The following is a 123,267-nucleotide window of genomic DNA, read 5'->3' as shown; positions in this document are numbered from 1 at the left end:
GAAAATGTCATAGTGTCATGAAGCCTTCTATGGACATCCCACTTTGGCCCTGACTCGCCCTGCTCAATGGTCTTAAAATACAAAGCATTTTCAGTAGCTCTATGACAAGCCAGCCATTGACTTTGCAGGAGCTACTATCTATGCTGTGCATCATGATCAAGAAACAGATCTGGTTTAAAAATAACCATTTTGCAGGGTCTTTTAGAGGTGAGAGCAAGTACCTTAAGCCAGTACAGCACAGTGTGGCTTCAAACCAGTTGCTCCAGAAGGGAGGAGGTGGTGATGCACTGCTAGGTGTACAAAGGATCATGCTGCTGGATTGAGGGACAGAGATGCATTGCTGCTCCCCATGAAACTGCTGCCTCGTTTGGAGACTGTTCCCCATCGGTCACTGCTCATCTCCTTTCCCTGCCCTTTCGATCCCACCCACCATGCTACCACCTGAACTGTGCTGGCACAAGCAGTTTTGTGACTGTCTGCTGAGCCAGAGAACTGATCCAGCTGAAAAACGACTTTGCAAAACTGTGAGTTATTTTTTAGCCAAATAAGTGCTGTGGTCTTGTTTACCATATATCGCACAAATGACTGTGCTGGCACAATGGGAGGGCAGTGTGGAGCACAAGCAAATGCTGAGGATGGAGCTGGGAGGAAATATGGATTGAATATCTAGTTACTGGCAGTGTAGAAATATACACAATACAAATGCATTTGAAATTTATACAACCAAAGAACTAAACTCCATGCTCTCCATCTCCCCCACAGTCTTATGAGGATCCCTCACCCGGCACTGCCCTGCTGTCGCTCAGATAATGCCCTACCCACAGGCAGATATTCATGGTCAGCTGGCCAGTGGTAACACCCTCAGTGGTGGTGTTGGCTTTGCAGTGGTGGGATAAGTGATACCATTTCAAACTCCAACAAGAATACCAAGAAACATGTCTCAGTACCAAGTAGTGTCACCATGGCATTTGGAGAAGTGTTTCAGGTGGTTGCAGGTGGAGGCAGAGCGCTTTAATGCCTCCTAAATTTTCCCATCTACCAGCTGGGAGGAACAGACATGTCCTGGATTAGTGTCACAGAGACTGCCATAGCCCAGGAGCCTAGTTTTTTTGGTGTGGTAAACGGTGAGATTCTTGATACTGATATGGTATCAGCGTGTCCCCATCACTACCCATTGCTGCTGGGGCCCCAGGAAGAACTCACACTCTGGCAGAAGAGTCGGTGACTGCTGTCTCCCTGTGAGGATCTCCATGTATATGTAACTGTGTCCCTCATATAGACTTCACTGTTGTTTTTATTAAAATACACATTTCAAATGTCACAATGGAGTACTAATGCATTCGCATTAACACCTTTCTCTTTGGTCTTCAACTAAAGGCCATTTCTAAGATGCAAGACACAGGACAGAGCTTACTGATTCACCTGCACCCGGGGAGGCCAACCATCCCCTGCTATGCTGGCAGGGCAATATTAATATTGCCTAGCAGGTTTCCATATCAGCATTTCCATTTCCATGCCATATCTGTGTATGCATATAAGTACATACCTTGTCTCTCATCACTGTCAGCCAAAATAAGTCAAACTTCCAGCACTTCCCATGAGGGCACACACACAACTGATGTGTGATATGTTGACCCCCCCCCCCCCCCGACCGTCTCTGAGGCCTCTATCCCGGTAATGTGACCTTATTCTCCGAGCGTGTCACTGGGGCTCTGCCTGGATAGGACCAGCTGGCCCTTCCCTTGCTTCAGGATCAAGCAGGCCAGCGTCTCCATCGTCAGGGGCAGAGGCTGGTTGGCCTCCCCAGGTGCAGGTGAATCAGTAAGGTAGAGCTCTTACCCACAGGGGGGCAGGTTTGGGGACTGACATATGACATACCTGTTCCTGGGATGTTTGGAGAGCTCTTGCTCAAATTCCTTTCATTAACCCATTGACGTGAGATGAGATCATAGAAGTCCTGATGTCACCCAGCACTGCCCTGAGACTCCCTTTGACCAAATAACTTCTCAGTCTAAAGTGGTTTGTTAAGAGCTTACTGCCGTTTATCCAGGTAGGGAGTGTCCTCCCCCAGGTCTCTCTCTCGGGCCACCACTGCTCAGGTGGGCACAGTGCGACCCTTCAGAGAGCCTGCACAGTCCCAAACCCGGCCACAGCTCAGTCTCGGTCTCAGGTGGGCAAAGTGTTGGGACCCTGCCCCATGGTGGACACTCTGGGCTTGGCGAGGCCGCAGAGAGCACATACCTGCCGCAGGGTGGAAGGGCCTGGGGAGCAAGCTGGAGGGCAAGCTCTGCACCTGCCCTGGTTTGGGCCAGTCCACCCAGCTGTCTCCCAGGCAAGTCTGTTACCCAGACCATCTCCAAGGCAGTGTGGACACAAGCCTGCTGGTGCCACTTCATCTTGGGGATGAGCATCACCAGTTCCTGCCTTCATATATTTACCAGGTTTGGCACAGACTCAGGTTACGTCTACAGTGGTTTGGCCACATGCTGTATCTACAGACCTCTCCATGAAAGGAGAGAGAGGAGGGAGGACAGCCACTCTGATTCTCAGCCAGGTGCTTTTCTATAGCTTGAGAGATGCTCCCTGGATCTCTGCTGAGCCCTGCTGCTCTGCACTCCCTCCATGTGTCTCCTCCACACTGCAGCTCCCCTTGCCCTGAGCCAAATCAAACCAAATGCTGTCGTGTGAAGTGGTAGGTTACACAGTTGTGCCAGCACAGATGGAGATACTGTGGCTCACACAATGTTAAAATAAAAAGGCTAAGCCACTGTCATCCATGAGGCATGAAATAAGCTGTGTGGCAAAGCTTTTCCAAGCACACGCCCTCAGGGGCAACAAACGTGGATTTCAGCCTCTGGACCCACCTCTGCAGCCGAAAAGGATACTCCGGGCAAGACTGTCCAGAGCCCAGGAAGCTTCCCTGTGATTAAAACGCTCCATCAGTTCAGGGACTGTAATTACTGGCAGATAAGAGGCAGAGTAATCCATTCATCTGGTCACATCTCCAGTCCATGTGTGAATTGTGCTCAGCCCTTGTTATTTTTAGTTGCTACTGTGGAAGGGGAGGGAACGCAGTTTTTTCCATCTGCAGAAGGAAATTGTGGTGGGTTTATCTCGGGGGAAGGAGAGATGCTTAGAGGGAATTGAGGAGGGTACTGCTTCTCCATTCGTACAACCTGTCACACCATGTACTGTGGATCATTTTGCTGGGAAAGAGGCCGTGTCTCTGCATTCAGCCTGGAGGAAGATGTAATAAGCAGCTATTAGCATCAAGCCTGCAGGGCGCTGTGTGCTGCTGTGAGTTGGTTGCCTGTTCTTCACCAGGGTCCTGGATTCTGTACCATTTTGGTGGAAAAGTCCTTGAAATCCAGCTGCTTCTTAAAATGGAGAGATTTGATGGAATTCATCTTTCACTAATTATATAATACAATCAGTTCTGTGTTATTTATTTTGCTAGTATACTAATGTCTTTGACTCTCTGCTCACAAACTTCCACTGTCAGTAAGCTGCTGATTGATTGATCTCTTTAGATTTTGGTTTGCTGCTTCGTAAGACACCTGTGGTGACCCACACCTCAGAGCAGCTTGTTTCGGGCTGCTTGCAGACTTTGGGTGGTTGATCTTAACATGCTCACATCAGGATTTAAAGTTCTCTCTCTATGCAGGGGGAAGGCAAAAGATGCATGGAGGTGAAGCAAAGGGGATTTCTTCATCACTACCAGGGATGCTGAACACAGACATCGCTTCTAGGGTATCGAGGGGAAACTTAAACTGGAACTCTGAAAAGTCCAGAACATCCTAAAATTCTGATCACATAGTTTACTCGGGTTATTAAGGCTGGGATCTACTGCAAAACATCAAATTCATTGATGAGAAATTTGGTCATCATTAGAGCTGTGCTTCGTATCTTGTCAGAGGCACCTGCCAAGTGAATTGGGGCTTTTTGGTGGCTCCATGGGTGAAGGCAGGTGGCTGGAGGGAAGAGCCAGCCACAGCGATGTAACTGCCCTGGGTCTCCTGCCAAAGGATGAAGAAATGTGAAAAAGCTCTGTCCTGATTGGGTCTGGACCCTCACCAATGTGCCTGTGTTCTGCAGGCTTTTGCACCACCTGTCTGTCTGTCTCTTTCCTTAACACACATATATAAAAGCATTTTTGGAAAGAAGCAGGATGAAGGATCTAAAAAGCACATTCTTTGCACTACTTGGGTCTCTTCTTGCAAAAATTAGTTGTTACTAATTTTACATAAAATAAATACTAAAGATGAGCCACTGAAGAAAGAAGGAAAGAGAGTAGCAGAACGGATGAAGTGCTAGACACTGGTCTGGTGGCATGGTGAGCGACTGACACTTCATGGCTGGGTCTGTTGTTCTGAATCAAGGACAGTCTGCTTTTCTATGATTTCTGAAGCTGGAGCTAACCTGATGTTGTCTCTGTCAGAGAAAAAGATGAGGGTGGATATTTTGTGGATTTTCATCTGTTTTTTATGGAATGAGAAGAGCTGGTATTTAAAGGGTAACTGGTTCCTGTGATAAAACTCTCCCCTCCTGCCTCCTCCCACACTCTTGTACACACAGAGTTCTTCATTACACACAAAAAAAGGTTTCTCAGAAATTTCACAGGGTGCATTTTATTTACAGAGCAGACTGCACTGTAAAGTCTGGAAAAATCAGAAAATGAGATACGAAGTTTTGGTATCTAAACATTTTCCCTATCACTGTCCTTTTTGACATGTCTGCTAGGCATGCGGTCAGGTTAGCTCCCAGACGACTTAGTTCTTCAGCCTGCAGATCATTATAATAAATTCACAGTATTTAAGGCCAGAAGGGAGGCTCAAATCATCTGGGCAGACTGCCGGTCTATCACAGGCTATTACATTTCATTTGGTTACCCCTGTCTGGAGCCCAATTACTTGTGTGGAAATAAAAGCATCCTGTCTTGAACTGGAGATATCTATTTCCTTTGGCATTGAATGTTAACGGTTAAGTACCACAGCTGGTAAAGGTTTGTGCTTCATTTCCAAGCTGAATTTCTGTGGCCACAGCTTCATTCCTTAGTTCTTGCTAGGATTTTCTCCTCTAGATTATACAGTCCCTGTTTTCTCTCTGAATAATTTCTTATAAATTGCAACAGTGTCAGCTCTAAGTATTGTTTATAAGCTTTTGAAGTTTTTCATAGAAGCATTTTCTTCACGCCTTGAATATTTTTCTGCAACTTCTTAGATTTTTAACTTCTTCCAAGATTGCAGAACTGAATACAGCGTTAGCATCATCAATATGCATGGCTAAAATAGCCCTTTTCACCCGTGTTTGTGCACGCAGGGACCACAAGGACTGAAGGAGCGCCACAGCACAGGAACTCGAGAGAGATGTTTCCCCCTTCCCAGATTCCTCTGGGCAGCTCCTCATTGGACACAGCCCCTTCTGCCGCCAGAGCCCTGCATTTCTGCTCTCTCCATCTACCACTCCATGTTTGGCTCTGGGTTTCAAAAGCATTTTCTTCGAATAGCTTGGCAGACCAAGAAAACCAGATCACAGCGTGTGGCTGTCCTGTCCGTTCCACCAGTCTTGGGGTCACCCGGAAACATGTTGCTCTCCTGGCCATGGAGGACACCGTTGGACACCGCTGACTCCCAACCAATTGTTTCTGAGTCCTGCCAACCACCCCTCCCCGCAGGCACTTGATTATTTTACTGCTCCAGACAGGTACTTTCTGAGAGGTCAGTAGCCAGCTCTTCACCCATTTCAGGTGTGCTTCACTATAGAGGGCTATTTTTAAAATCATTTCCAAGAAGTGCCTCTTGGTATCTTTCAGAGATGGAGCAATGCCAGAATCTGGCTGTATAAAGGAAAATGCAGGGAAAAGCATGACAAGAGCCAAAGATGATCATGAGACAGAAACCAAAATTAAGCTCCCAAGGACTCAGACACACAACAAAGTTACTGAGCTGAAGAAGTTGCCACTGGATGTTGGCTGCTGTGCTGTAGCTGTTGTTGGGCAAACTGTTAGCCGATGGCAATGCAAGGCAACGCACCTCTGCCTACTCAGCTGGGAAAGAGCCCAGGCTCCCCACACTGTCCAGCCTTCGCTGTGTGGTGAGAGCGCAGAGACAGATAATTGCTGCAGCTCGGATGAGTTGGTGTAATTTGGCCAACCTCTGTCACCTGGCTGCGTGTCTGTTTTACATCTGTCTTAGGTGCCTGAATAACTGGCCTGATTTGCAGAAGGTCCCACAATAGCTGCTCAGCACTTCATAAATCAGGCCCTTTCTAGAAGTGCCTAAGCACACACTTAGGAGATTACTGTAGGAACACATTAAAAATGATCTTGGTGTAAGAGCCCACTGGAATTTTGTTCTTGTTTGTGAATGCCCACACTGAATGGACATTTTTTAGCGTTCAAGAGTAGCTGTTAGCGAGCTGAAAGATTCAGCATTCCCTCCATCAATGAACACATATAGTCCGTTGTAAAGACACAGAGCCAAATTCACACTGGTGCAAATAGATGCAGCTCCTATTGAATTCAGTGCAAAAATACGCTTACAAATGAAAGCTGAATTTCATCTGAAGTCTCTTTATTCTGTAATAAATTACTAAATGGATTGTCAGATTTGATATTTTCTCATAAATGTCTAATTAAGGAAAAAGCAAACCTCTGCTTCATAAAATATCTGCCTGATAGTACAATAAAATGTCATAAATTCAATGAATGTTGTGATAATGCTTTTAGAGACTAATTGCTTTTCATTATCATTAGCACAGAACTGATCTGCACTGAGACTAAGACACTGCTATGCTGCAATGACTTTGCTGGATACGGGGCAGGAACTGGCCATATGGAAGTGGAAGAAGGGAGGACATTTGTATCAGATGTCAGGTTCAGCACTTGCCCTACTTGCCTGTGGGCTGCAGACCACCTTGCACATCTGGGAAAGGGGAGCCCAGTTTAAATACTCCTTGGCCCAAAAGGATGTGCCTTGACCTCAGAGACTGTGGGTGATGCTCACTCCTTTACAGTCTGTTAGGATTGATGTTTCCAGGTCTAGTTACACAGAGAGCAGCAACCTGCTCCTGTGCCAATCTCCTGCTCTTCAGTCATGCCAGTGCTCCTTGCCATGGGGACAGGCTGCAAGCAGGATATTATCCAAAAACCCAGGCAGCTTCTCAAGCACCTGGGGCAGCAGCTGGTGCCCTGAGCAGGCCAGGAGCTCTGCAATAGGAAAACAGGAGACCAAGGGAAAGGAGAGGCTGGACGTTTTAAGCCAGTTTGCCACCAAAGAATAGTAAAGGCACATCAGGGCAATAAATAATGTGAATGACATCTGGAAGCAGTTATTTTCTCTTCCACCTTCTTCCAGGTGCACTGATTGCCCTGTTTCAGTTTGCAACGATGCTGCTGCAAGTCTTACCTTTGGGAAGGCAGGTTGAAGGGGAGGTACCTTCCCTGGAAGAGCAGCGAATCGTGCGGTCTGTACCTGTGCCCATGCCTTTAGGAGTTCACTTGTGTGGGCCATGCCCATGCAAGGGCTGTCTTCCTGCTGCAGAGCTGTGCTTTTGTCACAGGGAGCTGAGTTCAAGGATACTGACTGACCACCATGTTTCCACCGCAGCTCCTTTGTCACCCTTGGGAGCCCTAAACTCAGCTCCCTGGGTGCATTCAAGGCAAGGACAACGTTTCTGACAACTGAAACTCCTATGAAACTCCCTGACGGAGCTCAGCTCTGCAGAGCTGAATGTCTTGGCTTCAAATCCTGCTAGTGGTCCAACACAGGAGATATAACATTGTTACAGAAAAAACAAAGTAGAATAAGGATATCTGGGTAAACCCCGGCTCAATATTTCCCAGCTTATGTCTCTGCCGGTCTCTACGACTACAAGGCAGAAACTGTAGTCTCTTGCCACAACACCAGGACACAGCTGGGATCAGGGGAGGGGACGCTCCATGCACTGCTGCTGCCGGTTCCCACCACTCATGCGTCTTCCTGACCACAGGTTTTGAACACTTTGCACCCCATGGTGGTCCTGGGCTGAGGCCATTAGGCGGGCAGGGGGCTGCTGCCCCTGCCTGAGCCAGAGCATGCAGGCAGGACATGGGTGCGTGGAAAGCTCTGCATTGCTGATCTCTCAGCATGGTGTTAGTGAACTCTTTCCCCCAGGATTATCTGCTGTAGGTCTTTCACCCACACAAAAGCCAAACACTTTTTTTTTAAAGTTGGAGATGGTTGTATGCAAATTATGTGCAAATATGCAAATTATTTCATTATGTAGCTGGCATGAAATGCCACATACAGAGTGGATAAAAGCTTGGCAGCTATGGAAATATTTGATGCCACTAGGGAAAGCAAAAGGTAGTTGAAGAGGGCATATGAGTGTATGCTTCCTCTTCCTCTCCCTGCCCTCCACATGAGCTGGCCAGGGGAGGGAAAACCACCAGGCTGGGCTGAGAAAGTGCCACATCTCTGCCTAGCTTTTTGTAGCGACCCACATAATATTTGGTTGATGCAGCTGAACATCAATGTTTTTTGCAGGAATTTATCAACATACCAAGTTCCAGCCTGCCTTGACACAAGACATACCTGTAGTGTGCGTGTGTGTGTTCTGGGCCTCCTCTATTAAATTGTGAGCGGCCTGCAGAAGGCAGGACCACAGGCTTCTGTTTTCTCTATCCTGCAAGGCAAAAAGAAGGCACAAAATCAGAACTGACAAAAAGGAAAGACTTTTTGCATAATTTATTGCCTAACAAAGCTGTGGAACCCATTGCCAGAGGGTAAAAGAGAGGTCAGGAAGGACTCACAGTGGATGGGACATTTATGTATAAAACACCTGGAGTTACAGTAGACAGTGAGAAAGTTTTGAAGGAATATAAATAAATTTTTCTAGACCTCATATTTTTCTCCCTCTGTGTATTCTCATATTTGCTGTTCTTTAGATGGCAGTATCTAATGCTGAGCACTGTCCGAGAAAGCAGGCTGAATCTCACAGCATGGGTCTCGAGTAGGTCTCTGTGTATTAAAGGTACAGCTGTTGCGATCTTACTTGACCCAAGAGACTGCTGATTCCAAAGTCTTAACCCAAGCGCGCTTTTGTTGACCATGTCCAGTGCGACATTCATATGATCATCAATTAGCTCATTTAATAAACCATCTCATTTTTTGCTGTTTTATGTAAGGCATTTTAGTTCGCTTTATTTATTACATTGCGCTGTATTCCTTTAAACTCAGACAATACAAATCCCTGTAGTGCTGTTATTGTTGCCTCTAGAATGTTTACTCCTAGCTCTCTTCAGGACCTAAAAGGCTGAAAACTGCATCATAATTGCCCAATTAGTCCTAATGCTGCGTAGTGTTGACTGTTTAGTTACCATATATTGTGTACAGAACTAATTGTGGTGAAAGTAAATGAATGTGAAGGAAACAAACAAGCTACTAGAAAATAATTACTTGGAGTGTTTCTTTTTAGTACCTGTACAGCAGATTTCATTATAGTCAACAGCTTCTAAAGCTGCTTGAAATAGCGGTATTTGTCATTTTCATAGAAACTTGATAATGACATTAATTTATCTTAATGGTCTGTTCTATTGTTATAAATAGTAAAATTAGCTTAAATTGTCTTGCTTTTGCTGGTTTTGGATGGCTCCAAAGGGCCCCACAACAGCAGATGAGTAGATAATTTGGTGTGCTTGACAGATTTCCAATAATTTGTTATGTGGAACATGAGGTAATGCCAGTACCATTAATGTTCATTTTCCTCTAAATTCATTACTGCCCTTTTCCCTTTTATCTTTTTTAATGTCTAGGCCATTTTTCTATATTTCAAGTGGAGCTACAAAGCCTATTCATATTCAGCTATAGTAGCTATTAACATTCTGCACATAGAGAACATCATGTAGAAAAACAACTCTTTATGAAATGATGAAGCTGGTGGCTATTTATGCTGGAAAGTAGGCAAAATGGGTTGTTTGCTGGTATTAGGGATTGGCTGTAATTAAGTCAAATGTAATTTTAAAGAAATTTAAATGTTTTCATTTTTATAGCAAAGGTAAAACACAATTCAGGGAAATTCTAAGAAGGTGTAAATGCATTAATAAAAACTATTTTCCTCATTTTCTGCCACTCCTGTTTAAACTTCACAGAGGATTTTATTCAAGGCTATTTATTTGCACAATATTTTCTACCCAGTTTAAACCTAATTAGTCTTGGGAAAGTATTAAAATTAACAGTAATTTTATGTGGGTTTGCTGATATGATAATGATATGAACAAACGGGAGAGCTTTTTATGAGTGAAGAAATTATTTTGGCTTCTTTTCCTTTTCTTTCTTTTAACTTTTGCATCTGACCCACATTTGCATTCTCCTTCCCTCCAGATACAGCGCGATGGAAAGGGAGAAAGGAGATGAGGTTTTGCTTTGCGCTGTCCATATCTTGCTGACACATAAGCAGGACATAAGGAAATGTGAGCAGAAGTAACCAGGCGCAAGGCTGGCCGCGGCCAGAATGATTACGGCGGGCTGCACACCACCATGGCCACATCCCTGCTGTCCCCTGCCCTCGGCCACTGCCTCTTCCACTGCTGCAGAGGACCTTGCTTGCTTTCCCATACCCCTTCCACCTGCGAGCCGCTGCGTCCTTCCTTTCTGTGGAGGCTGTCACATTTTCACCCCTTCCTTGAAAGGGCAGTCGTTTTTCTCCACTTGCAAATGGGGATTTTAAACGGCAGTTTAGCCAGGACAGTGCCTCTCACTGGAAGAGGCAACAATTGCAGAGATGCAAAGTGCTGGCGGTGCCCACCGAGGTTTCCCCGAGGCTCCCAAGTGTCCCTGCCAGCCCAGAGCCTCCAGCTGGGCGCGAGGGAAGGAGCACGGCCAGGGGGATGTGGCAGCATGGAGAGGTGACACCCGCTTTCTGCTGCAACACACTTCATTAGCTGTGAATCTTGGCAGGCCAACACAAATGTTTCCAGCAAAGCGTATCATTTTGATGAAACTTTGAAGAGAAAACACACCTAAATGACAAAAGTATTTTTGAAAACTGTCATTTCATAAGAACTCTTGTCTTTCAAGGAAAAGCTTCGTTGAGAATGTTCCTCATTTTTGTGTTATTTCTACATTATTTTTGGCTTTCTTCAGGGTAGGTGTATAAGGCAACATGCACCTCTGAGAGCCCATGAAGTAATGTAATAGCCCAAACAATGTATTATTATACACTTACCTTTAAAACCAGCTGCTACTTATCACCGATGGAAATGTCCTGCCTTTCAGTCTACCTCCCAGTGTTGCTGCCTGATTGTGATGCCGTGAAAACGAGACCCCTCTGCTGGGCTCAGCCGTGCAGGGGTGCTCCCAGCCAGCCCCCTCGCCAGTGGAGGGCACAAACCCACCAGAGGTGGTCCAGTCCTTTCCAGAGAAATACCTAAGGTGAGCAGAGAGATCGCCTTCCTCATCTCCCTGCTGATTACAGAGACAAGATTAGATGCTTAACTTCCAGATGGGTGAAGTGAACCGAGATGAATCCTCCCCACAGCCTCCTTTTCCCAACAGTACCATCTACCCAGGAGAGCTTTGATTTCCTCCAGAGGGTCTACCCTGTAGCGCGGTGCGGCTGTCCCAGATGATGAGACCCACAAAGAGGGTCCCCTGCCAAGGCTGAGGGTTGCCTGTGCTGGCCCATCTGCCATGGGAAGGAGGACCCTCTGCTTGGCCCTCTGCTGAAATCTAGGACACAGCATGGAGCAGGCCCTTAATCAGGAGCCTGAACATTACGTGCTGCCTGTCGCAGCCCATCAGGCTCTCTGTACCCATATGCAGGAGCCCTGATGCTCCCAGCAGTCAGCGAGGAAGCAGACGTTTGCAAAGGGTGGTTCATTCCACAGTTAAATGATGCAAATATACCCCTAAAGAGATCACCTTTTTCCAACAGCTCCCAGACCACAGTGTTTGAGCTTGGTTTTCTCACAGATATGTCATTTCCAGCCCTGGAACACTTTAAAGGAGATGGCTTGACCTTCCTGAGTCCTTCAGTCCTTGGGACTCCCTCAGGGCACTTCATTTTGGACCCTTATGGACCCTTATGGAGTCACGTGGGGCTGCAACTGGAACTGATCTGCCAGAGGCCCTGAGCACAGGAAACCCTGTGGTTAATGTTCTCTGATATTGCCTCCCTCTTCTTACTTGATATCCTTTCCTGTTGGTGTCTGCACCAAAGCTTAATGCAATGGTAAGCCATCCTCATCTACAAAACACCTATTTCTTTTATCTATCAGAAACAGATTTTTAAATGTTTTTCTTCTGGTGAAAAGAGAAAGAAGCCTGGAAGAAAACCATCAGTGGCATTTGGAAAATTCAGGCACAAGGTGTGAGTAAACTGCTGAGATCCACTGTTTGATCCTTAGCATCGGTCTGGAGCAATTCCTTCCCTGTGGAAACAAGCTATTCCAGGAGCCATGTGGGAGGGTTTTAGCATGGAGAGGCTACAGCCGCCAGGTGCTGCTGGGGGATTGCCCTCACCTGGGAATGCATGTGGGATCTGGGCGCCAGCAGACAGCAGATGGTTGCTCTCATGCGTGTCTGTGGGAGCAGCAAGAAGCTGTGCTTGTTGTCACACAACACATGACTCTCAGCCCCAGGGTGCAGAGTCCTTTCTGGCTCTTTCTTTTTGTGCAGCATAGCCGGAACATGCATGACCTCCTCCTGGGAGGGTGTGGGAACAGTGCTGTTCTCCAGCCCAAAATGCCGCCCCGCGCCAGGGTGTGGGCGCTTTCCTCTGTGCTGTCTGTCTGTCCCCCAGACTCACAACCCACCTGCTTTGAACGGCTCTTCTGTCCCTCCTCTCCCCAGTGAGCCCTGGTCCTAGGCACCAGGGGAGAAGGGTTAGCAGGCCAGACCCAGATGCACAAGGACAACGTGGAGCAGCACTGGCGACTTGTGTCACGAGGACATGGCTGAGAGGACTCCAGGTCCCGCTTAGATCTCAACCCTCATCATTTTCCCTTCTTGTTTTTTGTGCAGTCTTTGGCCAAAGGAGATGTTTTACTCAAACACAAAGTGATTTGACCAGGCTAGTTTACCAAATCAGAAACGTAAATTTTCTTGATTGACAGCTGCTGGATCTCAAAACCAGCCTCTCTTAGAGACTTTACATGTGACTTATTTGGAATATCCTGCAAAGTGCTATGTTACGGTTCATCTCACCCTACTTCAGATGCTACTGTGCAAAAGTCTATACCTCAGCTAGTCATCCTGGGTTTCCTTTAAAGACATAGAAAAAAATACTACATCTACAGTGGGAGTCATCTGATTTATTCTTCTTACATTTGGATGAGATGAACAGCACCTAAAAGTGCCAATTTCTCTTCATTAACTAGAGCCCAAATTCCCTTGTATAACCGTTAGATATTAACATTACAGGTATCTGTGACAGGGCAGATCATTTCTGTCCTTAGTGCTCAGAATCAAACTGTCCGAGGGAGAGATGCCCGTGTCTGGCACAGGTGAATTAGGAAAGTTAAGATAGCCTTTTACATCTTAGTTTAACTGAGGGGATTTATGGAAATCTATTAAGTGACTGGTGGAAAACTAAGATTTCACAGATAATAAAGCAAATAAACCTATTATCTCCCTCTCTCTCCTCTCCCCTCTACTTTTGTCTTTTTATAGGTGAAATTCTCCTTCATCATGAAGCTTCTGGTTAGCTCAAAGATAGCACGGGTACAGTTATAGTTGTGTTGTTACTTCCAGGTATGAAAGTGTGATGTAATTAAGGCTCTAACCAGACTTCCAAAGCTCATATTTCTTTCAAAGTTTGGGCTTAAGCTTAGCTGCAGTTTTCCCAAAGGTCCATTTTGCTATTCCTGTTTTGTATATATGAGTTTCACATCTTTTTTAAAGATCTGCTTGTCCTATTTCAAAACTCTGGAAATGTAGATGTGCACTCTGAATTTTCAGAAAATGCCTTTTGTCTGTCACTGCTCCTGTGCTGAGAAATATATTGACTTGACTGAACATTTAGAATTAAAATATCTGATATTCAAAGCTTCCAAAGACTCGCTAAGTGACAGTTAAGCACACCTGGATGAAGCTGGAAATGGAACATTATATCTGTTGTTTGAAAGCATCTGTCACAACATGCCAGGTTTACTCTTTGCTTCCTGGTTATCTTTTATCTACTTGACATTGAAAAATCACACTAAATGAAGGAGAAATTTGCATTGCAAAGGCATATTTTTGTGCTCAGCCTTCCTTCCTCATGATAAAGTTTGTTTTTCATTAAAGCATCACAAGCAATATAGCAAGTAAAATCCACCTGCGAGTCCAAGTGAGCATTCCTTATTTTTCTTATTTTTCTTTGAGAATGGGAAGCAAAGGAGGAGTGATACAGTGTGTGAAGGATACAGATCATAAAATATTTACCCTAAAACAATGAGTATGTCCATCTGACTTTTCATTTATAGAATAATAACCAAAGAATGAGTCACAAGCTACGTATCTTATTCAATTTTGTTGACTTTACCTAGAGTCCATTAGTCTAAGCTGTGGTCTATGCTTGGGAAGACAGTGCATGTCTGCAGCAGATAATGGCTCATGAAAGACAAACGGCATTAGGCAATGGGATAATGACTGGGTCATCCATGAAAGTGGCTGCAAGCAAAGGACTGTCAGCATTTCCATTAAAACCCCCTGTTTCAGAGCTTTAGCACACATGTATAGAAGACTGGTTTGATTTGGGGGTTTGCACAGAGGAGTTTGTTTGAGGAACAAGTTCTTGTTTTAAATTCGTTTCAGAAACAACTTAAATTCTTCAGCTGTAATAAACAGCAATAGCTGAAGAGCTGTGGTTTCTTGTGCTAACAAGGCACATGTTGAGACAAGGTCAAGCCGTTACAGAAATCTCTCATCGATAATCCATGTATTGTGTAGTTGTGGATCCTGCAAGAAGAGAGTATGGACAAAGACTTTGACATAGTTGATTGGTCAATCAAGCGATTGGTTGATTGGTTGACAGAATTTACCAATTCTAAAAATAAATTAAGGAAATTCTAAAAGCAGACAAATGGAATAGACTTCAATAGATCTGGGGACGTTTTCCCCTGTCTCATGGAAGCCTGGAGTGCAGGGGCAGACATCTGCCTTCAGAAGTTTCTGTAGCAGCTCCAGTTTGCAACTAAATTGATTCCACTCTGATTTGAAGCAAGCAAGCAAACAAACATTTTCCTCCACCTTCCCTGCCTGCCAACAAAAATAATGAGACATGAAAATAAAATGAAACGAATGTAGACAGATACATAACTGACAGGTGCCTTCAAAGTCTGTCTGAGATGGATTTGAATCACCTGTCCTGGTTGTAACTAGTAGCAGCTTTTCCTTATCTTTGAGTGATATGCAATAAAGGGCCATTTCCTTCATCTCCTGCTCCCCCCATGGGCTCCTTGTGGTGACCAGTGCTGCTCTGGCTTCCTCCACTGCTGCTGCCACCCCTCACCTGGGAGGCTTTCCCCAGGGCATGCGGTTCTCAGGGGCACCAGGACTGCCCTTCAGACACCTGGCTTAGGAGGGCTCATAACTCTCAAAATGATGGCATTCGTCCTGCTCTGATGATGGCAGTGCTCTAGGAGCTGCTCTGAGTACACCAGAGATGCTCTGAGTGTCTCTGGCATGTCACTTGGGGGGCATGATTGTTACTACAACATTTGATAGAGGAAAAGTTAGCAGAAACATGCAATGAAATAAAACCTGGAGCTCATCTGTTGGTGTCGAGGCTCAAGCTGAGCTGGTAGGAATCGCTACTTTCTGAGTCAGAGCGTACGGCCCTGGCCCTGGGCGCGGGTAGCCGGGAGCCCCAAGTGCCTCCTCCCTTCGGCTGCAGGGCTTTCCAAGCCCACTGCTGCAGCCTGAGACTGAAAAATGTTTAGGAGGGCCCCCCAAATGTGCCCCCCTAAGCAGCTTTGGAGGAGCCCCTTTGCATGACTTGACATTTTGGGAAAAGGTGCAGCATGTCCTGAACGTGAGAGGAAGACAAATTAACAGAGAAGGAAGCAAATAAAAATGTGTGTGTTCTTCACCTAGATAAGAATGATTTACAGCTCTCTAGGGAAACAGATCCATGCCCTGAGGTGTTCAGAGTCTGAAAGGAGAGCAAATGAGTGAAATTCAATCTTGCCCGACTTTGGGCCACCCAAAAGGCTGCTACCTTTTTGGTAATTACCTACAATTTATTATCTATAATATATAAGCAATTATATAGGTAATAAAATATATTTATTATCTATGATAGGAAATTACCTTTAATTTCCCTATCTTGTGTTTTTGATTGTTTATTCACCTGTGTTCCTGACCACAGTAAATATCACCTATGTGATAGTCATTGTGCAGGCACTGGTGTTGCAAGTGTTTCTGGTTGCAGGCAAATGTTTTGGGAGCATTTTGTTAGAAATTAATGCCAACCAGCCTCACAGAGGATACCCGAGAGGGCTACTGAAGTACAGCTTCATGTATATGGCCAGTGATGGAGGCAACATTTTTCTTTAAGGGTATGGGGAGAAATCCCAGGAGCCATGGCTGATGAGAAGTATTTTTCTGTGCTTGATGAATCAGTAGATTTCTGGCAGATGCCTTCAGACAGAAAAAGGAGAGCAAGCTCTTTATTCAACAAGCTGCTTGGGAAATACAGGTTCTATAGACTGCAGTTCAGGTTGCTCTGGACATCTGACATATTTGCTCTTAAAAGAAAACTCTTTTTGATGTCAAGAAAGTTACTAAAATTTGCATAGATGATGCTGTCTTCCAGGGAAAAGACAGTAGAAAAGGAACAACTAGAGGTACTAAAAAAAAAAAAAAAAAAAAAAAAAACTCCACGAAAATCCCCATGGAAGGAGATAGCATACCTGAGTGGGAGCTTACTGTGTACATAGGTGTAACCTGAGGAGAGGGTTTCTTAGGGAAAGAGAGGCCCAGGGCTATACCTGCATTGCTAAATAAAGCAGGGTCAGGAAAGCAAGCCCAGGTACTAACTTTTTGATCACATGTATTGACACTCTCTGGTGTGCTTTAAGCTTTGGCCTGCTTTCTGGGCCAAACAGCATATCAGATTTGGGATATCATTTGGGAGAGAGTGGAGGGCAGGGGCTGCTCCTCAAAGGCAGCATGTCTGTTCCTGCGCCAGGTTCATCTCCCACCACCCCCCAGCACTTTTGCTCTGTCAGGCTTTGCACCCTCTGGGGCTCGCTCTCACATCACCTTCAGTTTTACACCATAAAACCCACCCCCAACAACAAAACACTGATGTGGGCTGCAACACAGTCCTTATGCTATTCCAGACACTTTGTGACCCTAAGACATAGTTGTTATTTACTGTAATGTGACTTTTCAGTTCATTTCAGCTCTTCCAGCTGAAAAGCATGCACAATAAATAGTAATTATGTCTTAGAGGCCCAGAGGAGCTCCAGGGCCAAGTGCCTTAGACTTTTGGAGCCACTTGTCCTCTAAGGGCCAGCGAATGTCCTGAGCTGTCAAGTGCACCCTGCATGTGGTCTCCCTCCTGGCAGGCAGCCTGCCCCACCACGGCTTCCCCAGCCTCACTGCCCACCGTGGTAGGCAGCACCCCGTGAGTGAAGGCTTCATCAGCCAGGCAGGGAGGGGATGCAAAGGCTGCTGGCAGCAATGTGTCTGCTAGGACACCTGGGTCTAATCTATCTGTCCAGACCAGCAACTCAAAAGTTTCACCATATAAAGGTGGACGTAAGATAGAAATGCTAACAGAGGCAAGAAACTGAAGAAGCGTTGTGAGATACTATACCATGACCACAGAAATGATTGTCCATGGATGATTAAAGGGATATTCACACAGGTTTCTGAAAACAGTGTGGCCAGTCCTGGAAACCTATGGCTATAATACTAACTAATGCTAATCAGCAATTTAGCATCCAAACCTATGGCTATAATACTAGCTAATGCTAATCAGCAATTTAGCATCCATCCATGCAAAAGCCAGTGATACAGAAAGTTTCATATAAGCATTTATAGGAAACTAATATTGCCTGAAAATGGTCAGTGGCTACTCAGTGGCTGTTGTGAGACTGGACTTGCATATACTGACTGGAGGCCAAAGATGTTTAAACTCTTTTAAAACGAGCTGTGATACTGAAGGAGCATGCAGGGCTTGTTGCATGTGTTAATAACAAGGCAGCACTGAAGGCACAGAAAGAGAGTTTAGCATTGATTTGCACACACTTCATGGGGGAAAAGCCTTGCATTTTGTTCCCAGTGGTTATTCTCACTTCTCTGAACCTGCTCTGGATCTCCGTTATCCCCCCGATACAGGTTGGTTTCACCATAGGAAGTGTTACTGGAAGAGATGGACTGCTGAGCTAGAGTCTGGTCGGTTTTAAGCACAGTTAATGTACAGCATGGCACCAGGGAGAGAAGGGCTGTTCCCGGCTTACATTTCCATTCAGTCAGAGTGGGAAGGCAAGGACACCTGCCCCGCTAGGACCAGCTCTGGTCAGTGGGTAAGGAGGTACGTGGGGAGGCAGATGCAGCAAAAAACACCTAGTGTGTGAGAGCATGGCACTGTCTACTGTCCTGAAAAATACTGCATGCATCTGTAATGGCAAAGAACAGCAAGGAACTCACAGGAGTAGCTTCATATTGCTGGGAAGTCATTACCCAAATGTGCAGCAAAGGGGGAGGCAAGGCAGACTCCAAATACCAAGACAAGAGATGTTCTTTGTTCTGAGGAGTTCTCAGATAAGCAGCTACCTTTGTACATGACATGGCATATAGCTATGGCAGAGTTAGAAGCAGTGCCATGGATTTACTATCCACTGCAAAAGTGAGGATATGCTGGAAGAGACCTTGTGCAGGACACCTGATAAATGACCTGATCATTACGAGCTGGAGTAGTTACTAGATTAGCCAAGGTACTGAAAATTTCTTATTAATGTTGCCCGTGAGTTGCTATTTTTGCACGTGGATAGAAGAGGCAGGGAGCAATGTTTTTGCAGACGTGTGAGCTATTTGCTGCCTGTTGCTGTGAGGTGTAGGGGCTTATGCTGTACAATGCAAGTTAACCAAAATTTAACAACGCAGATGTCTGCAGCCTCCTTGGCACTGTGTGATTGGTGACTGGTGCACTTCGGAGTCTGTCACAACACACCAACATCGCTAGCGAAATTGCTGCTTATCACGGTCTGTGCATAACTGAGTTGAGTTGGAGACAGGGAATTGGGATTCAACACGCCTTGGAATGCCTGCTATTTTGCGCTGCAAGACCTCCCACAAATATTTTTTTCAAGTTTTGTGGTAAAACCCATTTGTGCAGCACCGGGCAGGCTGTAGCTCTTTTCCATATCATTAATTCTCTCGCTTAGTTTTCTCTTTTCGAAGTTCTCTGCAGGTCACTCCCCCAAACGGCGGCTAGGAATGGACGAGCACATCAAAATCATTATTGATAAACAGTTACATCTTTGAGCTACACAGAGCCATTATTCCACAAAGATGTGAACAAAATGGTTCTGCATCGTGTGAATTATTTTCCTATTTGAAACACAGAATCTCTCTCAAATAGCTTTAAAACCCATATTGTAGTGAAGCATCCAGTTTGTTCCATTAACTACTCACAGAGTCAACTGGAGAACCACTGTTATTAATTTCAATGGAAAGCTAAAATGCAGTTCATTTTCTGTAATTGCGGGCCCATCACCTAAAGACCCAGCAAAAGCTTTTAATCCGAGGCATTTTTAGATGGGTATGATCAGAATTACATCGCCTGTGCTCACAAGGTGCATAATTATGAGGGCTTCAATCACAAAGACATGAAAAGAGCTGAACTTCCCGCACCATCACAAAATGGCTCCCTCTTGGGGCTGGGGGGTGCCGTGGAGGGTGCTGGGGGGCAGCAGGCCTGGGCTGGTCCCTCTGTGGGGCTGGCCCAGCGCTGCTGCTGTGGCCCTGTGCTCATGCAGCCCTCTCCCCCACCACAGCAGCCCTCTCCTCCGCAGCCCCTGCTGCCCCACAGCTGCCACACGGTGCTGACGGCAGATGCCAGTGTGGGGACAACCCTGCTGTCCTCTGAGCCTCCCCTTTGGATTTCTACCAGCTCCTCGTTTACCGCATTGGCCATTTTACTTCAATTCCTGGCCAAGCCTCAAGGTTTCTTGGAGATAAGGAGCAACCTGAACACCTTCCCCGTGTCTAATAGTGGTGCTTACCCCATGACAAGGAGCAGAAAATCATAGGCTGCCCTGGAGCCAGACCACCAGTGCTGGTGGCGAAGGAAAGTGGGTGAGAAGGGAGCCTGGAGATGCCCTTGCTGCCTCCCTGCCGCCGGGGCACTCAGTGGGGGTAAAATCCCCTCTCCTGGCTGCAGCTGCCAGGGAGGAGAGGAGAGAGACCTCCACAGAGGGGGGCAATGAACGCCAGCGCCCTGGCCCCACCGCACTGATGTCCCGGCCTCCAGCGGGACTGAAATATCTCTGAGGACTGGGTGTGACATGCTGGGCCAGTGCTCCGCCAGCCTCTGGCAGCCTGGGGACATCCTGAGCTACAGCTTTGCCACTGGGAAACGAGGACAAAACCCGTGTGTGCATGTGAACACGTGCAGCAGAATCAGACAACACCACTTCATTTTTGGTTTGAAAAGAAGCATTAATCTGAAAATCCATTTTCCATTGAGGTGAAGCATGGAGGGGAACTGTTTGGTCTATCTCACTATCTTTAGAAAGTCCGTAGCGACTCAGGGCTGGCACGGCTGGGATGCAGCTCATTCAGTGCCTGAACCTGGGAGACAGCGGCTCAGGTGTGCAGAGCACGCGTCACCTGTTCGAATACGACGCAGGGAGAGCCGGAGGCTGGGAAAGGCATTAGCAGGCTGGGCAGGTGCCTTGGAAAAAACAGCACTTCAAAGGGCCATAGGGGAGCAGCCAGGCAACCACTGCAGAGGGAACCGGGGCTAAGATAGGCAAAGACGTGCAAAAAGGTTGGAAAAAACCTACGGAAAGCTTGGCAAGAAAAGTCTGAAGATAAATGCCATTTAGTTTAAGGATGAGGAGGCCCCTGTGAGGTGCAGAAGATTCAGCGGAATAACGCTACACCCCATGGGAACAGGAAAGGAAACCACAGCACAGTGGCATCGCTAAGCACAGGGCTCATGCATCCTTGTTAAAGAAAGGACCCGCCATAATTAGCTAGGGTGGTGGGTTATTGATTCAAGGAACGCAGGCCTGGGAAGGATCTCCTGGTGGCTGTAGGCAAGGGGCTGGATGCACAACAGCAGGACTTGCAGCTGAGCGTTTGCTAGACCCATTTCAGTGCAAGGCCACAGTTTTGAAGTGGAGTCCTCTGTACTGAACTCTTAAATCTGAATTACAGAGGGCTCCTGGGGAAACTCAAATCAGTAGAAATATGTAGATGCCAGAAGACCAATTCACTTAAATCAGGTGTTTAGCATGGATTAACAACCTCTTCAGCACCTCTTCCCTTACAGTCATGACTACGGTCTCCTACTTTGACTAGAAAGTACCGACGGATGCTAAGCCTGTGGCTGCAGTGGCATAGCTACAACAGAGCTGAAGCATATTTCTTTCCAGCAGTGCTTCAACGATAAAGAATAGAAACATAGTGCAGCACTGCAAAACGAGTATACCGTCCTGGGTGCTGAAGGACTCAACCCTTCATCTTTAATTGATTTCAAAAAGAGCTAAGTGTGCTTAGTACCTGGTGGATGAGGATTCAGCAGACAAAGGTGGATAATTGGAGCCGTAGAAATAACTATCTGGGAAGCAATTTAATTAAAAAAAAAAAAGTAAGAAACAAAAAGGTCAAGCCTTTCCTCTGCTGTGCTGCATTTAATCTGCACATGTACAGAGGAATTCAGGCTCCAGGTTTTTTTTTAGCTGGCACATTTCCCCAAACATGATAACATTTTTAACATTAGTGGATGACATTTCATAATATGTTTAAGGATCTGTAATATTTTATGCTTGTAGCTTTTTGTGATTGTTGTTCCAATATGGCATTGATGCTAGTATTAAAGTTTAATATGATTATAAAGCTCAATTGTATAACCAAGGGTTATACTCTTTATCTATTCTAATCTGATTAAAATGCTTCTCTTCAGTAGCTTTCTGCAATCGCTTTATATCAAAACCTGGGAGCAAAGCCACCAGCAGTTTGGTTTCTCCCAGTTCAAAAGAAATACCTAGTAGGTTCCTTATTTGTGTATTTCACTACTTAACATACAAAGATTGGTCCAAACTGCAAACCCAAGTCTATCTGGCTTTAGTAGAGCTATTCTCCAAGAAAGTTTGCGGACTTGGTCTCTGATGGGAAACCAGTGGCCGGTGCTCACCGCAAGGCTGCTAAAGAGTTTCGATGCATGTCTCCTTTAGGGGAAGAGGAAAGGCATTTTGGATCTTGCTGCCTAGTGCTGAGGTTGCTAGGCAATGAAGTAACTACAAGTAGCTAATGTCACTGCTGCATCTAAAACCCATCATAGCATTAAATTCATCATTGTAATTAAATTCTCTCACTGCTTATGATATCATCTCCCTTATGTGAAGTATCTAGTCTAGTCTAGTGGTAAACTAGTTAATGCAGCAGAACACATCCAACTCTAATTTCTGTTGTCATTTGGTGCTCATATCCACATGATTTATTATGAAACTGAAGGCACCGTACATAAAATGTACTGCAGACAGAGAATGTGATTAGTCCACGTATAGGAAAAAGCATGAAGAGGTCTGCTTTACTAAAACTAATACCCTGTAGACTAACCACTCCTTTAATGATTTCCAACACTAGTGTGGCAGAAAAGCTGTGTATAACCAAATATACCTGCTGAAACAGTGACGCTTTTACACCATGCTTTTAGGGTAAACCAGAATTGCTAGATGAATCCCTTACACAGCAGAGGTTTTCCTGTGTGCTGCAGAAAAAACACAGGTTTTTCTGTGTGCTACATTTTGCGTATCTGTAGTGTTAGGCAAATCTAAGATCTGACTTAGAGTGTAAGCAAATACTTATGCTTCTAATTTGTTTACGTGAAACCTTGCGCCTGCGTCTTAAAAGGCAACAGTAGTTGCTTTGCAGACTGCCTCTCTAAAGATATCCAAGGCTGAATTATCTATAAGGCCATGACTCCTGACTCGAGCGTTCACAAAGTTGGTATTTGCCATTGCAGCAGACTGCCCAGCAAACCGAAGGGGCCTTGCTTCCACTGCCTGTTCTGCCCAAGCCGGAGTCTTGGAAAGCTGTGGACAGCTGCTGCCGCCAAGGCAGGGTAAGGCAGGGGCTGGGAGCTCAGCATAGCTGCTACTGCTGGGGAAGGAGGGCAAAGGGGCGCAGCCCTTCCCAGATGCACATCTACCCCCAGCTATCGAGAGCCGCAGAACAGGCTCTACCCTTACATCTCTTGCCCAATTCGTCGTACCTCTGTGATGGGAGTGGCTGCCTCTCATACTTACTTGGGCAAAATCAACTTCACTTCCCCTGCTGAGGAGCGTGATGGTTCTGCTTGGCTGTATTTGCAACTCAGTCTCCTCCAGACAGCTTTTACTAGCACGGTTTAAAAACAAAAGCAATCCCCAAAACCCAAACACATTCTTTCCCTTCCTAAAACATGCTTTTGGCACAATAAACTCCACGGCTGTTGCCCAGCATGCTGTGCCAGCTTTGATAAGACTCTCCGACCTCTTTGATTATCTTAAGTTTTCTGAGTCAGTCCACAGAACTGAGTTTATCAGTTGCATCAAACACACACAGTGCAACATTTGCATGTGTGTTGTATCTGTATTATGCTGCTAATATGTGGGGGGCCCATGCATGTGATACGACAGCAAAGAGAAGGACTGCATCAGCATTTAGCTAAAATTAAGTTTTCTTACCGACACATATTTTTTGGAATTGCCATAGAAGCATAAAGTCTAAAGCTTTCCCCATACTCTGGGAAGCAGAGTAACAAATGTCAGAGTAATCTAAGAATTGTTCCTTTACTAGCTGGACATAAATCACATCAGGTGTAATGAGGTCATTGCAGATCATTTCCTTTGTCACAAACGCTCTTTACCTTCATGTCAGTGGAGATCCATTTTTTAGGTAAGAAAGCTCGCCTAAAAGCTATGTCTGAAAGAACAGGGATGATGATATTCACTGACCTCGATTACGACATCTTGGGCTGTGCAATGTCTGTGTCATCAGACATTGCAAGGTGGTAGTCATCTGGCCTTAACTCCATGCTTGCTCTCACTGCTGCTCTACTTGGCATCTCTGTTCTTTTAACTCATTGGGATCTCGTACATTAGATCCCTAGCAAATCTTGATGATCATTTTAAATTGCCTCAGAAGTAAATGGTCAAGTTTCTTAACTAAATGGAACTTCCATCACTTCCAATATTATTTGTGTCACGATGCATCTGAGAACCAGTTTTAGATTTTCATTATAACTGCTCCCAAAAGATTAGCAGATTTGCAATGAGAATTTTAAATGCTTTTGTAATACTGAATTTTCCTCCCCTCAGCCAATGAAACATTAAGTCTCCAGATTTTGCTTCGCTGGCATGCTGTGAAGCAGAATAAACTGTTTTATATTCTTCACTGAAGATCCACGTGGTTGTCTGGGGAAGCTGTTCCTCCCATGAAGGTACAGTATACAGACGAGTAGGCCCACACCACCTCACAAGACAGATCTGCGCACATTCAGCTGCAGCAATAAAATCATTAACCTGTCTGTAAATCGAAACACTCACAGTTTGGCTCTTATGTTACCAGAAGCACAAGAGCTAATAACCTACTGGCAGATACTGCAGGTTTCCTGTGCAGTTTTGTATGCAAGCATGTATTGTTTTAAAGGGACTTGCCTATTCTTAACCCACTAACTACCGTAAAAATCAGAGTCTACATTCATGAGTAGTAAGACTTCACTGCAGATTATTAAGACACTACTCTAAGATTCACTCTAGCTAGCACACATCTAAAGATAAATTTGAGCATAACTTTGTAAGACTTAGTTGCCTGCAGGAGACGGAGATGGGAGCTGACTACCAGGAGGCTCAGATTTCAGTTCTGTGTTACTATAAAACTGACTTTTCCAGCAAGACTGTCTCCTTGCATCAAATCTCTGCTGTGAAAGCATCCTCAAGTGGATCCCTTCCAGTTGGCATTGAGGAGAAAAGAGGAAACATTCCTTGTGGTGAAGTACCATAAGGCATAACTTTTACCTCCTCTTTAGAAACATGCTATTTCTCACTGATGGAATTAAACTGTTGATGCGTTACCCTGGCCTTATGAACACGCTCTCAGATTCTTTTGGTAAATTCACTAACTGGAATTTGTGGTAAATCACAGAAGAAAAAAAATCTTTAAACTGAGTCTGCATTTACCTACACAGATCTTTTGTAAACAGTGAGACAATACTTTAAGTTATTACAATGACTAGAATGAACTTTTATTTTCATTCATCCTTCATTAATACCACACAATTAGATAGCAATATCTGAAAAACATCTTGAAATAATTTAAAACAGAAGGCACAGAAAACCAAACCAAACTATGTGGCTACAAGACAACGGGGGAAAATGGTTCAGGAAAGGAATTCATTCAGAACAAGCTTTTATCGCTGCACATTCTGACCAAAAGCTGCAGCACACTGAAAAAAACAGCACAGTCTGAGCTAACCCATGCTTTCGTTAACACACACACACACACACACACACACACACACACACTTATATATATAAAAGAACAATTCTAAAAATCTGATTTTTGTAGTGTTTCGAATGAAATGTTACTTTTAAAACAAAAAACATTGTCTAATACATATGTCAAAATCTTCCCTAAAGACTATGCTAAGATGTACTTTACAAAAAATTCATGTTAAAAGCAAAGAATACAGTTAAACAGTATTTCTAGATAGAAGGAAATGTGTTCTCAACTCAGTTAATGTATCGGATAATTGTGGTGTTTGCTTCAAAAACAAAGATTCTCAATACAGTAATATACTGTACAGGACATTCTCTTGTATTTTAATATTATGAAATTAAGCTGATATCATACATTACAGAGAGAAATAAAACCACTTCATTCATATGAGATTTTTACACTTTTTTGCAAAAGAGTAACTTTATTTCTTTTTAAAACAAAGCTACTGGAATTAATGACATGCGATAATATGCCCCAATATTATAACTGCTAAGTTTGAAAATAAAGTTCATGCTTCACAATTGAAATATGTTGTGATTCTTAAATACATTCTCTTGTAATTAATAATACAATATAGAGATCATTTATAACATCAGTTCAGGTTGTGAAACTGGGTTATAAATGAAGCTCTTTTTCAAATATGCCGAACACTGACAACATACAGGTTTTGCTCCAGGTCAGCAAATTAGTTTGTGTGTCCCCTTCCACCTCCCTCCCCCCTCCACTTTTTTTTTTAACAAATGGGTGATTAGCCTGAAAATAGCATGGAAAGGCAAAGTCTAAAAGTTACAGGTTTTATTTTAAAAATACTAAATACAATCAAAGATAAATAGTATTATTCTTACTGACAGCTTAATAGCAGGTACTCTCTAAAGGAAAAAAATCCTGAAATGCAAAACAGATAGTTTCAGAATTTTATATCAAGGCATTTGCACATTTGTCAGGAGGTGACAGAATAAGAATGAACTTTGCAGCTTACTTTGCAGTTGGACTTGAATGAAAAGAGCCTTCCTCCTAGCCTGCCCACCTGCAAACCGTAATGTATGCTTTCTTAATAGCTTGCTTTCTTCCTGTAAATAATTCTCTCACTTACAAAGTACAAGTCAAAGTATTGTTTCCACACATGAATAAAGAGAGCTGACAACTACAATATAAACTGTAAAAATGACTTTAAAAAACTTTCATCAAAATTGTCTGACATAGCAAAACATTCATTTGTAAAGTAAAGTCTAATACTGCAAGCTCAAAGGCGACCTTGGGCATGTGTATTCTTGCCAGCATTGCAATAGTAATTACTTCCAAATTTCTTTTCATTATAGGATACAAACTCTGTAATATATTAAAGTTTCCTAACAAAGAGTCCAATTATTGCACATTATAAAAATTCCAGTAATATCAGGCTTTTGTCCTACTTTTCTATGAACACTGATGCCCTGCAAGAAAAATCATGGGGACCAAATGATTTCTTATGAGTAACACGGGTTCACTGAACGAGTCTGAAATACTGAATCAAAAATGGACAGGCTTACAAAACGAAAAGGCCTACCTTTGGAAACTGATTTTGATTCATAGCAGCAGATAGATGTGTCACTGCATTACTGACACACATTCTCTTCTCAGTGAAGAATGGGCACATGGCTATTATATTTATATATTACACATAATTTTGGACTGCTCAGAGAAACCAAAAGCATCACTAAGTTCTTCTCCTGACTCTACAAGAATATTACCTGACTGAGAAAGCTCAAAGAAAGCCATAAAGGAATGGGAGTTTTTATGTGTGAGCATGTGTGTATTCGCATTTGTATCAGCAATGAACATAGCAAACTTGGCAGAAATGGCTATTTCAGGATGGAAAGATACATACAGTGAGTCTGAGAGGCCCATAGGAAAAAAAGGAAAACAAAGAAAAAAATGAATGCAGCAGTTTTGGCCCTGCTTATAACCAGCTGTATATCAACAGGAGAAAAAAAGATAAAGGAGATTTTTTTTTTGCCAGCTATCTAGAAAAACAAGCTGCTTGAACCAGACTGATTTCACAAATCTATATGAGGCTTCCAGGCCAGCAAATCACGGTTAAAGTTACTTTGTTCCTCTGCTCCTTCAGCATTGGAACGAGTGCAGAATGGCTCATTCCAACTGTTGATAGTCCATTTACAGCAACAATCATATCACCACACCTAAAAAACACAAGAAGAAAACCAAATGATGACTACTGGTCTGCAATTAACTATCACACACCAAACAACAATCTCTGGGGTAATAGGTTTCCATCAGGTTTGAAGTGGAGCTAAAAAAAACCAAAAGAGGTTCAATTTTTAGTCTGTTTTCCTACTGAAACTCATTTGGGCAATTCTTGAATCACTGGATTTCAATCCTAATATAAAAATAGTTCTGCATTAAGAGCTGGCTTGTAGGAAAATGTGAGGAGAGAGCTGGAAAGATCTAATGTAGTAAAAACAAGATAATGAGATAGCATGCGTATGGCAGAAGCATTTATGTTTGTTTGTGTGAATCATAACACATTTACACCAAACATGCCTTTACTGTAGGAGGTGCAAGTAATGAAGCTTACGGTTACCAGCCACATCCCAATAGAGAATCTTGTTTTCAATGGCTTAGGATTTTGTCAAATGTAACAATTTGGCTGGAAACCTCCCACAGTAGATGGTTCAACTGAGAAGCTGTGAAGTCTCCATGCTTTGAATCAGGGAACAGGAATTTGGGAGGCTGCTGTTTCCTGGCCTTGAGAGAATTTGCCTCATGGGGTTAAATTTCAGTTTTTATCAGATTGGGAGAGATTTAAAAAATAAAAGTACCTACATTCTTTCTGCGTTAAGCAATGTTTCATCTCAGGCATCTCCTCGCGGTGACCTGACTGTGTGTTTGGCATCCCACAGAGCACTGAAATGTGACTCGAGATTGAACAGGACTTTCCCTGAAAATGATCCTCTCAGCTACTGGGGACACTAAACTGGAGGGCAAAAAGATGTTCTCCTGAGCTCTCCATGCCCACCACTAGGACAGAGCAGAGGAAGAGGAAGCAGCATGACCAACACTCAGAGTGCTAAGCAACTGTAAGGAGGAGAAAATAGGTGTCTTAATTCAGAAAAAAATGACTTTTTGAAGTCTAATGATCTTCTGGTAGATATTTCCTGAAATAAACCTAAAGCTAGTAAGACTAGTAACCCATTTTCACCCACATACACTTGAGAGCTAGAATTCTGATACATGAATTTCTCTAAGACTTGGAGCATCAGCACACTGTCAAATTAAGTAGCTCCATTATTAGGAACAAGAGACACACAGCGGTAAATCAGGCTTGGCAAAAGTATGCAGCAAAGAGTGCATCTGTCTAAAACAACTTTGGTGTAGGTAGGGGCATGCACAACCATTGAAATTCTGTAATTACTGTAGCCAGCTAGGCTCCCTATGCTTTTTATACAGAGAGTGGAGAGAGGAGAGGCTCAGAGCAGCCTAACTTAAACTCCCTCAGAAAATAACTCAGAGCAATTCTCTTTCTATCAGTGACAGCAGAAGCCTGGGGTAAGTAGCTGGCTAGTTTGGTCTCTAAATTTAGACAGTGTGAATGCAACCTGTTCTTTCTTATGGTATTAGTAACACAAAGTTAGGAAGATCTATTTAGACCAGAAGTTCAGAAACCAATGTCACAACCCCAGAAATGCCAACAGAATGGAAGTAGGTTTGGTAGTGAGTATAGCAAAAATGTTTTGAATCTGCTTCAGAAAGAGATAGTCTCAGCACAGTAAAACAACACATCTTAATGCTGTGAAATCAATATTATGCCACACAGAGGGGAGTGATTTGGGCATTTCAACATTTTGATTTTTAGAATAAATATACAAAGGCAGCAAGCTGGCAAAAGTAGCTGTCCTTGAACTCCTGTCTACCTGTTAGTATAATAACCTGGGATGAACCAAACATGCATTCTTTGCCTGGTATCTTGTCACCCAAGAAAGCACCCAAACCACAATGCTTTACTGAGTGGGGTCTCACTCACTCAGCCTTTCTGCTGAAGTTATTTCACCTTCTATAAAACACTACCAGAAAGATACTGCAGGTAGAAACACCTCTCAACTATTGGACGGTGGGATTATTCTCTCCCTTTCTCTCTAGCCCAACAAAACGTTTAAGTAATTCAAACAGAATTGGAACAGCTTCAAAAAGATCTGCCCCACAAGAACTCATGGAGAAGGACCTAAGGAACTTTCCCTTGTAGTTGGGAAAACCCATTTTTAAGTCTGTATTCTCAATGGGACACAGCAGGTCTGAACAGAGGGCATTACATCACAGAAGAGTATTTTTGCTGGATGTTACCATGGGGTAAGTAGACCACAGCCACTCTTTCCTTCTTCTTAAGAATGATACTTAAATTTTCATTTGTGTTAAGACTTCCAGTTATTAATTCCCCAAGCTGAAATTATTTGCTTTAGGTTGAACTAAAGTCTTTCCTTTAATCCAAACTATTTCGTACTTGGCCAAAAATGTATTTTTTTGTCCAGCCAGACTATTTTTTTTAATTTATTTGTTTAGTCATTGAACTGAAAAATCAATTACTGGCAAGGCTTAAGGCATAAGCATAGCTTTTTCTTAAGTTACTTTTAAAGTAAATCTACATGTAAAAATCACACCATAAAACTTCAATTCATATAACGTTCCCAAACTCAGGGCATATTCTTTACTCTCACCTTCGCAATAACCAGTTTATGAAACACAGAATCTTTAACAGGAATTGTAAGTCCTAATTCTGAAGTGATCCTAAATAGGCCTAAAGATGAGTATATGCATACTAGACCTGGAGACTGCATCCAAATGTAATGGGCAAGTAGAGTTGTAGAATCATTCAGGTTGGAAGGGGCCTCAGGAGGTCTCTACTCCAACCTCCTGCTCACAGTAAGGTCAGCCAGGAGATCTGACCAGGTTGCTCAGGGCTTGATCCAGTTCAGTCTTGAAAACCTCCAAGGATGGAGACTGCACAACCTCCTTGGGCAACCTGTGCTAATGCCTGGGTGACCTCATGGGGAAAAAGTTTCTCCTCATATCCAGTCTGAACCTCTCATGTGACTTGCGCCTGTTGTCCCTTGTCCCCCTGCCAAATGCTGCTGCGAAGAGCCTGGCTCCATCACCTCAATACCCTCCCCATTCATGCATGGGGGTGCTGTCCGGTCCCTGAAGCCATCTCTGCTCCAGGCTGGAGTAGAGTTCCCCCAGCCAAGCCCAGTTCCCCCAGCCTCTCCTCACAGGGGAAGTGCCCTAGCCCTGACTATCTTGGTGGTCTCCACTGAACTCACTCATTTATCAATGTCTTTCCCACCTACTAATAACTCTCAGGAGTAGGGACACTGTTCCTTAGCGATCTTTTCAGAGGTACTGACTTTTCCATCTACTTGTGCACCTTTCCTTTAAAGCTGCAGCACCCATCTTTAATACTGGAGTTTTCAGCAGGCGTTTCAGAAGGCTTTATGAAAGCATGCTAGCAGTTATCCCCATTGTACAGAAAGAAGTTCTTTCTAAATTTTTAGCTATTCTCTAAGAGGACAAAAATATTACAGAACTAGCTAGTCCTGGATATACACATTTTGCAATGTCTTACAGCTTAAAAGAAGAGTTAAAGAACCAAAGGAGATGGAAACTGTAGGTGACACTGTAGGTGCAGTTTATCAACACTGCAGTTGGGGAAGAGGACAGGAGATGGCAGAGGTTCTAGCACTCTGACAGATACCTTTTCCCCAGCAGAAATCTTCCTTTCTTCCCTGCATCACACTCATTAGGGAGGCAAAGCACTAGTGAGTTGCACAAGCACGCTAGCACCTGGATGTAACCAGGTGCTACAGTGTATTTCATTAAGCAACTAGTTGCACCAGCACATAGCTGTTGAAAAGAGTATTATTACTGTTAGTTTAGCTTACTTTAATCTTCCGTCAAAGTACGCTGGTGTTCCAAGAACAATCGTTTTAATGAAGAAAGGCTGGTTTGTGTGGTTCTCCTCATAGCCACCGACAATGCTGAAACCCCAGCTTCCTAAATTGCTCCGCCGCAGCACTACATCATGGCAGCTATGTAGGCAGCTGTGGAATGAAAGCAGAGGATGGAAAGAGAAAAAGCTATGTATACCACATATAGATATTTTTATATTAGGCACAACACCTGCTGTCTCATCATTACCACTGCGATAAACAAGGAAGAGCAGGGGAGGGATGGTGATTAGTATTCCATTCCCAGCAGAGCAATTTTGCAATATTGAAACTCATTACGAAAAAAAACCCCACACTCCTGAGACAGAAACAAGGTTAAAAAGAAATAATGTAATACTAGATAATTATTTAAATATAGTTAATGCTGTAAACTGATAGTAATAAAGTGGTATTGTAGGGATTTCACAGGTGGCAAAACTGTGGGTGGGAAATGGATATCCATGTGTAGTTTGCAAGCTAAAAATGCAGTGTGTTTTTTTTCCACCCCCAGCCAGTTTAGGCTCTTTCAGCTTTAAGTGAAGATCTAAAAAACCATGCATTGTCTTCTCTGTCTCTGAACTGCATCACCAGTAATAAAAATATTAGAAATGAATAACCATTTTGTTTACGTAGAATGTAAGTAATCCAGACAACGTTCCACTAACAGTACTGGCATATGTGTTATCTTCCCCAGTGAAAATTATTTCTTGACAATGAAATAAAGACTGCAATTAAAAAAAAAAGAACTTGGAAATTAACTTATGGGTAAAAAAAACAAAACACCAAAAACAATGCCAAGTTCTTCACTGATCTTCAGTACTCTTTAAAGAGTAGCAGCACAGTGCATAAGATACAACTTAAGGGGCAACACATGGTCATACAAGTATATAAGCAATAAACTGCTGCTAAGGCATGGAAAGCAGACTCATTTACCAAAGCTGAGAGCTCTATATTGAGATTACATAACTAATTAATATTCAAATGGAAAACTATATCATACTAATGTATTGACAGAAAAGCTCAGAAAATAAATTAAAAAATGAAATCTTTGTTCTGTTATCTTCAGACCATATTCTCCTACCAACATACTTCGTTCTTGTTGTTTGATGCTTAAACTACAGGCTTGAACCTGGCAATGATGTCAAAGGCAAAGGAATTAACTTTAGTCAGACTGTGCAGGTTAACAACATCATTCACTGTAGTAGGAGCTCTTCTTGATAGCAGGCATTGCCAGAATGAGTTTATAGCTGTAGCCATAAGAGTGTGAAAAACAGAACAGTAAAAATGAAACATGGTGATGTCAAGTAGACTGCAAATTAGGGAAAGGGAGGGAGCTTGCTGCAAATCTGAAAGAGTTTCTGTGTTTGGCAGACACGGTAGTGTGTTCTTGAAAAAATACACAAGGATTTGTATGTCTGCAAAAGACTTGTGTAAAAACAGACTGGAGAGTCTGATTCAACATTATAAAGTTATTTATTTGGCCTTGTAAATTTAAGTAGTGGATTAGCACAGAGAAACTTGGGTAAATATTTAGTGTTTTTTTATTAACAACCTCTCTGGTTTTAAAATATTCTACTGGAAGTTATGATATGGTTAAGGGACAGAGAAGATGACTGGTATTCAATGAGAAGAATCACTTGAGTAGTTAATACAGTCTATGAAGGGATAAACCAAGTCTATCCATCTTCCAGTTTGCTAAGAAAATATTGCTCCTGTTCACAAACCTCTTTGTGAGCACACTGCAAACTGAATATAGCTGAGGTGGTTGGTCAGGCAGAAATAAGAGGAGATGCACTGCAAGCAATACTGCCCTTGCTTTTGTATCTCTCTCAGACTTAGCTTAAAACAGGTAATTAATTGCTTCATTAATAAATTCAGTACCTTGGAAGTCCCAGCCACATGACCCATGATGGTGACCAACTGGCATCATATTCATTTTCACTGATAGTACTCAGTTGTTCTTCGTTAGATTGGGGTTGTTCTTCTACAATCTGGACTTCTAGTGCTTTCAGGGCAACTACCGAAGAGGCAGCACTGGCTTTCAGCATGGCTACTGCCTCGCTGTGACTGAGGTTAGTCAAATCAATGCCATTGATATTCAGCAACACATCACCTATTTAAAGGCACAAGTAAGAACATGTCAGCCTGTCAGAACCACTCCGACATACAGCACCTCTCTCACCAGAGTTTCATTTAACACTATTTTTTGAAGCTAAGACCATCTGAACTACCAGCTTCAGCATGTGAATAGCAATGTGTTAACCCTGAAGCCTTATATGGCCAGCTTAAAACATTAGTGTATAAAACTGGATCTCTATTGTTTATTTCAGCAAAACATATCAAATGCTGTGGCTTCTATAGTAATATTGCCCTGAAAATTTGAGATAGAAATTACGTAAGCATATCATGCATCTCTACAGCAACTGCTACTGCAGATGTCATTACAGAATTGCTCTCAGTGATATATCTTAGGTCCACTCCATCTTTAAAATGGAAGGAAAAATGATGAAAAGAACAATAGAGGCACCACAAAGTAACTAAATCTTACAGATAAGTGAGGCTCCATAGAGTATTTCAGATCTCCTGCTTTTTTGAACTTGTTATTCAGATACTCAAAAAGAAAATCAAGGGCTACTGGAAAGGTTAGTACAAAAAACAATCTGTTAAAAGGAAGAAAGAACATCTGTACAAAGATATAATCTGGAAGGAGTCCAAGACACTAAAAAAATTACCACAAACTTTTATTTCAGAATATTTTTAAAAGGTGTCAGGGTAAAAAGAAAAATGTTGTTTACTGTCCAAGCAGTAACAGTCTTCTCCTTCATACAATATCTCACATATCAACAAAAGCCATCAAATGCAAAGCAAAAGTGAGAACATTTGGTTCATGTTTGGAAAGAGACTCTTTCAATCTTTTAAAAGCTTTTGCCTCCCAAGGAAAGCTGAAGTTGAGGTGACAGCTTAACTTGAAATCACTTTTGTTTTTGCTGTGGCTTTAATGTTACTTTAATGTTACATAATGAAACAGCAATTGCAATACTTCCATCAAGTGTATTTTTCAAAGAAGTTTGGAAAAAGAAAGGATACACACTGATGTGTGGGTGTAAAAGCCCGTATCTCAGAAGCATATAAGGAGGACCCCATGCTGTTCCTTTTAAATTTGCACTTTGTGACTTTTTTTTCCCCCTTCAATTCTTTCTTAAGACAGTCTGAAATTCTGTGAACTCTGAATCATGGAGATCCCACATGCAGTTGCATCACACATCTTTGTTTCACATACGGCACAACATGTTTTAATCTTCGAATGTTTTACCTTGCTCAGTCAGGGCTGTCTTTATCTACATCGAGTCTAATCTCTTCCATCTAGCCCCCCTACACCCTTCCTGAAAGCCTAGGAACACAGATGGGCGCTGCAGCACATCTGAAGATCTGTAAGCCCAAGCTGCGCCACGCAAAGGAGGAGAAAGCTTTCAGGAACCAGGTGATTTACTGAAGCAGCTCTGGGTGTGACAGTTGGCTCAGGTGAGCTGCGACTGCAGCAGGACTAGCTGGGCTGTGCAGCCCATATACTGGGGAGCGGAGGTTCCTCAAACAGCGTCAGGCACGAAAACAGGATGTGTGCGCCACAGTGCAAAGCATCACACCAGGCCCGCTGCTCAGGCTGGTTATAGTCAGCTTTAAAGAATTTAGGCAGACATTTCCTGGTCTCATCCACTTCCCTTGCTATCATTCTCTAAACATCCCTTTCCTAGGCAAGGAGGAAGAGGGATGCTACACACTGTGTTTCCATTACCGAAACACAAAGAGAAGCATCTATGACTGCTTTGCTACATCTATTAAAAGACTTTATGACACCACCTGCTTTCAGAGAATAAACTCATCAAAAAGCAATCAGAAGCCACTCTGCCACCAGGAAAGCCAAGTCCTACCTCGTTTAATCCTGCCATCTCTCGCCAAACACCCATGAGGTTGTACACTTGTAACGAAGATGGGCAGTTCACCACTTTTGCTGCCTCTGCCTCCTGCCACTGTCATTCCAAGAGATTCATGTGGCTCTTTTTTCACAGTAATGTGCTTTTCTTGGCATGTAACACACTGGGAGAGATCCTGTTGACAGGGATAAATCATGTTGTTAAAACTTAACAAAACAAAACAAAACCAAAACACAACTAAATACACCTCAAAGCTATATTTTGGCACTTTAACAGATTGGTTTAAAAGGATTAAGGCCATAGAGTGAATTGACTTGAAAAAAGAAAAAAAACACTCAAGTAGTTACCACTCACTCAGGAAGTTTATGAAGGTCCATCCTGAAAATCTGACTCTGATTTCTCTCAGCTTCTACATCGGAATACGCTAAATTTTAGGACTGTGCTATAAAACCATATGCTCAAAAGGCTAGACAAAAAACAGAAACAAATCTTTTGAAGTTTGTTGAACATCAGTATTTCCTCATTTGTAAGTCAAATGTGACCCAAAACTACAAAGAAGATCCAAAAGAAATGAAAACACATGTGCTTTCATGATCACAAAGAAGAAATGTTTAAAGTCCTTATATGCCATGTTTTCTTTTGCAGCTGATATGGAGAATCTCTCAGAGCACAAAGTGGCTAAGGCCACTCAGTGCTATAGGCTGTTAATGGATGTCCAGGCCCCTTAATGAGTTTAATGATGTCTCAAACCTGGAGCAAGAAGAGAACACTGTATTTCATTTTCTAACACCTGAACTGTAAAGTTCAGCCCCTATTTTGTTTTGTGCCATCAAAAGGATTTAAACCTGAATCAAGATGTATTTTATTAAGTTCAAGCCTTTCCTCTTCAGGATATTCAGTAATACATTCAAACCACTGAACATTCACCTGTAGTAACATCTTAAACCAACAGAATACTTGAAAGGAATTCAAAATAACGGAAAAAAGGAATAACCCAGAAGATTCTTCCAAATACAAATACTTCTATATTTCCCTGCCATTTCTTGGAAAATGGAACAGTGCTTTATTCCATCTTCAGCACCACATGCTACTTCTGATTTAGTCTGCTCCCTGCATATACATGTCAATCACATACATAGCTGCACATATATATCATAGCTTACAAACACAATTCTTTTTTAATTCTTCAGGCTTCAGGACTAATTGACTAGTGCCATGCAATTACATAAATATTTTTTAAGCTAACAGACTTCTAAACCAACCGTAGATTACTTTTATGTAATCCACGATAAATTATATGAAACCTAGGAACAGTCTAGCATGGATATCACCGGTGGTTATAAGAGATTTACTACTCTGGAAGAGCCCACAGATGATATTGATATGCTACGGAAAACACCTTGGCCAGTGAATCAACTTTGGAAGTGTAATCTGAGTACACATATATTGGTAGATGGAAAGTGGGTTCAGGCGTTCAGGAGCCTGATCTTTGGCTCTCAGGAGGAAAACAAGCTTCTTGACTTTCTCACTGGAGCATCTCTTGTTCTCTTCTGAAATTACCCAAACATTTAAAGGAAAACACTATCAACACATGTAAATGCTCCAACAGAAGTATGATATAAAACAGTGATACAAACAGAGCGGATAGGAGGAAAAGGTGGTTTGATCAACACAGATCAACATGACAATTATTTCACAAAGCCTCAATAGTGAGAAGCTGTATTTTTCTAACTACAAGAACAGCGGAAGCACGGGTTTTATTTCTGCAGGTCTTCTGGATAATTTGCCACTAGGTTTGTGGAAGTCGCTTCATTCTACCTTTCTTTCCCACCTGCACCCTACAAGAGTCAGCAGCCTCACAGCCAGCACTGCTGGCTCATGGAGGAGATAACACAATCCTCTTATGTGCTCTTTATATACCAGATGGCATATGCCAAATCTCCTGTCCCTGCTGGTTGCAGCCAGCACAGCGGCAGAAAAAAGAACGCTCTTGAATGAGAGGCCTCCCATGTGGCAGTAACACACTGCCCGCTATCTCGTACAAAGTCTTACAGCTACAGCTGCATGAGTTCAGAGAACTTGCTTTTGCCACTGCAGTCAGCAATTCCAAAAAATATTGAAATGCTGTTGTGTATCTTTCATTCCTGCTCCTGACATAAGGCAGGACTTGAGTACTCGAAGTCTTCTCTGATTTTTAAGTCAAAAAAAGACATAACTCTTTCGCCTTTTTACACATTCAGACCACCACAAGAGTAAAACTATCTCTGTCTTAGAGAGGGAAATACCAACCTTATGTGAGTTGGGTCTGCTGTGAAACAGCTGTTGGGTCTGGTGCTGCTGTGGGTTGCTGTTATGAGTCCCTGTGTCTCGGATAATACTGACCATCTGTGACTTCATGGGTCTAGAGATGATCAGATTCACTCTCTCCCCACTGGCCTGTGGAATATATAAAATAAAATAATGAAGTTGCTACGGTATTGATTACTAGCCAAGGGGAGGGAATCATATGATCAAATATGAGAAAAGGAGACAGCAAAAGTTGTTTTTCAGCTCCTTGGGGTGCCACAAACTTCTTGCTCTGCACAGTCTCTTACTGGCTTCTTGCTGCAATTCCCTGTCTATACAGTGGAGGGGATTTTAACCTTTTCCCCGATGTTGTAACTTTATCAGCTGGAAATGCTTTGTAAAAAAGACCATTTCTCACTTCGTGTTATGAAGCTCCAAACACATGGAATCCCCAAATTCCACTTGCAGTCTCTAGGAACTTCTGCAACACAATCATGCAACAATAAAAGAAAGAAACGCATGCATGACAGCTCCAAGTCTGCTGATTTCTGTCACAACTTCTACACACCTCTGGTATTTCCTGAAGAGACTTCAGAGAAAGATGGCATATATGGGCAGACCACCAAATTCTTGAGTTTTGGAAATACAGGAGATTCGAATACCAGTTATTAAATGAAATATCCTTCTCTTCCCACAAAAACACACCTCAATATATAAAAGTTATGCAGTGTAAAATTCTGACCGCTTCACTGTGTCCAGAAACTGGGAAACTGACACTAAAATCTCCCAGATCATTATTATTTTCCTTTACCTGCAATGGAAACTCTTAAAATGAAATCTGAAACAAGTATTTACTACCCATCAGAATCACAGTTCTCTATTTGGCACTGGAATTGGGGGTTAAGCAACCTGCTACTGGGCTATTCTGACTTTACTAAAACCAGAGTAATTTTTACCAATATCCAGTCAGCAGGAAGTAGCAATGTGCTGCAGCTGTTTCCTTATAGACTAGAAGGAAAGCAGTACAGGTTTTCCTGCAGGAACAGGGAGAGGTAATGTGTTAGACTGTATCAAGCTTTGGCCAATATTCACTAGTGTTCAGAGCAGAGCCAGTCATTTGGAAGAGCCTTTCCTAATACTCAAGAAACAAGTTTTATTGGATGGGACTAATGGAAGACCTATTTTTTGTTCCCAGCTGCTACTTGTTGCCTGCATGAACTCTGGCAAATCACTTTGCTGTTTTAAGTCCCATATCTATGCGCAGGCAAATCAGTACAAAACAATACCCACTTCTAATAGAGCTTACTGAGATGTAGAGATGAAAACTGCAGTGTGTACAGAAGTACTATAATACATATTTTTTTTCTACTAAGCAATTGGCTACACTGTACACTCCTAGCTCACATAGCAGTCTTCTAACCTTCAGGCAGTACGTTCAGAAAGACTATTGTGCTTTTCATCTCTAATGAGGTGGAATTCGTCTGTTAGGTGCCAAAGCAGATCACAATAAATCACAATGAATAGCACTGTTGCAGGCTTTTAGGTATTATACACAAGCTGTTCTGTCTGGGGCAGGCTCTACCAAGGGCTTCCCCCAAGAAATAAAGTTGAGCAAAGGACTCAGGGAACACAAATTACCTGTATAACCTGAGCAGCAAGTTCGGGTGTCCCATGCTTCAAGTCATGTCCATTGATGGCAAGTACTCGGTCATTGCTGCAGAGCCTGCCGTCTTGAGCAGCCAATCCCCCTTCCAAAAGGTCGAGAATAAAAACTCCTGGCTCATCTGTTCTGCGTACGAGTTTAATGCCAAGCTGCTCGCTGGAGTCGCGCTTGTGCAGCGTCACTTGAAAGCTGTCCTCCCGCAAGGAGCTGGTGTTCTCCGCGTGGTTGTGTGTGCGGCTCCCAAATCGCCTCTCTCTGAGCACGGTGAGATGCAGCACTGTGCAGGGCTGGGAAAGAACAGCTCGAGCATGGTTGTGCGACACATTGCTGATGTCAAAGCTATTGACCTGCAAAACAAAACCAAAAAGATCAGAATAATATCCATATGTGTTTAATTGTTCCTGGCTATGGAAATAAACTCCCCAAAACTAAACTCAGATCTCACTGCAAAACTCAAAAAACCCCTGCTTTGGAGTGATCTACCTATCTGTGCTGGGAGTCCTCTCGCTTCCTTCCAGCCTTTCCTGCAAACTCACTTTGCTGCTCAAGGTACAAGCCCATTTCTCACAAAAGCAACAGCATCCATCTAACAGTGAACACCTTCCATCAATACATTCCAAGCTTTCTGCTCTCCCAGCCTCCCACATTTGTATTAGACTGTCTTTAGGTCTTTACCCTGCTTGATCTTCAGGGCAAGAACTTTTTCTGTGTGCTTCCAGCATCAAGCACATTGTCACTTTAAACTATAAAATAATAGCTTTAAAAAGAACACATCCAAATCTCTAAGGAAAGCTAACATCTAACAAAATGCAGTACTTCCACGAAGGGAAGATTTTAAAAAAGTTGAAATCCAAAACAAATTGGTTCATTAAGACAGAAGAAATGGATTTACTAGCTCTGAAGTCTTAGTGTGAACTTAGGAGTTCCTCCTCTGACTTGGTTAAGGTCAAGGTTTCAGACTCACAACTTGTATCCCTCATAATTTAATTGTAAATGAAAAACAGATCAAGCTCTCCTGCAGTATAAACAAGAATTCTGCTTGTCACGTGGCCCACACTGATACAAAGATCAGTTATCTTCAGTCTTTTCTTGCATTACAAATTTACCATAAAAATTGATGGAGACATGAGATTTGGGAGAAAACACCAAAAAACCCCAAAACAAAACACACCACCTCACAAAAGCAATACTTGCTTGTTTTGCAAGAAGTAAAAGGCTCAAAACTAACCGTGAAACTTCATCCTTAACATATGCTACTATGACTTGTTGGAAAAGAGCCTCACCATGCCCCTAATTTCAGTAGATGAAAACTAATATAAAATAGACTATGCTGAGCTGCTTTAGCTAGGCCTTTTAATGCTCCCCATTGCAACCTAACTAAGTAAAAATATAAATTTGCAATTTCCCACAACATACTAGTAGTAGTATGATTTTTAAAAAAAAAAAATCATGGGAAGAGAAAGGACCCAGAAATCTATGTATAACCGCAGTCACATTTATGTCATGCATCGAGGTTGAGTTGCTCCGGGGGGCGAACTCCAAACAAGGTAGCTGCGGGGGCTTTAGCACCGCGAAGGTGTAGCTCTACCTGCCTGTGCCCTACCCCTGCGAGGGGCTGCCAGCCCAGCAGCAAAACGGGCGGCACGTCCCTGCTCAGCCTCCTCCGTTTGCAGCCTGATGCCTCGTGCAAACTCGCCGCTGCGGCAGCCCCAGGAGCTCAGACACCGACCCGGGGAGCGAAGGCGCAGACGTGCCCTTTCCTGCTACTGCTCCTCGCTGAGCAGCAATCCTGAGCTGAGAGAAAAGATGCACAGCTGGAAAAAACAAGGCTGAAACCCATTAGGTCTCATCTGCCAGAGCCATTAAATTAAATTTAGTTTTATTTTAGCTATCACTAGCTAAAGTAAATACATAAAATACGGAAGCAGTCCAAGGGCATAAAAGAAAATATGCAATAAATCTTAATTTTTTATTCTACAATAGGGTACATTTTTTCCCAAATAAAACAACCTGGACATCTCTTGTAAAACTACATTCTCACTGGAATATATTTTACATGAACTCCAGTTGTAGTCCAGTACAAAAAAAAAGGGACAATTTGTTAGACCGCTTTGAAAATGTTAGGCACCTGTCTATATGCTGTACTTGACACCCGGTTACAACAGGCACAGTAACAGTTATTAAATGCTGTTCCCTTAGATCTTGAAAGGAATAACACTACTTTGACTGGGCAAAAAAAGGCTAAGCTTCACCTCACAATTCTTTCTGGCTTTCTTTTAGCCCTTTACTGCTCATAAAAGTCTTTGAAGACACACTCAAAAACACGCGAGTGAAGTGTGAAACCCTGACAACATCCAACTCCGTGCTTAATCACAGCCCGCAGAGACTAAGCCTAGTAATTTTAATGCAAGAGCTCAGCACCTGCGCAGGGAAATTCAAAGCAATAAAGATGATGTAACTTCCAAGAAGTTTGGCTTTTACCCCCTGTACCTTCTCCTCACCGTGGCAAAAGGACCCTGATGAACGCTCTCCTGCAGTCCGACAGCCGCAGTGCCAGCTCCTCGCGAACTGCAGCTTATAAATCCTATTTATAGCCAATTTATAGCTGCTTATGGCTTTGGAAATTATAACTGACACCTGCCCAAATGGCAAGAATTTCCAAAGCTTGTGACAAGCTCCCTGTTCTGGCAAGCAAAGAGAGACCTGGAGTATTGAAATAAATTATGCAGCATTCAATCAGTGCCTGCAATTGCTTGTAAAAAGACAATATTTTGGAAAACTCTTGGGCTTCTTTCTTGACCAGTTACTCTTGTAACACTCAAAGAGAGGAAAATGTTTCTCAAAAGAGACTATTTTTCTGCAGTGCAGGCTAGTTTTATTTCAAGGGGAACTAAAATATTTAAGCTACTTCCATCTGCTGGATTTAAAAAACAGTGAAATAGAAAAAGACCGATACAACTTTTGGACTGATCTTAGGTTAACAGATCAAAAGCAAACGTTCGCATTGAAGTCATTTTGAAGTTATGATATTGTATTTGTTTCAGGTGGAATGATTCAAAAAAGATGGAGAGGACTGTCCTGTCATACGTAGAATTTACGTACCTTCTTAGGAATACCGTAAATAACCCCTCCTCTCAAGCTAAAATTAAAAACTTCTGAAATCAACAGAATTAGAATTTTTAACACTGTCTTTGGTTTGTTACTTAAAGTTGTAACAAAAATACAGACTCTATCATAACTAACTTCCATTTTAACTGTTTATTTAAATTTTGTGACAAAATATTTAGAGCATCCTGCTTCAAATCATGCCAGTGAAGAATATCAGACTCTCTCTCTTTTACAAATCTAAAAGATGCAGATCAACTGCATAGTCTATTGGAAGGTAACATTGAAGTCAGATTAAAATGATAAAGTCAGTCTTATGGCCTGCAAGTGCTTTTTACACAGGGAAAACTAAGCCAATTTGGTAAGCAAAGTAAACTTCGGTTTCCTTGGAAAGCAGGCATAAAGTCGAAATAGAGAGCATACCCTGCAACATTTAAAAACTGAAAAATAAACTCAGGTTTTAAAAATGGGTAAGAGATGCTAAGGAGGAAAAGTAATTCTAGGAGGCTGGTCCCATGAACAACATGAAGCATCACAGGCCAAAGAACTACAGCAACAGGCTCTGCTCTGAATATTATTTTGCCTTCCAACTGATAATTGCAAAGCTAACATTTACACAACACAGTCTGACAAGGAAATCTCCCATTTCATTTAACCGGCAGTTCTGCAACAACTGAGTGCAATGCAAGCAGACAGAATATGTAATTAGATTCCATACTTGAAGTATTTGGTCTCCAGCAAGAAGTCTTCCATCTCTGGCAATGATCCCATCTCGATAAACCTCTTGAATAACAATGTTGATCAAAGGCGTTTCATTGCCACCCACTATGCTAATTCCTAATTCAATATAAGGATTGGACCGATGAATTTCAATAGTAGTGATCTCTCCTTCAGGCAAGGTAGGTGGCTGTTGATTTGCTGCCAATTATTTTTTAAAAAAGAAGATTAATCATCCTTTATACCTCATTCATTTTCAACAAAGCAAATCCCCAGAGGACAACATAGGCATACCACATGAAAATGGTTTAACAACAAACTAAACAAATGCAGTTGGATTAGTTCCACTATTTGTTGAAACACCTAGTTGACTAGAAACAGCTCTATGACAAATTAGTAGTATCCATGCTTCCTGAAATGAGATTTTTTGCTTTCGAAATTGATACTCTGAACCCTTTGGATCTGGCCCGTAATAATAAATTTCATACACTTCATTTTCAAATCCAGCACTTGGGTATTCACATTAACAGCTGCCATTGAGTTAACAGGTCGAGCGAAGGAGCAAGCCCATTTCTGAAGCAAACATGGAGACAACTAAAGAGGAAAAAGGGGGGTGCTAATGGATGGCAAATACACAGGAAAAGGAAGGGGAAAAGACCACCTTCCTCTGTGGTAAGGCTCAGTGCTTCCTCTCTAAAATCCCAGATGCTAGAGATGTTACTGTTAGTTCGATGCAGGTGGATGCAGGAGTTACTCAGTGGCCTTTTCGTTCGAACAGGACAATACTCCATGTGTGGGAAGCCTGCTGATCCGGGCAGGAAAGTGGAGAGGGAAGAGGGGAAAAGAAATCTCATCTTAGAAAACAAATTTTGTAATTTTATAGAAAACACACTGCTTCAAACTAGCCTCTAGGCCAGCATTTCCAGATTAACATGAACTACTGTACATGTGTTATGATCCAGGACCATGGTATCTATGTGGTACACATATGCAGATAGTTTTTTCCTTCCTAACTGTGATTTTAGCCCAGTTCTGCATTTGCACATAACAGAGATCTACAAGTATTTCCCCAGGAAGTGGAATAGGAAGAGGAGAAAACAATGAAGATGGGCGTTCATTAATTGTTTGCAAGAGACAAGCTGCAACACCATAAACATATCTACGCTTGATAAAAGGCAACTGGAAAAAGGTTTTAGGAGATAAATGATGACATACTGTCTGTGACTGTGTTCTCCTCAAAAGCGGGATTGTCAATGCTGGGCTCATCTGCCCACGTAGGAAGTGCAGGCGACGTGAAGCTCTGTTCCGCAGGCACTGTTCCCTGATCCGCATCCGGAGATAAACGGCTGGGCTGCTCTGTCCCACCGGGACCAGCCTCGCTCTCAGCTTCTGGCTGCAGCTTGCTAGCTTTCCTTCTCTCCAGAGCCACCCTCCGATGAGAAGCCCCAGGACACCTGCGAAGAAAACATTTACACTGTGCTTCAAGTATGCGGGAATATATGCAGCACAAAAAGTCAAGCGTGTTCCATAAAACAAAATCACTTTTCTTCAAAGACACGACTTTAAAGTAGTCATAAAATATTGTAGAACCAAATGGATTTTAAGGCCAAAATATGTTTCAGTGGACAGAACCCAAAAACAATACTACCTTCCTCACAAAAGCTCTACTATGTTGCTTTCTGGCTGTGAACTGGATGTGCTCAAAGGCATTGTGAATGTGGGCTTATTTTCTTATATATATTCCAGTTTTTGGAATAAACGCACATATTAAACAGGGTTGGCATAAAGTTCCACAGAAGAGGAGCCCTGTTCAAAGACACATTTGGAGACTTCTGAAACAGACAGAAGGAAGCATGATATTTTCTGGGGGTCATTTGGGGAAGGAAAGAGAGAGAAAAATTTTACCTACATTGTGATCTAAGTGTTAGAATATTGAAAAAAATTACATGTGTCTAGGATTTTGTATGAAAAGCAGAACATGAGTAATAGCTCTGCCCATAATCTCCTTTTTAAGCAATACAGTTTTTTTCATTCTCTTATCTCCATAATTTGCTTCCTGACTTAACACAGCAGGTGCAATTTTTTGCTCTCCCTTAAGCAACAGTGCCCCATCACCATATTGCACTTTGCACTGTTAACTCCTTTTTATGAGATTCCATTATTCTTAACACAATGATTTTCTGCTTATGCTTAAAATCCTACAATAGCATATTGTGAAGAAGGGCAGCAATGTTGCAAATTCACAGAAAGTCTTCATTTATCCGATGGCTTTACATTTACTTGCAGATAATCAAATACAGACATCAATCTTGCATCTGCCTGTATGATGCAGTTTTGCCAGCTTCTGATATTGCAAGTCTTGCAGTATTTGCTGTCTTAATGCTCCTGCTTTTGGAGCTGTTGACCACATAAAAGACGTTAGTATTGTCGCAGTATCAGAAAAAAAAGCACTGTGTTCTTGAACGGGCTCCCTTTTTGGGAACTTGACAGATTGGTATCACCAAAGTAGGAATGATTTATTGTGGCAACAGGAAAGAATCTGTTAACAGAATAAAAGGCAGCAAAAGTCTAACAACATCCTAATTTGTTGAACTGGATTGTTTTAAGAAATATCACAATGCTGTTTGGTATTCTGTAACAGGATCTGAAAATTATGTGGTCAGACTGTTTTGATATGAAGGATTTTAATAAAAATTTTCTCAAAAGAATTTGGCTAAAAACATCTGTATAGCCGTTGTGACCCCAGCAATGTTAAACACACAAATATATCTCACACTCTATATAGCTCTCTTAATGTATGTTTAAAAGAACAGCATAAGAAACCCCAAATATGCTGTGAAATATTCACAAATACATAAATCGGAGATGGTTCACATTATAATGACATGTTTAAGCAATCATTTCTTCGAGCTTTCTCCAAGATGACATGTTTTAAAACTGCTGGTCATCTTGTTTTTCAAAGCCAAGAACAGGCAGGCATGAAAAAGATAAAAATCACTTGAAAGGTTTTCCTTTGTGAAAAGGTTTCTTTGATTTTAATGCAGAAACACAATTACATTTCTTGATTTTGCTCAGGTAATATTTATTACATAAAATCAGTGGCTTAGTGGGACTGATCAGAGTCAAACCCAAAAAGCAAAAAAAGAATTTAGAAATCAGGCTAGGCTCAATTTAATTTGGCTGCCAGAAAGACACATGGTTACAGGTGAAACTCAGCAGGAACTGTTTCTTATTGATACTTATCCAGTGCAAACCTGAAGACAAGAATCCCGAAAGGCCAGGAAAAGAGAAGAGGCAACCCCTTCCCCCAGATGCAATTTCTAAAATGCCGTAATTTTAACAGATTAGCCTCCCTCTCCCCCAAATTCCTAGCAATGAGGATTGAAAAAAGCGATGCTCTCCAGCAACGTCACTGCTCAAGCACCACAGCACGAGGTAAGTGCTCCCGCAGGAGGAAACATCACCTTCGCCAGGAGCTCTGACAAATGCGCTCTCCCACACTGAGCTGCGCCAGCTCAGCGAGCTGCACGTCTCTGCTGGCCCCCAACTGCCCTGCTACAGGAGCGGGGATTTTCCCCAAAGAGGTGAATGAATAGCTCAAAATTGACAGTGTCAGACTACCACAGTCAAACCCCGCAGTCTGGATGTCAGCATCCGGCCTTACAGGACTACTACTACTGGATGTGTCCCTGTAAGTCTTCCAACAAAACACTGCGCTGCCAGCTTTTCACCCAACCGCTTCACAGCGCCTGCGGATCACGAAGCAGCTGGTGTAGACGGCAAAGCACACCTGAGACGTTCAGGCCTTTTTAACTGTCTCAAAACAGGACTGAACAAAACCCGTACTTGAAAGCGTCCTATTTCTGCCAAAGCCTTCCAAACCACAGGCAGGTGGTTCTCCTCACCTCACCTTTTACAGAGCACTTTCCTCCACCGTTATCTGGCAGCTGATTAAAGTCCTCACACAAAATATAAATAAACTGGAGGCTTATTTTCACCACAGATATTTAATTATCATTTCAAAGGCTAATATCAAGAAATGTAAACAGCAGCCTGAGCACATCTACTGAGCTCAATGGAAGCCCTTTTATGCAACACTCAACAAGACAAATCTATGAAAAAAATTAATGTTGGTGACAGAAACCCCTTCTTCCCCAAATTAATCAGTCATTATCACAGGCCTACACTTTCAGCCTGATAGAACAGAACTGCCTTGCCATGAAAGTGGCTGTCTGGTGGAGATGCTACTTCATAGGATGCCAGTTCTTCAGTCTTTAAACATGATATATCATCTACCAAAGGACGGTAGGGGTCCAAAACCCAGGACTGGTATTCAAGCACATTTATAAGAAGACTTTTCATTCCCACTTGCAACATAAGGAGATTTCTTTTTACTGACAGTAGGAAAGTATTATTCCTACGCAAAAAACCCATACATCACTTGTAACAGTTAACAAATGCCAATAAATCTCTTTAATAATACTGTTTTTGCCAAATATTTAGGATAAAGACCGTTTTGGACAGAATCCTGCAACAAGTTGTGTACATCAATGGACATCTGAGGATCCAGCCTATGATCAAAGATTCTTCCGTAAGGGTACAGGAATCCCTCCTCATGCAAGCAATTGCACAAATAGGGGCCTGAGAATGAAATGTATTTTACAGGAATGGTATTTCATAGCTACCTCCAAAGCCAGAATTCCTTAGATATGAGTCAGAAAAAGGAAAAGCATGCTTTTTTAATTTCTAGCAATTATTTAATTGCTCTTATGAATCTAGATGTCAAAGAATAGAAATATTGAAATAACTAACTAAAGCAACTGAAAGATATTGTTTATCAGGAACTTGAAGGGCAGTTGCTCTTAGGAGGTAAAATGAGCTTCTAGCTGGATTTATTGACTCCCTCCTCCCCTCAGCATCAGGGCTGACTTTTCCACAATTCCAGATGTTGATGAAGTGTAGCTTTTACCTTCAGCTTCTCTTAATCCATATCAGATGGAGGAAAGTTTTTGAAAAGGTTTTTCTTCATTGGGGCGAGGGAGTTTGCACAACCAAGTCTGCTGGGTTTCTCATTTAAACCTGACTCCTTGGAAGGCTAGCAGTAATCTCTCTCTGCAGATAAAAAGAGCTTTCATACAAAATTAAGATGTATTTTACAGTGTACTCCAAGGGATAACAGTAGGGGTTTGAAAAACACATTTGCTCACTGACTACTGAAAAGAAGGATTTCATTGTAACTTATGCCACCAGTGCCTGTGCAGTCTAGAGGTTCGATAAAAGCAAACACACAAAATAGCCTCAAAATAGTTGCACTAAATCGTTTTCCAAGTACAAACAGAATTTGAACAAAGACTGCAGAGATGCAACTGAAATGCCTTTGCTATTGCTCATGAAACTTTGCCAGCAAAGTGACCTTAAACAGCAATTCTGGCAAGTTTTACAGCTACAAGTCAGAGCAAAACATGTTGCTTCTTTGGAAAGCTAAGAGCTTGTTTTTCCTTTTTTTTTTTTTTTTCCTCCTTTTGCTAGGGAAAAGAAGGGGGGGCACGAAGAGATATCTAATTTTGGGAAATGGAGAGGACTCAGGAAATAAAAAAAATATTGTCTCTCGCTTTCAAACACATCTAACAATTTCAAGGTGCCTACAAGAAGCCAAGGTGGCTTCAGAGCAGGAAAAAAACACAGAAAGATCCCTCAGTTTTCCAGCAATGGAAAGAGTTCACAGAAGTAGACAAAGACGACATCCCCAAAGAGGATTAAATCCTGTAGTAATTATTTGATCCTCTTCACTTCCCATGGTGTTAAAAGCAGAACCGTGGGACAGTGCTTGCCGCCAACGTGAGAACAGGTGGGAAAAACAACAACTTAGAAGCACGGAAAATGAACACCAAAATAACTGGGATTTCCCTACTTTTGAGTGATAAAATTTTGTATTTATGCACTTAGTTTTCTTGTTAATCTAAATCTGTATTTTGAGCATGCTCACTGCTAGACAGCGAATAGCTCAGTAATTTTTTCAATTTCAGAAAATAAAATCTTTTCGTAAAGCTGAAATTTAACCTTCCACAAAATTGGCCTGAATATTGTCAACATTAAAACGTTTAGAAAAATATCCCCATCGCAAATGGTACCTTTCTTAAATTACTATACTAGAATATGGCTGGGAAAAATTGAAGCCCAGCTCATTTGCAGTACATGAACATGTGACCTAACCCTCTTGTCAAGAAGCTGCACTGGATTTGGGATTTTTGTACCACAGAATTTGTATTTCAACAATTGAATTAAAATCAAACACAATAAAAGTTCAGTATTTTTTTTGGGGGGGGGGGTTCTATTTAAGAAGTCACCTTTAATATTTAGAAGTGGAATTGGCACATACTTCATTAAGCATTAACAATTTTTGTATACCAAATGGTCAAGAAAACCAGTAAAACTAAACATTATACATGCATTCCCCCCCCCTTAAGTCAGATTATGCGTATTATGTTCAACTTTGGAAACCACAGTTCCCAAGTGAATCTCATCGCACTGAAACACTGATAAACCAAGGGTATTTTCACTAAGCAATGAGGTACACATGGAGTGCAGTAAGCAACCATACAGTAATCAGATTTGTGTCTCATGCCTCAAATCTCCTTGGTAGAGCAGCTTGCAGTAACTATATTCTTGGAGTTGCCTGGTGGATATTAAGGCATTTCTTCCAGCTTTTATGCTCAAATGGAGCCGATTCTAACAACACTGGAAACTCTGTGTGAATGATTTTGAACAGTGAAGCCAACCAACCCTATTCCATTTCTTAGAAATGCAAGCTAGTTCATGTGTTTACTAAGACTAGTTTACACTAAGCTATTCTGAAAATTATAATATTTCTGAATTTTATATTTCTTTCCAACATTCAATAATCAGTAGTATAATTTTATTGGATTCACTAATCCATATGAAATCTAATTCAAACTACACAGTTACTGTCATCTTTTATGTCAGCAATGATAATTTACAGCTGTTCAGATGTTTGAAAATAAACTTAATTGAGAGCTGTAAATCACCATGTACTCAAAATGCATATCAGCATCCTAAGACAACAGAAGGAATTCAAGATGAGCAGGGCTCTGCAACTAAAAGCTTTTTTTTGTACTGACAGACAGGAATAGCTAGTGACTCAGCTCACTCAGGTTTCATAATATATGTTGTGCATTAAGCAAATGAATATTTCATATATACCTAAAGTAAGTACACATAGTGTTCCACGTACAAATAGATTACATGTCCCTGCTGTAAACAGTCCTAATATCACTCAGAGAGATACCAGTCAAGGAAAACGGATGGAAAAGGTGAGGGAAATAACACTCAGAAACCCGAAGATGAACCAAATGTGTAGCAGGAGTCTTGCTAGCATTGTGTCTTTTATTAAAATTAAATCAGTTTAATGTTAGGATTGTAAATGTTGCAAAAATTTAAGTTTTCTTTCCCATTGTCCCTAGTCATCACAGAGATTAGAAATGACTTGCCTTGAGGAAACCAGCAAGAGCCTAAATGAGTGTGGAAATGATGGGGTGGGAGAGAGAGACAAAAAGGCTACTCATTAGTAGCTGTAGCCCTCCAACCTGGAAACTTCACACCTGTACATTCAGGCTGTGAGCACATACATGCCCAAGTGCTGAAAAACAGCTCACAAAACCCACACAACTCGACACAACCCCATCCTCTGGGGAAGCTGCAGGTCCTGCACTTTTCAAGTTTCGCTCAACCTCAGACCTCCTAGAAATGTTCAGGACTTGCAGCAAGAAGGGGGTACACTGGGGACACACGTATGAACAAACTGTTTCAGAAGAATGCAGTTGTGCTCCTCCCTTTCTCTGAGAAGCACTTGTCCATATGCACGTTCACGACATGCACAACTCCAAGAAGTCTCCTCTGCAACATCGTTCACCTGAAGAAGGTCTCCAGGGGAACAAAGACCGAGACTCTGAATAAAGTTCTTGGGGTAGCTGCAAGCATCTCCTGATACAATCCGCCCTCATGGTCACCAGTATCACTTCAACTCTAGCACACAGAGCAACAGAGGTAATCCTTGTCGCGTGATGGACTGACACAGTCTGATACTGACTGCTGGGACAGCTCAAAGTGATTCCAGGCACATGACTTTGGTGGAAGTGCTCGTCACAGCAAACCCTTGGCTAAACACCAGAACCATGTCTTAACCCCCCGTGAAATGATGAAGCTACTTCTCTATGAGGAGGTATGGCTGAGGTGTGGGAATACATCTGGGGAAAAGCGACAGGCAGCAGTCCTTTGTGGAAGCAGTGGTATACCAGTGCCAGGCTTCACCATCCTGCATTTAACTCTGACTCTGCATTTCAGTTTTTGCTTGCCTAACTCAAAGAGACAACGACCTTTCCTCCAAGATAAACTGAAAGAGACTACGCAGCGTGCAAGGGCAATAAAACCTTCCCTTTCTCTATTAGGAGGCTCTGGTGGAAAGGGAAGGAGAAGGTTGGAAGGAAAGATGGGAGTGTAGAAATAGCGCAGACTGCACAGTGCTACCCTGTGTCTAGTACCTCCTCGTTGGATAATATGGACCATCAGGTAAAAACCAGAGTCTACCAATTAATGACAAATGGAGGGCTAAACAAAGGAGGCAGCTGGAGACAGACATGGGTATCTCCCTGATGTTTCCTTAGCACTGAAGACTGAGATGCAGAGGTAGTCTGTGACGGGGGTAGGTGCAGGTGTCACCACTATCTTTATTGTCCCTAACACCTCATTATGGCTCAGGAGGTGGAATAAGCTAGACTGGACTGAGGGCAGAAAAATGAGGCATGCAGTTAATACTATCCTTATCTGGGGTAAAGGGAGGAAGGAAAACCTCTTCAATGCCCTGAGACCTCTCTCTGCAAAATGAGCATAGGTTTTCAAAGCTAAACACAATACACTATCTGAATTAAAGGAAAAAAAAAAAAAAACGTAAAAAGAGTAAATCATGTTGAGTTGTACACAGAAAATATTTTCTGATATCAGATGCAACTCATTTCAGTTGGATCCTTTGAAGTAAGATGCATTTCCCTTAAATATATAATTTCCTTCTCTACATAATTCTTTATTATTCTCCTAACTTCTTACATCTCCAAAAAGTTAAAAAATGTGTTAGTTACTTGGCCTAGACATGCATAATGTTTTTCAGTTCTGACTCATGCATTCCATCACATTTTAGCTTTAACATAAAAGGATATGTCCATGTTTTTGTTCATGACTCACAATGAAAGTTTTTTTTTTAATTATTAGCTATTTACTGAAAATATCCTCTAAACTACTGAGAAAGCAAAAGCAGTCAAATACACCCCTCAAATCAAAGTTAACATTTTTCCGTGACAAAAATGACATTCCTCTAAACAGAAGAATGAAACACAGCACAGTACTGCACACACCATAGGAAATATTCCCGTGTTACAAGAACAAAACGCACTAGTCTACACAATATGAAATATCATTCTATCTGAATTTGATTGTCTGTTATTTCCTTCCTTATATCAATATTTAAATATTTGTGGTAGGAAGGCATAAAACAGAAGAACTATAAAATTATTAGCAGTTCAAAATAAGGTCCTGAACATACAGATGTAGATAATACTTTACAATACCTTGACAGACATCTTAAAGGCTGCCATTACACCAAGCTTTAGAACAAAAACCTGCCTGAATCAGGCAGGGGGAATTCCAAGGTCTTCACATATTTTCTATTCAAACATTCCTCCAAGTGATCCTTGTCATCTGCTCTCCTGCAGTTTCTTACAACCCTATAACTTCCACCTTACAAAAGCAGTTGCAGTACTCATAATAATACACGGTAAAATGCACAAAAATACAGCTGCTTTTCGGTCCCAACCGAGACTCTGGAACAAGGATGCAGAAGATACTGGAACGCGTCTCTGACACAAAGCCACTCACTAGCTAAATTTACACCTTTCACTCATCTGAAGTGACGAGTTTCTTAATTCTCCCAGTTTAAAAGAGTGTTGAAAGTATTGTACAAGCAACCAGAAAAAATATCCCAGAAACAAACAAAAGCATGCTCACATAACACACAGTCAACCTGTTCAGTGAACAGATTTTTTTTTAAACAGAAAAACATTTTTTGACAGAATCAATCATGCCTTAATGATTCCTGACGGAGGCTGGTGTAACCTATTCTTAAACACTTCTAAAAGTGAGGAATGCGCAGCCACCAGCCCCTCCAAGCAATCCTTGCCAATGCCTGACCATTAGGAAGTTTTTTCCTAAAACCTGCACTAAATCTCCTTTGCTCCTACTGCACTATTTCCTTCCTCTTTGCAGACATCGTTTGCATGTTCAAGGACTTATCTCTCATTTCTCTCCTCCCTCAGCCTTTTTTCCCCCTGCTCTAAATAACCCCATTTTCTTTAACCTTTTCTCCTAAATCGTATTTGCTACACCTTTAATCAATCATGTTGTTCCCATCACTCTCTCCAAGTGTTCCCCAATCTTCTCTGACCGTGATGTCCAAATCTGGAAGCAGTACTCCAACTGAGCTGTCACACATTTATCATTTCCTACAGTATTTGACCATGAATTTAAAACTCCCCACCAAACCAACTCTCCCCCTCAATTTAGACTGCTACAGAAACCAGTCTACCAAGCATGCAAGACATACACCGCAACCCTTTGCATGGCTCACCTGTTTTTGAGATGTGCTGCCAGATCACATCGCTGCATTACCTCCTGACATACTGAAGAAAAGGGGCATAAAACAAACAACTTGTCTAACAGTTTATGAACGAGAATGCTGGATTTTTTGCAGAGTTTAAAATGGAGTCTTTTTCGATCCAGCGGGCAGAAATCCTTCTCCTGTAGAAAGTTCCTTAGGCACTTGTAGCAGAAAGTGTGTCCACAGGGAGTGTCCAATGGCTGCAACAAGGGCTGAAGGCAAATATGGCAAACCAAGTCATCATCCACTTCATTCTGGTAGTTGTACAAGTGATTCTCCCTTGTCCAGTGCTGCTGGCCACACTCAAAGCACAAAGGGTTCAAGGAGGCATTCTGCTCCACCAAAGCCATGTCATCATTTGTAGTCCCCATTGCACAACAAAGACTGTTGAAGAAGCCACTTCATCATAGGACAGATTTGTTCCTATAAATCTCAGGGGAGAAGCAACTGTTCTTTAATCAAGTGTAATTTTCTGCAACAAACAACAGAATAAAAATTATTAATTTAGCATGAAGTATGAAACTTGTCAAGAAACAACAGTTAGATTAACAGGATATTTTTGTTTTCTGGAAATTTGTTACAGAAGAAAGCCATGAAAAAGTCCGTAAGTATGATTTTATTTTACAACACAAACGTTTTACTGCTTTATAACAGCTGCTCCACTGCATAGTTTTCACCTGCAGGATGACCAGCTTATTCAGAGCAAGGGCATTACATTATGCTGTCTCACACTAGAAAGAAGCAATTAGTGTCTAGCACAAAAACACTCCATTGTGGAATAATGATTATTTGACCAAGTAATTAATTGTGTCCTTTAATACATGATTATGATTTTATTCAGTAATCTGGTCCTACTCTTCTTTTTGGATTTTGACTATTAATATAGAATACTGTATATTAAAGGTCTAAACACCTTTTTTAAAAAATAACAGAAATGATTGCTTGCCCTGTTCTTTCCTACTAATTATTGTTATATGCCACAACCTACCTTTGAGTTTTCTCTGTGGATTGCTACACATTAAGAGGAATTGTTTCTATTCAATATGACACATTTGATTTAATACAGAGGCCAGATATAAAACTATGGAATAAAGTAATTACATGAAATACTGGTTCTAAACAACCACACTGTTTTGCTTTATATCTAACACAATTAACATTGCAGCATGCTCAATGTATTGATACTCATGTCAGTCAAAGGAATGCATGTCTGTCACTCTGGGATTCATTTTTAACTTTAAGAGTTAAAGTTTGCCTGTCTTAAAATAGCTACATGGTCAAGAAATTGTGCAGCCATCAACCTATCACTTCAAACACCAAGTCCTTATCCTTCCCGACTTTATTTGTCCATCTCTCTCTTACAAAATCATATTACTTGAATCTCACAACAGAATGATTTAGAAAACAAAACAAGTTCTCCCACATTAAGAAACCTATTAATCCATTAATTTTGGTAAATGTACTCATTAATAAATAAATAAATAAATCAAATTTAAGTCATGCTTATTTCATGCCCAAATTCTTTATTACAATTTAGCAAGCGACAATCCTGAGGCTTGCTTCTTATATTCTAACAAAGCAATAGCAAGTATACAGAAAGTGAAAGCTGTTTGTATTAACCCATCATCTTTGTTTTTACCTGCTGAAACATAGCCATACACACATTCTAAAATTCATGTGGAACACATGGATTTCACAACGTCTTTTTAGGAGAATCGCTGTTTCGGTTTTTACCCCTTAACCTCACACAGCCAAGCACAAGACTTACAGCACATTTTGCAAGGATTATTATATCCTTTGACGCAAAAAGGATTAAATAGTAATTTGTAATCCAGGATTTTATCCTGCTGTGGAAATTGATGCTCTTCATTGCCCTGTCTTGTAGTAGATAACATGTACCTTCTGGAAAGGATTTTATGAGGGAATAGTGTATCAGTTCTTTGTTAGTGGAGACTCAGAATGCAAAACGAGACCCCAAAAGAGATTACTTAAAAACAGTCTTAAACATATTATGTAAGGATTCAAAGATTGGAAAGCAGATAAGGAGACTAGCACACAGGCCCTCACGTGCACAAACAGCAATTCTCTAACTATACATTCATGCTCCTAAATTAACACAGAAGAAATGAGACTGGTCTAATGGCTGTTCTTTATGTAACACAAAATAAATCACAGGATAAATGTTCCAGAAAAACGCTGCATTGATCTGTAACTTTACCGAATCATTTTGCCACTTACGGCTCTAGGGAAACCAACACAATCATTGGCACATGTGGTGTGTATTGTATTTTACCTAAATGTACCTGGAAGAATAACAGACATTAGCAGTAGACCAAGGTGTGCAGAATGAGCTGAGAAAGCCATTTTAAGAGGGTGTCATCCAAATGCTAGACCAGATCCTACAATTAGGTAAGAGCAGGACTCTTCCTCCTTCTCAAGCAACCAAGATCACCAGAAGGGAGGAAGACCTACATCAGCACAGCTACAGAACCACGCCAGGACCGGGACGTCTACTTCAGACCCAGTTACGGAGCCTCAATGGCGAGCATCTTGAATCTCCCTTTAAAAAAGGACAGGCTTCTCTCATTTAGATCCTTTGAAGTCTATGTAACTTACACTGCAGTCTTCTACAGAGCACAATGCAACATTATGCAGTAAACGTATTTGTGAGATACTTTCTGGGGTCAAAGATAGCAGCATCGGTCTTTTGGAAAGATGTGATTAAAATAATTCTTTTATACATTAAAAACTTCTTCAACAGAAACCCATAAAATTTAAACAAAAAGTAAAAAAAGAAAAGTTCTTGAGAGAGCAGGCCATCACTGGGATGTTTAAAATTATAATGAGGAACTTACTTTCTTTGGAAGTTAAAGAATGGTGAATGCGGAAACTGAAGCCACAAAGGTGTATCCTCACTGACACAGGAACGGTTACTCTCTAGTGGAGGTGACTCACTAACGCGAGCAGACAGACCTATTCCTAAGACTGCCACCACGTGAGTATCTTAGTAGTGCTCTTGCAGTGACAAAGCTGCTGCGAGAGCCAGGCAACCTCGACACGAGAGCCGGTACCTCAGCCCTGCCAGCAGACAGAGTGCGCGTGCTTGGCTGTGAAGGGTGGGAGCTCAGGCCACGGGCACACAGGCACCACCAGATATATTTCTGCTGGTTGCAGACATTGCCTCCGGCTGCTCGGGAGTACAGGGGAGCAATAAACAGGCTGTAATATCTTTGACCAAGAGAAGTACTGGCAACATGAACATCTGCCCATGGCCGAAGCGTGCCGTGGTGGAAGGGGACTGCTTCTTCTCTGCTGGTGGAGCCTCTTCTACGAGGGCGAGAGACCTGCTCTGCTGATCCCCCGTGCTTGGGAACTGCTCGTTGTCTCTTGATCCCACAGCAAGTTCCCTTCTTTTCCCCACAGATAGTTCAAACATTGTATCAGTGCTCGCTGCAAGAAACAGTCAATTACAACATGAAAATTCAAAGAAAAAAAAAAGCCCACTTCACTTTAGCACTGCTTCCTTGACTCCTGTGTTGCATTTTGGGCAAGCTTATTCAAGAACAGAAGAATTCTTCGCTAGGATTTGTAAAGGTTATATAGCACAGTTGTCTAATTATTAATTCCAACACTTTTTCAGACTGTTCCCAATGCAAAATACCTACTGATTTACACAGCCCACAAACACAGTACTTATAGTCAGAGTGACAACTGGGATTGCAAGCGGGGTCTAAATTTCACTAATTTACAGGCACTATATCCCTGAAACAGTACCAGAGCACTGCAATTTATAATACGGTATTTTATCCTTCCTTATGTATGTCTTATATTATTTGCTGTATCTACTACGACTGCAGATCAGCATCTCCACAGCAGGCATCGGTGCAGGAAAGCCGCAAACAAGGGAAAACAGTCTGAAGAATAAAAAATAAAGAGACTAAAAGAGCCAGCCACGACTCTGTTTTTCAAATCATGTAATTCCCTACCCAGGACTTCATCATAAAAACACAACAGCGCAGGTGGTGCCCTGCTTTCAGTTTTAAATCACAATCCATTTGGGAACTAGGCATGACTGGACAGCCAACTGTGAATTTATTTATTTATTTAAAGCATGTATGAAAGCAATTTTAGTTTGAAAAAGACAGTCTTATTCACAGGCCTTCTGTAGTTGTGATTTATTGATTCAGCTAACAGGTTTCGTGATTTTTATTCCTTCCCTCTGGATAGGTACTATAAAAAACACAACCAAACCACAATTGTAGCAATAACTAAACACTCATATTAACTAACTTCAGATAGAAGTTAATGGAAATATGTATTTTGTGATCAACGTTGTGAGAGATTTCTGAATCTCTTCCTTAAAATATTGGAGATATAGATCCCTTTAACTGACTGTTAAAAATTCCACAACAAATCTGACAGTACCAGTAGCAAAAGTAAACAATTAAGGAAAATACTCATCTTATCAACAACCAAAAGTAAAGAGTAAAAGAACACCCTTTAACGACTGACACCACAGCTCCTCTGCTGTACGCCACTGTCCCTGCACCCAGTATGCCTCAAAAACAAATGGGATGCAGAGCTCATAATTCTACGGCTAACAATTATTTATGTCAGAATGGGCATTTTCTCAGTAGGTGAGATGTTATCTAACCAATGAATCAATCTCTAATCTAAACTGTGTGATTTAAACAAAGTGAAGGTGCAAAAATATCTACCTTTATTTCCTCTCAGTTCAAGGCCATTGTATGCTGGCTGGTTCTTCTCATCTCTGAGGGCTCTAAATTTTGTGGTCTGCCAACAGCATAGGGATGCGTCAGCATTTCCCTTACCCTTCAGCAGTGGGGAAAGGAAGGTAAAGAAGTCATAACAACCATATAAGAAGTTACAACAACTATAACAATACTATGAAGGCTTCACGTGGCCCTAAACACAGGCAATACTTTCCTGATCAGTCAGTCAGATTTGTACTTGCAAGGTGATACATAATTGCTCTTACAAATCTATCAATAACTCTGAACAATAGCACAGTCACCATCCTAGATGATGTTCACTTAAACGTCACAGGAGTTCTGAGGTCTGTTCTCAGTTTTGCTCTACAGCCTCATTCCCAGGGTACCCGAGCACCCAAGCCAGGTAGGACAAACCTCATGTTTTCTAAATTACCCTGCCCTGTTCAAATGCTAAAGTTGAGAAGATAATCTACTAGTATATATACACCAAGGTATATGAGAAGACAACTAAATGTGGTTACAGTCATTGCTTAAAACCCCATCATAACCAGGTTAAAAATTAGTCCTTAGTTTCCAATCCAGTACCCTCCACAGGAATTACAGTACCAGCTGATGGTTCATAACTATTTTACAAGCAGAAAATAGTTTGAGCAGACTATTAAAAGAGAGCAGAAACTTTCTGTAATAAAAAACACAATGAAAATAAATAGCTGACACAGAGTACTAGAGGGGAAGAGTGTTATTTCACATCTTCCAGTAAGTGTGACCTAGCTCATTAGATACAATCTCTGTTTTAATATTAAAACTGTACAGCAAACAAGTGAAGCAGAACTAGCAACTTGTATTGACTTTATAATATCCATGTTAATTATTCAGATATCTGAGGGCTTTACCACCTTCGAAAGCAATTCTGCCTCTAGTGCAAGTTAGTAAAAAAAAGTAATCCTGTTAGAGTCTTTTTCTTTTGAAAACACAAACAAAACTGAAGTGCTATGATGTCAAAAGACGACATCTGGTAGCTCAAAGACAGAAAAATATAACAGGGATGGAAAGAGTACATCAATTACAGTCTGACAGTTCTCTTAATGTAACAGCAATGCTTTCACTGAATCCTGATATCCAATACACCTATTTTTTTTGCTGACAGTCAACTCTGTTTTCTATATTTTTTAAGTCATTCCGCAGAATGACAGGGATTTTTACATTCAAGCTAAAAAATATTTGCAAAACACTGAATTTGTTCCTTGTTCAAAACTGAACCACAGTTCAGCAGTGCTGGGCTTCCCGTAAAACCATTTCTTCACAAATTTTCCCCCTCTGTGCTTGTCTTTTTGTTCCGCCAAGGCAGTGCCCATATAGCAAAAATGTTAGCGGCGCGCCAGATGTTGACAGGACACCAGCCTTGCAAAAGCAATGTGCTGCAGACAATGCTTGTGCTTTCACACCTCAGGAATTCAGCCTTAAGGTTTTTAAATATGTAATTTGCTTAAAAAAAAAAAAAGCCAGGCACACACGCTCCACTTTCTGGTATTTCTGATGGAAGGCATCTTTGAAGGGTAAGAAATGAAATTCTGCTTTAATCTGGTGAACGAGGACTGTTTGGGAAAATTAATACAAGTGTAACTTGTGCTCCATGTTTGTGGTGTGCTACGTTTCCATGGTAATGGGGCTACGGGCTTTAATTACAGGAGCCACTTTAAGCACGGGTGTCTCTCGAAAGGGCACCTGCTACACATTTCCTTATGAAAAACACGAGACTGGGAAAAATCAGAGCAAGGAATCCCTATGTCACACCCTCTGACCCACAGCTGCCTGCGAAGATTTAGGGCATCCAAGCAACGAGCTCATCAGTGAATGGAAAGATGTAAAGAAAGGAGAAACCATGCAGAGATCTGGCAAGGGCGAGACCATCCCTCTTCAGGACAGGCCACGGGCGACACTCGTCTCCCCAGACGACGCCACCAGCGAAACAGGGATGTGCGACGCAAAAGGATCATGGGAAGAAGCAGAAGGAAACGACCCCAAAAGATTAAACAAGTAGCTGGAAGGTTTTGCTCAAAGCATGCAAAGATCACCAAGCAGCCATTTTCTAGAGCACAAAATGGAATGGCTTCTATTTTGGGACCAGGAGATTAAAATAGCTTTAGTTTAGTCAAATCAGTCTTGAACGAGACAGCAAAGATAAGGATTGTAACCATGCAGAGGTCTATGCAATGAAATATCAATCCATTATAACAAATACAGAGCTACATCAGATAAATCACCTCAGAATAGAAGGAAGACAGACGAGAATATGAATGTTAATGAAGCTACATCTACACATCAAAAAAATTAAACAGATTAAACTTGGAATATTTATACTGAACAAGAGGAGCACTGAAAAAGAAGAAAGTAAGACATACAAATCAAGCCATACAGACGAATAACCTATGTTGTGAGAGTGAGGCCACTTTCCCGACCTGCAGGAAATGTAGGTTGAAATGTAGGTTTAAAACCCCACAGAAAGAGAAAGGAATCAGACTTTGATCCCTTCCTCCATGGGCAAGGGAGAGCTGTTGAGATTTCCAGTAATACAGGCAACAACCACAACAATTTTCTTTCTCTTCCACCTCTGCCTTCCTGGCTCAGCAAAGAGGTACTGTCTGCCCTTACGATTTGCAAGAAGCTCCCGTTCCCTGCGGGCATGTTCAATTTTCTGACACCTGGTATCGGATAGCTTTTCCGAGGCAAGAAGTGCCTTGCTTCTGGGTGCTAGTCGAGCCTGGTGTCAGCAGGATACCGAGCTGCCCAGCCATCCCTCGACAGAGGCTTAATGGCACAACAAAACCTTCAAACGCTTAAAAAGTTTGCGGTGCCTCTGGAGTTCAGATGCTCCCAGCGCCGTGCTGCAACCGGGTGGAAGTTCCAGGTTTGCAATTTTTAGGCCTAAGTGTTTAAACATGCTCTACTTCAAGCTCCTAAATCCTTCTGGGGATTTTGCAGTGGTGAAAAATAAATACAATGAAATAAATTAAAATGAAAGTAAAAATAACCCACACTTACCTGCAGTAACACCGGTAGAGCTAAAAAGCAATTTTCCTTCTTAGCACAAAGAGAATAACCAAAACAACATTTCATTGCCATTTTCATAAGAGGTAGGCTTTTCTGTCCAGCGGGGCTGAAAAAAGTACTCCAACAGTCAAAAATTTAACTGCAAGGAGACACTCAGCAAGTGTCACACTCTCAGTGACAGAGCACAGGAAAAAGGCAAGAAAGAATAAAATATTTGCTTATCCAACATGGTGATTTTCTGCAGTGCAATCTGTCCAACAGCTCTTGACATATGCACCGCCCTTGCTGATTGGGGAGATGAAGGCAGCAGAAAGCTGTCGATCAAGATGCTAAACCTTCGGTAAAGCCCATCCCCACTGCACTTTGCCATCAAATGAGGAATTTCATGGATGAACAGAAAACACTTAACTAGATTAAACATAGCTGGTCCCTGGCTATGCGCAGGCACAATCTGATTTGATTACTACAGGTTTTAAAGAGTCTGAAGCAACTAAGAAAACAAAGAAGTGAGCTATGCTCCCTTTTTAGCTTTTCTGCTCACCTGTACAGTAAGCGCCAATCACCGTGGGTGTGAAAGGAGAAAATCCAAGGAGACCAGACGCTTGGGTTATTCTCAAGATGGCTTCATGACAAAGAAAAGCTGGGTGGAGGCGGGGGAAGAAGGATAAAAGAGCTTTTTGTGTAGTTAAATTTCAGGAGTAAGTACTTTCAGGGAGAAACACCAACCCCATCTCTTCCTGCAGGCGTAGGCCATCTTGCGTAACATGTTAGATCTAGTTTCCCCCATCATCCACAACCTAAGTGATAATGGAAAGCTATTCTGAAAGGTAAACTGCACTGTTACCAAGCAGTTCTAGTTATAATAAAATGAAGTTACCTCCTACTGATCTAATGACAAAGAACAATTTACCTCAAAATGAGAATTTTTAAGCTCTATATAAGAGAGCCAAGAGTTCCTGCCCATCTGCAATGCTCCTGGCCTGCAAAAGGAACCTCTGAGACAGAGAGCAGAGGGCACTCTTTACAAATATCTCTGCTAAATGAGAAGTCATATATTTTCTTTGCTCTGCATAAAAGCACAACACTTTGAGTTAAGGAGTGCCATCCTGCCTCTAGGAACCCACAGAAACACTTAAGACAACCTATGCTTAGAGGAAGACATCTCAAAGAATACGAGAAAGAGTGCAGAGGATAGTCTAGACAGAAGGTTTGAGGCTTCAGTCTCCAGCCTCAACCGGCCAAAAAGTATCCTGGCAGTTCAGAAGCCTCACTTGAAAAAATTAAGTCGATCACCTAAACCAGTCTACCCAGACTAGACACTGCTTATTTACTCCCTAACAAAACAAAACAAGTATCACCACATCAGGAAGCTCTTCAAAAAAGAAAAAAAGAAAATTCCCTTCCTAATTCGGCAGTCAAAACAGTATTTAACTCATGCTATCTACACACAGGGAAAACTAGCCCTGAGATATTACTAGCTAATTAACACCCGCACCACACGCGGAGAGGCTGGACCAGCTGGTCACCTCTTCCACGCAGTCTGCAGCAGAGCACCAGGCAGCAGCACGCGGGCTGTGCTTACTCCAGCCACAGCAACCCCTTGGCAAGCAGAAAACTTGTGTGAAATGCGTTACCATGCTCAAGTGAAGGAGCCTCTGTGTGTGTGTGTATGGGAATGACATTCAGGATGCTATTAACTAGCTGTAACTTGGATTCTTGGACTATAAGCTCTTCAGGGTGCAGACTGTGCCCCTCTGTGTGTTTAACTCTACTAAAGACATTTCACTTCAAGGCCATACCTAACTTAGTTTGCATTTATCCAGAGAAACCTTTCTGATCTGAGCAAAGAGTTATTTTCAGCACCAGTAGGCTGACCCAGCTATGGAGCCTGTACTACAGGTAGAGTGCAAATTATCCTCATGCTCGTGTATATTATTCATAACACCTCCATATTGTTTTATACAACATTTGGCAGAAAATTAAAACTATACATCAAGATCTCCTGCTTAAGTTCTCTATCTGGACAAGTAGCATACCTCTTAGACACACATACATGGATACTGAAAATAAAAGGCTCCATGCATAATCAGAATTTACATAACAGGAACAACATGCTACACTTAGAAGTTGTAGTCTTAAATATTTAAATATTATCTTAAATAAAAATATTTAAATATTTTGCATATAAACAGCTCTGTGTATACATAATATACTAGTACTTGATCCAGGGGTTTACAAATCAGAGAGGGAAGCGGCCATTTAGTTGATTATGCAAAATCATGTCTGGTTATAGAAATAAATTTGACAGAGACAGAATATGGACATAAAGATGACTGCATTTGTTTTAGTCAAAATCTAGGAATCATATATTCCCTACTTCAGTATAATTCCATGGCCATGAAACAAGGGAACAGAGAGAGCATCTGTTGAACGAAAAAACATTTTTCCTAAAACAATTCTCTATTTCCTATGCTTTTTATTTTAGTTATATTCTCAATTATCTTGGCTGACTGCATTTTAAATAAATAAATGTATCCCAGAATTTCAGTACTTACCAAACAGGGAGGCTTTTACCTAGGTGCATTTATCTGCATGCACCTAATGTGCAAACTTTGGCTGCTACAGTATGTCCCTCAAATCCTGAAAAAGGGTTCTTGAAAATAAACTACTTCAGTAGAAAACACAGTCCTCTAAGGTTCAGGTAAAAATGTGAACAAAGGTGTATAGTATTAACACAATACAGTAACTCAACAGAACAGGTTCTGGAACCTACTCTAGAGTTTCTCTAGCTCAGATGAGTGCCAGAGGCTAACTATGAAGTAACCATCTTCTATGCCCCCGTATAGCATGGATAACGTGAGAGAGTGAGCTCTGAACTGCTGCTACAGCTTTTCTGTGCACCTTCCTTGGGAGGCTCACTCTGTTTAAAAAAAAATTCTTAACAAATAAAGGCAGACAAATGAAAACCATTACCTTGTGGTTGAGTAGTACAAATTAAAATAAAAAGGAAGACACTGAAATGCCACTGAAAACCATGTAAGAGCCAACCCCCCAAACTGGCAGCTAAATGCAGAAATTGTATATTTATATAAATGTTGGGGGGGGAGGAGAAGGGGGATGAAAAGTAGTTTAAAGAGCAGCATAAGTGTAAGCAAAGAAATAAACTAGAATAAAAAAAGTATGATAAAAGCAAGAGAGGGCTAAGCGGTCAGGCAAGGGTATTTATCCTGCAAGTAAACAAGGGGAAGAGTGCAGAGAAGTTTGGCGAGGCGGGGAGGTATCCTGACGTAAGTTTTTCAACTGCAACAGTAGTCTAGCAAAGAAAAGCCGAGTTAAAAAAAAGCCTAGAATTATGGAAGATAAAAATAAGTTTACGTTCTTAGATATTTAATCATTAATTTGCAGAACATACAGAAGACATTTACTCACTTCAATAGGAAATTCTGGTTCACCACATTTTGGGAAGAGTAGGAAAGAAGTGATGAGCTAAAAAGCCCCAACAGGTAAGCCAGGTAGCAGCCTAACTTCAGGCATCAGTTTTCTGTATTTGTGGTCAAAATGGCTCCAGCAGCAGCGGCTGACAGAAGCACCTTGGACTGGGAAGGAGCCAGCTGTCTCCTCCTCCTTCTTGCTGTCCAATCTCTTCTTAGCATGTTTAAACTTCACATCTGAGATTCTACGGGGCATGGCTCTGTTTTCACTTCCTCATCTATGCTATGTATTCAACCCTTAAGAACTAGCCCTTAAAACACCAGTCTTACTTTGAAGGATATTACTTCATTAGCATTGCTTTTGGAAAAAGGTCTTTAAGAGATGAGACAGTCTGGCCTCAGGAACACCTGTCTTCTTTGCATTCCCTAACCACAATGCTTGTTTTCCAAACCAAGCATTTTTCAACAAGTTAGGTTAGGTTCACAGAAATACAATTCAAACTCATATTTATTTCCATATTTTTTTTTAACTCCTAAGCCATACCAAAATGTTTTCACATGTTTTAAGCCAGATACTTAGAGAAAACATTTTAAAAGTTTATAAACCTCTTTTGAATTGCTAAGTTGCCCGAGAGCCAGAAACCATAACAGACAAAGCTCCCACTGCACTAGGAGCTGTACAACTGTACCCAAAAGGTAACAGTCTCTCTGAGATAAAGGCTAACATCTGAATGGGAGGTATCTAACTCTTTTCATAAAAAGGGAGCACAGTTTTTGCAATATTGTGCATCGAGACAATAAGACCATAGAAATGCTATCGAACATCCACTGTTGTGAACGATAGTCTAAACTTCCAGAGGAAAACCCAGCAGTAGCGGCTGCGTTAATAACACTAGGTTAACTTAACGCAATAGCATCAGCACGTAATGCAGTATTTGGAAATAACATACTTCCTAGGTTCCACGCTTCTACAAACAACAGGGGACTATATAACTCAAGGAATTAGATCCCCTGCAAACCACTGGTTCATAAAACCCAGATCTAGTCAGAAATGACTCAAACCTGCTATCAAGAGCACTCTTAGTGGCTCACATGAAGAGTCTAGTGGATCAAATGGACTACACCAGACTACGACACAGACCCACAGCTCGTCTTCATGCGGCAGGGTTATCAAGAAGCTAAGGAGCAACTAGAAAGTGAGTGAATACTTTATCCTGAGACAGGATCAGGTTTGCAACACAGGGAAGGATGATGAAATCAGACACACAGACACACAATCAGTCTGTTCTATAGTTATTAGTTCCGAAAGAGACCCATACCTATAGGTCAGAAGAATGACATTTCACATTTCTGTAAATAACTGTTTAACATTACAATAAAACATCCTTGATTTTTGCTGGCCTTGAGAGTTAAAAAGCTAATCATTCCAACTTAAAAATAATGAAGAAAAAGGTGGGCAAATAGGAGTAATTAAAAGCTTTAGTTCTGTCCTTTTTGTGTCCAGTCTGAAAACCAGGCGAAGCACAGTCAAGAACATGATGTGATTTCACTCAAAGGAGAGATCCTACTTTAGAAGCAGTAAACTCAACTACTAACAACACTCTCTCATGCTATCAATCATACAGGATGAGAAGAGAGAAAGAATATATAAAATCCCTGGCAACTACTCCACCTCCATATATTGACTGAATGCTGAATGAAAACATACAGCAAAAAGACACAAGTCCTGCAAAAGCCATCCTAGTTGAGGAATTTTTTGATGAAAAAAGTAAAATTCCTAGAAGTGACTCTAGAAAACTACTGCATAGTATAGCATACTTTGGCTAAAAGGAGTATTTCGCATACATTTTCCTTCATGAACCTCAGAACCGAAAATACATGAAATCAGATCTACTGCTTGTCCATACAGACCAGTTTAACTGAATATGTGAATGTCAGGTTTAACTTCTGAACTGGTACTTTGCTTTAGTTTCAGTCAATCCCTACTATTAAAGATAAATGGAAATAAATGTAAACTTAAGTGTTTATGAAGAATTTTGTATTTTTCACTAAATAAATGAAGATAAATCACTGCAACTTTTTAATGTGATATAGAAGATGGATTATTTTTATTATGCTGAATTTGGAGAATGGCTTGATTGCTGGAGCTCCGACTAGCTGGATACCCATGTTCTTCATTGCCCTCCTGACTGTTTAGAGGTCTCAACGGAGCTGAGGAGAGCACGAACGCTCTGCCTTGGAGATTTTTATTTAGCTTCGAATGGGGGGGGTCAAAGCATGCAATGAATGCAATGAACTTAACTATGAAACCTTGTTCCAAATAATCATCATAAACATTGGTATACAGCATGCTTAATGTAAGAAAAACAAACACACACACAAAACTCCTGAACCTCAGCAACAATCTCAAATCTTCAACTAAAAAGCCTCCCACACAGCCAAACTTGACAGCTCAGTTGCTCTCTAATTTCTCTTTTCCCTCCTTCCCCTCCCCAAATCCTGGAAAAAATTACTCTTCCGGGACAAACATTTCCACTTGAAAACATTAAGTACAATTACTTCAAAATAAGTACACACAGTAGCTCTTATTTCTGCTTTTCTGCCAAAAAGTCCTAAAAGCAAACAGAATTAGTAAAAAGAAAGAACAAAAGCACAAATGATCTTTTATTTCTTGTTTTATTTTTTAAAAGTATGTCATCACTTTTTGTTTTAAAGAAGTCTTAACCGGAGGAGTCCTCCTTCCCGAAGTCTGCAGGCACTGTACAAAGCACAGTGAAGTCAGATGCTTTCCTTGTAAGGTAGCTCCAACGGCTACGTGGAAGTTCAATGCTGTTTCTACAGTGTCTATCGGAAAGCGTTATGGATAACTGCACAACTATTACTATGTATGCATCCTAGGAGACCAAAAAGCTTCCACATTTAAGAGCTTATTTCCCAGCCACACTCTCAATACAAGTCTCATGAATTTATAAATAAAACAAGTAGCTTGGAGAAAGGAGGAAGTTGTTTTAATTTCAGCCAGAATTTATACTGACCTTTGCTTACTGATCAGAAGAAACATTTCATTATTTCACTTCTACTTCTTTCTCATCTTCTGACTAAAAAGATGTTAGAAATCTCTCATAATTCATGAAATGTGTTTTTAAACTTAAATTTTAAAAATGAGCAAAGCTAAAATATTTATATCTTTAAAAAACAAACCACACTCATGCAAATCACCAAAAAGAGCTCTTGTGTTCATGCAGGTGAAATTTAGACTCCTGACCACAACATTTTGCAAAATATCAGCCTGTTGTAAATATAGCATATTAGAGAACCATAGAATTTAGGAAATACCTTCAGAATGAGAAAAGAAAAAAAAACAAAAACAAACAAAAACCCCAAAAGACCAAAAGGCATAAAACAGTTAATTTGAGAGAGACTCACTTTATCACTTTACACTTTGGCTTAGAATAGTCTGCACATTTGAAACAAGCTCAATTTAAAATATTTTCTTTGTTTCTTGTTTGCGATTCTTGTCACAGGTTCTAACCTGCAATTAAATACTCGAGTCCGGCCTCTGAAGAATAGCTTCTTTAAAAATGCAGCACAGACTCCTGGCAACACCCAGGTAGGACTGCTCACAAGCCCTGGGCAGGCAGACGGCGAGCAGACAGCACGGAGGAGCTGTTACAAAACCTGCAGCACAGAACGCGACAGCCCCTTCCCTTCATCTCCTTTTTCACTCAAATATTGCTTACCATTTCATTCCAGAATTTGCAGGAGGGGAGGAAGGAGTACCACATACCTGCACAGTCTCAAGGAAAACAAGAATATACTGTTGTTCCCGTGGAGGAGGAGGAGATCACATGGCAACAGAGAACTTCAAGGAATAAGGTTGTCAGCATGCTGGTTTACACAAATGAATTCACCAGTGGGTAATTAAAATAAGACCAACCCCTTCTATAATCACTGGAGCATCTCTCAGGGTTTGATTTACTTAAAGCAGCAAATTCATCTGATCACCTAACCTCACATGAATACTAGCCAAGCCTCAGTGGCTAGAGCTCAGTAAACATCGCAGGAGCCAGTATAAAAGCTCTGCAGGCATTCTCGTATACTATGTCCTTTTCAAACACTAAATCTAACATTAAAATTAACTGCGGGCTGCCAACAATTTCTCATGAATGCATAATGAAACAGTGCTACTATATCTAGCGCATTACACTTTTAAAGTACATCCAGAGAGCATGTGTGGGTATCACACAAAGCAGGAACAGTTACAGTAACACCATGTATATAGTAGCTTTACAACACATACAGGACATTCCCAGGCCCATGTCTTGCTATTAACGTGCTAATATTATGTAAAGCCTAGATCAGCAACAGAATGATTGCACAGAAAACAAAGAGTTGGATTATATAACATTATTTTCTTTTCCCTACCCTCTATTTAAGAAAATTCTGCTATTTAAAACAGTGCATTTAAGAAAAATGTTAAAATTCTCCTCAAAGTTCTGCATACTTTCTGAACTCCCCACCCCCACCCTCTCAAATAATTTCTATATAGTTTTATAATTTCTCAATAATATCTCAATACTAGAGGGAAATTCAGTGCATAAAGTCAGTTTTACACCTTGAAATTATTCTTATATCAACTAAAAAGGACTCTCTTTTTCTTGCAAAGCAGTTCACTCTTTATCTTTTCTAAAACTAAATATACTGAATATTACCAGAGCCACAAACTACAAACCACTGTGTTCCACTGTATTAGCCACCACTTTTACAATGTCCAGTATCTTGGATTTCAATAACACTGTTTTCAAACTGAATACTTTAGTATTATTTGTGTCACTCATACATAATACAAATGACATGCAGCAGGGTCTGCTAAACATGATAACTGCCATATCCCTCAAGAAACTCTCCTCTCCCTTCACTTGTTTAGTTGCATCAAGAGGAAAAAACAAACAAAACCCCCACAAAGAGCAACATATAAAACAGCAGTAGGAAAACATGTTCCAGTTGAGAAAGGTTCAATCTGATGTCTCAACAGATGCTTCAGAAGACTTCAGGATGGTCTTTATGGCATCCATTTCAGAAAACACGATTGCAAAGTAAATTCAACATCTCAAGAAGTACCAGAATCTTTTTTCTTGACTTTTTTTGGCTTGATATGGTTTTAAACAAATGAGATTGGATGAATAGCATAGCAGTGAGGACAGATGTCTTTTTGGTTGACAGAAAAGAGCTCCACGGCCTAGATCAGCCACCAGTAACCAGAGTATTAACACAGAAGTAAGAGCTGGTTAGGATGCTTCCCTCATCCAGCCTACACTCCTGTTTTTTTTCCACATCATTTTTGAGACCTACTAACAAGGTGGACCTGTCTCTTGAGCACGTTGCCACAGTTAATTTCTCTTTGGTAAAACATGGGCTAAGAAAAGCGAATACACAGACACCATCAGACTAAATTGAATTTCTGGTTTTAAGCCCCAAAACTGCTTTCAGGAGCCATGTCCTCAAAAGACCCAAGTGGTTTCAAGAAGTATGTTCTCGTTCTGATTGATGAACCTATTCCTTTCACCAACATAGAATTTAATGAAACTCTACAGTTTTAGCAATGCTTTCCAGTCTGGCAAATTAAGATTTTAAGATTTTATTTCAAGCATGCATGCCACATGACTACAGAGTTTAGTATGCCAAATGGGTAGTTGTCTGCTGACATGTTATTAAAAAGAAAAAAAAGCCTCCAAGACCACAAAAAACCTATTATACGAACCTCGAAAAAAAGAACTATTTCCTAAGAAAGAGGTAAACAACTTTTACCCTCCTTAAAAAGTTGAGAAATGTGCACACCATCACCAAAATAATTAATACATAGCCTTCAGAAGAGTCCAAAGCCACTGACAACTTAAGGCTTTAACATGTCTGCACACTTTTGACATGCTGTTTTTCCTCAGTTTACACATGGAAGTAAAGAGACTGTCCGAAGTTATCTGCTCGTGTTATACGTCTTACGCTGGACAGCAGCAGACACCAAAATAGAACCATCCCTGATCTAAAGCCATTAGCCCAGGCTTTCTTCGAGAACACCAAAAAGCAGGGAGAAAAAACCAATTTGATTGGCATGCCACTTCAAAGTATTTCCTGATGTAGGGGATTTAGTTTATATCTGTAGTTCTACCCACTTTCATACAACGGGATCCTCAATAAGCCCCATGAAATATTTCTGTTCAAGATCTTGTAAACCCATTTTGCAATTTCTCAGCCTTTTCCTTCATGTAAGAAAAGCTTCCTTTCAGCTACTACCTTCTTTATTAAAACTGAAGAGAAGCATCTTTTATCAAGCTAGGAAAATAATGTAACAAAATATGTGAAAGGCTTTACCTCATTTTTCATCTTTAGACTTTTCAAGGATCAAACCGAACTGAATTAGTACTCCTTCTTGCAGCCACAAAACTCAAAATGACTTTGTGCTGCTACATTACAGCCATCAAAGTCTATTTGGCTGAACATGAAACACCTAAATTTATAAGCTGTCCATCTTCCTATCTCACAGATGCACAGAAAGCATTCATTTATACCTGCTTTGGAACATAAATAATTAAAAAAAGAAAAAAAACCCACAACAACAGACTGAATAGATCCTTCAAGCACAGCAGTCTGCAATGAAGAGTTGCTCACTAGACTAAAAGACTTTCCTTACAGGACTCAACAACACAGCCATAAAACAAACCTTAGCAGGCAGCCGCCCTGCAAATGGGTGTCTCAAGACCTCGGGTCCCACCTGCCCTCCTCGATCAGCAGCCCTGGGATGACAGAAATGACTTGGCACAGCCCTGGCTCCCTGCCCATCTATTATAGGAAAAGCATTCCCTAATATAAATACCATTAAGTGCTGATCCCAATAGTTTCACTCTATGATATGTCCAGTTGAAGCAATTAGTTTGCTTGTATATGTTAAAAAGAAATTTCTGCAATTCTGTATCTAAAAATGAAACCTTTACTTACTGGTATTAGCTATTCATATTTACTGTTCTTGAGGGTTAGCCATTCTTCAGTCTTTATGATATTCACATTTTGTATAAACTCTCTCCGTAGCAAACAGCTACCAGGTTTCCCTGCTGTATTTGTTGCCTATTACCAACTTCCTAATGCAACCAGATACGTAAACATCTCTCTAAAATGATGAAACATACGTGCACTACGGTTTATTTACTTGAAATGTTTTCAAGAAAACTGAACAATGACTGCACAGAGTCTCAGATTTCAGGGTTTAGCAAGGCCAGCATTTAGCATGACCTGTGCAGCAGTTCACAGAATTTTACCTACCAATTACCATACTGAAGGAAATTATTTTTCCCTACTACATGCATGGCTGTTGCTAAGCTCAAAAAATAGTGGCACAACTACAGCACTTGCTTTAGAAAGACACTGAATCTCAACTTAAAGGAAAAAAAAAAGAGAGAGAGAGAGAGAGAGAGAGAGCACGCACAACACATGCTGACTGTGTTATTTACTTTGTAATCTATTCCAATAGTTAAAGGACACTGACTGCTAAAAGTTGCATCTTAGTTCCAATTTGAACCTGAACTTTCAGCTTCACAATCTTCTTACAGGTACGTTGGTGAGCCGGAAAAGTCTTCCTTCTAGAACGTATCATCTCATGAATTTCTCAACTTTTTCTCTAGTAAGAGGAAAAAAGGGCTTTTGAATAATTACCACAAGGCAGTTTTGTCAGCCCTCTAATCACTTCTGTAGCTGTTCTCTAAAGTCTTTCTGTATTTCAAGTGTCTTATTTAAAGCGCTACCATCAGAAACTGGCAAGACACGCCCAAGCAGCAGCAGCACCTTTATGTCCCTTTTTAATACTCCTGTCCCTGCACTCCCTCGAAGGACCCCGTGAGGCACCTTGCTGCAGACCTGCACGGGGAGCTGCTTTCCAGCTGTTTCTTACGATGACTCCTGTACCACAGACTGTGCTACGCCAGGCTAACTCGGTAACAGCCATTAGGAAGAGAGACTGCCCACAGCTAGGGAAAGTCCTAATCATACAAATACTTGTGGTATCAGTCACATCGACTTGGGGAGACTTCCAAAGAGAAATGCAATTTGTGCAGGTACCTTCCATCAAAATTCAGCTGGGATGTGGGACAGGGGAAAGGAAAGGGGAGTCCTCAACAGCATAGAAGAGCTCTAAATTTTCCCTCAGACTACCAAAATTTGCCATGAAGAGACCAGGAATGTAATTACTGATGCTGAAGCTGACTTCCCTCAAAACCTGCCTGTAGGAATTCTGGTACTGCTGAAGCTTGTTTCTTTTTAGACAGGTTAAATGCTGCCTAATTTTCCCCTGCCAATAGGCATATTTATTCCTCGTTTATGACAACATTCTCCCAAGCTTTCCATAATGTACAACGCAAGAGCCAGAGCTGTAGTGATGTGAGGCTTGTTCATGAAACTGCCACCCACTATCCCAACAGGCAGCGCGGAGTGGAGGTCAGCAAGCGACAGTCCTCGCTCCAGCCTTCTAGGGATTGCTGAACCCATTTCCATGGAAACAGAGGATGGATGCAAAAAGAGAAGTTATAAAGTTATCAAAATATATACAGAAAAATAATTCATTACATATTACACAGGGGAAGTAAGTAGTTTGTTGATTGCATCTTCCAGACTAATGTCTGCTTCCATTAGGTCATGGCAGAGTAAAGCAGTTTAAAGTCAAGGGATTTACAACACTTTAAATGAGTTTACTAAAGCTAAAGCTTACTCCATATTGAAGTATTCAACTCACAAAAGCAACCGTTTTTCACTACTTTATAAAATCAGTTTAAAAATCAAATGTATTTTACTACCATTTCTAGTAAAGAATCTTATTTAAATTTTACAAGAGTAATAAAAATGAACAATACATTTTTAAATATAACTTAAACCTTCAAAGTTAAAAGTTTTCACTTAAATCCAAACCAAACTGCTTCTCACGACAAAATGATATTCTTTCAGTGCAACAACATTGCTTTTTCTCCTTCCCTCCCTCCCTCCCTGTCACCGAAGGAGGCTTTGATTTCCACCTCTGAATAACTCCTCCATTAGTTGTAATCCACTGGAGAAGGTAATTTTTGAAGTGGAAGAGTCTTGACTTGACTATTGCTGGCAAAAATCTCATCTCATTGTCATCGCATCACTTGCATATCCCCAAAGTAGGAAGTGATGTTTTTCAAGCTTTCCCTGCAAATCAGCAGGTTCAGGAACTCAACTCCGATTCCTCTGCACTGAATCAAGCTGCACACAGCCGGGTCAACCCAGCAATTCAAACAACATTTGTTATCTTTCAGCAAATACCTGCTACTGACTATTTGCATTTCACAGTCTTTCCCATAACTTCCAGTTATAGGAACAAACTTCAAGGTGACTTAAACTAACAATATCTCATTTCGCATTTCAGAGCAGGACACACAGGTCAGTCACCAGGTCTCTGCTGAGGTAACTTCTGGCTCACAAAACTGGAACTTATGCTACTTAAAAAACTGCGACCATCTCCCTACACTACCTCCATCACGGCAAGAGGGCTATTTTTAAAATGTCCTATGCATGTGCATTATCTGTTTTTTTTTAAAGAAATAAAAATTACAAGAAAATTATTCGCACAAAATATGCACACACTCTGCAACTGACCTGGCACATGACCTTAAAATTCACACCAAATATCCTTAAGCTCCTTTTTATCAGCTGAGAAGAATCGACTGCACCAGTACATTTCATAACTTACAGAAGAATTATAAAATAATTTGTTCTTACGGAAGAATTTTACTAGAAGTGGAAGACATATTCAGTTCTTTCCATGGCAAAGCCTGCATTCACATTGAGGCTTTATAAACCTCAAAGTCATTGCACACAAGTAAACTGCTTAAATAAATAAATAAATAAAGCACCCAGAGAATTTTTCTTCCAGAATTACTTTGCACTGTAACTAGAATGGTCCTTCTCCTTTGCTGCAATATAATGTTGTGGTACTAACTCAGAAGTTCAAACCATTTTGATTTCTTTATTAACAGTAGCAATCTAAACGCTGCTGCCATCAGTAGTAAATCTACATGAAGGCATGCTCCTCTGGTGCATTTTATGCACAGCAATCAGTTCATAACACAATCTTGTGTTGTTTAAAATTCAGTTTATTCTTCAATTACTCTACTAGCCTGACTAATTTATTACATTTTCTGGTACATTTGATTTTGGATATTATGACATCCTGGCTCATGCCATTAGAGAGGAAACAAAATGGTGAGGATGTCTAGGGACAGCTGAGAATGAGATAGCAACAGCCTGGAAAATTAAGAATATCACTGTCTCTCTGTGTTCACACGAGACCTTTCCTGTATCATATGACAGCATGTCTCCAATACAGACTTGACCACTTCTTTCCATCTCTGTCTCCTCCTTGTCAGAGCCCTTACCGAGCCACCACCCAAATGAGGCATGGAAAAGGGCTTGGGGCGCAGGGGAGAGGAGCCTTCTGAGCCTCCTCTGCGCTGCCCTCCCCAGTGAGGGCAGGGCTGGCGTTATTCCCTATGACAGATTCTGACAACATCAAATATAGAAAACCCTCCTGCACCTGCACAGCTTGCACTGTCCCAAGAAATTCCATGCAAGGCTTTGAAAAATTTATATTTCCATTCTTTTGTCTGTGTCATTTCAGAAAGCTTGAAGACAGCTCACCAAAACAATATCCAAAAATGAACATTTTACAGTTAAACCCACGCAGCTGCCAGAACAGTGGATCCACAAGAGGTTGGCGGTATTGAAAAGAACTGGTAATGGGAAAAACCTCATTGGGCCCAACTCTTCACTGGTCACCCTCTCCTTTCAGAAAAAAAGCAAACTATTTTTCCTTTATAGAATAAATAAAGTTTTTTCCTGCTTCTAAGTTGTCTTGTAGCTCAAGCAATATTGTCAGTTCTTCCTGTAACTAATAACCAGTAAGAATTTTAACGACAACGTAGTTGTTGCAACTCTTGTTACAAACATTTAAGAAGATCATGTCAAAACAGCGCATAAAAACCCATGTAAAAATGCCAGAATAACATGATTCAGGTTGCAAGCTACTTAACAAAATTAAGAAATGTCAGTTTTTAGACTACCAACCGATTGCCCACCCTTTTGAATCTATGTTAAAATACCACTGTTTATTATACGTTCAGAAACTATTTTCTCCCACACAAAGGACACAAACAACAGGGAGTAGCATGAAGTTTGCACAAGATACTGAAGTACGGTATTTCCAATTTTAGGTTGCTTGATTTCACACCTAAAAAAAATGCACTGAAGGAAAGTTATTGGTGCATGAGAGATGCAGAGTATAATTTTAGCTTGTGAAGTCTGACGGAGTCACACCAAATCAGATCAAGTCACATTTAGCTGGGATGGCGCATGGAAGGACTCTTCCCTCTTGTGAGGCACTAACCAAAGCCCCAGCAAAATGGGGCACCATATTACAGTAGTGCCGCTGTGAGGATGGGCCTGAGAAAATAGTTCCTCCCATTTTGGCGTATGGGCGTCAGAAAAACATACCAACCAAACTCTTAAAAAAAAAGAAAAAAGAAAAAGTAACTTCAGCCCCAAACGTTTTCTGTTCTGAATTCCACACACCCTTACATAATTTGTCTTTGTTTAAACTGCACATAAACTCATACCTGCTTCCATTGCAGCATGTTGGAAGTGAACCCTTGATTGAGACAGCACATTTGATTTCACGTCCCAGTGTGAAGACAATAGTTAATACCTTTATTATGAAAAATGATGCTTGTTAGCTTATGTTAGTCAGCTTCATTTGTGGCACTGCCTAGAGAAGGCAATGGAGACTGAAAGGACGCACCAAGAAAGGTAAGATTAATATATAAAAAGATTTGATAATCCCTCAGGAAACAAAGGAAGTATACAGCTAATCATATTAAAGATTATAGTTGTTGTAAAACAATGCATAATTTATTCCAAAACATCTGGGAAGAAAGATGGTAGTTTTAAAATCAAAACCTTGGGGGAAAAATATTTTTCCCTCAAACAGAAACCATAATTCACTTATATTTAAATACTAATCCTTTTCAATTTGTGTTAAGGCAGAGCATTTTTTCCATGCAAGACATATCAATATATTTAGATATATTTTTAAATATTTAAATAGACTTAAAATACAGCTTTAATAGCTGATGAAATGATTTGTTATTCCACTTTTTTTGGTTGCTTCCATTTTATTTCAAATTCGAAGCAGGCTAACCAAGTCAGAAACCTAAATAAGCACAGGACTTAACCTCTGAATTACAGAACAATGTACCACATGATTTTAAACAAAAGCAATCTGATGTCTGTCTTTTTATATGCGTCTATTCATCAGCTAGAAAATTAAGAGAATTACTCATGCATTATCTTATAAAGGTTATTACATTTCTATCACTCATTTACTGTTTTCCAAATTTTTTCTTGTGGTGGTTTATAACCATCCCCAACAAAACCAACAAATTTTTCTTGACATTTTCTATAATGAATGTGGATAGTCAATGTATATTTATACAGAACTTCCATGTAAACAACACATTACTCAAACTCCTCACTACCACAGCTGTTGATGGGACCCTAAGAATAAAGTTACAAGTTACTCTGCAACTAACAAGTAAAAGCAAAAGCTATAGAATGAACAGCAGTTAAGTTGGAAAAAACATTTTGGATCAGGTTTCTATGACTTGTCTTTACATACTATGTATCGACTCACTCATCCATAAAAACGCTTAATATTAGAAATAATCTTGGAAAAACTTCTAAGCCATTATGAATCACATGGCAGATCACTGATAACAAGGAAAGGATAGTGAAAAATTATTGAAAGAAAAGATTAAGCACAGGGTTTGCTTTTTTCCTTCTTAGATTAATACTGTGGTTTTTATATATATATATGCATATGTATAAACACACACAGTATATACATTACATATGCTATTTATACTTATATAAAACAAATTTATGGTTTATTTATATATAGAAATATATAAAGCAAGTTACAAAACATGCAGAACGCTAGCCAGACTTGTACCAGAAGCAAGTCAGCTCTAGCACAGAAATCCCATAATTGGTGCCTTGCTATAATCACACGATAACTGTACTGCATGTGGCCACACTCCTGCAGCAGAACGAGGCAGAAGGGCTCTCGTGCCTATGCAGAACCCAGCGAAGCCACAGATGCAGGTTACATCATATAATCAAGCTGTAGGGATGACTAAGTAGTATTCAACATGTCATACATCATCTAAAAAGGGCATATATGGAATAGCAACTATTTCTCATATGTATTAGTGCATTGTGGTGAAGTGTCTCCCCACCTGTCTTTCAACTTAACCTGCTTAGCAAGTTTTAAAGTATAAGTTGCCTCACCTATAAACAAGGCTTTAGGACACACCACCTCTTTTAGCCTCGCCAAAGCCGATGTCACAGCTAAAACAGAAATCTTTCCTCTTTGACCCTTTGAGGCTAAAAATCACAGACAGATGTTAACATTGGTGTGTCCCAGCAACACCAGAGCTCTGTGAAATGGCTTGCCTTCAGTAAACTTGGGATTGTTATTTAAAGATGTGCGATAGCTGGTGTGAAATCTGCGTTGCTCTAATAACTTTTAGGAAACACGTCAAGTTGCATCCAAAAGTTCTTCATCAAATATCCACTTCATAATGGCATGACACTCAGTTATGAACATTTCCTGGCTTCACAGCTTTTCAAACTTTTCAAAATACTATACAGGAAAACATTACACTTAAGGCATTTCTCCATTAGCACGGCACACATCTCTTAGTGCAGGAGAAAGAACTGCAACAGTTTCATTTCACACTCCAGTAATCCAGAATTTTGCATTACTACTCACTTTAGCATTGCTTTTCCCATAGATTCTCTTTTTCTGCTTACATGACAAGACAGCTCAGGTCAAACGCATAGACAAGCTGTGCTGCTGATTCTCCTTTTTACAGCTACTGAATCACCTTCACTTTTGCTTCACTGGAAAGTTATTTTCCCTACAGTACACATGAGAGCTACAGTCAATAGATAAGTCAGCAGCTATCAGTCAGAACACATTTCAGAGCAGAAAAAAACCTCCCCACGACCAAAAATGCCAGTAGTACTTATGCAGGATCATGCCCACACTGTAAAAATGTACCAAGGCAGCTTGCTGCGGTACACATGGTGAAGACTAATGCAGCTCATGTCATTTGCATCTATAGACAGACATATGAGAAGCTATAGGATACTAAACTATCAGCACTGAACAGACGTGCTGAGCCATTCGGCAGATAACAGGTACTGCATAGTGGTTATTTTGCCAGATTGAGTAAAATATCTTTTTTTATTGGTGATTCTAAAACGAAACAAATTTGGTTGTTTGACGCTCTATTTTTATGAAACTTTAATGTACATACAGAGCTAACATACACAACTTTATAAGACATTCAGATAAAATGTACAGACTTAGGAGTACACAAGAATATCTGTGCTTTTTAGCTGCTGTGACCTAGATGAAATTAGCTTTACCTTCAGCACTTAAAAGGGATTAAAATAATTAAGAAGCAAACCTAAATTCTGAAGGCTTTCAAAACTGAATAAATAGCATTTTATACGGCCTTAGTATGAGGCAGGAAACCCTGGGATTTTTAAAGCTTTAATCTTAATCAGAAGGAACAATGATATCTTAGTTACAGACTAGTTGTAGGAACAGTCCTGTAATTGATTTATACTAATTTTTGATTAACATGAATTCAAGAAAAAGGCAAGATCTAGCACAAGGATACAGAACTATTTTGCTAGCTCATCAAGATATCCAGACTTGGTGGGCCTCATTAGTTTCTGTCAGTAACAAGAAAGGGCTGAGAAAATCCATCAAGAGCAAATAAAAAAAAATAATAAAGAAAGGAAAAAAGCAGGACAAAAGGAAATCTTAATCAACCTGCTTGAGAAGAAGCTTGACTTGTTAGCTTAAAAAAAGCTAACTTAAGTAACAATGCAGGCAGCCTGATGGAGCGGAGGGAGCTTGCATGATAGCTACTGTGTATATATACTGCATTAAAGGCACAGTTAAAGCTACATGATCATAATGGACTATGGTTTACACCAAACTCTTTAAACATGACCAAAAAGTTTACACAACACATTAGGATCCGTCTATGTGGTTTTGTGACATATCAATCAACTTTCCCTTACATTTATTTCAGTCTGACTCCAACTAAATTTTAAACAACTTCATGAAAAAAAAATTCAACAGGCGAAAAAGGGGTTGGGGTGAACAGATCTATTAAAAGGACGTAATGCATTAACTTGGAATTAACAATAAGGCATCATCTGCATGAAGTGGCAATCCCTGTTACTTTGATTTTTTCTTTAACTTTTAATCTCCAGTTTTGTTGAAGCAGCCTAACACAATACATACGTACGTATCTAATTTGTTGCAGACATTCAGTGCACCATCCATGAGGCACGTATGGATATTAACATCCCCCACGTCCTCCCTGAAATGTCACTTACTCTGCTGGGGTAGGTGTAGGCTGACTCACGTATCACAACCGCACAGTGACTCTCCAGACTTTGTTCTTTGGACAGCAAAGTCATTGCCTCGCACACTCGGCAAAAGTCGACATAGCATGGGTTTTGGATGTATTGTTCTGAACACAGATCATTACTGAAAGTGATGGAAGAACAAACTGTCTTGAAATCAAAACATGGTTATCTTAGGGGATGGTAGGGGGTTACAGGTATTTTTTTCTTTTTGCTGATGCAGCATGTAGCAATGTCAATCAGGAGGACGATTTGGATGACGTTGCTATATCAGCAGAAAACCCTAACAGATGTCCTATTATACTGTCATAAGAGAACATTTGCTGATAAAGCTCATTTAATTTGGAGACTAATGCAAGGTACACAGACAAAAGCACATTCACATTATAATAAAATACAATGCATCAAAAAAGCAGGTTTATTGATACTAGCCAACCTTTTTTTAGATGAAGATCTCATGCAGGAATGCAAACCAAAACTCAATTGACAGAAAAATCACAAAATGTCTAGATTCTGAAATGTCACTTATACGTCAGGGGAAAAAAAAAAAAAAACCACCGCTATGCTCTAGTCCTGTCAAAGTAAATGCAGAATTCCTCTGGCAGAACATGATACCTTATCCAAGTACAATACAACACGCACTGAAAACTATTTCCACTAACCGGCTTCACTATACAAGTTAGCTACGTGTTTCCTCGATCTGCGACTTTACTGGAAGTTACATATATTTCTCTTAGGTCAAAAAACTCTGCTGCCCCACAGTTTCTTTTTCCGACATATGACCTCAGAGCTAGGATGAACACCCATGCTGAGGAGCAGAGAAAGGTATGACTCCAGAATCCTCTGACACTAACATTTTTTGGCCTTTCACGGCCAAAATTTTGAAAATAATATTGCACTGAGAGGGTTGTCCATGGAGGTGAATAACCTGGGTTCAAGCAAAAACTGTATGCAAAGAAATGTGTGACATGAGTATAACTAAAAGAGCTCATAAAGGTATCCACGGATAAGAATATTGACTTGACCATTACTACAGTCAGTAATAGGTAACTGTGCTTATCCTGATTATTTTCTGACCATAACAGTGACATCCTGACAGATTCCACCTGGCTTGTGCAAGCTCTTAGGGACAACTGTGAGAACACAAAATTGTGAGGCTAAGAAAGCACAGCCTATAATACATCTCAAAACCACTCCCACTGTACAGAATTTATCAGCGCAAAAGTAGGTGGCTCGCCACTCATTTTCCCCATGTGCTGAAGAATATTTGACACCACCACGCCATCCCAGGAAATGTAACCCAGAAGCCCTGTTTTGTCTTTCCACAACTACTGGTTTTCTCCCTTCTCCCAGCTACAGATTTGTTCTCCTTTAACACATACCACATATACTTGTGTTTCACTCCTAGAGACATTATCGTAGGAACAAGATAAATAAATCATATTTCCTTTTCCTTCATGTATGAAACTGCTTATAACTACCATTTGCAATATTTTAAAACAATATCTGTTTATATATTGGATACATTCCCCAGTCAAACTGAATTTTGCTCTACAGCCAAGGGCTCTACTTACAAATCCTGTATACTATATGAACTAGTACTCAAGCATTAGCAAACCTCTGCAATGAGATGTAGTAACACATTCGCCTCTATGGAATGAAGGAAAAGCAGCTAGACAAAACGCAATGTCTACCAGTCCATCCCAAAGTAAACCAACTCTACCTCTACAGACTGTCAGGAAAAAATTAACTTATAAATAATATTAATCTAGCACATTCATAACTTCCCAATCCCTTTATTTCCTGATTTGGTCTGTTTTGCTGAGATGACAGAAAGAAAATTCTAGATGTTCTTAACAAACTACCACAAATACAGAGCAACATCACAATTTGCTTACTTAAAAGCAAAAAAGAGGCTGAAGACATTAAGCTGAGATACCGCAAGACTGCACTTTCTAAATAAAAATACTTTTGATGAGTAACTGCAGAAATGTAAAATATCATTTAAAATCTTCCGTGGTCAAGAATTACCTGATTTTATATCAAACAACTGCATATTTACATAGCCTTTTGTTTTTACCGTAGAATGCACTGCTCACCATGAGTGAGACTCATGGATTAGAAACTTCCCCTCTCTTCCTAGCCCAAATGCCAAAATGGAAACTGTCCTAAGTTATTTGTGAAACTAATATTCATTGAAATAAACACCTAGGAGAATGCAAAAGGCTGTCATCTAAGTAAATTCATATGATCACAAATACTTTCAAAAATGAAAGAGATGTCTGTACTATTGCAAAGCACAGTTTAAGTATGAAGACAGTTCTTCTACAGTATTCCTACCCTCTGCAAGGGAAGGAGACCCATGGCACAGCTGGGAGCATTTTCTTACATGTCAGTAGATCAACCAACCCTCACTGTCAAACCAGGTGTCATCTACCTATACGATATCATGCAAAAGACAAAAACAGTCAGGATCAAAATGTGACAGGTTTATCCTCCAAACTTGCAAACGTAGATCCTGGCCCTGAAAACGTTTATGCACAGGCTGAACATCACGCCTAAGAACAGACCTATTAATTCCACAAAAAATACTTGAACATTCAAAATTAAACATATGCACAAATGCCTACAGAATTGTGGCCATAAAAAGCATGCACTACAACGTTATTGGTTTTTATTGCTCTCTAGACATCATGACCTAACAATTACATAATTAAATAATGACATTTAAAAGGATTTTCATCTGTAAAAAGCACTATGATTTCTAAACAACAAACTCCATTGACCTAATAAAGCAATTAAGAATCGTGTAATTCAACAGTGTCCCATTAGATTGCTTTTGCAAACTAAATCAACAAAGAATTTTCCAATATCAAAGACAAACCACCAACTACACCAAATAGATTGCCAGTGTCCTCTGGTGCCTTGTACACCAGGGAGCATTTTCATTCTGAGTGAAGGCTGTTTTCTTATTAGTTACAGCTCTTAATACCTAATAGCTCTTTAAACAAGCTGCATCTTGCTGATTTAAGAAATTAATTTCTATTAATCTAGTATCTAACATACAATATCACTTTAAAAAAGAAGTATGTAAGGATATGATGTGAGCCTCACTTCTCCTTCACAGTTGCTTTCAACCATATTTAAAGTATCTTTAATGAGAAAAATGGGATTAAAAAAAATCTAGTGAGGAGATATTTTGAGGTATTTTCAAGCAGACAGTTTTAACTGGAAGCTAACAATCTTCTGCTGGTTTTTTGTGACACTGGCCCATAAACATATACCGAGATTCATAGGCTGCTCAGTGCAGGCAAAGCCTTACGACAAAACAGTTTCACCAACGTCATCAAGGCTTCCAAGCGAGCCGACTCCATGCACGTGCAAAAAAACCTTGCAGTATCAAAGCCAGCACTTTTCTAATTATATATGATATGTTATTTTAAAAAATAAGCCTGGTAAAGCCTAACTGTTCAAGAGAACAAAACTTTTCCACCCAGTCACCAGCTTGCACTCCTCCTGCAAAGATTCATTCCTAAATGAAATGTAGCTTATTGTTTGATTTAAAAAAAAAAAAAGTTAAAGACCTGCATTAGGAAGTCATGTTGTCTGTGCAAACCTCATAGGCCCTGGGTTATCTATTGCTGAAGTCACTAAAGCAGAGCTAAGGGTCAGTAGGGTAGGAATTACTTATAGAAAACTCTGATTTAAAAATCAATGTGTGTAGGTGGGCTGTGTTTAATCAAGATATTTTAGAATTTTAATAATACAGAAGTTTTAAAATAAGAAATTTCATAGGTTTTTTTTTTTTTTTTAAGAACAATCTAACTGGACAAAATAGTCTTCTCTGCGGTTTCCCAAATTCGAGGTTTATTGTTTTATGCAGCACAGTGTTTAAGGAAGAGAAGATTCCTCCCTCAATGAGCTGCTCCAGTTAAAAAAGTAAGCGCTAGAAGGGCCCTATAAAGCCTTACGGTTCTAGAAAGCACGCTTGTATACCTTGCTTCCACCCTGAGGAAATTCGTTTTAATAAAGTCACGGCGGCATGTGGTACTAGCGTGTTTGCTTTCCAAGTGGGCAGGGACACTAACTGAAACCATCTGATGTTCCCTCCTAAGCCTCCTTGATCTGCTGCTGGATGGCAGCTTAGAATAAAACATCACGAAGCCAAAGGGAATCGGGCAGGGGAGTAAAAACCAGGCAAGCAAATTGTTTATTGAGCCCAGCTCAGAATAGCTTTTCTTTTAAACAAAAGCTCAAAGGCACTTTTAATTCAAAATTTATTTCCAGAGACTATCAAATATACTCCAAAGCTAATCCATAACAGATATTTTTACTTCGTACAGAAGGACAAAAATAAACCCACAATGTCACGTAATTAAAAAAGGAATTAGATGAAGCTCAGAAGTACTTAATAGTGGATTGCTACAGAAGTAAACAGCCAAAGGCGGTGCGTTAGGAACACGATAAGAAGAGTCACAAGGGACTGTCACGTTTGTCCCTGCCACATCCACGACAACTGCTCTCCCCCGCAGCTGGCTGAGCGCTAACGTCTTCCCAAAAGCCAGGGGAACTGTAAGCGCCTTGCCCAAGTGGAGAGGACACCGGGTTTTAAGTTTTTAAGCCACGTTTTCGGGGATCAGAGGCAGCGGAGGGCAGCGCCCGTGTCCGAGCGCCGATGGCCGAGCCCGGCGCCCGGCGGCAGCCGCCCGTCCCCCGCTCCGCGGAAACCCGACGTGCGGCCCGGCCCGGCCCGGCCCAGCGCCCGCCCCGCGGCTCCGCGCCCGCAGCGCCGCCGCCCCCCCCCCCACGCGCCGGCACCACGGCTCCCTCTCCGGGCACTAGCTTTCCTTCTGCGGAAATAAATAAATAAATAATAACGGACGCACCGGGCAGGCGGAGGCGCAGGACAGGACCTGAGGGACCGACCGACGCCCCCACGGCCGCCGCCGCCCCCCCGGACTTGTTGCGGCACGAGGCAGGCCCGGCCCGGCCCGGCCCGGCAGGCCCCGGCTCCCCGCCGCGCCCGGGCCAGCAGCTCCGCCGAGCGGCGCCTGCGACCCCCGCCCGGCCCCGACCGCCGCCGCGGGGGCTCCGGCGCGGGGGCTCGGCGCGGCGGGGTCGGGAAGTTACTCACCGCCGCCAGCTGCCGCGGCTCAGCGCAGCGCCTCGCCCGCCTCCATGCCGGCGCGCACAGCCCTTGCGGCGGGGGCGGGGCGGGGCGGCCCGGCCCGGCCCGGCCCCCGCCCCGCTCCGCCCCTGCCCGCGGCGGCGCCCCCGCCCGCCTGGCAGAGCCCAGCCCCGGGCGGCGCCTGGGAGCCGCGGCCGCGCCGTCCCCGCCCCGCCCCGCCCCGCCCCGCCAGGAGCCCCGGCCACGGGGCCGGGCGGCCGAGGGAGGGAGCGGGCGGGGCGGGCGCACCACCGCCCCGGGGTGGCCCCGCCACTCGCCTGATCGCAACCCGCGGCGGCGGGGCCCCCCGGCCCGGCCCGAGGCCCCGCGGCAGCAGCGCCGCGGCCCCTGGTCGCCTCCGCCGCGGGCGCCGGGAGGGGGCGGCCCCGCCGGCGGCGGGCGTGGAGGAGCCGCCGGGGCCGGGGCCTCTGCCAGGGGGAGCAGCGCTGCCCGGGGGAGGGGCGCGGGGCCGCGGCGGCGGGGCCCGGCGGGGAGGGCTCTCCGCCCCCCCCGCCCGCTGGCACCGCCCCGGCTCCTCCCCCGCGGGGTCCTCGGCCGCGCCGCGCTCCGCCCCGCCGCCGCCGGGCGCCCGCGGGACATGGCGGCGGCCTGCGCCTGAGCGCCGGCGGCGGGGCCGCGCTATGGAGGAGGACCCGGAGCTGGAGAGGTGAGCGGCGGCGGCGGCGGCGGCGGCGGCGGCGGCGGGGGGGGGAGCTCGGCCTCGGGCCCTGCGGAGCCGGCGGTGGCGGTGGCGGGCTGCGGGGCCGCGTGAGGGGCACCGGGGCGCAGCCGGGAGCCGCCTTCCGCCGGGCAGCGGCCGCGTGAAACGGCTCGAGTCTTCCTGCGGGGTGTGAAAAACCAAACAGAAACAAACCCCTCACGTTACTTAAAAAATACCAAATCTCACTGTGGGTTAAAATGCAGATTTCTATGTCTGCATATGCAGTCCTGTCAGGCCTCTCCTGCTCCTGCTTTACTTTCACAGCTAGATCTCTTTTTATATAATAATTCTATTTATTGTGGATTTGTCTGGAAAAAATGATTCATGTGGTGGGTTTCTGACATGGTTGCTTGAGCTTGGCCGTACTTTCCGAACAGCTGGAAGCCTTACAGGGCAGCGACGAGGCTTTCTGAGCTGTCCGCATGGTTCTCCCCCTTCACTTTAAGGAACCGTTTTGGAGACTGTGGAAAATCACTTGTTTCTCTCACTGTTTATGTCTAGCAAGTATTTTAAAAGGGACAAATGTAATGGGGTGGTAGAAGGGACAGAGAGCATAACACTTTTTAAGAGGCCTTTAATTCTCGTAAGCTACTTCTGCTGTCAGATCATCAGCAATTAAAGCTTCTTTTTATATAAGCATGAATGTTATTTTTATGACTGCTCTTCCAAACTTATGCTTTTCTTTTTAATCATAGCAAATCTAAGCTTTGTCCCAGCTCCTTCCATGTTGTGTTTTTCTCCCGGCCCTGGCTGAGGTGCAGTGGGGCAGCAGGGCTGCGCTTGGGGCGTGTGGTTTCCGGGCAGTTTGGGCTACAGCTGGTCACATCCTGGTTGCAAGTGGTTGCTCCAGAGTCTCTTTCTGACTCACTGCTTTCCACGAACCACATTTGAAGTTTTGCCCTGCCTCTTACTTTAAGCTAATGCTGAATTTGCTGCTCCTGTTTCATGGCAGTACGGTAGATAGTGAGGAAGAAACTGTGCGTTTCCTACCAGAGGATGCAGAGAAGGGTTTAGCTCTCTCGCACCTTGGATCCATGCTGCGTCTTTAATCAGTTCCTTACGCGTTATACGTACAACACAGCGCGCTTACTGGTTACCATTTCCTGGATCTGTCCTACACTTCTTCATTAGCTAGTTATTTTTTCATACTCTCAGTATTCATAAAAACTCTTTTTGTTAGTAGCACCCTGAATTCGGTTCTCGCTGTATACATTTAGATGTCATATTCGGGCATTTCCCAGCCTGCTTCTCCATACAATACCCGAGAGTATAGTGTCGACCTTTATTTATCCTTTGGATTACAGACACGACTCGTTAGTCTCACATCCAGCTACCTAGCGATCATACTTGTGTTATGTCAGGTGCGCAGCTGCAGTAGTTAGGTTTCGTAATTTTTGGCCGTTTATAATATTGCTTTGGCCTACGAATAATGGCATTTTTCTTCTGCAGCCACAGTGTAACTATGTTAGGTAGGTTTTTTTAATGTTTCAAAAACGTTTTTATTTGGAATATTTTTCATAATCTTTCTCTGAATTAGTCTTATCTCAATGCACAGGCCTTCAGTAACAGCGAAAGGCTTTTTGTGCATGTACTTTGGGTTAATCTAGCATAAAAAAGTTTATAACTAATTTTATGCAGTTTTTTTTCAGGTATAAAGTGAATTTTGTGTCCCAGACTTCCAAACAGCAGTTTATTGAGAGAAGCCAGTTGTCCCAGTTTTTTTGTGACTATCTAAAGAGAGGTCTCTCCATTCTGCTTGCTCTGTTTTGCCCCTACTGCCAGATAGTCTTGCATTTATTCTTCAGTTTTACTGTGTCTGACTCTCACTTGATCTTGTGTTTGATGTTTTCCTCACTTTCATAGAAAGTGGTAGTCACTACCGAAGCTGAATGCTAAATTGTGTTACCATGTGACTGTTGCATACGCTGGAGTTTAAAACCCTGAAAGCTGTAAATACCTCAAATGTGTAAAATATTAAGCAACTTTCTGTTAATATATTATTTCATGGTAAGATGTATATGGTAAGATGTATATGATCCAAGAGAAAGTAGAAAAAGAAAGGTTCTCAGCTCCTGAGAATTGTTTATTTTGTGTTTCTCCCTACAAGCAGGTGTACTTGCTTTTCCTACTTAATTTCTATTAAATGTCCTTTGGGGTATGACAGAGGTCACCATTTTCATCCTTATTCAAACAGTTCCCACCAGCTGTCTTCATGGATCTGTGTACTCAAAGCACAGAAAATATGTGATTTCTCTGGGAACAGGAAGCGGCTTTGATACGCCGTGTGTCCAAATTCTCCCATAAGCAATTCTGTCTCTCAACAGCTATGGATATTTCACAACCTTAACTATCCTGCCCTATTAGAATTGCCTACCGAGCTTGCTCAGAGCATTATGTGCTTGGAAGTAAGCATCTCTTAAGGAGATAATGTTCTGTAACAACAGATATATTGTTGACAATCAGTAGTCTAGTGCTTCTGCTGTGCGGAAGTCCCAATTATATTTTCCAACAACTAAGTTTTGTGCCTTGGAGAAATTAGTTAATAGCTCTTACTATTCTTTTTATTGTTTTTGAGTTAAAATCTAACTGTCGTGTTACTTAATTCAGTATGTAATTCTTTCCCATAGTAGTGGCAAAAAAGCGATTTGCAAGCTAAAATCATTGTTTGAAATTTTGTGGTGTCCTCAATACTCAAGCCGTTGAGAATATCAGCACAGAAATGTGCTGAAAATAGGCTTATCTAAATAAGTAAGACTTCTGGCCTCGGAAGAGTTAGAGCATGAGCATGCCTGGCATGGAATGTTTTCGCCTTTGAACACACCGTAGGAAGCCTGTGGCAAATTTATGCCTTTTTTTTATTCTTGTTCTTAGTTGTGGCTTAGGTTTTATTTTTGACATCCCTTTCCATCAGTGTTTGTAATAAATGTGCTCAGACAGGACAAATTAATGCATAGGAGTCAATTTTACAAACACCGCCCTTCGGTGTCATTCTTCTATTGCAGCAGGCAATATCTTCAGTCCTTTGCTTCATGGAAGGTCTTGATATCTGATTTTTCAGAGGTAATCAAAATGCCAATGGCCACTTCTACTTCAGATCCTGTGCGCACTCAAAAATAAAGTACATAGTTAGCGTAGAAGTACTTCGAGAAAATTGATGGAGAAACTGGCGGTTCTTCCTGGGCCTGTAGCTAGCTCTCTGGACCTAGAGTACTTCAGAAAGTAGGTTTAAGCATTCCGTGATTTCTGAGATCACTGCAGCTCAGTAACCTAACTTTTCAGGTTGAACATTAATGGTATAGACGGCAATCAGTTATCAAGCCATGAAGGTCTTCGTAGAAGATCTGTTTGATAAAATGTTCTCTTACTCTGGGAGACGTTGTATGAAATTGTATCTGAATGTTGTCCTCCTGCTCCCAGATCCGTGCATTTCAGCAGCTGATTGCATGCAGTGAAGTGATTCCAGTAAATACGTTGCCAGTCCAGTTCTCTTTGGGATCCATAATGAGATGATGGCACAGGTGGAGGTGGCAGTGCTGTCTATAATTAAAAGCATCCAGTCTTCTCTATAATGATACGCTGTTCTCATTGCCTGTGATTTTACGTATACCTGTTCATTACCAGTTGTTAAATTTTTTAATCTATATTTTTGGTCAACTTCAGCAAAACAATGAAGCCCTTTTCCTGAATGAGGAATACAAAAGAGATATGATTTTACTTGACTGTACAGCCTTTAACATTCTCCCATTTTTTGGGCACATGCATTTGTGATACCCGTTGTTAGAATTTATACAATGGATGTTTTGCTCATAACCTTAGAATATAGAATAAAAGTCTGATCCCTAAGAAATATGAATAGGCTTTGGACCATACTTTCTTGTACAGATAAAAACACCCGTATTTACACCTTAACATTAGTGTAGTTCTTTAGGGAAGTTTGATTGTTCAAAAAGTATTGCCACAGCAAGTTTTTGAGTGCTGCTTGCTATTCTTGTTATAAGTGATGCTGGAATGATGACAGTGTTCAGAAATGTGTTCCCCCTTCCCCTCCCCTGGCCTTCTTTGGAAGTAGTCAATTAATTGCTGCAATTAATGTTACCTGTAGGGCCCTCTGTGTTTAGTGTTTTCTCATGTGAAAACTGTGCGCTATGTTCCCTGTGCTTATATTGCTGCTATTGGAGTTGAATCTAACAGCTATGGGAATGCTGGTGTTGTAACCACATTGTGAAAAAGAAGACAGCTAGGAATGCTGAGTCTTGAGAGTCCTTTAAAAGCAAATGTAAAAACTTCGTTTGAATATCTATAAAGCTTTTGACTTATTTGTGTAGAGAATGTAAGTTCAGTGACTAGACACACATTACTTCAAAGATGATCTTGAGCATTTTTCCCCTTGATCTTTATGCTACTCAGTTGACTGTCTGTGCGAGTCAGAAGGGCTTTGTAGAAGATGTGGTGATTAAAAATAATGTTAAAAGATAAATGTTAGGAAAATTAATGTCAGAGAAGAAGGGAAAAATCTCGACTCATAAGATGGTAAAGATGGGTGCCAAGTCAGTCTGATCTGTGGTATAATCAATGCAAAATAAGTATGCCTCTCATACTTTATGGCTTGTAATTTTTACATGTTAGTAGAGTTGGTGTCACCATATTAGTATATTCTGATGCTCCACTAAAATTGAACTGCAGCTGTTTAAAATATATATATTTGTTTAGGAATGCTTCGTTGCTCAAATGCTTTGGGTAATGACTTAATTATAAAAATAGTGACAAATGTATTGGCTTTTAATCTGCCTCTTATTTGGATTTCTTAAAACCAAATCACAAAGTTTAGTAACTACTGTAATAAAAGTATTTAGTTTTTCTTCCTCTTTCTTTCCATTCCCCTGACATTTCTGTTTTGAAGCCTCAGGATCAAGCTTTTTCCAAAAGTCACATGTTCCTGCTGTGCTCACTATAAGCTAGCTCAGGTTGCTCAAATAGCAAATTCTAGGTCTGGATGAAAAATGAATATTGCCTTAATTTCACTGTGTCTGACACCTGTATTTGTAAAACCTTTCCCATTCCTGCAGCAGATTCTTTTTCTTATGCTTTTTATGGTCTTGGGGAATAGCTGCCCCACATACCCAATTGTTCCTGCCTGGGAAGGCAGCAGTACCTGACCAAATTGTGAAAGCTGGAGTTGGCACATTGCTACCTGCTAAACTGACCTCAATTAAAAAAAGGGCGGGGGGATTCGTTTTAGATGCAAGTGGCAACCAAATAGCTAGTAGAGATGACAGCTTACATGTGCGAATTTTCAGTTTTCATAAATGGCTGTGACTACTGGATATGCAAAATGTTCTTGCAATTGTATGTAGACTTAAAAAGAAAAAAAATCCTAATACCTAGAGCCTGGCTGTTATGAAGATCATACTGATAACCTCATGTAAGAGGGAGACTCTTGTGATGAAACCTATAACCAATCTGCCATTAATAGATAGTGAATAGAAAAGTGATACAGTTATTTTTCTTTATCATTTTCCTCTACTATTGTTTCTATGGAAGTCATAGACACCTTCTGCAAAGCTCTTCAAATGCACAGTATCAACCAGAAAAGTTATCATTTTTGAGTATTTGCATACCTGTCTGGCATAAATCTCAACTTTTTCTGGAAGGGATAGTTTCCCTTTGGGACAAAGAAATACATATTTATGTATTGATCAAGGATTATTTGTATGTTGTTTGAGAATTTGTGACTGATTCTGAAGGCTTAGTTAGGAATCTTTTGATGATAACTTCCTGATACAGGTGAGATCCAATGAGGAGAGGTGCGCTGCTGGACCTCCTACTTACAAACAAGGAAGGGCTGGTTGGAGATGTGAAGGTTGGGGGACTCCTTGGATGCAGTTACCATGAGATGGTGGAGTTCAGGATCCTGTGAGAAGGGAGCAGGGCAAAAAGTAGGATCACAACCCTGGACTTCTGGAGAGCGAATTTGACCTCCTCAGGGACCTGCCTGGAAGAATTCCATGGGATAGGGGAAGGCAGGAAAAAAGGTCCTAGAAAGCTGGTTAATGTTCAAGGATCACCTCCTCCAGTCTCAAGAACAGTGCATCCCAGTGAGCAAGAAGTCAAGCAAAGAGGGCAGGAGACCTGCATGGAGGAACAAGGAGCTCCTGGCAAAACTCAGACAGAAGGTGGAAGCAGGGACAGCTAACCTGGAAGGAATATAGAGATGTTGTCCACGTATGTGGGGGTGGGACTAGGAAGGCCAAGGCTCATTTGGAGTTTAATCTGGCAAGGGATGTCAAGGGCACAAGAAGGGCTTCTTTAAATACATCAGTAACAAAGGTCTTTTTGAAGATTTGAAAGGTCATGGTGATCAGGAGAGCTGCCTGAGGACTGGAAGAAAGCCAGTGTCACTCTAGTCTTCTAAAAGGGCAAGAAGGAGGACCCAGGGAACTACAGGCCAGTCACCCTCACCTGGATCCCTGGAAAGGTGATGGAGCAGCTCATCCTGAATGTCATCTCTAAGCATGTGGAGGAAAAGAAGGTGATCGGGAGCAGTCAGCATGGATTTACCAAGGGGAAATCATGCTTAACCAATCTGATAGCCTTCTGTGATGGAATGGCTGGCTGGGTAGATGAGGGGAGAGCAGTGGATGTTGTCTCCCTTGACTTCAGCAAGGCTTTCGACACTGTCTCCCATAACATCCTCAAAGGAAAGCTCAGAAAGTGCAGGCTAGAGAAGTAGACAGTGAGGTGGACTGAGGACAGGATGAAAGGCAGAGCTCAGAGGGTTGTGCTTAGTGTGCAAAGTCTAGTTGGAGGCCTATAGCTAGCAGTGTCCTCCAGGGGTCAATACTGGCTGCAGTATTGTTCAACTTATTCATTAGTGACCTGGATGAAGGGACAGAGTGCACCCTCAGCACATGTGCTGATGAGGCAAAAGTGGGAGGAGTGATATGCTGGAGGGCTGTGCTGCCATTCAGAGGGACCTGGACAGGCTGGAGAGCCGGGCAGAGAGGAACCTCATGAAGTTCAACAAAGGGAAAGGCAGGGTCCTGCACCTGGGGAGAAATAACCGCTTGCACCTGTACAGGCTGGGGCTGACCTGCTGGAGAGCAGCTTTGCGGAGAAGGACCTGGGAGTCCTGGTGGACAACAAGTTGACCATGAGCCAGCAATGTGCCCTTGTGGGCAAGAAGGCCAATGGTATCCAGGGTTGAATTAGGAAGAGCATTGCCAGCAGGTTGAGGGAGGTCATCCTCCCCCTCTACTCAGCCCTGGTGAGGCCACATCTGGAGTACTATGTCCAGTTCTGGGCTCCCCAGTACAAGAGAGACATGGAGCTGCTGGAGCGAGTCCAACAGAGGGCTCCTAAGACGATGAAGGGACTGGAGCATCTCTCGTATGAGGAAAGGCTGAGAGAGCTGGGCCTATTCAGCCTGGAGAAGAGAAGACTGAGGAAGGATCTTATCAGTGGGTATAAGTATTTGAAGGGAGGGTGTAAAGAGGATGGAGTCAGACTCTTCTCAGTGGTGCCCAGTGATAGGATGAGAGACAACAGGCACAAACTGAAACAGAAGAAATTCCGCCTGAATATAAAGGAAAACGTCTTCACTGTGAGGGTGGCTGACCACTGGAACAGGTTGCCCAGAGAGGTTGTAGAGTCTCCTTCCTTGGAGATGTTCAAAAGCTGTCTGGACAGGGTCCTGGGAAAAATAATCTAGGTGACCCTGCTGGAGTAGAGGGGTTGGTCTAGATGATCTCCAGAGGTCCCTTCCAACCTCAATGATTCTGTGATTCTTCACCTAAAATGTTGCTGCCTGGAAATAATTACAAAGTGATGAAGTAGTTCCATGATACTTGTCTGTCAGTATAAAATTTGAAAACTGTATTCATGCAAAACTGAAAAATAATTGTGCAAAAAGTAGCTATACCTGGCTGTGTATTATAATTGGACTCATTTAGCACCAATTTGTTTTCATTACCATGGAAAACCAAGAAGTGCCCAAAGGCTTTGCAGACAGAGGAAAAACTATCTCACCAGCCAATCTTAACAAACGGAAGTATCCCTGATCACTAATGTTAAGGGAGCCAGTAAAGGCTTATGTTAAAACCATACGAACTGAAGAAGGCTAGGTCTTGACTGACAGATAAAAGCTGCTGTGTATCTGCTTTAAGCTTTCTCATTAGCTACTGAAGGAATTTCTGAGCTATTTATCTTCATTCCCTATTACGCATGAGCCGGGTATGCGTTTAAATCTAAAATTCCTTGTGTTTTGCTTGCAGACTTCAGTAATCTAAATAGTAATAAACCACTGTGTTGGATGTTTAGAGCCCAGCATGGCAGTTCTGTGTGAAGATCTAGAGAGTTAAATTGTTGACTTTTCTTCTCACACTTTCTTCTGTTACTAGATAGTGACTCTTGACTTCTCTAATCTCTAACTTGGATTGACACCAGAATTTGTACTCCAGCTTTTTTTTTTTTTTTTTTTTTTTTTTTTTTTTTTTTTAAACTGTTATGGCAAAGCAGCAAAGTCCTGGTATGCTGATAATCCCATAGCAATGCAATGGGACGTGGCTTCCTTACAGCTTGAGTTGAAATCTGTTGGGTGTTACCTTTTTTACACAGTCTACAAACACACTGTACTGTCTAGATGATGATTGTCTTGCTGTGTAGTCTGCACACTGTCATTCTGCCATATCATAGCTAGGAGAGCTAAAGAATAACTTTCTTTTTTTATTAGCTCCTCCCTTCAATTATTCAAATTATCCATGTCACTCTTCTTAATGCTTAGCTTCATATGCTGCATCTTAGTCAGGTGCATAGCTTTCCTTTTCTGTCTTGCAGTTCTCACTGGTTGACATGTATACTTGCTTACAGTTCACCAACCAAATTGTTTGCTTATGCATTGAATTTGTATAATAAATGACTTGCATTATGCATTTATTGGTTTTCCCATTAGCTTCAAGCATGTACTGAAGAACAGTTACTTAATTTTTACTGGTGATTGAAATTAATTAGTGAAAAGAACTGAAAGACAGTGCAGGAATTTTGCATAATTTACACTCTTGGGTGACTCTGTGTGAGCATAGTTATTTAATTGCTTTAGTGTTAGCCTGTCCAGTTTGTTCTAGAAGATTGTATTAAAGTAAAAGTCGCACAGTCATTCCGGGTGACAGTGGATCACAGTCACACAGGTGACCTCTTTTCTGCTACTGTTACACCAAAACTAGTGCAGTTTAACAACTGCTGGTTGCAGTAATAGAAATTACATTGTTGTCAACAACTATATGCTTGCTGTTTTATGACTGTTGTTTAACTGGGCTTAAAATAGAAGAACAAGAAGTGAAGTGATAGCAGGGAAGAGCAGTCCCAGGATGAAGTGACAGGGACTGCTTTTCAGTGCAGTGTACCACTTTTGCATGCTTTATTTCTTCTCTTCAATTGAAATTAGTATTGTAATTGTTTATTTGCAACATCTTTAATTGCTTTTAATATGTTAATATTTTTATAGTCTTGGTATATAAAAGTATGAATTATGTTATTATGAAAGTCAAGTTGATTTTGGTAGCCTCTTTCTTCCCTGAAATGAATCAAGCAATAAACTTCCCACTTTGTTTACATAACTGCATAAAGTGGCAAGTTCTCATTTTTCTTAAGTGGTAACGTTTTTTCTTTCCTTTATATTTAGGAAAGCTGTAGAAGAGTTACTTAAAGAGGCAAAACGTGGCCGAACCCGAGCTGAAACAATGGGAGCTATGGGATGGTAAGTCAGCATGTAAATGAGCACAGAATTTGCTGTATTTTCTTAATATGAGTGCCAAGAAGAAATGATCGCTAAGATTCAGGCATTTGTTTGGGAAAAAATATGATTCCAGACAGGTAAGAAAGAAGTTGAAGAAAATTCTGCCTGCATAAAATTGCTTGACTAAGTATACTGAAGGCAAAGCAACTGGAGAACTCGGAGTAACTTTCGTAACAGTATTTCTTTATAGCAGGTGGAATTGCAAACTTTAGACTGCAACCTTACAAAACTTTAGCAATATTAAGTAGCTTCAATGTGCATATACTTATTTACATGGTGGCCACATATTACAGGGTTAGATTCTGTTTAGATTGAAAGAAATTGATAGCATAACACAGAAACATAGCCCCTAATATGGGGATATATAAACTATATATATATAAAAATAAACAATAATATAATAATAATAAATTTCCTTTAGCAGTGTATTCATGTGTAAATTGCAGCCAAAAATGAACTTAAAGTATAATCCAGTTTTAGAAGAAGATATTTTTTAGACTGAAAAAAACCTATAATCCAGGGGCTAATTTGTTTATTGAGTGGGAAAAGAGTCATAATATTGAGATTTTATGTGAAATACAGTGGTAATGCAATATTCTAGTTTTTACAGCTAGATTGGGAATGTAATGCATATTATTGTAATTAGAGAAATGACAACAGCCTGAGATGATTCATGCATCTTAAACCGATGTAGATGACTGATAAGAAGCTATCTGATCTAGGGATGTTCACACAAGCGTAGCATGCCAGTTGACTGTGTTAAACCCATTTGTACATAAGGCCTGGCTTTGTCCACTGATGCTATTAAAAGATAAGCCTGTACTGTTAATGAAGTTCTCAACTGATTTCTCAGCTATGTTTGTTTTAAAGTAGCCCTAAAGAGATTAAGATAGCGTCTTGCTCCAAAAGGTTAACATTTTATGTTTTCTAAATGTTTTATATTTTTGTGTATTTTACCCAGTATTTCTTCTAGGCATGTGACTTATGCCATTTATGCTAAAATAGTTGAATTGGTTTAATCCCCTAATGTGGTTACAGCTATACTGATGTAGCATGCTTTTACCCTGTGAGCCTTGTCAAGCAATAAGGTAAACCAATACAGATCAACTAGCAATATGAGGTGCAGTATGCATCCATTTACTGTGAATTTGAAAGTTAATCCCAGGCGTGGAGATTGAAGATGTCTGTCAGGAGATAACCAAGCACCCCAGAATCCTGTGCAATGTTGCTTCCACTTGTGCAATCTGGAATACCTAACGGTATTTGTAGTAGTGTCTACAGGCTTCCACTCCCAGCTGCTTCTTATTCCGTGTCTGCATGAGCGTACTGGTCACACTTAAGTGATTGTGTTTACCAGCTCGGTAACATGGAGTTTACTAACAGCTGGTGCCCAAGACCTGCCAGAAGAGGAGATTGCTGAGGATGACTTGTTTTTAGAAGAGCTTCAGGTTCTGTTATAGTGGAATAGTGGCTTGTTAGGCCAGAGGTTATGTTAAGGATGTAGGAGAGAGGAGGATTGTCCAGAAGGCTTCAAGCTGAGGAATGTTGTTGATGTGGGGATTGGTGTGAAGATACCCTGACCTGAGAAGTAAGTAAGTAAGCATACTTTTAAATTTGGAGGAATATGAGAACAGCTGTATGGAGTCAAATGAAAGATCCATTGCTGCAGTGCTCTGTCTTTATCTGGTAAATAGCCAATGCTTAAGAAATGGAGTAGGAATGGTACAAGCATGCAGCACTACTTCTTCAAGATAATATTCGAGCTTCTGGCGGTCTGCACCTCAGGATATTTTGCACCAGAGATGATATTTTTGCATTTGATGCCTTTCCAGGGATTTTTCTTCTCTGAGTTTGTCCATAGAAAGATTAATGGTTGTAATCTCATCTGTCACAAGTCTGCTGCCGTAGAGTTTGGCATAGACTAGTATACAGCTGGTGTGTGTGGCCATAGGCAGGATATAAAGTCTGCCATAGGCAGTTTCCCAGTAAGTCTTTGGTGTCTAGTTCTGCAAGCATAGAGGCAGATTACCAGTGGGAAGCTGCCACTGCTCTCAACCATTTGAAGAAATTCATTAAATATTTTTGGTGCCTGATTATGGTGTTCTGATCCCTCTGAACTGGCCAGCAATTAAATGTTGCATATATATGTGGGCGATTAAACAATAAAATATTTGGAAGAAAACTTACTGTGCTCCGTTGAGTATCAGCCTGCAGCAAAATAACGGCAGCCTGCAGATGTAAGTAGTGTTACAGTAAATCCTGAAGGGCTTCAGAGATTTGATTCAGGGCTGACCTGTAATCTTGCAACTGTTAACTGCTGAGAGGAAGGTAGCAGCTGTTTTGAACTTTGTGGATACCAAATGAAACATGCAGAAAAGTTTGTTTATCAAAATGTATGCTAGAAGACCAAATCCAGGAAATCACGACTAGGTGGAAGCAAACAGGCAAGGACATCACCAATGTGACCAAAGCACAGTCTTAACAGGTAAAGCACAAAGCCTGCCCTCTTCGCCAAACTCAAAATGCTTACAGATGTGTTTTCTGAGGATTCCTGGGGTTCCCTCAGCCCTTTGACAGAGGGCACGTATGATCCTGGAGACGAGATGTGCAGACCCTGGAGACATCCAGTGCAAGGCCATTGGTCCTGCATTGGTGCTGGATAGTTGAAGCAACTGAGCTTATGAAGAAAATATCTGTTCTGCCATCTCCCTTTGGGTAAGAAGAAGCACAAGCTGCTACTGCTCATGCTCTGCTGATTGCGGTTTATGTTGCCCTCCAGCAGCCATTAGATATGGGAAATTCACTTTTGGAGTCAGCGGGATTTGACAGGATTGAGTTAAAGGGAGGTGTGTGGGGCAGAGGCATTCACAGGGAACGTTTTTTGCATGCCATTACAAGGGAAAGCCTGGAGGTTCCTGGTGAGCATTGATGGCAGCAATGCCTTAGCAAGCTTCTGCACACTGTTCTGGGACTGCCTTCTGATTCATGCCACTGCCCCATTACTGTCCACAGTGATTATTTCTCCATAGCTGAAGTGCACTGCCTGAAGAAGTTCCTCAGGTGTCCCTACCTAACCTTTTGTTGCCTCCTCATGTAAGATGAGTAGTAAGCTGCTGTCCAAACTTGAGTTGCAAGCACCAAACCTAGCATAGCCAATTTTGTCATGGAAGAAAATAATCATCCTTCAACCCACAGCTTCTGATGCAAAGACTCAGCTTTGAAACATGGGACACTATTGCTAGTATCTCTTCCAGTTTAGAAATATTTTGCCAATGTTACCTTGTCTTACAAGCTTGCTGTGATTGGCAAGGATAGGTGCTGCAACCTATAGGGATCAGATGGCAGTAGAAGAAAGGCTTGTCTTGAGCAGGGAGATTGGTGGTGATATCAAGCAAGAGCTTATGCAGGAAGGGAGGTTGTGTGGGGTTCTTTGGACACAGCATCTCTCAGTATTGCCAATGGGCCGCATGAACTCTTGGCTATTTAAGAGTCCTGACTCACTCGCCTCCATGTTCTCAGGACTTCTTAGATTGGTGGTATCTAGGTCCATGACAAGTTCATCCAAGAAAAACTGAATATTGGTATTTGCAGATCTCACATTACTCGCTCTTGTGTGTTGATTTGTTCCTCAGATGTTCTCAAGATCCTTGATCTCAGTACTGCAGTATTTCTAGTTCCTGGAGTCATCCATCCTTATATACTGTACGTCCACAGTATTTCTTGTCTGGGGTCTCCTACTGCCTTATGATACCATATGGTGTAGATCCTGCTGCTATGGTATCTGATTCGAGCTTTCATGATTTTGTGATTGATGGAGTTAATCATGAGTAAGAAAATGTGTGAGAGAAGGGGAAGGAAGGATCCTCTTTGAAGCTGTCTTCATCCCCAAAACATTAAGCAAAAGAGAACAGAATCTGTAACTTGTTTCATCTATGCTGTTGTGATATTGGAATTTTTGAGATGAGAAAAGAGATCAGAGCAGCTGTCTAGAAGTTACCACTTGAAGGGCCAGTTGGATTCAAGGTGAGAAGTTGTAGACAAGTAGAGTTAGAACATTTGAAACTGTTATATAAGTTTATCCTTGATTCATCAGAGAGCACTGAACGCAGATGGAGTAAAGATATAGGATATCTGGAGACTTTTGTACCATGTGTCCTTAGGTAGAATCAAGCTACAAGCTCAGATTTTCTGTAGTGGTTTTGTCAGTCCTAGGGGTGTAATTCTTAGGCTTCCTTGCAGCAGTAGAGCTGTGTCTGTTTTAAGGGGTTGTTCTGCTTTAATTGAGAAAAGCAGCTAAAATGCCCCAGAAGCTACTGTGTAAACAAGTTCTAGAGGCTATAATTTTTTTCTCCAGTATATAGGTTTGGTCTTTGAAGATCCCCCTAGCAAGTGAGCTAAGGCTGAACTTAGTCTTTTTTTCTTGCTCTGAAATAAAATACGGAAAACAGGATATTTTTGGATAGTTTGTTCAACTGTGCATTGTAAGAGTAGATGAAGTTGCAAAAAGATGATGAACGTTAGAAACGTTAAATTATTTTTAATCCTATTTCTTATAAAGCACTGCTAAAATTGTTTTCATGCCTATAGACAGATTCTGTTCAATACCAAATCTGTTTGTCAGAAGTATTGCAGAATACTAAATACAGGCAAAAAAAAGCTTTGAGAGGCAAAAAGCTTTGAGAGCACCGGAACTCTTTCACTTTATTGCAGCTTGTCTGTGATTGAATGGATGTTGCATGGCTATGCAGAAACACTGGAATGTGATTCTACTAAATCTTTTCACTTGAATGTAAAGAGGAGGAGGAGCAGGGTATAGACAGAGGTTGCGAAGTGGGTAAATTAAAAACTTATGATCAGAGCACAGATACTAGCAAAGTCCTGCCAGTTGTATGTAGCTGCCAAGACAATGTGTAGGAGCTTGCAGGGTCCTTCCAGGCAACCTCTTTTGTGAGATCCCTTATGAAAGGACTGTAACCTAGATTAGCTGCTGTGGCAAAACAAGCTCTGGCGAAAAACAACCTCCAGCTGCTGTTTTTTGTCTTCAGTTGCTCTTATTTCCTGTAAAATACCCTTTTTTCACAGCAGTTTGGGAGTGTCAGAAATGTACTTCTCAGTTCATGCATAATAAACACTGTTATTTACTGGAAACATCTGATTTACTCTGTATGCCAAGGCTGACGGTGCCAAGGATGTTTGATATGTACAGTTACACATCAGAGGAAAGACCCTGTTCATGGCCCTGTACTCTCCCATCTTAATAAGTGTAGGTCTGTTTTACTAATAAGAAATTGCTTTTGTGCTGAACTACAGTGCATTTGATGCCAGGTATTGGCTGGAAAGCAAGATGGTTCATTTGCAGAGAACTTGGCTTGAAACATCAGAAGTTGGAGTAAGATTTGATTTAGGCTTATAAGAATGAGTATGATTTTTTTTTTTTCTTTTCCTTGTTCATAATGTGAAACTGGCACTTCTTCTTTGGGGAGAGGTGACTTGTTTTAGGGGTATATGATGTTTTATGTGTAAAACACCTTGTCTTAGCTTATCAGAACATGCAAATAAAAAACCCAAGTTTGCCCTTGATTGAATACATTGCTACAAAACCGGAGTCAGTTTTGTAAACTAGACTGCTTTAGAACTGTAGGCTTGCACGCATTCTTTGGTCATCTCTGCAGTCTCTGCTTCCAGCGTACTTGAGTGTGAAGCTTTGCCATTCTTTTAGCAGTCCTTTTAAAAGTAATTTTTTTTAATAAAGTTTTTTTTTTTTGTCTGTATTTCATGGAACTGTTTGCTAGTCAGCAGTATTGTGTTCCATCTTGCAGAGGCAGAGCTTGCCTCCCAGTCCTTCAGAACTTACATTGAAGGCAAAACTATCAGTGAGTTGAGCCTTGCAGGATCAAACCTACAGCAAGCCACAAGCTTGCCTTAGGGGAGATGAACTGTAGAAGTATCCTACAGTTTTCTCACCATTCGAAATGCTGGCAAAGGTATCAGTGAGTTAATACAGTTCACTTTTAATCTTCACAGTTACATGTATACCATGTTCATAATGTAAACATTATGTACTTGTGTGTGTGCATTGTAACATATGTGTATGCTCTTATCCCTTCAAGATTGAAAGGCACAATTTCTTCACTGAAGTCTGAGGTCAGTAAAACTAAGCATTGATGCTTCTGTTATTGCTGCTCCATGAAAGCCCAGTGGCTCATTTTACCGTCTTTTAGCTGACTCTGGAGCCCTGCATTTCCTCATCAGTTTTTTCCCTTCTCAGTATAGCTCAGGCAGCATTCATAGTGCCAAAAAGAAATAAATTTTTGAGCAGGGCGGATTTATTTTGGGCAGATTGTCTCATCCTGGTGATATATTTATTAGTGCTTAATTGATACATTAACTTAAGAAAAAGCAAGAAGAAATGGACAGATGTGAAATAGTTGAAGTTCTCATCTGGATGCAGTCAAGAAAAAACCGCCCTCATATTGGTAGGATGTGTGAGATATAACAGTTTAATGTGGGCCCAAGACGCAGGGGATTTAAATGCTGGCTCTTTTGTGTTGTGCTTTTGAATGTCACCTGTACCGTGGCATGTTGATCACCATGTTCACAGCTGATGTGGCTTAAAATGGAAATCCTATTCTACTGAATAACTGTTAACCACATATTTTTATCAGTAATAGGATTAATGCATAAATATTGCTACACTAGTGTACAAAACAGCTATACTTTGTATATAAATCTAAATGTTTTTTATGATTTTTTTTAACTGAGACTTGAGCATAACAATATAGATTCACATGCAGAAACGTATAAAATAAAAGTTTAGAAAACTCTAAAACTAGTTATCCTGCGGAAATTTGTCAAGAAATATATAGTGGAAAAAAGACAGTGTGACTGTTCAGTGTATCTTTCTGAAATGACTTGTGTAATTGTAATAAATCCTCGAAGAAATTATTGGCAACACTTAACAGTGAGAGCTGAAGTAAACACCATATCCACTTGAGAGCTGAAGTAAACACCATATCCACTTGAAAGACATGAAGTATGCTAAATAATCAGGCATGATCTTAGTTCCAATTTTCCTGTTGTTCTACGATTTGATACCTCTGATTATTCAGAGGTAACAAAGGTCTTAAAATCATCAGGGTGTAGTTTCTACATTTATACAAAAATTTCTAGTGGAATAGATAATCCTAACATTGCAGTGGTAGGATTCATTGACTCCATAGCTGATTCAGTAAGTGGTACTGTGATCTCCAACATGTCTGCTTTTTTAGAGTAATCCCTTAAGTTCTCCACTGGCATGCAAGCTCTAAAAATATTTGTGAATACAAACACCACAGTACTTCCCACCATAAAAAACAAAGTCTTCAGAATGATTTCTGTTTACTGAAGGAAAATGTTTTAACTTGGATTTGTTCACTTCGTTCTTTAAGAGATGACAAATTGGCAATAAGGAGTGTACAATTGTTACCAACAAGATAAATGAAGTATAAAATACTTGTTTACTAAAACCAGCTGATAAATTATGTGCAAAAGTGTTAAGCTGACAGAGGAGAAGTCAGGAACAATGGATGAGAAACTGAATGAGGGAAAAGGCTGGAGAAGCATCCTGTCTATTTAAGAAAATGAAACTAAACATTTTCCTTGGTAGACAGTTGCCAAATGTAAGTTAAATTTGATATGCCTCATGTATCTGTTTTATTGCTGTAACTACTTAGGTTCTTTGTGCAAGAGTATCTTTTATTTTCTAAATATCTCAGTTCATTAAATAATGCTGACTATAGTAGATTATGATCTTGTAAACCATTCCTACTTGACTTAAAACATGTTATTAAATATCCGATTCCTGAATAGCTAAGTTAAGCACTGACAAACTTAAAATTTGTTTGTCGTCTCCCAAGGGTACATTACACATTAGCCTTGTCTCATGCGCTTCCCCCTGCACACGCTGCCTTGTGAAAAACCTTGTGGATTTTCGCTCTATTAAAGTAAAATAATTTGTTATCATATTGAGTAAGATAATAGGAGAGTGGAGACAACCTTGAGCATATCTTTCTGTACTGAGAGTTTACACTAGGTGGCATGCAAGGAAAGCCAGAAGCACAAACCTGTCTTAAAATTATTGAAGTTAAACATTCAGACTTGTTTCGGATATTTTTGGAGTGTCTTCTGATTACTTTTAAATGTCGTTACAGGTTGAAATGTCCTCTTGCTGGTGCAAATAAAAGATTTCTTATTAATACCATCAAAAACACATTACCCTCTCAAAAAGAGCAAGACCAAGAACGTGAGCCTAAGGAAGTCAGTAAGGAGCCTGAGCCGAACAAAAGCAGGAAGGAAGAAAAACCAAAGAAACGCCGAATTCATCCATACACACCCAGCTTTCAGTCCAGAAGGAGAGTCAGCTACTCTCCTCCTAGGCACCGAAACAGGAACCAGCACACAAAGGATAAGTATGAAAAGCAGTCAAGCAAACGATGAAGAAAGTGATGAGTACATGTTGTTACAAGCCAAGAATGTCCCTAAATGTTGGACTGCAGGGATGCTTCAGTTTTTCAGACAGAGATGCCGTTCAAAATTGATTTTTGAACAGAGAGTTGCTTTTGTGAGAAGTAACCTTTAGGTAGCTTTATAAGACTTTTCTTCAGGACCTTTAAGAGAAAAGTAAAGTGCAGCATAAATCTTTCTGTTTTAGAACAGACATTCCCTTCTCTTCACTCCTTTCCTCCCTCTCCTTCTGATTAAGTGTAGGGTCTTGGTAATGGAGCTTGATACATGTGACACTGATACAATTTCTTCAGTCACTTCCCACTTTGAGAAATAAATTTACATTAAGCAGAAGTCTATTTATTATGTAAAGCTGGCAGAACTTCTTTGCTGCTAAATCAATAAAGAAGTTTTGCTTGTTTAGGTTAGTTTAGTTTTCCAGAATCTAAAAGAAGGGGTAATTAGTCAATATCTGGCCATGCACATACATTTTGTGTAGTATATAAGAACGTGGTTTCTTTAGACAGTATAAAAAGTACCGATTTTAAATGGGCAACACCGGCTTAACCTCCCTGGAGGAATTCCCAGGAATTACTGATTCTGCTTCTTGTTGTGCTATTCACAAACCCGTCATAGGTATTAATAAACATTACCCCTAAAAAGCCATAACTGCAATAATTGTCTCTGTTTAGACTTCCCTCTGTAAGGAAGTAGTTTGAACAGTTTATTGTCATGGTGCTTTCAAAACAAACCTTGAAGACAAAATTATCATGTCTCTACCCACAGCTATGAAGTTTCTAAGCAGATGTGTAATACTAGAAATGCAGAGAAGATATTTAAAAGCAGTCAAGCGCTCACTTCCCAAGTCTATGTGACAATTTTGTAGTGGTGCAGTTCTTAAACTTGTGACTTTGAGCACGTATAATTATGCATCAGCATATTGTATGTCTTTTTTCTGTTTGTGTTACAATGACTTGTGAAATGTTTTGTATTTCAGTATCCTCAGAACTAATTGTTTTGAACATAGATTTCAGTTTTTGAGTTTCAGTGTGTTGATAATAAAATCTAATGTGTTAAAGTACTTTGTGGAATTATACTTTTAATGGGTGTCTTGTTAAACTGAGATGGGCCTATGTCATCTAACAGAAAGGAGGGTCAGTGTTTCAAGGTCCTTCATTGTTGTGGCAGAGTGCCACCTATAGGGCATTCTACACCTTGTCTTGTTAGGCTTGTCTCTCTTGGAAAGATCATGTTAATTAGGTGGAGGAGAGACCAAAGTGGAGATCACCTGTGACTGAGTTTTCATCTAGTAGCAGGAATTACTCTTCTCAATACTGGGAAGGCAGTTAAACTGGTGTAGAGGCCACCAGTGACTGCTAGGGTCATTGTAGCCATCAAAGCAGGATACTTTTAAATTTCCACAGAAGATTTGTAACTGGTTTTTCTGTTTACCTGCAGGGACCATAACACTATTGTAGAAGTCCCAGCCTTTCAGAGATACTTCCATTGATCTAAGTGGGAGCAAAGGAAAAGTAGTATCTGCGGAGAATCTATGATTGCTGAGATTTTCAGAAAAAACATCCAGTCGTCTGTCTTTGGTTTAAATAATCAGACTTTGTTCCCAGTCTTTATTTTGCTGGACACTGCTCGTTTCCTCCTTAATGCTTCCCTATGAAGGACACTATCTATAATGGTGTACTAGCCAGACTCTACTGCAATGCTGGATATATGTGGCTTTGCAGCAGAGAATTCCCCTCACTGTTGCTCAGGATTGGGGCATGGAGATGTTCCCTGGGTTGTGCACCCATGAACTCTTACCAGTGTGACTTGTGGTGGTAATAAGGTTTTCCGAGGGCTTCCACACTCAGACCTTCTGACACACCTTTAGGATAGGTGCTGCTGTTGATTCGTCATTAATTTAAGGCAGGCTTTTTGGCAGGAAAAGTGATTAGAGTATGCTTTCAAAATCAGTCTGGTTCGTTCATGGACAGTGCTTCCATATTAGAAATGCTGAACTGGAGAACCTGGAATGACCAGAAACACATAACTGGAGAAAGTTTGTCTTCATTAGTGGTGGTAGGGTCAGATATAATTCCATTTTTTTTCTGACTTAGAGAACATATCTGTATTATTAGGCTTTTGTTGGTTGATATTGTATTTCATAATGCCTTTCATAAGGACATATAATGAAAGCTAACTGTGCTGTTCAATAACTATTCTTAAAGCAAATCTTTACCCATTTTTTAATAAATAAAAATGGTGCATAAAGCCAGGTTTGTATTAAAAACTGTCTGCCATTGCACAACACCAGCATCACAGTTATAAGGTATCTTAAAGATAGGATTTGATCCCTGAAACTTGGTTTTGAGCATGTCTTTCAAAATACATTATTATCTTCTGTAACTCTAAATGCTTGATATTCATAGAAATGCCCAGTCCCTTAACAAGAAATTATATATTCTTGGTCTCAACTTCCTGTAGTAGTGCATTTCAGCCTAGTTACTCAGATGGGAGGGGAATGCACCTTATGTTAATATTACCACAGTAATACATCAAAGGTGTTTCTTGTGCAACTGTAGGCTGTTAAAGTTGTCTTTGAAGTTGGTATTGCTCTTGCCATAGCTGCAAGAATTTTTTCATTTGATTTTTTTATTGTTATGTTGGGCAGAAATCCTACAGAATGTCTGTTTTTATCAAGCTAATATTGAATATAGGTCACAAAACAATGTAAAAGAGGATGAGAAAACACTTTATAATTAGATTTTACAGAATATTTTAATTAGTTTTGACTACATATTTGTTCTAGAAAGGATTTAAAATCTAAGTCAGGGATATAATAATGCACAGTTCTTCTTGAATTCATTGTACAGCCTCTTCTCTTTTGTAAATCCAATTTGAGTTATTTACAATGAATCATAAAAGCCATGAACTTCCAAGAAAAGCCTAACAGATTTAATGTATAACAAGACTTAAAGGGAAAAAAACACCCTGTTTTTTAGACTGATCCAAATTTATTTCACAGAAGTTTTTTGAGGTGCAGTTGTAATAGCGTTCCTTAGTGATTATGAAATATCTACTGAAAACTACTTAACAAAGGAGATGTAAATGTTTTTAGATCAATGGAATAATGTAGCAGGAGGGGGTGGCTTTTTCTGCACAAACAGAACTGTTTTTTGTGTTTTGTCTGCAAGTTGATCACTGAGAAGCATGTTTCTTCTTCTGCCCTATCAGAGCTCTCATTAATAATTATGTGTTTTCAGTTAATTAAACTGGAACAACACAAAAGCAGACTTACTTTGAATAAGTAGCAAGAAAACATTTGGATTGCATTTGGAGGATTTTATTCATTTTATCAGTAGAGTAACTGATCCACCAAATCTTTATTCATGTGAGTGATCTTTGCACTTGCAAATAATTCTGTTGTAGCTCACAACCTATGAATGAAACTATCTTTTCTGCATTAATATGCATAGTCTTTCTTTTATTTACTATATTTCCAATGACAGCCAAAGAGGGCATAGCTCCAATCAAAAAAAAATTGCCTTCAAAATTTTGCCAAAAAAAAAAAGTATATATATATACACACACACACACTCATTTTTACATTTCTGGATAAAATAGGAGAGAGGAAAAAAATTCAACTACTTTTATGCCAGAATATTTACCAGCCTCTCTGTTTTTCAAATGAATGTTACTCATGTATCTTCCTTTCATATTTGTTCATATATCAATTCAGTATTGCTTAAACTCTACATTTATCAGATGTATTTAGTAACTCTCAGGTGCTAACCCTGCACCTTATAAAATGTTCCTGGAAGGCTGCATCTAGATGGAATCTCAAAGACTTGAAGCTTTCCCTATACGCAACCAAACTCAGCCTTTCTTTAGTAAAGGAAAGCACGAAGAATATGCTATTCTTCACAGAAAATTGCTGTTCATGCAATATTTGCCCCTGCCCCAAATGAGGAGTCTTGCATTGTGACTGGAATGCCAAGCCAAATACTTTGACTAAGGAACAGTATGAGTTCTTTGTACCTCTCCTGAGAGCATCCTCTGTTTTATATTAAGATAGCTCCAGAACTAACCCTAAACATCATTTCAAAACCATCAGGCATTCTGCATCGCTCAGGAAGCACCATTGCAGAGGTGTTCCTGCAGCCTGGAGTACAGCAACCGACTCTTGTGCACTGCCGTTTCAGTGTCGTCGTGGGCTGGGACATAATTACAGAAAGAGCATGTTATACTGATACAGCAGGTCGGTGACAAAGGCAAAGATCACTATAATCAAAGCTGTGTCAGAAAGTGATGATAATAGTATCTTTAGTGGTATGTATAAGAAAAGACTATTCAGGCTACAGTAGAAAACTGGTGTAACTGAGGATTTAACCAGACTCTAAGGCTGCAAGTACAAACCCAAAGGACACACAGACTTGCTAGAGAGCAGGAAGGTGATCCTGCTGCTGCCTCCCTCCTTCCCACTCACCTATGCCAGTTCAGCTTTATATGGGAGGATCCTTGGTTATCCCATCCCACCTAGGCCATGTTGCCTTGGGTGCCAGGTGCAATGCAATGGCAGGGGAAATGGTTTTCCTTGGTTTCTGATCAATCCTGATCAGTCACAGATCTCCAAACCATACATGCGTTTGAAGTGAGGATCTGCGCTTCTGTGGACAGCACATCACTGCAGATAGACTGTGCTAAGATGACAAAAGATATTTATGTTTGTAAGGCTAAAGGCACAAGCCCTAGAACTCCTTAGAGTTGACTCTGATGCTTGTCACCAGTGTGTGATAATTAGAATAATGGAAGCTAGTATATACAGCAGTTATTCAATCATTGATACCTTTAAATTATATGTTTAGCCAGTTTCAGTAGAGTTCATATTCTGGAGATCCTTCCTTGGTTCGTGCCTGTGTAGTCGCAGCTCTAGCAGGTCGGCCCACAGCAGGACTCCAGCTTGTGAGAGTTAAATTTTGTCATGGAGCATTTGAAAGAGGAGACCACAGTATGAAAGTAACAACACAGGGATGTGGCCTGTTTGCTTGGGTGCTTGGCAGCCAGGATAGTCTCAGGCAGATCTCAGTTGTCCCTCCTCCCAGTCAGGAGCACATGCATGCACCTCCAGCCATGCATGTCCCGAGTGCTGTTCACTGGGAGGCCCAGCCAGGCCCTCTGTTCTTTCCTGGGACACGCGGAAGGACGTAGTGAATGGCTACAGAAAGTAATGCAGCAGAGATACTACGTGCAGCTTAATATTAGTTATGTAAACACAATGAAAGTCTGTTTTGGTTAACGTGGGTTGGCATTCTGCTCCGTATTCTGTGTCTATTTAATTCTCCTGCTTTTTCTGGAGAGGAACTGCCTGTGTCTGTCAAAACATTTCCCAAAGGGATGAAGATTTGCCCAACACTAGTCATTCAAAAAGCCTCACTGAGAGAAAAATGCCAGCAAACAGCTAATTCAGAAGGAAAAGCAACAAAGGACAGTTCATAGTAAAGAACTGTTGTTAAAGTGCAGTAATAAGAATGCTAAGAAAGGAGTATAAGACATGAAGAAAAACAGAGCTCTAAAGTAGCTATTGCTTTGTCATAATTCTGAATATTATATTCAAATTCAGTTTTCTTCCCCTACCATTTTAACAGACATCTAGTAATAGCAAGAGCCAAATGGAAGATAAGCACAATAGTTGGAATGGTCAGTCTGGATGCCTCAAATGAAACTACTCTGTACATGGTAGACGCCTAAATTAAATCATCCATCTTCATCCTAACCAAGAGTGTTGCCAAAACGTCAGAGAAGTGTTTCTGGAATTTCATGGCTTTGCTGGCTCAGTTTCAAACACTCCACCAGGTAGCACTTGGCCGCTTAGTGTCTGGCTGAATCCCTCCATACACCAGAAGGAACTTGCAAAGTTCCTGAAGCCCAGAAAATATTTTGTCTAGAAAAGCATTTGATTCTGAATGTTATTTTCTTCTTTCTCTTCCGATACCAATTTACTAAGCCTGAGGATGCCTCCAGGAGAGGCAGATGGAGTTTCTCTGGGTCTGGCCTTGCTCCTTTCCTCAGGATTTTGGGAGACCGTAGTGTGGGAGCCTGGCTACCAGAAGGACCCCTGTCATATCAAACACCTGAGACCATTCTGGTTAAGTAAATCGATGGGATTGTCAGGAAGGCCTGGGAGAAATGGGTGATACTGTATCTAACCCCTCATCTGGTATAAATCAGTGATGTACTGCAGTCATCAGAGCTGTTTGGATTTGCACCAGCAGAGGACCTACCTCTGTAGCCATCTCGCAGCTGATGCATGGATCAGAGGGAGAGAAGCCCAAAGAGCTGCCTGGGACTCTGTCATCTGCAACTACTGGCAGCCCCCTCCTCTCCCGTTTTTTTCCCTCTGGACCACAATTTATGTACTCCTTCCCCCATCTCTCCTGACTGCCCATCCAGCAATAGGATTTTGCCTGGTGGGACATGCATCACTTTTCCTTGCAGATGGTGACCTCGCTCCACCCCTACCACCCTCACTGCGAGAAAGGAGGCACCAATGTTCAGGCAGCCACAAATTAAGGCAGGCAGGAGCCTGGGGTAGGTGTCCATTCACTTCACAGCACTTCCCATCAGATGGCTGAGCGCATGCTTCTGTGTTGGCTTACAACAACTTTGTGGGGGACAATAGTGGAAAACTTTTAACTGAGTCCTGGGAACATTAAATGCTCCCTTGTTTCATCACACCTCAGCAGAGGTGTTCAAGGCAGATACTCCTTGCACCAGAAAGGAAAGGAACTGCAGATGTGCCCTCCTCCAAGCTGATTTGGTAAGTCAGAGCTGGTATTTTCTCACCGTATCACCAGGCTTGTATTTGAGGTGGTTGGTTAGAAAGGTATTGAAAGATTTATGTAGTGTTTTGCAAATATGTGCAAGGAAGCTCAACCCTTAGCTGGCCTAACCAGAAGCTGTTTGACTGGGTTAACATGGTGTTAAGCCAGAGCAGGTAAACCAGCCCAGGCTTGATTTGTACCAAGGTGCTCCTCTAACACACCTTCAGGTCTGCGCAGAGCTCATGCAGACCTCGCTCTAGCCTGCCTGCAAAAGGCACTGTAGACTAGCATAAAATGTGCTGTGACATGCAACTCCTTGTGATGTCTGCCTGGAGAAAGGCCCGAGCCTCAGTCTCCCGTGGGGAAATCCCTTCTCAAGGATGGATGTGGGCCTGCTTCTTCAACAGGTCCTTCTTGGGTTTGGATCTGTACAGGAATCTTCTCCTTGCAACAAGAAAAGGACTGGAGAGGCATAGCTCAGCCTTTCCGAAGTAAGCATTGTTTCCTGTACATGCTTCATGTACCAGTACAGGCTTCCTGCAGGAGCCCCACAGTCTGAGAAATGAGTTAAACTAACAATAATAGTTGACACGAATGAATCTTACCTAAACTTCATTTTTCTTTGCCTGGCTCAAATAATTTCTCTAACAGCTCTGCTCTCAGGACAGATAAGACAGACAGCCCCTACGGCATTCTCATTACTGGAGATTCACCTCCAGCCACTGCTGCCAACTTGCCCTCCTTTTTTACACTTTCAGGTCTTTAATAATTTTGTGTCTCTTTCAGACGAAGGCTCCAGCCTGGGAAAAATAAACCTGCTAGCCTGGCTAAAGCCAAACAGCACACGGCCCAATTAATAGCCTCCCCACTGTTCCTTTGGGAGGGCTGGCATTCTCGCCGCCTTTGTCTCCCTCCCTGTTTGCTTCCTCCGCGCTGCTTCCTTCGCCTCGGCCTCGCGCAGCCGGGCAGAACAAGATCCAGCAGGTAAACTGAGGAACGGCCGTCGTTCTCCCGTTCTTCGCACACGGACCGCTGTGATTTTAACTGCCCAGCTGAGCTTGTCATGGTCATTCCTCTGTAAAGAGCAGGTTTTCTTTTTAATGTTGTTTCTTTGCAACTAAAATACTTCTTTTCTGTGTGTGTGGATTAGGCAGCAGTAGCATGTCTCAGTAATGACAGACCATGTGGTGGCTAGATAACAGTTTGTGTGCCACGTGCTGGTTGCATCAGTTCAATGCAATAACCACTGCCCTGGCTGGCTCTTACTGGCAGTCTAGCAAGGGCAGGAGGTGGATAGATAGAGCTGCCACCACTTGCATGTGCTCCAGGAGGCCTCCAGAGCAAAGGCAGGTGCACTGGAATAAGCAGTATGAGGACCTGGCCCGTCTGTCCTGCAGCAAGGGCAGGCTGGTGCCTGTTGCTCTCGGGAAGTGTTATTTGGGAAATAGGTGTTGTCAAAAAGGAGCAATGGCCGGGCCCTAGGGCATTTGGCAGGTCCGTGAGCTCCACTGAGGGACGTTGCTGTTGGCTCACCCGGCAGTGTGCAGCCAGCATCTGTCTCCTAATTCAGAGGACAACAAAGTGCTTCCCCAACACCCTGCACCAACTGGGGCCCCCCAAAGAGCTCCTCAGGGTGAGGAGGGCGAAGCCCTCCCGACGCAGCTGGCAACCGGGCAAGTGCTGTGAAACAGCCATGGGGAAGCCCACGGTAGCCATCCCTATTCCCTGCCTCAGGCAGTACCAGCTTGTCCTGCTGTGCGTCTGCTTATCCCGGTTTTCCGTGACCTGTGCACCCAGGGAGCCCCCCAGCTGCCCAGGCAGTGCAGACTTATGCCTAGGGCCGGCACTGCAGCTACGTCTGCACTGATAAATAAAACGGGGCAGGACCAGTCCCCCAGCCCAGGGCTGCCTGACGTGCCGCGGCTCACATCTGCGCGCCTGAACCCAAATCCCACAGCTGCCCACAAGCAGAGCAGCTACATCCAAGCAGCCCAGTGGGAGCAGTCCCTGGGGGACACTGGGCCTGGGCACCAGCTTGGAGGGTATTGCCTGGCTGTGGCCAAAACCGTGCTAGGGGTGTGCTAAAAATTCAACAGTGGGAGCATGGATGGGCCCAGGCCCTGGCCCTGTTTGGCTGACTAACATGGACAGAGCCAGGGCGGCCTGAAGGGAGGCACGTGGTCTGTCCGTGTCTCTGTCCTTCTTGGGGAAAGGAGAGCAAAAGCAACAGCTCAGTTCTGCTGCTGTTGGGTGGGCTGGGTGCAGCACAAGTTCTTCAGGACTTTATTTCTGCACCCAAAATAATATTAGCCCAGTCTTGACTGACCTCCCTAAATGCTCTTCTAAGACAAGTAATACGAGCATCAGTGGGGTAGTGTCTATTTATTTAATTATTCTAATTCTAGTGTTGAAGAAGTCTGGCCCCAGCTGGAGCTGGTGCTGAGCAGATGGGATCGAGCTTGGTGGATTTCTCTCACTAGGAATCCGCTAACGGACTTCTCCATTGATGAGTGTAAGGGTGCAAGGTGCAGAGCGTTCAGCCCTCTGCTAGTACCTGTCTGCTACAGCAGCATGCTTCTGGAGGTGAAATAAATGCCCTAAGACAAAGATTCCTCGGGACACAGTGGCTCTGCATCTGCACTTGGAGATATTAACTTAAAATCTACTTTGAAGGGTGAGAACTTATTGGAAATGAAATCTCTTTCCTGCGTTTCATTAGCAGGTCTCTAGCTACAAATGCTCTCACCCTCCTCAAAAGATTTACAGTTTGTGGAGGATTTGTATGTGGGGAGGGAGCAGGCGAGGGGAATACTGGTGAGAAGCTTAAAAGTGAATTGTTAGAACATATCTCCATCTCAGTGTTCAGTTTATAAAACGAATTCTTCAGGCAGGTGCTTGAATTCACAGCCTCTTTAGAGAGAATTTATCAGCCCCAGGAATATACTGGTTAAGAAAAAAAACTATCAACATCAGCTGCTAGTAGGGAAAAGCTAATCATCTAAACTTTACTGCGGGAGAGGTGCAGCTGTCAAAGCAATAAGGTAAATGAGTCTGAGACTGAAATGGTTTTTGCAGCAGAACTCTGCTCCCTGATAAATAGGAGAGATTGAACTATAGCACCATTCCACTATTCCTTGGTAATGCACCATTTTGGGGCTGACTGGGTGGTCTTAAGTCCATTGCCACAGTGGCTATATCGCTGATACCAATCAAGGCCCCGCAGCTGAGACCCTGAGTGACCTGCTTCAGCAGCTTTTTTCAAACTCCAATTCACTCATTTGTGTGGGATGCTTTTCTGCTACTTTATTTATGGGATTACATAAATGAGCCATTAAAAATGTAAATCTTCAGAACAGTTGAATAATAAAGATTTAAACAATAAGCTCAGGGCGGTACAGTACAGAAACTTCCCCGAACCAGCAGTACTGCACCATCGTGGCTATGGCAACAATAGAGGGTTAAGGGAAAGGGAGAGCAAGGAGAAAAATAAAACATCCCAGCATTGTTACAGTCATTGGCACCACAGAAAGATTAGGGATTTTTTTTTTAAGAGTATTAGAACAATAATGAAGATGTGCCATTATAGGCAACAAAGGAGACCATGCCATCCCTCACATAGCGCAGGTGTCAAAACAATCACGCTCACACCACAGAATTGAGTTTAAGTGAAGTTTGTCCCACCTCACCACAAAGCGTTTAACCCTTCCTGGGCCAGAGCCAGCTTGAGAAATGCCATGGCTAGTGCAGGCTGTTTTCTCCTCTCTCTTACGCTTTTAGCTGTCTTGTCTGAGCGGCTTGCTTGAGCAGGGGCAATGAAGCTGTGCATCGTATCCCCTATGGAGGATGAGTTGGCTACATGTTTTATTTTGCTTTCATTGTGCTTATATCATGTAAAGTACCTGGTTAAGTCTCACTGCAGCCTGCTGTCTGTAAAAGATAAAGTGGCAGAAGCAGCTTAGACTGCTATTTTGTCTTACGAATTTTGAGGTTTACAGAGTGGATTTTCCCTGTAATGGCTGTGTATTTTAGGTGTCACTATTAATCTTCATAGGAACACTATAGCAAAAAGGACTGGAAATTCCCCTGGCGCATTAGCCGTATGCACCTTGAGGGCAAGACCTGAGCTGCTGCAGCGTACTCCCTAGAAGAGGGTTCAGCACTCTGTGCACAGTTTTAAGAAATTTTTTTTAGATGCCTACTACTCTTTTGGGGGGAGAGTGTGGAGACATTCTTTCATAGCAAATTTGGGGGTGTGTATATATATACATATATATAAAAACATATTGTGTCACTATTTCAAAGGTCACCACCCTCTGGATTGTGACATTTATAACTTATTTCTAAAGGCAACTATGTGCCCTTACCATCCAAATTCATTGACTGTTTGAAGGACAAGGCCTGGGCTCATCATCTGTTTCTGGCCAGTGAATCATGACTTGTTCACTGGAAAGAAGACAGCCACATCAAACCTGAACCATGTTTATAGGCTTGACTGTGACAAAAACAGCTACTTTCAGAAAAAAATTGAATCTCTTGGCCTGTAAAACCTACAAATTAACACCCACATGGAAAAAAAAAATCATGAAATTCTTTTTCGATTACCATATGTAAGCATGGTGTGACATGGCATGAAAATAAAGTCTTCTACAACAGTGGGCTTTCATGCATCACTGTATTTGACTGACTGTTAAAAATACCCTTATTTCAGAAGTATGAGACTTGGGAAGGATTCCCTGCTTACATTGGTGCAAATCCATAGACTTCAGCAGAGTTATTGAAAATTCGTTCTGGTGAAAATTAAAAGTGAAGCTGTTTTGTAGTCTCTTTTATCTTTGAAGTTCAACGTCCTTGGTCAATTCTTGATATTTCAGAAGACTATTTACAGCGTTGTACCAATGTCATAATGAGACTTTGGCAATATTATAATGGCCAGCACTCAACTTAGCATCCAAGTGTTACATTATTATATTATGGGATGATTTATTGTAGGTGAAACTTCTGTTGGTAGCAACAGGATTGAATTCACTGTGTGTAGACAATGGATACCATAAAAGAACGCCAACCCCGTAGTATTTTTTATTTGCAATAATAACTGACAAAAAGGAAAAAAAAAGTAGAATTCCTGGTAGTGGAAGTAGGGAAACATATGAAGATTACTGTAAAGTCAAATATGATAGCATGTTGAAGTTTATTTTTTAAAATGGTGGCTAGCCTAATGGAGTTGTATGTTTGCGGCAAGAGGAGGGAGAGATGAAAAGGTGAAGTGGATCTTTCAGAAGAGCAGAGAGGTCAACAGAATGCAAAATGCGGATATCTTTTCCTTAATGAGAAAATTCTTCCTCCGGATGGTATATGAGACTCTCTGAGATCATTGTGTATTTATTGCAGGGCAGAATCTGGGCATGAGGATTCAACGGTCCTGCCTTGAGTCAGAGGGATGAACTAGGCAGCATTTCATGATGCTTCTGCCTTATTTTCTGTGCTTATCTTTGGTGTAAGTGGTTGCAATGTTGGTTTGTAGTCACAGACACTAAGGCCGCAGGCCACGGGCTGCAGCACTGCCCAGTCAGAGGGCAGAACGACAGACCAAGCCTGCTCCAACCTGGGTGCTGGGCAGGTGTCACGTCCATTGCAGCACCCAGCGAATGGCAGACCTGCTCTCACATGAAGCATGAGGACATGATTCACATCTGAAGTAGGTTCTGTGTTGCAGAACCTACATTTTGCATTCGTTTGCCTGGTTTCAGCCTAAAGTAAGTAATCATGGACCTAAATACTTCTTCAGATGTCTGTACAGCAGTGCAAGACTGGAATCCTCTTTAACTTTGTTTGTTGAGAAAAATGCATGGTAAAGATCAGAGCCGCGACTAGCCCGCAGTCTCAAAAGCTTCCAAAGTGCTGCTCTACAAGACCCATGCTGCCTTGGTCCTTCTAGTCCAAAGGTGTGCTCGTCATCTCTGGTGAACCTGAATGAATCTACTCTGTGCACAGTAGGTTGCAAATCTGCTGGTCACTCTAGGAATTTTTTTCATTAAAATGTAATTTTTCTTGAAATATTTTGCAAAGACATCAAAATTCCAAAGAAGCTGGAAAAGGGCCCATAACTAATATACTCCCTGTTTGCGTCAGGGAGATAACAGAATATAAAATTTAACCTTTTCAGTCTGAAAGCAGATGCTTCATGGAAAACAGAGACTTAAGAAGATCAGCCACTCCATCATCCTCATGTATACAACTTTATTTTCTTAATTATACATCAGCTTAAATCATTTATTTGAGGGAGGAAAAAAGGCCTCTCTTTCAGTAAATGGGACTGGAGGCATTCTTCTAGAGTCTTACCTGGAAACTCAGTGTGAGCAATGATCCTAATCCTCATTCTGGTTCTTAACAGCCCAACTTGTAAGTGCCTGCTGGGAGTAGCGGGGGGCCACAGGGTAAATTGGTGAGTTCCCTGTCGCACGGGGTGCTGGGTTTCCGAGGGCTGATCTTGCTGAGTGAGCGTAGAGGGCATCACCTCTGAGTGCACGGCCATGCACTGGAAATCATAACGAGCACTAGTGGATAACGTCAGTACAGGCCAACCTTTTCAGTGGTCAAAATCTCATCTTGGTGATAGTTATGGTTGAACTCCATCCTGGTTATGGTTGAAACCACATGGTGATATGGGGCATACCTATAAATCTCACACCTATAAATCCACTCCAGAATGTAAATCTCTTAATGACATACCAGTTACAGAAAAAAAACCCTTTTCAAACCAGCAGATTTAGATAACAAACGTTTTTAATATTATATCTTCAGGCTCTATATGAAAGCAAATAATTTTATTTCATTTCCAAAGCTGGTAGGAATATAGCTGCAGTCTCATCTGTCTTTTCCTCCAGCTCACTAGCAAATCAGGAATTGGACTCTGAAGGCATTAGGACATGGTGTTAAGAAAGGTGAAGTTTGTAGAAAAGCCTGTTTTAAAAGGGTGGAGTGCTGGAGTGAAAGTGTGTGGTGAATAGAATGTTTCCCACTGGTATGTATAAATTAGAGTGTAACCCCTCGGAGATCACAAGTGGATCTCATACCCGTTCATTCAATACCTTGCACTAAATGAGGCTTTCAGGTCCTATCTAACTTGAAATCACTTTTATGATGTAGGAATGAAACGTCTGTTGCATGGTAACAGCACCACAGTAAAGGAGAGAGCTTCTCTAATCTTATGACTTTGAATTAGACGTCTTCATTCCGTCAAACAGGATCAAAGGTCCTTGTTGTGCCTGTGTCCTCAGGATCACCCTTGTTCCTCCCACTCCATCTTGCTTCTTTTCTAGGCAGCTATAAGACTGCAGGAAGATCACCTGCACAAATAGTACGCTCCACCTAACTACTTCAGGCCACTGTCCTGGATCACTGAAGCTAGCAAATATTAACTTCAGTGGGAGTGAAAGATCAGGGCGACTGTCTCCTCTAGCAGATATTTCAAGGAAAAGAAAGCCAAATTTCTGGCTTTAGAAAAGGGAGGTTTCCCTTTCAGCTTTCACAATGTGGCAAATTTTAAGTACTTTCACTGGTATTTAAATGAGCTAGAAGGCTTCATGAAAAAGTCTTCAGGGAATGCAGAGCCTTAGGATGGAGAGATGCATCAGAAAAAGTTTGGGTGTCTATTCTCCTTCTCTCAGCAAAGTTCTGCTGTGGCGGCTGGGAAGTCAGGAGAGGAGCTGGTGGGACACTTGAGACTTGCACACGTGTCCCAAGTTCCTCAGGGACTTCAGGGCAGCCCTGACTGCGGAGCTCCCTGCCTGTTTTGTGAGGGGTGGGGATGAGGGAAGCAGGCTAATGCTCTCCTTTGCACAGAGCAATGGTGGGAAAATGTAGCGAAGGGCTGGACTCACTTTTGCCTCACTTGTTTGCTTCATCTCAGGTAGAAGTGCAATTGCTGTCCCATTAAAATGGGAAGGTCCTGTGCTTAGCAGAAACCAGCATGAGCGCTCAGTGAGACCAAAGACAATGAGGTTCACAGCTGCAGAGCTCCCTGGATTCCTCCATGTGGAAAACTCACTGTCAAGGACAGCGTGGTCCTCAGTTATTTACTTGGTTCAGGAAAAATACAAACCAGCCCTTCTCTCAATGGAAGAAGGAAAAAGACAGAACGGAGTTGCTCCTCAACCTCATCAGTATTGCTCTGACGGGTCAATCATTTTATTACAGTCTTGATGAGCTTAGTAGATAGCAGGACCAGCAAGTAGCAGAAAATTGAACTCCCTTTGAAATCAGCAGAGTGAAGGAGCCTCCCTGTAGCTAGTGTTCCCCTCCTTGTCCTGCATCAGTTCATCTCTCTCCAGTCCTCTAACAGGAACCACCACAGCAGGTGGCCAGGAGCTGAGGTCTGTAGAGCTGCTGCCACTCAGTTCAGCCATGGACGGGTGAGAGCTGAAGAGATTTAGAGCAGCAGTTGTGTGGCTGGGAAAGCTTGGAGTGTAGACAGAGAGAGGGAGAGGTCTGTAGGGAGAAATCTGTCTGCTAAACCCTGGGAAAATGGGCAGGCTTTTGGAGCAGCAAGTCCTGCTTCCCACCTGGAATGGAAGCACTAACCTCAACACGTATTAGCCTGAAGTTTGCTGCTCCTGTTTCAGCTCTGAAGAAAAGCTTATGTGCCTGAAAGCTTGTATGGTTTCTCCATCTCTATCTGTTGGCCTAATAAAAGGTTTCCATTATACTTAAGTACGATGCTTTCTTTTTTTCTTGCTCCCTTTTTTTTAACCCAGTTTCCCCCAAAAGAAAGTGATAATTGGACACCCCAAATAAAGCTGAATTTTCCCCTGTCATAAACTGTGAATATAATTATAAGAACAATGTTGACTATCACCACATGCTTAGGAAAAAAAAAGAATCAAACAACCAAAAATAACCACTGTGAATTAAACTGAAATTGAATGGAGTCTGCCTCATTCATAAATGTCATATGAGACTTTGGTTAAAAAGGCAAGCCTGTCATCCCAAGGACAGCAGCTGTTGTTATGTTGAACAAAATGGATACAAATGGGTATTATTTTAAAGTGAAATGCTTAATACCAGGCCTAACAAGCACACTGTCCTCTCTGTAACCCTGTGTCATACAAGCCATGATCTCCAGTAGAGGGCTTGATTGCACAGGAAATAAAACTCACTGGCTGTGGCCTACCAAACCGACAAACACACTGGCAATGTTTGAGTTACTATGGCAATCACAAAATAGGAAGGCCTTTTCTTCTTTTCCCCATCTCTGCATGCAGCCGCAGGCTGCTCCTGAATAGCTCACATCTGCAAAAAGTTTTAACACGGTACTCAGATAAAGAAAAGGATCCCAAAAATGGGCATTGACCCGTCTCAAAAAATGTTGCAAATTTTATATACAAGAATTGGGGAGCTGTGCCACTTTGCGCAGGTTATGTCATAATGTGAACAAAAAGGGATAAAAGCTGATGAAGGCTTTTGCTGTCAAATATGTAGAGAGGGGAAAAAGCAGAAGTAAATGACAGCTTTAATGCAGATGTAAGAAGAAAAGTCAAAGATGGGTGACAGAAAGTTACTGGTCAATGAATAAGGGAAAATTTTCAAACACAAAAACCAGACAAAAGAGTAAAATACAATAAAAATCTAGCTATAGAGAATACTGAGAAAACTCCCAAAAGCACAGTGAGCAAAATCTTGGAACTATCAAACCATGTGAAATCGACATGTGGTTCTTTATAGTGGCCCATTTTAGACATTAATAGCTCCCATTATAAAGGAGGAACCTGATCTCTGGCCTGGAAAGCTTTCAAGAAGCAGACTTTTTACAACAAAATTGAAAAGCAAAACAAAACTAAACCTTTCTTCCTTGCACAAATTAACTAGGATTTAGGTCTTTCTACACAAATTTTGTCCTGCATAATGAACTGTTGCACATTTTACCAGTTTTTCTTAGACAAATGCTTTCCACTAATGGGGAATAATTATGTATTTAAATGGAGATTTGTTTTCTGGCAGATTTGAGGACTATGTGCTTTCTGACAGTATGCTTTGCACCATTAAAATATGTTTACTGTTGATATTAGTAACTTACCTTTACCAACGAATCGGTTTCCATCACCTAATTTACATGCCTGTGTAGAATATGTCAATATGTGTTAAGCATCTGACAGTCTCACCAAGCTATTTTATCCCAGTGAGAGCAAAGTTATGAATGCAGAATTAAATATACAGATCTGTTGTTCCAGTTCAGTTTTGTCTAAGGTGTCTAGAACTGTAGCATGGAAGCTTGCAAGCATCACCACCATCTCCATGTATGTTAGCTCCATCTTGCAGGAGGATTCAATAATAGTAAATTTAATCTTAATTTGTTCTTAATCTTAGGTTCGATTGACACATTATAGCTTCCAAAAGTATCATTGCACTTTAAAAGCTCTTACTGACAAGTCACATTAATCACTAGCGTCTGAGAAAGGCTTAATGTGGGGAAATGAATGAAAATGACATAAACAGTTCACAAAAAAGTCCAAAGGGCCGAAAGAAGCCCCAAATCTAGTAGAAGTGGGACTGCATTATACATTCATTGACTCTTGTTCTTTTGGGGGTGTTTTGGTATGAGAAGAAAGAAACAATACAAGACAATAGCACTACCTTATCAAAGTTCATTCAAGCAGCTATTTCAAATACTTTTAACGGCTTGTCACTGGGTCTTGCAAGTCTCCGAGATTCTAAACATTCTGTCACATTTGTGTACTAACCACTTAAAGTGCAGCTAAAGCCTTTTGACCTGGACTGACTCTCCTTTATCTAGGTCAAAATGCAAGGCAGAGCCTTTGTGTTCCACGGCCTTCATTAAATTCATTGATTTGACCTGTATTTTAAAGACCAAAAGTCAAATGGAATGGGAAGTTAAAGTTCCCATACAAAATCTTCCACTGAGCACTTCACTGCCTCCTTGAACTATGTAACATTCAGAAAAGGCCATCTCACGGCCATTTGAAGTGTGGGCTATAGCTGGAGTGGCAGTTTTGTCCATTTTTTTCAAGAGCATTGAAGAGATTCATCAGAGCTTTCCGTCTCTTAAATGAGGACAAAAAAGATGACGTTTGAAGACGGTTCCACTTACTGTTTTTAATTCCCAGGAGACATCTTTTTAACAGGTTATAGAAAAATTCAGAGGTAGACAAATATTATCAAAATCTCTTAAGGACATTGGCGGGCAGAGATGAGTTTTGTTACTTCATATGAGACTCTTGACATGCTCATGGTCAATTACACTATCAGGGAAAAAGAGGCAATCCGCTCTCATATATGAAGAAATAAACCCTCTTTTGTATTTGGAGTCCAAATTTCACAACTAATGTTTACTTTTCATGGGACTACTGCATAAAACCCAACGCCCTGAGAAAAAAAAAACCCATCGTTTTAGGTATCAAACTAGTTTTAAACC

At 41.4% G+C, this 123,267-nt stretch overlaps 2 protein-coding genes across 5 annotated transcripts; one reads left to right on the top strand and one right to left on the bottom strand.

Moving 5' to 3' along the window:
* Window positions 1-25,979: 25,979 nt before the first annotated feature.
* LNX2 (ligand of numb-protein X 2) lies at window positions 25,980-86,484 on the bottom strand. 4 transcript variants are annotated; one of them, XM_064504980.1, is made up of 10 exons: window positions 86,308-86,484; window positions 54,054-54,555; window positions 44,576-44,814; window positions 43,362-43,561; window positions 39,514-39,885; window positions 37,879-38,025; window positions 35,587-35,764; window positions 33,539-33,770; window positions 31,613-31,771; window positions 25,980-27,862 (listed from the first exon to the last, which is right to left on the bottom strand). In XM_064504980.1, exons 2-10 carry the CDS (start codon window positions 54,452-54,454, stop codon window positions 27,727-27,729), a joined length of 2,064 nt encoding a protein of 687 aa, XP_064361050.1. In that variant the 5' UTR covers window positions 54,455-54,555; window positions 86,308-86,484; the 3' UTR covers window positions 25,980-27,726. The 4 variants fall into 4 exon arrangements, with proteins under 4 accessions (XP_064361050.1, XP_064361049.1, XP_064361052.1 ...); XM_064504979.1 differs by lacking the exon at window positions 86,308-86,484 and adding an exon at window positions 85,997-86,137; XM_064504982.1 differs by lacking the exon at window positions 86,308-86,484 and adding an exon at window positions 68,334-68,352.
* A 54-nt stretch (window positions 86,485-86,538) lies between these two features.
* Window positions 86,539-106,102, top strand: POLR1D (RNA polymerase I and III subunit D). The gene is made up of 3 exons (XM_064504983.1): window positions 86,539-86,696; window positions 96,427-96,501; window positions 104,730-106,102. The coding sequence occupies exons 1-3, from the start codon at window positions 86,671-86,673 to the stop codon at window positions 105,013-105,015; spliced, it is 387 nt and encodes a 128-aa protein (XP_064361053.1). The 5' UTR covers window positions 86,539-86,670; the 3' UTR covers window positions 105,016-106,102.
* The last annotated feature ends 17,165 nt before the right edge of the window (window positions 106,103-123,267 follow it).

Source organism: Dromaius novaehollandiae, chromosome 1 (assembly GCF_036370855.1).
Source record: "Dromaius novaehollandiae isolate bDroNov1 chromosome 1, bDroNov1.hap1, whole genome shotgun sequence".
Lineage (NCBI taxonomy): Eukaryota > Metazoa > Chordata > Aves > Casuariiformes > Dromaiidae > Dromaius > Dromaius novaehollandiae.
Note: the sequence above shows the minus strand (reverse complement) of the source record. Positions and strands in the feature narration are given on the sequence as shown.

What these genes read in the sequence shown, in the direction of transcription:
- POLR1D (XM_064504983.1), top strand. Translation starts at nt 86,671, where the DNA reads ATGGAGGAGGACCCGGAGCTGGAGAG. An exon ending in GAGGACCCGGAGCTGGAGAG is followed by an intron (nt 86,697 to 96,426) that starts GTGAGCGGCGGC and finishes CTTTATATTTAG; the next exon opens with GAAAGCTGTAGAAGAGTTAC. An exon ending in ACAATGGGAGCTATGGGATG is followed by an intron (nt 96,502 to 104,729) that starts GTAAGTCAGCAT and finishes ATGTCGTTACAG; the next exon opens with GTTGAAATGTCCTCTTGCTG.
- LNX2 (XM_064504980.1), bottom strand. Translation starts at nt 54,454, where the DNA reads ATGGGGACTACAAATGATGACATGGCTTTGGTGGAGCAGAATGCCTCC. An exon ending in GGAGAACACAGTCACAGACA is followed by an intron (nt 43,562 to 44,575) that starts GTATGTCATCAT and finishes AATAATTGGCAG; the next exon opens with CAAATCAACAGCCACCTACC. An exon ending in TTGCTGCTCAGGTTATACAG is followed by an intron (nt 38,026 to 39,513) that starts GTAATTTGTGTT and finishes TATATTCCACAG; the next exon opens with GCCAGTGGGGAGAGAGTGAA.